Here is a 143,877-nt window from a genome sequence, read left to right as displayed (position 1 = left end):
TTGGCATCTATTTTTTTTTATTTCTTTTCAGTGTAACAGTATTCATTGTTTTTGCACAACACCCAGTGTTTCATGCAATATGTGCCCTCCCTATTACCCACCACCTGGTTCCCCCAACCTCCCACCCCCCGCCCCTTCAAAACCTTCAGGTTGTTTTTCAGAGTCCATAGTCTCTCATGGTTCATCTCCCCTTCCAGTTTCCCTCAACTCCCTTCTCCTCTCCATCTCCCCATGTCCTCCATGTTATTTGTTATGCTCCACAAATAAGTGAAACCATATGATACTTGACTCTCTCTGCTTGACTAGATTTTAAAGTGAAGAGGTTTATAAGAGATGAACAAGTGCACTATATCATAATAAATGGGTTTCTCCAACAAGAAGACCTAACCATTGTAAATATATATACCCCCATCTCAGGAGCAGCCAAACATATCAATCAATTCCTAACAAGCTTAAAGAAACTCATTGATAATAGTGCAATAGGAGTAGGGGACTTTAACACCCCACTCACAGCAATGGACAGATCATCCAAGCTGAAAATCAACAGGTAACTAGGGCTTTGAATGACACACTGGGCCAGATGCACATAACAGTTCTATTCAGAGATTTTCATCCTGAAGCAGCAGAATACACATTCTTTTCAAGTGCACATGGGACACTCTCCAGAAAAGATGGCATACTGAGTCACAAATCAGGCCTCAAGCAGTACAAAAAGAGTGAGATCATACCATGCATATTTTCAGACCACAACATGAAGAAACTTGAAGTCGACCACAAGAAAAAAACTTTGGATGGACCACAAATACACAGAGGTTAAGAATAGCCTACTTAAGAATGAATGGGTTCACTAGGAAATTAAAGAAGAAATCAAATATATACATGGAAGCAAATGAACATGAAAACATGACAGTCCAAAACTTTGGGATGCAGCAAAGGTGGTCAAAAGAGGGAAGTATATAGAAATCCAGGCCTTCCTCAAGAAACAAGAATAGTCTCAAATACACAACTTAACCTTAACCTAATGGAGTTCATGGTGGGGGTGGGGGCACAGCAAATAAAACCTAAAACCAGCAGAAGAAGGGAAATAATAAAGATTAGAGCAGAAATAAATGACATAGAAACTTTTTAAAAACCACTGTAGAGGTGGGTAGAGTCAAGATGGCGGAGAAGTAACAGGCTGAGACTACATCAGGTAGCAGGAGATCAGCTCGATAGCTTATCTAAACATTGCAAACACCTACAAATCCAATGGGAGATCTAAGAGAAGAAGAACAGCAATTCTAGAAACAGAAAATCAACCACTTTCTGAAAGGTAGGACTGGCGGAGAAGTGAATCCAAAACGACGGGACGATAGACCGCGGGGGGAGGGGCCGGCTCCCGGCAAGCGGCAGAGCAATGGAGCACAAAATCAGGACTTTTAAAAGTCTGTTCCACTGAGGGACATTGCTCCAAAGGCTAAACCAGGGTGAAAACCACGCGGGGTCAGCGTGGCCACAGGTCCTGCAGGGTCACAGAAGGATCGGGGGTGTCGGAGTGTCACAGAGCTCGCAGGTGTTAGAAAGGAGAAGCAGGCTACAGAGACAGAGCCGAGGACTGAACTCTCAGCTCGGGGTTACCTTGAACTGTTCGCAGGCTGGGTGAGCTTGGAGCGTGGCTGGAGGCTGGGGATACGGGAGTGATTGGGTGCTGTTCTCTGGGGGCACAATGAGGAGGGCGGCCCCAGGCTCTGGGCTCCTCCGGGCTGGAGACTAGGAGGTCGCCATTTTCATTCCCATCCTCCGGAACTCTACGAAAAGCGTTCAGGGAACAGAAGCTCCCAAAAGCGAACCCGAGCCGATTACTTAGTCCGGCCCCTGGTAAGGGCGATGCAATTCCGCCTCGGGCAAAGACACTTTAGAGACACTACAACAGGCCCCTCCCCAAGAAGAGCAACAAAATATCCAGGCAGGTCGAAGTTCATCTATCAAGGAAAGCAGGTTCAATACCTAAGACAGCAGCGGAATTCCAGAGGAGTAGAAAGCAAAGCACGGAACTCGTGGCTTTCTCCCCATGATTCTTTAGTCTTGTGGTTAATTCAATTTTTTTTTCTCTTTCATTTTTCTTCTTGTGCTAAATTTTTAAAAACTTCTACCCTTTTCTTTTTTAACGTTTTTTGAATAGTTTATCTAAAATATATTTTTTTCTTTCTTTTTTATATTTTTTCTTTGTTTTATTTTTTAAATTTTTTTCTTTTTTTTCTGAACCTCTTTTTATCCCCTTTCTCCCCCCCCCCCACAATTTGGGGTCTCTTCTGATTTGGTTACAGCGCATTTTTCTGGGGTCTTTGCCACCCTTTTAGTATTTTATTTGATCCTTCATATCCTCTTATCTGGACAAAATGACAAGGCGGAAAAAGTCACCACAAACAAAAGAACAAGAGGCAGTACCAAAGGCTAGGGACCTAATCAACACAAACATTGGTAATATGTCAGATCAAGAGTTCAGAATGATGATTCTGAAGGTTCTAGCTGGGCTCGAAAAAGGCATGGAAGATATTAGAGAAACCCTCTCTGGATATATAAAAGCCCTTTCTGGAGAAATTAAAGAACTAAAATCTAACCAAGTTGAAATCAAAAAAGCTATTAATGAGGTGCAATCAAAAATGGAGGCTCTCACTGCTAGGATAAATGAGGCAGAAGAAAGAATTAGTGATATAGAAGACTAAATGACAGAGAATAAAGAAGCTGAGCAAAAGAGGGACAAACAGCTACTGGACCATGAGGGGAGAATTCGAGAGATAAGTGACACCATAAGATGAAACAACATTAGAATAATTGGGATTCCAGAAGAAGAAGAAAGAGAGAGGGGAGCAGAAGGTCTATTGGAGAGAATCATTGGAGAGAATTTTCCTAATATGGCAAAGGGAACAAGCATCAAAATCCAGGAGGTGCAGAGAACCCCCCTCAAAATCAACAAAAATAGGTCCACACCCCATCACCTACGGTAAAATTTACAAGTCTTAGTGACAAAGAGAAAATCCTGAAAGCAGCCCAGGAAAAGAAGTCTGTAACATACAATGGTAAAAATATTAGATTGGCAGCAGACTTATCCACAGAGACCTGGCAGGCCAGAAAGAGCTGGCATGATATATTCAGAGCACGAAACGAGAAAAACGTGCAGCCAAGAATACTATACCCAGATTGGGGGGAGTCAAGATGGCGGGGAAGTAGGAGGAGGCACCTTTTCAACCTGTACCCTAAAGTGAGCTGATTACCTACCAAAGAACTCCGACCACCCATGAAATCAGCCTGAGATCAGAATTATACACGTCTGGATCTCTACAGGAGCAGAAGACGCCAGTGGCAGGTAAAGCAGAATGGGAGTGTCAGACTGATATCGGAAGATAAAAAAAAGGGGGAGGGAGCCACCAGAGGTGACCGATTGGAAAGTAATACCCCAACACGAGAGTGCTCTGCGTCTGGGGACCAGCATTAACTTGGGGTCTGGTTGAAAGCACTCAAAAAACAAAGAGCAAAGGATCACGGGGGGTAATAGTGGGAACCTGGGCGGTTAGGGTCAGGGACCTAAATCCCCAGACCCAGGATAGCCTCCCCTGGTGTTGAGCCAGAGAGAGTGCGGCGGAGAAATCAGGTCTCCGTCCCTGAGCCGCCAGTCCGCCTGAACGCCAGCGCACCCGAGAACGAGTGGGGTCTGGCTCCCGTGAGGGGCTGGGAGCCTGGCCAGACGGCAATCTTGAAACGCGCGGGTCCCACACCCTCCCTTGAGATAGGTGCTTATAGGCGCTAGCCTGGAGCTCTGGCATCTGGAAAAACCAGACATTCCCAGCCCAGGACAGCGGGAAAATCTCAGTGTGCGAGCTCTGCTCGGAACCTCTCTGGCGGTCTGGAGCTGCTAGACAGCCGCCACTGCCCTGGTTTTGGGTACAACGAGGAGCTCCTGCATCCCCAGGGACAGTGACTCAGAACCGACTCAGCCAGCAGCTTTTCCAAAACATTCTGGGGCTTCTCTCTGAGAGGGAGGTCGGGGTGCAGTTTGCTCTCCTCTAAACCTCCAAAAACCATCAAAAGCTGTCAAGGCGAGAGAAAGCAGATGAAAGAACATATAAAAAACCCCCAGAGAACAAAAGGCTGAAAAAAACAGTTTCCTCAGAGCCCACCCCCTTGAGGGGAGGGGGAGGACCTAACTCAGGGAACATCATTGTCTGAAAACCCACGTGGCAGGCCCCTCCCCCAGAAAACCAACCAGGAAGGAAGAAAAAAAAAAAAAAAAGACTACAAGAGAACAACCACCACTACTTCATAAATACAACTTTTATTTTTAACTCTTTACCAATATTCTGGTTCTTTTTTTTATACATACAGATAATTTTTTAACCTATTTACCACCACACTGAGATGTCCAGTACATCAAATTCTTTAATAACCTTCTCATTTGAACTTTTTGATACATACACCCGTGTTTTTCTTTTGCTTTTCTAATTTTTTAATTCTTTTTTAATTTTAACTTAGTTTAGTCTAGTTTATTCTTTTTTAATTTTTATTTTCTACTATACATATAGAGTTAAACTTCAAGGTAATCCCCTTTCCCCAATCAATGCTACCCCTATAGGCAAACCAGTTTCTAATCCCCCTGTAACTTAGGAAAGTTGAGTCCCTTAACAAAAACATCAAGATACCTTCAGGAAGAATCAAAATAACCTTCCTCACCCACACTGAGAATTTATAACCACTCTCCCAATTTTTCCTTCTGTCAGTGTTTCTGTGAATTTGTGTTTGCCCTGATAATATATAAATCTTATACTTGGGGTTCTTTCTGATGAGGTTCTTCCCTTTTTTTTGCTTATATATATATATTTTTTCTCTTGTCATATACTTTTATCAGTCTTTTTTTTGTCTGTTTTTGTTTGTATACTTCATAAATCTTACCTTGTGGCCCATTTGGGCTGAGCCTTCTCTTTTATCTTCCCTTTTTTTCCTATCTCTCTCTCTCTCTTTTTTTTTTCCTTTTTTCTTTCCCCTTTTTTTTTCTTTCTTCTCTATTTCTTTTTCTTTTCTTTTTTCTCTCATTTGGGTGGGGAATCCTGATTGCACTGAGCGTTCCAGGGTGCACATTGACTGCACCACAATCGATAAGTCCAGCTGCATCTGTTCAGTCATCTCTTTCCAAAATGACTAGGAGGAGGAATACCCAACAGAAGAAAAATACAGAGGATGGGCCTTCTGCAACAGAGCTAATGGCTATCGACATAGACAATATGTCAGAAAAGGAATTCAGACTAACAATTATCCAGGCAATAGCTAGGTTGGAGAAAGCCATGGATGACCAAACAGAATTGATTAGGGCAGAACTGAAAGCCACCAGGGATGATGTTCACAATGTTAGGGCAGAACTGAAAGCCACCAGGGATGATGTTCAAAATGCTCTCAATGAGTTCCAATCTAATCTAAATTCTCTAAAAGCTAGGGTAACTGAGACAGAAGATAGAATTAGTGATCTGGAGGACAAACAGATAGAGAGAAAGGATCAGGAGGAAGCCTGGAACAAACAGCTCAGAAGCCACGAAAACAGAATCAGGGAAATAAACGATGCCATGAAACGTTCCAACGTCAGAATTATTGGAATCACTGAAGGGGAGGAAAAAGAAAGAAGTCTAGAAGATATAGTGGAAGAAGTTGTCTATGAAAATTTTCCCAATCTCACGAATGGAAACAACGTTCATGTACTAGAGGCAGAGAGATTTCCTCCCAAGATTTTAGATTCTCGAAAGTCCTCACGACGCCTTATAGTTAGAATGAGGAATTATGTTTCAAGAGAGACCCTCTTAAAAGCAGCTAGGACAAAAAACCTCCTTATGTACAGAGGAAAGCCCATTAGAATAACGTCAGACCTTTCCACAGAGACCTGGCAAGCCAGGAAGGGCTGGCAAAATATATTCAGAGTACTAAATGAGAAGAACATGCAACCAAGAATACTCTATCCAGCAAGACTGACATTTAAAATGGATAGAGAGATAAAGAGTTTCCAAGACTGTCAAGGCTTAAAAGACTATGCAACCACCAAGCCGACACTGCAGGAAATATTAAGGGGGGGGGTCCTATAAAAGAGAAAAAAGCCTAAGAATATCATTGAACAGAAATATAGAAACAATCTACAGACAGAAAGACTTCAAAGGCAACACGATGTCAATAAAAACCTATCTCTCAATAATCACTCTCAATGTGAATGGCCTAAATGCGCCCATAAAACGACACAGGGTTGCAGATTGGATAAAACGACAGGACCTATCCATATGTTGTCTACAAGAGACCCATTTTGAACCTAAGGATACACCCAGACTGAAAGTGAAGGGATGGAGAAGCATCTTCTCAAAAGAAGGTCGGGGTAGCGATTCTCATATCAGATAAATTAGATTTTAAACTAAAGACTGTAGTCAGAGATACAGAAGGACACTACATAATTCTTAAAGGGACTATCCACCAAGATGATCTAACAATTGTGAATATCTATGCCCCCAATGTGGGAGCACCCAATTACATAAGAAAACTATTAATCAAGATAAAGAGTCATATTGATATGAATACAATAATAGTAGGAGATCTTAATACGCCTCTCTCAGAAATAGACAGATCATCGAAGCAGAAAATTAATAAAGAAATAAGAGCACTGAATGAAACATTGGACCAGATGGACCTCATAGACATATACAGAACATTCCACCCTAAAACAACAGAATACTCATTCTTCTCAAGTGCACATGGAACCTTCTCCAGAATAGATCACATACTGGGTCACAAAGCAGGACTCAACCGATACCAAAAGACGGACATTATTCCCTGCATATTCTCCGATCACAATGCTTTGAAACTGGAACTCAATCACAAGGAAAAGTTCAGAAGGAACTCAAACACCTGGAAGCTAAAGACCACCTTGCTTAAGAATGCTTGGATCAACCAGGAGATCAAAGACGAACTTAAACAATTCATGGAAACCAATGAGAAGGAAGACACCTCGGTCCAAAACCTATGGGATACAGCAAAGGCGGTTCTAAGGGGGAAATACATAGCCATCCAAGCCTCCCTCAAAAACACTGAAAAATCCAGAATACACCAGCTGTCTCTACACCTTAAAGAACTGGAGAATCAACAACAAATCAAACCAACTCCACATGCAAGAAGGGAAATAATCAAGATTAGAGCAAAGATCAATGAGGTAGAAACGAGAGATACAGTAGAACGTATCAATGAAACTAGAAGCTGGTTTTTTGAAAGAATCAATAAGATCGATAAACCATTGGCCACACTAATCCAAAAGAAAAGAGAGAAAGCCCAAATTAATAAAATTATGAATGAAAAGGGAGAGATCACAACTAACACCAAGGAAATAGAAACAATCATCAGAAATTATTACCAACAGTTATATGCCAATAAGCTAAGCAACCTAGATGAAATGGATGCATTCCTGGAAAGCTACAAACTCCCAAAATTGAACCAGGAAGAAATTGACAACCTGAATAGACCGATATCTAGTAAAGAGATTGAAGCAGTGATCAAAAACCTCCCAAAAAACAAGAGCCCAGGACCTGACAGATTCCCTGGGGAATTCTACCAAACTTGCAAAGAAGAAATAACACCAATTCTCCTGAAGCTGTTCCAAAAAATTGAAGCAGAAGGAAAACTTCCAGACACTTTTTATGAAGCCAGCATTACCCTGATCCCCAAACCAGGCAAAGACCCTACCAAAAAGGAGAATTTCAGACCAATATCACTGATGAATATGGATGCAAAGATTCTCAACAAGATCCTAGTAAACAGGATCCAGCAGCACATTCAAAAGATTATCCACCATGACCAGGTGGGATTCATCCCTGGGTTGCAAGGATGGTTCAACGTTCGCAAATCAATCAATGTGATAGAACAAATCAATAAGAGAAGAGAAAAGAACCACATGGTCCTCTCAATTGATGCAGAAAAAGCATTTGACAAAATCCAGCATCCGTTCCTGATGAAAACGCTTCAAAGGATAGGGATAAAGGGAACATTCCTGAACTTCATAAAATCTATCTAGGAAAGACCTACAGCAATATCATCCCCAATGGGAGAAAATGCAGCCTTCCCATTGAGATCAGGAACACGACAAGGATGCCCACTCTCACCATTCTTGTTCAACATAGTATTAGAAGTTCCAGCAATGGCAATCAGACAACAAAGAGGAAGAAAAGGTATCCAAATTGGCAAAGAAGAAGTCAAACTCTCTCTCTTCGCAGATGACATGATTCTTTATATGGAAAACCTCAAAGACTCCACCCCCAAACTACTAGAACTCATACAGCAATTCAGTAACGTGGCAGGATACAAAGTCAATGTACAGAAATCAGTGGCTTTCTTATACACTAACAATGAAAACACAGAAAGGGAAATTAGAGAATCGATTCCATTTACTATAGCACCAAGAACCATAAGACACCTGGGAATAAACCTAACCAAAGAGGTAAAGGATCTGTACTCGAGGAACTACAGAACACTCATGAAAGAAATTGAAGAAGACACAAAAAGATGGAAGACTGTTCCATGCTCTTGGATTGGAAGAATAAACATTGTTAAAATGTCTATACTGCCTGGAGCAATCTATACTTTTAATGCCATTCCGATCAAAATTCCACCGATATTTTTCAAAGAACTGGAGCAAATAATCCTAAAATTTGTATGGAATCAGAAGAGACCCCGAATTGCTAAGGAAATGTTGAAAAACAAAAACAAAACTGGCGGCATCATGTTACCCGATTTCAAGCTTTACTACAAAGCTGTGATCACCAAGACAGCGTGGTACTGGCATAAAAACAGACACATAGACCAGTGCAACAAGGTGGAGAGCCCAGATATGGACCCTCAACTCTATGGTGAAATAATCTTCGACAAAACAGGAAAAAATATTCAATGGAAAAAAGACAGTCTCTTCAATAAATGGTGCTGGGAAAACTGGACAGCGATATGTAGAAGAATGAAACTCGACCATTCTCTTACACCATACACAAAGATAAACTCGAAATGGATAAAAGATCTCAACGTGAGACAGGAATCTATCAGAATCCTAGAGGAGAATATAGGCAGTAACCTCTTCGATATCAGCCACAGCAACTTCTTTCAAGATATGTCTCCAAAGGCCAAGGAAACAAAAGCAAAAATGAACTTTTGGGACTTCATCAAGATCAAAAGCTTCTGTACAGCAAAGGAAACAGTCAACAAAATGAAAAGGCAACCCACAGAATTGGAGAAGATATTTGCAAATGACAGTACAGACAAAAGGTTGATATCCAGGATCTATAAAGAACTCCTCAAACTCAACACACACAAAACAGATAATCATATCAAAAAATGGGCAGAAGATATGAACAGACACTTCTCCAATGAAGACATACAAATGGCTATCAGACACATGAAAAAATGTTCATCATCACTAGCCATCAGGGAGATTCAAATTAAAACCACATTGAGATAGCACCTGAAACCAGTTAGAATGGCCAAAATTAGCAAGACAGGAAACAACGTGTGTTGGAGAGGTTGTGGAGAAAGGGGAACCCTCTTACACTGTTGGTGGGAATGCAAGTTAGTGCAGCCACTTTGGAGAACAGTGTGGAGATTCCTGAAGAAATTAAGAATAGAGCTTCCCTATGACCCTGCAATTGCACTGCTGGGTATTTACCCCAAAGATACAGATGTAGTGAAAAGAAGGGCCATCTACGCCAATGTTTATTGCAGCAATGGCTACGGTCCCCAAACTGTGGAAAGAACCAAGATGCCCTTCAATGGATGAATGGATAAGGAAGATGTGGTCCATATACACAATGGAGTATTATGCCTCCATCAGAAAGGATGAATACCCAACTTTTGTAGCAACATGGACGGGACTGGAAGAAATTATGCTGAGCGAAATAAGTCAAGCAGAGAGAGTCAAGTATCATATGGTCTCACTTATTTGTGGAGCATAACAAATAACACGGAGGACATGGGGAGATGGAGAGGAGAGAGAGTTGAGGGAAACTGGAAGGGGAGATGAACCATGAGAGACTCTGAAAAACAACCAGAGGGTTTTGAAGGGGCGGGGGGGGGGGAGGTTGAGGAACCAGGTGGTGGATAATAGGGAGGGCACGTACTGCATGGAGCACTGGGTGTGATGCCAAAACAATAAACACTGTTATGCTGTAAATAAACAAATTAAAAAATAAATTAAAAAAAAAAGAAAAAGAAAAGCAGAGGGAGACATAGCAATCCCAGACTTCAAGCTGTCATCATTAAGACAGTATGGTACTGGCACAAAAATAGACACAGAGATCAATGGAACAGAATGGAGACCCCAGAAATAGACCCACAACTATGTGACCAACTGATGGACAAAGCAGGGAAGACTATCCATGGGAAAAAGACAGTCTCTTCAACAAATGATGTTGGGAAAACTGGACAGTGACATGGAGAAGAATGAAACTGGACCACTTTCTTACACCATACGCAAAATGAAACTCAAAATGGATGAAGCACTTAAGATAAGACAAGAAGCCACCACTTTCTTAGAAGAGAAAACAGGCAGCAACCTTTTGACTTCAGCCACAGCAACTTCTTCCTAGACACATCTCTAGATGCAACAGGAAGAAAAACCAAAATTCTACCTATTGGACCTCATCAAGATAAATCCTCTGCACAGAGAAGAACACAATAAAGAAAACTAAAAGGCATCGATGGAATGAGAGAAGATATTTGCCACTGTCTTATCAGATAAAGGGCTACTATCCAAAGTCTATAAAGAACTTCCCAAAGTCTACAGCCATAAAGCAAAAAATCCAGTCAAGACTATGGACTCTGAAAAACAACTAGAGGGTTTTGAAGGTTGAGGAACCAGGTGCTAGGTAATAGGGAGGGCACGTACTGCATGGAGCACTGGGTGTGGTGCAAAAACAATGAACACTGTTACGCTGAAAATAAACAAATTAAAAAAAAAAGAAATGGACAGAAGGGGCACCTGGGTGGCTCAGTGGGTTAAAGCCTCTGCCTTTGGCTCAGGTCATGATTCCACGGTCCTGGGATTGAGCCCCACATCGGGTCTCTCTTCGGCAGGGAACCAGCTTCCTCCTCTCTCTCTGCTTAAATCTCTGCCTACTTGGGATCTCTGTCTGTCAAATAAATAAATAAAATCTTAAAAAAAAAAAAAGAAATGGACAGAAGACATGAGCAGATATTTCTCCAAAGAGGACATACAAATGGCTAACAGACACATGAAAGGATGCTCAACATCACTCATCCTCGGGGAAACACAAATCAAAACCACAATGAGATACTACCTCATACCAGTCAGAGTGGCTAAAAAAACAACTCAGGAAACAGCAGATTTTGGTGAGGCTGTTGAGAGAGGGGAACGCTCTTGCACTCTTGGTGGGAATACAAATTGGTGCAGCCACTGTGGAAAACAATATGGAGGTTCCTCAGAAAGGTAAAAATATAGCCACCCTACAACCCAGCATTAGCAATATTAGATATTTATCCAAGGAAACAAAAACTGTGATGTGAAGGAGCTCATGTACCCCCAATACAAACCTGCTGTTTATAGCAGCAATGTACAAAAGCCAATATGTGGAAAGATCCAGATATCCATCAGCAGATGAATGGATAAAGAAGTGGTGTATATATATAATGGAACATTACTTAGCCATCCAAAAGAATGAAGTCTTGCTATTTGCAAGGATGTGGATGAAACTTGAGTATATTATGCTGAGCAAAATAAGTCAGTTAGTGAAAGATAAATACCATACGATTCCACTCACACATGGAATTTAAGAAACAAAACAGAAGAACATAGGGAATGGGAAGGAAAAATAAAATGAAATAAAAACAGAGAGGGAGACAAACCATAAGCAACTCTAAACTACAGAAAACAAACCGAGGGTTGATGGAGGGGAGGTGGGTGGGGAGAAGGGACAAATGGGTGATGGGCATTAGCACAACTAAGACTTGAGCTCTTGTGTATCAAGAGGATACACGGGATGTATCGTAGCACAACAGGATACCTGTTGTGATGAGGACTGAGTGTACTACGTAAGTAATAAATCACTAAAGTCTACTCCTGAAAATGATATACACTTTGTGTTAAATAACTTGAATTTAAAATAAATAGATAGATAGATAGATAATGAATTAATGAAACAATCCCATAGTCCTCATGCCACATTAAAGGCACAAAGAGCTTAGCTACCCTGGCCAGGGTCACATTCCTGGTAGGAGTTGGAGCCAGCATTCACTCCAGGCTTGTGCCCCCAGAGACCTTGCTGTGAACCATTCGCTAAAAACCACCTTCCAGCCCACACGTGGTTGCTGCCAAACTTTGCAGGGGGCATTTCATGTTTGTTCTATTTGATCCAGTGTTTCCCGGGAGCAGGACTGTATTTCAGATATCAACCCCACATATTGGCATAAATGCAAGCCTCCCTATGCAGAGCAGTTTTTGTGAGCAAGTATAGGGCACACCACGTGGCTAGATGTAGCAGTAGTTGAGAATGATGCTCACGGAGAATTTTTTAGGATGTGGGTAGAGCTTAGAGGAAAGTGAGCAAAGCAGAATGCAGAACTGTCTGCTGAGAATGAGCTCAAGTCTTAGTTGTGCTGACATGGTCAATGTTTATTACCCAGTCAATATCTTTCTCAATCTTTCTCATTCATCTGCTACCAGACACCCCAACCAATCTTTGAAGATTGCAACAAAGCAACCTGTGTCTTTAGGCTTATGAAGTCTGGGACAGAAGGCTCTGCCTTTGATGATGCCCAGTGAATTCTTACTGCTTGATGAATGAATGGAGGAGGAAATCAGGATCACTTTGGACCCATTAGGTCACTGGTTTCTTTTAATTTAATTTTTTCATTGTTGCAAAATTCATTGTTTATGCACCACACCTAGTGCTCCATGCAATACGTGCCCTCCTTAATACCCACCACCAGGCTCACCCAACCCCCTACGCTTCTCCCCTCCAAAACCCTCAGTTTGTTCCCCAGAGTCCACAGTCTCTCATGGTTCGTCTCCCCCTTTGATTTCCCCCAGCTCACTTTTCCTTTCCTTTTCCTACTGTCTTCCATGTTATTCCTTATGCTCCTCTGTAACTGTTTTTCAGAACAATGTATTGCTTAAAATACAACTCATGAGAAATTATACTAGTTACCAAGCGTGTTTAGATATAGCCTTAAGAAAAACATACACTGGCAACAGGACTGTGGGGGAGAGGATATACGTCCTTGAAGCTGAGAAGCTGGGGATGCCCAGCTCAGGGCAGAACACCACCTGCTTCATTTCTCCATTATCTCTCCTTCCCTGGAGAGCACTGGTGGCTAATTAAATGATCCCTTAACTATAAACTTTGTACTGCTTAACCAGATACATTTTGCCTTTCTTCTGTTTATCCACAAGACATATGAATAATGTGTTCTCTTCAGCAACTTTGTTGATTACTGGCTATATATAATACATATGGGACTAAGGAGTTGTTCAGGGTGACAGTCTTTTCTACTGTAGTTCCCTGCTCCCTTTCTCTTGCAGCTGACTTGTTTGTGCCTCATTCTTCTCTTGTGCGAGTCAGGAAGTAGCACTCCACAAGTAAGTGAAACCATATAATTGACTTTTTCTGCTTGACTGATTTCACTCTGCATAATCTCTTCCAGTCCCCTTGGTGTTGATACAAAAGTTGGGCATTCATCCTTTCTGATGGAGGCATAATATTCCATTGTCTATATGGACCATATCTTCTTCAGCAATTCATCCGTTGAAGGGCATCTTGGCTCTTTCCACCATTTGACGATTGTGGCCATTGCTTCTATGAACAATGGGGTACATATGGCCCTTCTTTTCACTACATCTGTAGCTTTGGGCTAAATAACCAGCAGTGCACTGTCTTAAAGAGACTAGGTTCAGTTTGGATTGCCACATTTTAGAAGGAAATGAGTATTTTTATTCCTAGAGGCTTCCTGGTTCTGTTAACAGGCCACAGGAAGGCAGAGGCATGGATGCAGTCAGTCCCCAAGGTGGCAGCTTGAAGGGATTACTCCTGTGGGTAGAGAATGCCAGGCATTCCTGTTTCTGGGATTGATAACATTTGGTTGGATGCTGATGCAATATATCATACCTTCTTGACTTGTACTCCCCTATAAAGACTGCATGTCGCAGGCAAAAGGATTTCAATCCTGAATATTTGTTGCCCTCCCTATGTGAAGACACAGAACTCTCATGTTTATTCTTGCCTGGGGACATTGTGTAGCAGGACTTTCTACCTGGAAAGAACTACAAGTCATTCTGAGGAAGTGAGGGTTCCTGACCCAGTACTCTGCTTGGTGTTGGCATGCAGGAAAGCTTCCAAATATTTTCACAATATTTGCACAGGATTTCCAAAGCACAGACATAGCCACTCTACAATTTATTAACCTTAGTTTGCAGACAGGAAAACCAAATCCCAGGGACTTAGTTGACTTTGTCAAGGTCATGGAGAAAATAAATGTCACAGTTAGGACCATGACCTCTAATTTGTACTCCAGTTTTGCTAGTGTCGGATGCCATTTTTATGTATAATGCTTATTCTGTGTAGGCATGACACCAAAGTTTTCATATATTCTCTACCTAAATTATCTTAGAGTACAGCCACACTGAAAATGCTCTCCAGCCTCATCTCAGGTCACTGTCCCATCAGGTGGCAGCTCCTAGAAGACACCATTATTTTTCCTGCCCCAGATTTTGCTTGTTTTTTATTTTTTTATATATTTTTAAATTTATTTATTTATTTTCAGCGTAAGAGTACTCATTGTTTTTGCACCACACCCAGTGCTCCGAGCAATACGTGTCCTCTCTATTCCTCTCCACCTGGTTCCCCAACCTCCCACCCCCCACCCCATCAAAATGCTCAGGTTGTTTTTCAGAGTCCATAGTCTCTCATGGTTCATCTCCCCTTTCAATTTCCCTCAACTCCCTTCTCCTCTCCATCTCCCCATGTCCTCCATGTTCTTTGTTACGCTGCACAAATAAGTGAAACCATATGGATACTTGAGTCTCTCTGCTTGACTTATTTCACTCAGTAAAATCTCTTCCAGTCCCGTCCATGTTGCTACAAAAGTTGGGTATTCATCCTTTCTGATGGAGGCATAATACTCCATCGTGTATATGGACCACATCTTCCTTATCCTTTCGTCCGTTGAAGGGCATCTTGGTTCTTTCCACAGTTTGGCAACCGTAGCCATTGCTGCTATAAACATTGGGGTACAGATGGCCCTTCTTTTCACTACATCTGTATCTTTGGGGTAAATACCCAGCACTGCAATTGCAGGGCCATAGGGAAGCTCTATTTTTAATTTCTTGAGGAATCTCCACACTGTTCTCCAAAGTGGCTGCACTAACTTGCATTCCCACCAACAGTGTAAGAGGGTTCCCCTTTCTCCCCAATCTCTCCAACACACGTTGTTTCCTGTCTTGCTAATTTTGGCCATTCTAACTGGTGTCAGGTTATATCTCAATGAGGTTTTAATTTGAATCTCCTTGATGACTAATGATGATGAGCATGTTTTCATGTGTCTGATAGCCATTTGTATGTCTTCATTGGAGAAGTGTCTATTCATATCTTCTGCCCATTTTTTGATATGATTATCTGTTTTGTGTGTGTTGAGTTTGTTCTCAAACTCAAGTTCTTTATAGATCCTGGATATCAACCTTTTGTCTGTACTGTCATTTGCAAATATCTTCTCCCATTCCATGCGTTGCCTTTTTGTTTTGTTGACTGTTTCCTTTGCTGTGCAGAAGGTTTTGATCTTTTTTTTTAGATTTATTTTTATTTGTTTATTTACAGCATAACAGTGTTCATTGTTTTGGCATCACACCCAGTGCTCCATGCAGTACGTGCCCTCCCTATTACCCACCACCTGGTTCCTCAACCTCCCACCCCTCCCCTCCCGCTCCCCCGCTGCCCCTTCATAACCCTCTGGTTGTTTTTCAGAGTCCATAGTATCTCATGGTTCATCTCCCCTTCCAGTTTCCCTCAACTCCCTCTCCTCTCCATCTCCCCATGTCCTCCGTGTTATTTGTTATGCTCCACAAATAAGTGAGACCATATGATACTTGTCTCTCTCTGCTTGACTTATTTCACCCAACTTTTGTAGCAACATGGACGGGACTGGAAGAAATTATGCTGAGCGAAATAAGTCAAGCAGAGAGAGTCAAGTATCATATGGTCTCACTTATTTGTGGAGCATAACAAATAACACGGAGGACATGGGGAGATGGAGAGGAGAGGGAGTTGAGGGAAACTGGAAGAGGAGATGAACCAGGAGAGACTATGGACTCTGAAAAACAACCAGAGGGTTATGAAGGGGCGGCGGGGGAGGGGGAGTGGGAGGTTGAGGAACCAAGTGGTGGGTAATAGGGAGGGCACGTACTGCATGGAGCACTGGGTGTGATGCCAAAACAATGAACACTGTTATGCTGTAAATAAGCAAATAAAAATAAATAAATAAATTTTTTAAAAAATTTAAATAATTAATTAATTAATTAATTTAAAAAAAAAAAAGAAGCAGTGACTGTAATGGATCTATCCTGATTACCAAGTGGGAAATTGCCAGTTTCCTTACCATGAAGGTAAAAAAAAAAATTGCTTGGAATGGAGGAAATACATAGGCATCTCACAGAACTACCTTGCCCTGTCATGAAAGTAAATGGGGATATGCCACAGCCCAGTTCAGGCAAGACTAGTAGTGGCCCAGACCCTTAAAGAGTGAGGGTCTGTGTCATGGCACCAGGCAAAAAAGAACAACCGGCTGAGGGGCTTTCAGAGGGCAAAGAAAATAACTGAATGGGTAGTGGAAGAAGGCTGTTAAAAATGCTAAGGATGGCATGTTGTAGGTTATAGAAATAAAGAGGGTAATTATTTCTAGCATTTTCCTGCTTTGTTATGAATATGATTATGCATTTGTGTACATGGGTGTCAGATTTTTTCTTTCTTCTCTTATATCCTGCCCAGAAACTAGATATGTGGTACTAATAGTTAACTTTGTATCATAGCATGTAGGTCACAGGATTTCAGGGAGAAGAGAGAATACCCTCCAATGACTTTGCTTCGTGGTTGGGGAAAAGGAGCAACATACATTCAATCATATGAAGGTTAGTTGGTGGAAGTGTGACTTTATTATACTTAAATTGCAGATGAAGTATGGTTTAATGGAATGCGTGAATGATAAGAGGACAAAGGGTAGACTGTGATGACTAGCTTTATGCGTCAGCTTGGATTGGCTGGAGTCCCCGTTATTCAATTAAACAAAAGTCTAGATGTTGCACTAAAAGTTTTATGGGTACTGTTAACATCTGTAATCAATTGCATTTAAGAACAGCATTTTTCCTTGATAAATGGGGAGGCGTAATCCCCTCATTGAATAGCCTTAAGAGCAGACTTTTAGAAGGTGAAAAATGTAAAAGAAGAGATTCTCCCTTAGAGGTTCTGTAACACCTTTGTTGTGCCAGTGAGACCCATTTCCTATTTCTGATCAGCTAAGCTACCGGATCATCAACTTGTGCTCTTTTAAGGAACCAAGTCTGTGTAATGTGGTTAATCAGCAAGGAACACAAAGCAGACAGAAAAGAACAGCAATGGGGAGAGGGCAGACAGTCTGGGGGACAGGCGGCTGATCATGACTTACATGGATAGTCAGAGCTACAGCTGGGTAGGAGAAAGGTAACAGGCAAACAGGTAGGAATCTTAGGAAAGGGTGAGATGGAGAAGGGCAGACAGTCTGATGCACAAGAGGAGGAGTGCAGGAGGCTGGCAGTAGGCAGAGTAAAAACAGGAAGTAGGCAGAAGACAGCAGACAGGAGAGGCTGACAGCAAGACACTATGGCAGGCAGGAGGCCCTCGGGGCTCATCTTGTCCCCACAAGGGTTAGAGGAGCTTCCTGAGATGCAGGTGGATCCCATTCTTGGACATCAACACAATTCTTGGAGTAGGAACAGGGACGCTGAAAGGATCTGGTGCCAGTTCAAAGCAGAGCAGGGTCAGGGCCCCACCACCTTCATCTCATTCTTGGCAAACTGCTTCTTGATACAGTTCCTGGGTCAGGAAGGGAAAAGGAAATGATAAGTGGCCTTAAACCCCTGCCAGGAATAGCACATACAGGGCCCTCCTGCATGGACCCAGCCCAGTTCCCTTCCACCAAGACACACACACATCACTACACCTACCTCACCTTGTTTATTTCACACTCTCCCCTTGACCTTTGACAAAGCCTACTCTTCCAGGATTAGCTCCTACTCCTATCTGTGCTCTTAGTAGGCCTGAAATTCTGTTACAAGAAGGTTAGCACCTCGAGCCTCCGCGCCAAGTCAAGCGATCACTGAAATAGTTAATTATTAACTTGTTCACTCTCTGCAAAGCCATTTCTGGTTTCACAATGGGGAGAGCAGGACAGGGCACCATAGGGGGTAGGCTGGGCCATCCTTCAGGCCCTAACCAGCTGGGGCACACAGGGGTCCAGATCCTCAGAAAAAGGACAAGGCGGAGTTGGGTAAGGAAGTCAGAATGGCACAGAGAAGCTTCTGCAGGGGCATAGCCTTAGTGACACTCAACCTGCTGCACCATCTGTCTGCCAGGTTGGGTCCAGACTCCTGCCTCCCCCTTGGCCCCTCAGTCAACCAGCTGCTGTAGCCTTCCAATTCTACTGAAGAAATGTCTCTGCTGCCCTCCCTTAACCTCCTCACTCAGACTTTTCTGTCTCCTGCCTCCATTCCCTCTCCTAAAGCCCCAGCCAAGCTCAGAGTCTCCCATGCCCTCCATCACAGGTATAACATGTCCACATGCCTCAGCTGATATCAAAGTCCTCTCTGGGTTGTTGGCTCACTCACTAGTCATCTGTTTAACTCCTCCTCCTCCTCCTCCCAGCTCAGCTCCTGCTGAGGAGATCCCAGAGAATGCCCTCCCTCCACCTCTGCCTGCCACATGCTCAAGGGTAAGGGCAATGGCAGCCTGCCCTCACCCTCAGCTCTGCCCACTGTGCCTCTTCATTCCTGGACCCTGACATCACCCTAATAGTTTACTCAAGGACACATCACTTTCCAGAATAGGACATTGCCAGGAACATGGAGCTTCCTACAGAGGGTCAATTAGTAATGAGTGAATGAAGAGAGAAAGAAAGAAAGAGAGAGAGAAAGAGAGAAAGAGATAAAGAAAGAAAGAAAGAAAGAAGTCTCTTTTGAGTGGTGACATGTATTTCTTGACTGTGAACTCCTGGAGGCAAGGGTAGTATGCCATCTCATAGCAGAGGACTTGGCATACAGAGACAGGTTTAAGATAGGCAGTCTTATAATCTAATGATGTCTATTGAACTGGAAAAAAAAAACCCTGAATGGAATAAAATATGAGTAGCCATTAGTTCTGAGCTAGGAACTGAGCTGTGTATCCTTTTCCTGTCTCTACTGGCAGTCAATTGACTTGTACCAATGTCTAGGAGGAAGGACTCAATCCCAGAGAGAAACAAATCCTGGAGCCAGTATCTGGAAGCACAATTTGCTTAAAGATGTTGTGTGAAAGTGGACTGGAGTATATTATGCCGAGTGAAATAAGTCAAGCAGAGAAAGCCAATTATCACATGGCTTCACTTACTTGTGGAACATAAGGAATAACATGAAGGACAATAGGAGAAGGAAAGGAAAAGTGAATTGGGGGAACTTGGAGGGCAAGACAAACCATGAGAGACTGTGGACTCTGAGAAACAAACTGCGGGTTTTAGAGGGGAGAAGGGTGCAGGGATGGCTGAGCCTTTTGGTGGATATTAAGGAGGGCATGTATTGCATTGAGCACTGGATGTTGTACATAAACCATGAATCATGGAACACTGGGTCAAAAACTAATGATGTATTTTATGGTGACTATCATAACACAGTAAAAAATTTTTTAAAAAAGAAAGTGGATTCATTTTGTATGTGAAGGATTGATAAATTCCTGTATTTGGAAAAAAACAGTTTTCTAGTAACTACTTACAAAGTTTCCTGCAGTTACTATTTATAGAACACTTTCAGCAGCACTGGAGGATTTCACAGCAGCCACGCTGGACAATAGTCTTCCCACTGAACAGCCACTTCAAGTGTGCTTTACATTTTACAGACCAGGTAATTTTCAAATGCCAATACAAAAGTGTCATATGCAAAATAGTCGATTTTCCCCCAAAGGAGTTGATTGTCCTCAATTTTATGCTCCTTGCCAATGTTCACTACATATACTGTGGAATACGATATGCCAGTTCCATTCAAATAAAAAATTTTGCCAACTGGAAAAGTTGTCAATGGTTATAAGAATATTAATGGGTAGTAAACATTTTGTTGGATGAGACTGCAAAAATAGAGAAGACAGCCATTGGTGTGAGACTTTGTTCAAACCATTTCTGTACACAACTGGAATGCTTACAAGAACCCAAAGGAAGTCCAAACACAAACATCATGGATACTGTGAGTGGTAGATAATGAATTAGGTACAAAAGGCAGTGGCCTGGATTACTGGTAATTGAAAAAGAAACATCTGAAATATTTTAAAGTCATCCTCCTAAAGTGAGAAAAATACTAGAATATACTGAACTTTGGAACATTGTCACACTAAACTGTGGTTAACCATTGGGTAGAGCAATGGGTCCAAGTCTCCTTCCTTTTGAACACAGAGACACACACCTCTTTCCCTACACACAATAATACAACGTTAGTAACTGCAGACACTAAAGATGAACAAAGAAAGTCACAAACATCAGGTATTCACCCAATTCACCCAAGTGATACCCCCACCCAAGTACAGGTGCTTCACCTTGATCCTCCTGAGAAGGGTAGGAAAGCATGGCTGTGTGGAGAGGAACCCAGTGCAAACCAGGAAGGGTCAAATACCTGCAGAAGGAGCACCAGGGCCAGGACAGGTGTGGTCAAGCCCTTCCTTCCAATCATCCAAGGGACAGCACACCCAGAGGTGGGACAGGAAAAGGGGTTGTTCTGCAGCAATCATTCCATCCCTTCCTCCCAAGGTCATCACAACTCTGAGTTTAGCTATATCTTTGGGTTGTGGTGAAGGGCATAAAAGGAGAGCAAGACTAAGAATCCAGTTGGGCAGAAGAAAGAAGACGATCATACACGCCTGTGGGGCCCAGGTGCACCCACACACAGTTTGGCAGCCACAGTGAGAGCCACTTCTCCTCACTGTGAAGGGAATGATAGTGTTACAGGAGAGGTGGGGCAGACATTGCCCAGCAGTTGTGCACATGTGCACAGATTAGTAGATTAACCATGGCCAGTCTGAAAAGCAGGGAAGAACTGGAGGCTTACTTTTTGAAGCATCTCAAGGGACAACTCACATTTATCAAGTACCATCCATGAGCCCTCAGGGAATATGCATGGGCTCCTCCATCCTCACAACAACCCTTCAATGAAGGCTCACATCTCCATTGTTCCCATGAGACACATGAGGCTCAGAGAAGCTGAGCCACTTGCCTCTGACCACCCAGCTAGGATGTGGTAGGTCTGGGATTCAGAGCAGAGGGGAGCCATAAGGCATCCTCCATCCTTGGCAGGGATCTCAGATCTGGTCATCAGCTACTCTCTGCCATCAACCTGAGGGCTTGCCTGGAGACTGGACCATCTTAGCTATGACGATGAATTCTCTAATCTCTCTCATTAGCCTAGAGCATATAAGGAAAAACTGCATCTCCCCCTGCCCTATCTGATTGTCTCTCAAGCACTCGTATCTCAGGGAATGAGAATAGTAGCACAAAACCCAAAGCCACATTCAGAGGCTGTCAGGTCTTTATTTCTTGCATTAAGCTTTGTGGAAAGCACACCATATACCTCATCTGAACAACAAAGGAAATCTTGATTTTTCCTGAGGGGCAAATGAGTCTGAAAGATGTGCACAAACTGCTCAGAACATGTCCATCACTGCAGCCACCCTTCTCCTTAGATCCAGTACAGGGACTACATCGTGAGAGACTCTTACCATGAAGCTATGTTACCTCATCCTCCAGGATCCCTCAAACCTGTGCAGCAGGGGCCCCCGGAGGATCCTGTTTCAGCACAGCTGTATGCCTCCTTTCTGACTGCTTGCTCTCTAAGCTAGTTGGCTTCCAGAAACTCCTGCTCCTGCATTATGTCAGTAGTTCCTCTGGGGACCCCAAGGAACTAGATGGTGTTCTGCCTGGCTCTTTCTCTCTCTGGGTCACTCTGACAACCACTGGTCTGTCAGCTTTCCAGACAACCACTTAGGACAGCCATCTCTTCCTGAGCAGGTGTGGCCAGGGCCAGCTGAGACTCTTATAGAGGACATGCTGCCCATAGTGGCTGTGGCAATAACTCTGTAGGCTGATACTCAGTGTCTACTGACTTTCAGGCTGTGGCCACTCACACAGGCAGTGCTCCATGACAGCCATTTCACCTGGCTCCTCCTGGGAACTGGGGTCACAAAAAATGTCCCCAAAGTGAGATACCAGGACAATGGACAGAAAATAAAGGGTCAGCACAGGCAATGAATTGTCAGGTGCTGTGGGCTGTGCTGGCCTGTGCTCTCCCTGACACAGGAGGGAGGTTCAATATTATTTTGAAATTATTATCATTCCAGATGAGGGTCTAGCTTGGCAGAGCCTGTTTTGCCTTATAAGGATATCACTTATGTGGTGCTCAAAATTATTATTTTTGAATTGCACCCAATCAAACAAATGTGAGGGATGGCTGAAGGCATTTAACAAACTATTGAGAATTGTGATCTATTTAACTTGATATTATACCAAGTATACTTTTATCAGATGACTTTTATGTACTCTTGAATTCAACTCTTTTGAGTGGTACATTCACATGAAGAAAAGAAGATGGAGACTTGATCTTGAAATTGTTAAACTAAGTGTATTTTAAAGATTTTATTTATTTATTTGACAGACAGAGATCACAAGTGGGCAGAGAGGAAGTCAGAGAAAGAGGAGGAAGCAGGTTCCCTGCTGAGCAGAGACCCCGATGCTGGGCTTGATCCCCGTACTCTGGGATCATGACCTGAGCCAAAGGCAGAGACTTTAACCCACTGAGCCACCCAAGTGCCCCAAACTAAGTGTATTTTAAATTAATTCAAAACTGCCTATGATCTGGAGATCTTTTTATAGAATTTTTATTTTGTGCTATTCTCTGTTGTGATTGGAAATACCACAAAACGTGAAGCTCTACATCTGTCCCAACCTCTCCTTTCTTCTAGGTCAAGGCCTAGAAGATCCTAACCTCTCCCTCTTCTAGGAACAGGGTGGAGGGAGGCAGGGAGTGGTATAGAGAGTCCTCCCCATCCTTCTACTCTGGGATCCCTGTTCCCTTATCTGGTCACATCCTAATTCTCTGCTTTTTCATCGCCAAGCTTTTTGGGGTTAACGATATTTTCTCCATAGTTTTGAATTCATTGGCATGGTTCTACCTTACCAGCCCACTTCATTTTGGCTTCTATATCTGTCACTTCAACAACTCTTCCTATGGTTATATCTGACTTCCATGTCACTAATTCCAAGAGACACATTTCAGCCTTGACCCTTGTTGTCTCAGGAGCACTTGACATCCATCTATCATTCAACGTGTTTCAACAGTGTCTCCTTATATCCCACAACACCTGGTGTTCCTCGTGCTTCTCCAATGTCTCTGTTTGCTCCTTTTCCTTGTCTAGAAGCTCACATTTCTTGGCAAAATTTTTTTAAAATATTGGAATCACTTAAGGTAACAGACCAACACTGCTAGACACATTTGATGGTTTGTGACACACTGACTGTGTAATCTAAAGGAGTGGAGAGATGGGCACAACTGGTGTGGCACACAGGCAGCAAGGATGAAAGGAGAGTAAACCTTGGAATTCTCAGACTAGAGATAAGGGGCTCAGGGCAAGATGTCTTTTTTTGTTTGTTTGTTTATTTACAGCATAACAGTGTTCATTGTTTTGGCATCACACCCAGTGCTCCATGCAGTACGTGCCCTCCCTACAAGATGTCTTTTTAAATATTTTTAATTTATTTTCTTTATTCATAAGACCAGATGAGGTCTAGATAATCCATTGGGGTCTTTCCAGTCATAGCAGCTATCCATTATACTCGATCTATCTGTCTCCTCCCCCAGATTGTGAGCTGTCCCAGGGAGAAGCCTAGACTCAATCCTTCTTTTTATCCTGCCATTGTCCAGCACTGGCTGGTATACAGGACACAGCAATGAGGGCAAGGACTGGCTCTATATCTCCTTTCTGAACATTCCCATTCTCTTACTTCAGACTATTGTGGGAGAAAATACATGATGGAGCCATGTGGCCTGGGCCCTCTGCAGGGAACTACTATGTAAATTCCACTGGTTCCTCAGTCTCTTAACAACTGCTTGCCAATGCCCTCAGCATCACCCCATCAGCTGCTTTGAATCCCCACCCCTATAGGCACTCAGTTCTCTTTTTCCTGTCAGGGCAGAAGAGGCCTCAGAATCCTCTGAGAAAATTGAGCTTATCTGGCATCAGAGATGTAATCTGCCCACTCCCTCCCTCTATCCTGCCTCCTATGCCTCTAACGTGTTGGTCTTCCCAGTGGGACCCCTTCAAAACTGCAGCTAATGTGCTGTCAATTAAGAGCAGATTGAAGGGATCATTGCCCAGTCTTGATATTTTCATAAAACTGTTTGGGACTGGACATCTATGAAGTTTCTGCGCCCATCCCATCCAATTCATTCCTTCTATTCAGCACCCAACTCACCCCTTGGCCCTGTTTTTTCTCTCATTGCCCTTCTCTCAGCACCTTCCATCCTTCAGTTCTCTTAGCACAATCTCCCATAGGAACAGCCCCCAGGTTCCCCCACTGTGAAAATAGCTGTCATTTTACTTTATTCTTCCTCTACTCACCTCCCTTCCTACCCCCTGCCTTATGCTTATTCTCTTAGTAGACGAGTCACCTGATCTGGGATGTCTCCATTCCTTCACTGTCCTCTTATATTGTGGATCAGGTAAATACATCTTATATTCCTCATCCTGCTCTTTCCTAAAAGTCCCCCATATGTCTCCCTAGTTCATGAATTGAGTAACTATTTCTAAAATATCTGTGTGCTTAGCCCAGAGCTGGGCTCCAAGGAAATCTGAGAGATGGAAAAAAAAATGTTTGCACTACCATGGAGTTTACAGACCTAATTAGGAAGATAAGTTGAACATGAAAAGAGATACATAATTAGGCTTCATAGGGTTGTGCTAACTATGGAATGAGTCCTAAGTAAACACATAAATAAATGAGAAGAACCACATGGTCCTCTCAATTGATGCAGAAAAAGCATTTGACAAAATCCAGCATCCATTCCTGATTAAAGTGCTTCAAAGTATAGGGATAGAGGGAACATTCCTGAACTTCATAAAATCTATCTATGAAATATCCACAGCAAATATCATCCTCAATGGGAAAAAGCTTGCAGCCTTCCCGTTGAGATCAGGAACACGACAAGGATGCCCACTCTCACCACTCTTGTTTAACATAGTATTAGAAGTCCTAGCAATGGCAATCAGACAACAAAGAGAAATAAAAGGTATCCAAATTGGCAAGGAAGAAGTCAAACTCTCTCTCTTTACAGATGACATGATTCTTTATATGGAAAACCCCAAAGACTCCACCCCCAAACTACTAGAACTCATACAGCAATTCAGTAACGTGGCAGGATACAAAGTCAATGTACAGAAATCAGTGGCTTTCTTATACACTAACAATGAAAATACAGAAAGGGAAATTAGAGAATTGATTCCATTTACTATAGCACCAAGAACCATAAGATACCTGGGAATAAACCTAACCAAAGAGGTAAAGGATCTGTACTCAAGGAACTATAGAACACTCATGAAAGAAATTGAAGAAGACACAAAAAGATGGAAGACCATTCCATGCTCTTGGATCGGAAGAATAAACATTGTTAAAATGTCTATACTGCCTAGAGCAATCTATACTTTTAATGCCATTTCAACCAAAATTCCACCGGTATTTTTCAAAGAGCTGGAGCAAATATCCTAAAATTTGTATGGAATCAGACAAGACCCCGAATTGCTAAGGAAATGTTGAAAAACAAAAACAAAAGTGGCAGCATCACGTTACCCAATTTCAAGTTTTACTACAAAGCTGTGATCACCAAGACAGCGTGGTACTGGCATAAAAACAGACACATTGACCAGTGGAACAGAGTGGAGAGCCCAGATATGGACCCTCAATTCTATGGTCAAATAATCTTTGACAAAACAGGAAAAAATATACAATGGAAAAAAGACAGTCTCTTCAATAAATGGTGCTGGCAAAACTGGACAGCGATATGTAGAAGAATGAAACTCGACCATTCTCTTACACCATACACAAAGATAAACTCGAAATGGATAAAAGACCTCAACCTGAGACAGGAATCCATCAGAATCCTAGAGGAGAACATAGGCAGTAACCTCTTCGATATCAGCCACAGCAACTTCTTTCAAGATATGTCTCCAAAGGCCAAGGGAACAAAAGAGAAAATGAACTTTTGGGACTTCATCAAGATCAAAAGCTTCTGCACAGCAAAGGAAACAGTCAACAAAACAAAAAGGCAACCCGCAGAATGGGAGAAGATATTTGCAAATGACAGTACAGATGAAAGGCTGATATCCAGGATCTATAAAGAACTCCTCAAACTCAACACACACAAAACAGATAATCATATCGAAAAATGGGCAGAAGATATGAACAGACATTTCTCCAATGAGGACATACAAATGGCTATCAGACACATGAAAAAATGCTCATCATCACTAGCCATCAGGGAGATTCAAATTAAAACCACATTGAGATATCACCTTACACCAGTTAGAATGGCCAAAATTAGCAAGACAGGAAACAATGTGTGTTGGAGAGGTTGTGGAGAAAGGGGAACCCTCTTACACTGTTGGTGAGAATGCAAGTTGGGGCAGCCACTTTGGAGAACAGTGTGGAGATTCCTCAAGAAATTAAAAATAGAGCTTCCCTATGACCCTGCAATTGCACTACTGGGTATTTACCCCAAAGATACAGATGTAGTGAAAAGAAGGGCCATCTGTACCTCAAAGTTTATAGCAGCAATGGCCATGGTCGCCAAACTGTGGAAAGAACCAAGATGCCCTTCAACAGACGAATGGATAAGGAAGATGTGGTACATATACACAGTGGAGTATTATGTCTCCATCAGAAAGGATGAATACCCAACTTTTGTAGCAACATGGACGGGACTGGAAGAGATTTAGCTGAGCGAAATAAGTCAAGCAGAGAAAGTCAGGTATCATATGGTTTCACTTATTTGTGGAGCATAACAAAGAACATGGAGGACATGGGGAGATGGAGAGGAGAAGGGAGTTGTGGGAAACTGGAAGGGGAGATGAACCATGAGAGACTATGGACTCTGAAAAACAACCTGAGGGTTTTGAAGGGCCGGGGGGTGGAAGGTTGGGGAACCAGGTGGAGCGTAATAGAGAGGGCATGTATTGCATGGAGCACTGGGTGTGGTGCAAAAACAATGAGTACTGTTATGCTGAAAATAAATAAATGTGTATCAAATGAGAGGTATGAAAATGACTGTTTCCACTGTTCATAGGATAGATTCCCATGGGCTGGGTGGTTAGAGAAGCATTCATAGAGGAGGTAAGTCTTGAGGGCAGATTCAAGAAAAGGAGAAGATACAAGGGATGGGGCAGGGGATGGAGCAAGTGGAAAGAGTGATTGTTTTTGCTCTTTCTACCTCAATGAAGAGAAACACAGAGATCATCCTAGATTTCTTCCCTACAGGGCCCACATCCAGTCAGTTACCAACTCCATCAAAAACACTCTCCAGGGAGGAGTCAAGATGGCGGACAAGTAGCAGGCTGAGGCTACGTCAGGTAGCAGGACATCAGCAAGATAGCTTATCAAACCATTGCAAACACCTACAAATCCAATGGGAGATCGAAGAGAAGAAGAACAGCAATTCTAGAAACAGAAAATCAACCACTTTCTGAAAGGTAGGACCGGCGGAGAAGTGAATCCAAAGCGATGGGAAGATAGACTGCGGGGGAAAGGGCCAGCTCCCAGCAAGTGGCAGAGCAACGGAGCACTAAATCAGGACTTTTAAAAGTCTTCTCCACTGAGGGACATCGCTCCAGAGGCTAAACTGGGGTGAAGCCCATGTGGGGTCAGCATGACCCCAGGTCCCACGGGGTCATAGAAGGATCGCGGTGACTGAGTGTCCCAGAGCTTGCAGGTATTAGACCAGGGAAGCCGGCTACAGAGACAGAGCCGAGGAGTGATGAGCTCTCAGCTCTGGGTTACCTTGAACGGGTCACAGGCTGGGTGAGTTCGAGCGCAGCCAGAGGCCAGAGAGACGGGAGTGATTGGGCTATTTTCTCTGAGGAGTGGGGCTCCGAGCTCTCGGCTCCTCTGGGCCGGAGACTGGGAGGCCGCCATTTTCTTTCCCGTCCTCTGGAACTCTATGGAAAGCGTTCAGGGGACAAAAGCTCCCGAAAGCGAACTTGAGCGGTTTATTTAGCCTGGCCCCTGTTAAGGGCAGTGCAATTCCGCCTCAGGCAAAGACACTTAAGAATCACTAAAACAGGCCCCTCCTCCAGAAGATCAACAAGAAATCTAGCCTAGACCAAGTTCACCTACCAAGGACAGCAGCAGAATTCCAGAGGAGGAGAAAGCAAAGCACGGAACTCATGGCTTTCTCTCCATGATTCTTTAGTCTTGCGGTTAATTTAATTTTTTTTAATTTCATTTTTTTTCTTCTGCTAAATTTTTTTTAACTTTTACCCTTTTCTTTTTTAACGTTTTTTAACTAGTTTATCTAATCTATTTTTTTTTACTTTTTTATATTTTTTTCTTTATTTGTTTTCTTTGTTTAATTTCTTTATTTTTTGAACTTCTTTTTATCCCCTCCCCCCCCCCATGATTTGGGGTCTCTTCTGATTTGGTTAAAGCACATTTTCCTGGGGTCTTTGCCACCCTTTTAGTATTTTATTTGCTCCTTCATATACTCTTATCTGGACAAAATGACAAGGCAGAAAAATGCACCACAAAAAAAAAAAAAAAAAGAACAAGAGGCAGTACTGAAGGCTAGGGACCTAATCAATACAGACATTGGTAATATGTCAGATCTAGAGTTCAGGATGACGGTTCTCAAGGTTCTAGCCAGGCTTGAAAAAGGCATGGAAGATATTAGAAAAACCCTCTCTGGATATATAAAAGCCCTTTCTGGAGAAATAAAAGAACTAAAATATAACCAAGTTGAAATAAAAAAAGCTATTACTGAGGTGCAATAAAAAATGGAGGCTCTTACTGCTAGGATCAATGAGGCAGAAGAAAGAGTTAGTGATATAGAAGACCAAATGACAGAAAATAAAGAAGCTGAGCAAAAGAGAGACAAACAAAGACTGGACCATGAGGAGAGAATTCGAGAGATAAGTGACACCATAAGATGAAACAACATTGGAATAATTGGGATTCCAGAAGAAGAAGAAAGAGAGAGGGGAGCAGAAGGTATATTGGAAAGAATTATTGGAGAGAATTTCCCTAATATGGCAAAGGGAACAAGCATCAAAATCCAGGAGGTGCAGAGAACCCCCCTCAAAATCAATAAGAATAGGTCCACACCCTGTCATCTAAGAGTAAAATTTACAAGTCTTAGTGACAAAGAGAAAATCCTGAAAGCAGCCCGGAAAAAGAAGGCTGTAACATACAATGGTAAAAATATTAGATTGGCAATGAACTTATCCACAGAGACCTGGCAGACCAGAAAGAACTGGCATGATATATTCAGAGCACTAAACGAGAAAAACATGCAGCCAAGAATACTATACCCAGCTAGGCTATCATTGAAAACAGAAGGAGAGATAAAAAGCTTCCAGGACAAACAAAAACGGAAAGAATTTGCAAACACCAAACCAGCTCTACAGGAAATATTGAAAGGGATCCTCTAAGCAAAGAGAGAGCCTAAAAGTAGTAGATCGGAAAGGAACAGAGACAATGTGCAGTAACAGTCACCTTACAGTCAATACAATGGCACTAAATTCATGTCTCTCAATAGTTACCCTGAATGTAAATGGGCTAAATGCCCCAGTCAAAAGACACAGGGTATCAGAATTGATTAAAAAAAAAACAAAACCCATCAATATGTTGCCTAAAAGAAACTCATTTTAGACCCGAAGTCTCCTCCAGATTTAAAGTGAGGGGGTGGAAAACAATTTACTATGCTAATGGACATCAGAAGAAAGCTGAGGTGGCAATCCTTATATCTGATCAATTGGGTTTTAAGCCAAAGACTATAATAAGAGATGAGGAAGGACACTATATCATACTCAAAGCGTCTGTCCAACAAGAAGATCTAACAATTTTAAATATCTATGCCCCTAACGTGGGAGCAGCCAACTATATAAACCAATTAATAACAAAATCAAAGAAACGCATCAACAATAATACAATAATAGTATGGGACTTTAACACTCCCCTCACTGAAACAGACAGATCATCCAAGCAAAAGATGAACAAGGAAATAAAGGCCTTAAATGACACGCTGGACCAGATGGACATCACAGATATATTCAGAACATTTCATCCCAAAACAACAGAATATACATTCTTCTCTAGTGCACATGGACATTCTCCGGAATAGATCACATCCTGGGTCATAAATCAGGTCTCAACCGGTATCAAAAGATTGGGATCATTCCCTGCATATTTTCAGACTACAATGCTCTGAAGCTAGAACTCAATCACAAGAGGAAATTTGGAAAGAACCCAAATACATGGAGACTAAAGAGCATCCTTCTAAAGAATGAATGGGTCAACCAAGAAATTAAAGAGGAATTGAAAAAATTCATGGAAACATGATAATGAAAACACAACGGTTCAAAATCTGTGGGACACAGCAAAAGCAGTCCTGAGAGGAAAATATATAGCAGTACAAGCCTTTCTCAAGAAACAAGAAAGGTCTCAAATACACAACCTAACCCTATACCTAAAGGAGCTGGAGAAAGAACCATAAAGAAAGCCTAACCCCAGCAGGAGAAGAGAAATAATAAAGATCAGAGCAGAAATCAATGAAATAGAAACTAAAAAAACAATAGAACAAATCAACAAAACTAGGAGCTGGTTCTGTCACAGCCAGCGTGACAAATCGAACAGGAACATGAGGGTAAGATGATGGTGAAAGAAAAAGATTTGAGAGACAAAGAGATGGAGGCAAGAGGAGCACTGAGGAGGATGTCCAACAGAGCCAACTTTATTCAGGGCAGTGAGGCATTATATAGCCAAAGTAACCATGTTCAACTGGTTACAAAAGAATTTGCTACATGCACAAAAAACCTACAGACTTCCCCATTACCTATTTCTCAAAGTCTAATTGCAGACCCTCTGGTTTCCTGTGAGAATTAGTGAGAAACGAACAAGGTGCACCTGCAGGCAATGGCTGATGTTAGTACAATTGTCCCGTATTGATACAAAAAGTAACAACAAACCTGAGAGTGATCTATGAGCCGTGCTGGAACAGCAAGGACCAGTTAAGTGTTTATGACCCCAATCAAATTGCTTTCATCTAACTAGTAAACATGTGGAAAGTCACGTTGGTGAGCGCACAACACATAGATAGCACAGACCCTTTCTCAGTGCTACTCAACTTTTCCGTCCTGAGCCTTTTGTTAGGCTATTCGGACTTTAAAGGAGACACAAGTCAGGGCCTGGTTTGGTCCTCATCTCAAGCCTTATTGCGGCTTCCCACATGGTTCTTTGAAAGAATTAATAAGATTGATAAACCCCTGGCCAGACTTATCAAAAAGAAAAGAGAAAGGACCCAAATAAATAAAATCATGAATGAAAGAGGAGAGATCACAACCAATACCAAAGACATACAAACAATTATAAGAACATATTATGAGCAACTCTACGCCAACAAATTTGACAATCTGGAAGAAATGGATGCATTCCTAGAGATTATATAAACTACCAAAACTGAACCAGGAAGAAATAGATAACCTGAACAGACCCATAACCAGTAAGGAGATTGAAACAGTCATCAAAAATCTCCAAACAAACAAAAGCCCAGGGCCAGATGGCATCCTAGGGTAATTCTACTAAACATTTAAAGAAGAACTAATTCCTATTCTCCTGAAACTGTTCCAAAAAATAGAAATGGAAGGAAAACTTCCAAACTCATTTTATGAGGCCAGCATCACCTTGATTCCAAAACCAGACAAGGATCCCACCAAAAAAGAGAACTACAGACCAATATCCTTGATGAACACAGATGCAAAAATTTTCACAAAAATTCTAGCCAATAGGATTCAACAGTACACTAAACAGATTATTCACCATGATCATGTGGGATTTATTCCAGAGCTGCAGGTTTGGTTCAACATCCGCAAATCAATCAATGTGATAGAACACATTAATAAAAGAAAGAACAAGAACCATATGATACTCTCAATAGATGCTGAAAAAGCATTTGACAAAGTACAGCATCCCTTCCTGATCAAAACTCTTCAAAGTGTAGGGATAGAGGGCACATACCTCAATATTATCAAAGCCATCTATGAAAAACCCACCGCAAATATCATTCTCAATGGAGAAAAACTGAGAGCTTTTCTGCTAAGGCCAGGAACACGGCAGGGATGCCCATTATCACCACTGCTATTCAACATAGTACTAGAAGTCCTAGCCTCAGCAATCAGACAACAAAAAGAAATTAAAGGCATCCAAATCAGCACGGAAGAAGTCAAACTATCACTCTTTGCAGATGATATGATACTAAATGTGAAAAACTGAAAAGACTTCACTCCAAAACTGCTAGAACTTTACAGGAATTAAGTAAAGTGTCAGGATATAAAATCAATGCACAGAAATTAGTTGCATTTCTCTACATCAACAACAAGACAGAAGATAAATTAAGGAGTCAATCCCATTTACAATTGCACCCAAAACTATAAGATACCTAGGAATAAACCTAACCAAAGAGGCTAAGAATCTATACTCAGAAAACTATAAAGTACTCATTAAAGAAATTGAGGAAGACACAAATAAATGGAAAAATGTCCCATGCTCCTGGATTGGAAGAACAAATATTCTGAAAATGTCTATGCTACCTAAAGCAATCTACACATTTAATGCAATCCCTATCAAAATCCCACCCATGTTTTTCAAAGCAATGGAACAAATAATCCTAAAATTTATATGGAACCAGAAAAGACCTCGAATAGCCAAAGGAATATTGAAAAAGAAAGCCAAAGTTGGTGGCATCACAATTCCAGACTTCAAACTCTATTACAAAGCTGTCATCATCAAAACAGCATGGTACTGGCACAAAAACAGACAGCTAGATAATGGAACAGAATAGAGAGCCCAGAAATAGACCCTCAACTCTATGGTCAACTAATCTTCAACAAAGCAGGAAACAATGTCCAATGGAAAAAAGACAACCTCCTCAATAAATGGTGTTGGGAAAATTGGACGGCCACATGCAGAAAAATGAAATTGGACCATTTCCTTACACCGCACACAAAAATAGACTCAAAATGGATGAAGGACCTCAACGTGAGAAAGGAATCCATCAAAATCCTTGAGGAGAACACAGGCAACAACCTCTTCGACCTCAGCTACAGCAACGTCTTCCTAGGAACATCACCAAAGGCAACGAAAGCAAGGGAAAAAATGAACAATTGGGATTTCATCAAGATCAAAAGCTTTTGCACAGCAAAGGAAACAGTTAACAAAACCAAAAGACAACGGACAGAATGGGAGAAGATATTTGCAAACGACATATCAGATAAAGGGCTAGTGTCCAAAATCTATAAAGAACTTAACAAACTCAACACCCAAAGAACAAATAATCCAATCAAGAAATGGGCAGAAGACATGAACAGACATTTCTGCAAAGAAGACATCCAGATGGCCAACAGACACATGAAAAAGTGATCCACATCCCTCGGCATCAGGGAAATACAAATCAAAACCACAATGAGATATCACCTCACACCAGTCAGAATGGCTAAAATTAACAATCCAGGAAATGACAGATGCTGGCGAGGATGCAGAGAAAGGGGAACCCTCCTACACTGTTGGGGGGAATGCAAGTTGGTGCAACCACTCTGGAAAACAGCATGGAGGTTCCTCAAAAAGTTGAAAATAGAGCTACCCTATGACCCAGCAATTGCCCTACTGGGTATTTACCCTAAAGATAAAAACGTAGTGATCCGAAGGGGCACGTGCACCCGAATGTTTATAGCAGCAATATCCGCAATAGCCAAACTATGGAAAGAACCTAAATGTCCATCAACAGATGAATAGATAAAGAAGATGTGGTGTATATACACAATGGAATACTATGTAGCCATCAAAAGAAATCTTGCCATTTGTGACGATGTGGATGGAACTAGAGGGTATCATGCTTAGTGAAATAAGTCAATCGGAGAAAGACAACTATCATATGATCTCCCTGATATGAGGAAGTTGAGATGCAACATGGGGGGTTGGGGGGGTAGAAGAAGAATAAATGAAACAAGATGGGATCGGGAGGGAGATAAACCATAAGTGACTCTCAATCTCACAAAAGAAACTGAGTGGGGGAGGGAGAGGGGGGTGGGGTTATGGACATTGGGGAGGGTATGTGCTATGGTGAGTGCTGTGAAGTGTGTAAATCTGGCGATTCACAGACCTGTACCCTGGGGATAAAAATACATTATATGTTTATAAAATAATTAATTAATTAATTAATTTTTAAAAAAACACTCTCCAATATTTCTCCCACTTATTCTACCTCTTTGTCCCATGGCACTCCCCCTCACCAGGCTACCATTACATCTTATCTAGATATTATAACAGCTTCAGAACTGGTCTTCTAGTGCCAGTTTTTCACCACCCCATAGACATATCATTTGCTCCTATAAATGTTAAGATCCTAGGACCTAGGTTCTTGAGACTGACTGGATTCAAATCCTGCTGCCCCTTCTCACCCTCTGATGTCCTGGGCAAACTTCATAATCTCTCTGTGTGTCAGTTTCCATATATATACAATGGGGATAATGGTAATACCTACCTCAAGTTTTTATTATGAGGATTAAATGAGTTAATACATGTAAATCCCTTTAAAATAGTACTTGGCACTTAATAAGCACACAATAAATATTTGCTCACTATTATCTCCCAAATAGCTGTGATGTACTACTTAACTTTCACTTTCCATTTTAAATCCCTTCAGTGAATTACTATCACATTTTGTAAAGTCTGAAATCCTTACCTGGTCTGATCATATTGATGGGGCTTTTTCAGTGTCCCTATCCCCATCCTACAGCCAAGCAAATTCAATCTAGTGAACATTTGCACAGATATGCCAAGAGAAGGAAGGGACAGATGCTCTGCTGTTGGTCTCCAAAATGAAATTTTTGAGTTGAAATAAGTTTTGAAAGCCAATCTTTGGCCAGAATAAATATTTTTCTAACTTCCTGTATGTCCCATTATCATGTCCTATTGGAGTAGGCTGTAGATTTTCAGTCTCAATCAAGGGCGAGAGGACACATAAGGAAAGTTTCTACTACATGAATGGAAGTTGTGAATCCCCACCTCCACCTTCCAGCCTGGTGGACAGGGTAAGAATTAGCAGAAGAGGTAAAGCCAGAGGTTAGGAAAGCATCTAATTTTTTCCCTTTAGGCTGAATTTCTGGAAATGAAGATTTGGATAGATTTTGCCTTGCTTCCTTTTGGAGAGGAGCCAGAGTGAAAATGGCAGTGAAGCAGGGAGAAGAATTGAGCTAGCATCCTCAAGCCTTTCTTAGGCTCCTGGGTATAGTGCAAAAAGTGCTGATGGGTTTTTTTTCTAAGGAAGGACAGAGAACGCCACGGATGGACCAGAACATCTCAGGAGATATTAACATCTCCAGCAAGAGCCTGAGTAAGACTGGGACAGCTAAGGAGTCCCCAGGCCCTGACTCTGCTGAAAGAACTAACCAGAAGTTCACCAGTCCCACTCTACTACTTGTCAGTCAGCCCAGAGGATCCCAAGATGAGAGCAAGACTAGATGTCACAAAGCCAAGACCAGCCTGGATCCCGAAGGCAGAGCATGGATCTGAGGTCCTCAGCTTGATCACCATGATGTGGTCATATGAAGGCCACCATACACTTACCATGATTTGGAGAAGGGACAGGGTGCAGAGGAAGAATCTGAGTTACTCAGAGGAGACTGCATAAACCAGAAGATTCTGAGACACAGCCAAATAACAATAGTTGAAGGTTGGAGGTAGGTGGACATAGAGGAACTGTAACATGTAAGGTGTGGGACATAATGGAACACCCCAGGACCTGGTACTTAGTCCAAATGAAGTTTTCACAATTAGAGTCTGTCTAAACTATTAACCCACCAAACAAAACCTGGAATGGAGACTGGGGTGGGGCTTAAGGAGTGGGAGCAGTGACAGGGAGGAGAATAGGGCGTTGTAGCAGAGATTGAGTTTATTGTTCAAAACTGTAAATCCAACACCTAACATGTGTCTTTCTTAGCATAAATAAATGAATGAATAATTGAATTTTGTGCAAGGAGGACAGCAACTTGGGAAGTCAGGTCTGCTGGATCCTAGTTCACCACCTAATAAGTAATAAGTACCAAAACTGCATTGCTTTCTAATTATTTTGCTACATTTTCCTATTTTCTATGCTCTCAAAGTTATGTATGTCTCTTGGATAGATCTGGCTTCATAGGCATGAAACAAGGCCCCATACTTAGAAGCATACTCACATGCTTGGTTTAATGCTCTGCTGCCATCATCTTGAAATTGTTAATAAGTTTATAGCAAGGGGCCCCACATTTTCATTTTGCCCTGGGATCCACAAATTATATAGTGGGCCCTGATTGTATCCCTAGTGTCTTCTGTAGCTTGAAATAACACATGGTGGACATTGGCAAATGCTAGAAATCCGAGTGAAGATCAACTGTAAAACATTTACCAACGCACCACTGGACAAGCCACACTATGTAAGTGTAATGATTATGCATGTCCATTCCCAACTCCCAGATCCCTGTGGGTTCTGACAGAGTTTCAGAGGGGGAAAGGTTTTTGTTTGGGTTTTTGTTTTGTTTTTATTAACATAGCAGTTTACCATTTATTTGTGGCAAAGAAGAAAAACAATGGCCTCAAGCCTTGGTATTATTTTGAAACCTAAATTCTGACCTCCCATAATTGAAAACTGTCACAGCTAAAGTGTGACACTCCAGAAGGGCATTAAGAAGTTGCCCTGTGTGGTGCATAAACAATGAATCTTGGAACACTGAAAAAATAAAATTAAAAACAACAAAAAAGTTGCCCTGAATGAAGATTCGCCTCAATTGATAAAGGGTTAGAAATCGGAGAACTCGAGACTGCCTCCTCTGGCCAAGCTGGCGCTCTCCCTCCGAGGTCTTCCTCCTCCTGGGAGAAGAGCGGAACTTGCTCTAGGGCACAGAGTCGCGGTGGGCTGGGCAATCTTCTTCAGGCACCGGGCGGGGAAAGCCCATCCCTCCCCCAGCCCCGCAGACCGCCTGCGACCGCGCAGCGCACAGCGATGGAGTCCTCCTGGCTCCAGACGCGCTGGGCGCGGCCCTTGTACCTGGCCTTCGTGTTCTGCCTGGCGCTGGGCCTGCTGCAGGCCATCAAGCTCTACTTGCGGAGGCTGCGGCTGCTGCGAGACCTGTGTCGCTTCCCCGCGCCTCCCATCCACTGGTTCTATGGGCACCAGAAGGTAATGGAAGGAGGGGCGGAGAAGGATGCTTCCGAGGATACCAGGCGGGCGGAGAGATGGGCTGCTTCCTCCCTTTCCTTTCATCGCTGCACCCTGCCCTCTCTGGCTCAGGCTGTGGCTCTCGGCATCTTTCCATTACTCTGGGCTTGCTCCCTCACAGGGTTGCAGGGAAAGAGAAACAAGTCTGGAGTCCCTGGAGTGGAAGCTTGCGGGGGGCGGGGGGGGGGGGGGGCGGTGTGTTGGGAGGACGTATGTAGAGACTGCCTACAGAAAAAGATAATTCCCTGTAATTCAAGGCAGTCTCTGGTTGCTTCACCTATCTCTTGCATTTATGCACTGCATCTTAAAAAGCCTTCCACACATTGGGGAGAGTATGTGATATGGTGAGTGCTGTGAAGTGTGTAAACCTGGTGATTCACAGACCTGTACCCCTGGTGCTAATAATACATTATATGTTTATAAAAAAAATTTTTTTTAAATTTTAAAGTCTTCCACATGAATCACTAAAAAAATAGTTATGTTACTCTAAATAATGCTTATTAACTGCAGAAAATAGGCAAAATAGAACACAATTAGTTGCCACCCTTAGTGCATTACAACCAGAGAAAATGAATTTTTCCCAAGATTTTGGGAAGTAAAGAGCAGTCCTCACCAATCACTCAGAAAGTGATGGCTAATTGAAATGTGTAAGAGGGAGACCTTTACTTTGTGGTCCTTCTGTTGTCCAAATCCACTCTCACTCCAGAATCCTTGTTTTATTCATTCAGCCAGGTTTGAGTGGAATTGTGTGATGGGTGTTGGGATTACAAGCAGAGCGGTACCAGCCCTCAGAAGCCCAAGTCAGCCTGGGGGAAATCCGAGGGGGAGACGAACCATGAGAGACTGTGGACTCTGAGAAACAAACTGAGGGTTTTGAAGGGGAGTGAGGGTGGAGGGTTGGGTGAGCCTTGTGGTGGGTATTAAGGAGGGCACCTGTTGCATGGAGCACTCGGAGTGATGCGTAAACAATGAATACTGAAAAAATAAAATAAAGTTTAAATTAAAAAAAAAAAAGCCCAAATCAGATGCATACTTAGACCACAAAGAGAAAATGCAAATACAGGGTAATGAGTGCTTTGACAGAGGTTGAGGGACAGGGGATCTTGGAAGGAAATAGGCATCTCTACCTAGGGAAGGAAGGAAAGTCAATGGAAGTCTGGGCAGAATTTTAAAGGATGGCTGGGGTGGGGAGGGTGTCCCCAGCAGAGTTAGTGCCTGATCCTTTGGCTCTCCCACTCCCAGTCCTTCTGCCCAAAAGCAACCACTCTCAACTCTTCTGTTTATTTCAAACCTTACTGGCAAAATAATATTACTATGTTGAGTTTCTTACTCTAATAATTTTAGATATCCTTTTATTAACTATCTCAGAATGAGTAATCACTTATACCTCATCTTTTACTGTCCCAATATAGTTACATTGTATTTTGTGTTAAATAGAATAATTAATATTTATATTATTTTGATTATGTAAATGTTTACTTACCACTGATCTAATGGTTGATTTTGTTTCTTTTCTCATAGAACTTTATTTCTCCCATGGTGTTATTACCTTCCTCCTTTTCTCATATGCTTAGTTTTTCAAAATCTATCACTATTTTTTCCCAAATGCTTTTAATAGATCTGTCAAACACATCTCAATAATATTTCCAAATATTGAAACATATTGAAAAATCTGTCAGCCTATGTGCTTTTCTGGAGGCATTTCTCCCAGCGACCTCACCTCCCAGTCGAATCTGGACTGGATATTCTCTAGGCTGGGTACACAGATAATGCGCTACCTTGTGTCCTATATTCTGTTTCCTGGATACTATGTCTTTTCTTTTTCCTGATTTATTTTATCATTTTTATGGGTAGCTTCCTGAGATTGAGTGAAGGAATGTCAGGTGAATTTTTTGAGCTCTCGAATGGCTGAAAATGTCTGTGAAAATTCATAACTTGATTGATAGTTTGGCTGGGTATAGATTATACCTTGGATATAATTTTCTCTCAGAATTTTGAAGACATCATTCCAATGTCTTCTACCTTTCAGGATGATGTTGAAAATTCTGATACCTTTCCAATTTTTTTCCCAACATGTTTACTATAGTAAAATGCCCATAACATAAAATTTGCCATCTTAACCATTTCTAAAAGAGTACAGTTGAGTGATATTAAATACATTCATAATGTTGTGCAATCATTAACACCATCCAACTCCATAACTCTTTTCATCTTGTAAAACTGAAATTCTGTACCCATTAAACAATAGTTCCCCATTTCTGTCTTTCCCCAGGCCCTGGCAAGCACCATTCTATTTTCTGTCTCTACAATTTTGACTACTCTACAATTTTGACTACTACTATTTCACATAAGTGGAATCGTGTAGTATTTATCCTTTTGTAACTAGCTTATTTCACTTAGCATAATGTCCTCAGGATTCATCCATATTGTAGCATATGTCAGAATTGTCTTTCCTTTAAAAACTGAATAATATTTCACTGTGCCTATATACCTCATTTTGTTTGTTTACTCATCCATCAGGGGATACATTGGTTGTTTCTACATTTTAGCTGTTGTGAAGAAGGGTGTACAAAAATCTCTTTGACACCCTACTTACAATTCTTTTGGATATGTACCCAGAAATGGAATTGCTGGATCATATGGTAATTCTATCTAATTTTCTGAGGAACAACCACACTGTTTTCCACAGTGGCAGTACAATTTTACACTTCCACCAGAAGTGCACAGGGGTTCCAATTTCTCCACATTCTTACCAACACTTGCTGTTTTCTGGGGGTTTTTTGTTTGTTTGGTTGGTTGGTTGGTTGGTTTGGTTTGGTTTTTTTCTGACAGTCATCCCAATGAGTCAGAGGTAGTATCTTATACTTTTGATTTGCATTTCCCTAATGATTAGTGATGTTAAGCATCTTTTCATGTGCTCAGTGCCATTTGTATGTCTTCTTTGGAGAAATGTCTAGGTAAGTCCCTTACCCATATTTGGATCAGGTTGTTTTCTGTTGATGAGTTTTAGGAGAGCTCTATGTATTTTGGATATTAACCACTTATCAGATATTTGCAAATATTTCTCCCATTCTGTGTTTTTTACTTTTTACTCCATTATACTGTATTTTCATGCACATTTTTTTAAATTTTCATAAAGTCCAATTTGTATATTTTTTCTTTTTTCCTGTGGGTTTAGTGTACTATTCCAGAAATCACTGCTAGATCCAAAGTTGTTTTTTTTTTAATTTTATTTATTAATTTTGACAGAGAGAGAGGCAGGCAGAGAGAGTGAGAGGGAAGCAGGCTCCCTTCAGTGCAGAGAGCCCGACGTGGGACTCGATCCCAGGACCCTGAGATCATGACCTGAGCCGAAGGCAGCGGCTTAAACCACTGAGCCACCCAGGCGCCCTAGATCCAAAGTTTTGAAGACTTTGCTCTGTGTTTTCTTCTAAGAATTTTACAGTTTAAGGTCTTACATTTAGGTCTTTGAACCATTTTCCATGGTGTTGTATATGGTGTTAGGTAAGGAAGGACCCAACTTTATTCCATGCCGTGTGGATATCCAGTTTTCCCAGCAACATTTGTTGAAAAGACTGTCCCTTTCCCATTAAATGGTCCTAGAACCTTTGTCAAACATCATTTGACCATATTTTGGGGGTTTATTTCTAGACTTTCTATTTTATTCCATTAGCCTATATGTCTCTCTGTGCCGGAACCACACTGTTTTGATTACTGTAGCTCTGTAGTAAGTTTTGAAATCAGGAAACATGAGTCCTTCAGCTTTGTTCTTCTTATTAAAGACATTTTGGCTATTCAAGGTCCCTTGATATTCCATATAAATTTTAGGATGGGTTTTTCTATTTCCCAAGGAAAACATCATTAGATTAGAATTTTGGTAGGGATTATATTGAATTGTAGATCACTTTGGGTAGTATTGACATCTTAGTAATAAATCTTCCAATCCATGAACATGGAATGTGTTTCCATTTATTTATGTCTTTTTAAATTTCTTCAGAAATATTTAGTTCTCACTATACAAGTCTTTCACCTTGTTTGTTGGGAATATTTGGTTTTCCAATACTTGGTTTCACCTCCTAAATAGTTTATTCTTTTTGATGCTATTACAGATGGACTTGTTTTCATTATTTTCTTTTCAGATTGTTTGTTAGAACCTCAACAGGTTTTTGTGTAGTAAATGCAGATTTTCTACATTTTAGTGTAGAAAAGCAGCTGACTGCCAAATCTGTTAATTCTTCATGTTTTCTTCTTAGAGTTTTATAGTTTTAGCTCTTTCATTTATATCTTTGGTCCATTAAATTAATTTTTGCATGTTGTTTAAGGTAAGGGTCTAACTTTACTATTTTTTGTGACTACCCAGTTATCCCAGCACCATTTGTTGAAAAGACTATTTTCCCACTATTGAATTGTTTGGAACCTGAGTTGGAAAAACCCAGTTCTCCTCCTGTGTTTCCACTTTACTCTCATGCTATGACCATGTTCACAACACTTCTGACACCAGATGTTGAGTGAGTGCCCCACCTCCAGGCTGCAATCAAGAAATCCTGTGATACAATACAATTCTGACACTGTCTATCTACCCAGAGAGAGCATCAGATCTCACAGATTAAGAAGTCAGCCCCACAAGACTACCCCCCACCACACTTCAGATGCCAATGGCAAGTTCAGATTGTTACTGTGCTTCTGATCAATCACGTGTAAGTTGGAGATTCCTGTGACCTCTTCTTCAGATCTGGTTAATATGCTGGAACAGCTCACAGAACTCAGGAAACAGTTAATTTACTATTTACCAGTTTATTATAAATGGATATGATAAAAGATACAGATGAACATGCAGTTCGAAGTGATGCATTGGGTAAGGTATGTGAGAAGGGGCACAGAGCTTCCATACCCTCTCCAGATGCATCACTCTACCAGTACCTCCACATGTTCACCAAACTAGAAGGTCTCCAAACCGTATATTTTTGGAATTCTTACAGAGGCTTCATCATGTAGGCATGATTTAACATGAATTCCATTTCTGGTCCCTCTTCCTCTCTGTAGAATGGGAACTGGGACTGAAGATTCCAAGTTTCTAATTATTGCTTGGTCTTTCTAGTGAGGAGCTTCCTCCATCCAAGGGCCACCAAGAACCAGCTCATTGGAACAAAAGACACTGCTGTCAGTTGACTGTAAACATGAAGTTTGTTTCGAGATTCTTAATTCTATTCTATTGATCTATATGTCTGTCCTTATGCCAATACCACACTGCTTTGTAGTAAATTTTGAAATTGGGAATCATGAGTCTTCCTATTTTGTTCTTTCTTTTAAAGATTTTATTTATTTCTGTGTGTGAGAGAGATAGCATGAAGAGGGGGAACGGGCAAAAGGAGAGGAAGAAGCAGACTCTCCTCTGAGCAGGGAGTCTGAGGCAGGACTCTATCCCAAGACCCTGGGATCAGGACCTGAGCCGAAGGCAAACACTTAACCCTTAACCAACTGAGCCACCCAGGTTCCCATATTTTGTTCTTTTTCAAGATTGTTTAGGTTATTCTGGATACCTCTGGTTTCCATATAAGTTTTAGGATCAGCTTGTCAATGTTTACAAAAAAGCCAGGTGTGATTCTGACAGGGATTACATTGAATCTGTAGATCAATCTGGGAAATATTGTCATGTTAACAATATTAAGTCTTCTGATCCGTGAATATGGGACATATTTACATTTACTTGAGTATTTTCAAATTTCTTTCAACAATGTTTTATAGTTTTCAGAGTATAAATTTTACATTTATCTTTTTAAATTTGTTTCTGAATGTTTTATTCTTTCTGATACTGTTATAGACAGAATGGTTTTATTTTTATTCAGATTTTTTATTACATTCATAATGTTTTAAAGTCCATAACCTCTTGACTGTCAGTAAATTTTTTGTGTGTGTTTTAGAAGGGCCTCTATCAGAGTTTTACAGTTTTATAGATGAGATATGGCTAATATATCAAGCTGACTAATATTACCAACTCTACCTGTTTACCTTTTTTATTTTTATTTTTTTTACCCTTTATGTTTCTTTTGACAATTCACCACTTAGTCACAAGGAACAGCTGGAACTGTTTTCCTTAACCTCCCTAAGGTCCAGTTTCCTCATCTGTAAAATGTAGGTTCTAATCATGTCTGCTTCATAGGGTTCCTGGTATAAAGATTAAATAATATAAATCATGGAAAGCATGATCATGGCAGTACCTAGCTCATAGTAGTGCTTTGTAAGTGTTAGCTATTACTATTTGTCTGGGGAATAAGCATTTTCTGAATATTTCTAAGCAGTGTTTCCTAAATATGTGTAAGACATATTTTCAGATGTATTAAGATAATATTGTGGATGAAGAAATATAAATTCATATATTATAGGAGTCACAATGGCTTTCTCTCCTTTCTGCCCAGATGGGAGTTAATAAAAGTATAAACAAATGCTTTTGGCTGAGGGTGTCCATAACAATTCCTAACCTAAAGAAATAATCTTCATATTAAACTATAATTTCCATGAGGGCAAAGACCTTGCCTGTCTTGTATTTCCCTGCATCTCAATTGCCTGGCATATATAATAGGCACTTAATAAATACTCACTTGTCTATGGTTTACAAATGAAGGAACATTTGTTTCGTTGGGAGACATCATTTGCATTGTCAGTGAGTGCTTGTCACTGGCTTGACTGTAGTTAGCAAAAATGAATCTGTACCATTTCAGGAGCTAGATTTCAAGAATGTCAACCTCCTAGGGGCCCTAAACTTTCCAGGGAATACTTCATGGGATAAAGTTGCTAGCTGGTAACAGAGGAAACTGGGAGCCAAAATTTTCCACCTTTTCTGAGGGTAAGACAAATCACATGGCAAACTCTGTATGGTTGGTCACACAAGGAAGAACTTGCCAGCCTTAGGGTTTCTTTGCAAGTCAAGACCCCCACAATCAGGTGTCACTGGGTACACCCAGACACACACATACGGGTGCCCCCCACTCTCTCACGTTATACAAAAAGTGGATATAAATGAATCTTCTTGTCAGTGATTTAGAGGAACTGTTTAAATTAGTTATTAGTAACTTGCTTATTAAGGCAAAAAGTTCATCTTTGATGGTGGTATTTGTACCCTGGCTTATAAATGTTGGAAGCTGAGAATTTTATTTAAACTTGCTTCACGCTTCACACACCTGTATAAATGAGCCATCTATTGTTGTGAGGGAAAAGAATGGGATTTTCTTTGTAGATGGAGTGGGAAGGGGTTTTTTTGTTTGTTTTGTTTTGTTTTTATTAAATTTATTTATTTATTTTCAGCATAACAGTACTCATTGTTTTTGCACCACACCCAGTGCTCCATGCAATACGTGCCCTCTCTATTACCCTCCACCTGGTTCCCCAACCTCCCACCCCCACCCCTGTTTTTCAGACTCCATAGTCTCTCATGGTTCATCTCCCCTTCCAATTTCCCACAACTCCCTTCTCCTCTCCATCTCCCCATGTCCTCCATGTTCTTTGTTACACTCCACAAATAAGTGAAACCATATGATACTTGACTCTCTCTGCTTGACTTATTTTGCTCAGCATAATCTCTTCCAGTCCCGTCCATGTTGCTACAAAAGTTGGGTATTCATCCTTTCTGATGGAGGCATAATACTCCACTGTGTATATGTACCACATCTTCCTTATCCATTCATCCATTGAAGGGCATCTTGGTTCTTTCCACAGTTTGGCGACCATAGCCATTGCTGCTATAAACATTGGGGTACAGATGGCTCTTCTTTTCACTACATCTGTATCTTTGGGGTAAATACCCAGCACTGCAATTGCAGGGTCATAGAGAAGCTCTATTTTTAATTTCTTGAGGAATCTCCACACTGTTCTCCAGAGTGGCTGCACCAACTTGCATTCCCACCAACAGTGTAAGAGGGTTCCCCTTTCTCCACAACCTCTCCAACACATGTTGTTTCCTGTCTTGCTAATTTTGGCCATTCTAACTGGTGTAAGGTGGGATCTCAATGTGGTTTTAATTTGAATCTCCCTGATGGCTAGTGATGATGAGCATTTTTTCATGTGTCTGATAGCCATTTGTATGTCCTCATTGGAGAAGTGTCTGTTCATATCTTCTGCCCATTTTTCGGTATGATTATCTGTTTTGTGTGTGTTGAGTTTGAGGAGTTCTTTATAGATCCTGGATATCAACCTTTTGTCTGTACTGACATTTGCAAATATCTTCTCCCATTCTGTGGGTTGCCTTTTTGTTTTGTTGACTGTTTCCTTTGCTGTGCAGAAGCTTTTGATCTTGATGAAGTCCCAAAAGTTCATTTTTGCTTTTGTTTCCTTTGCCTCTGGAGACATATCTTGAAAGAAGTTGCTGTGGCTGATATCGAAGAGGTTACTGCCTATGTTCTCCTCTAGGATTCTGATGGATTCCTGTCTCACGTTGAGGTCTTTTATCCATTTCGAGTTTATCTTTGTGTATGGTGTAAGAGAATGGTCGAGTTTCATTCTTCTACATATCGCTGTCCAGTTTTGCCAGCACCATTTATTGAAGAGACTGTCTTTTTTCCATTGTATATTTTTTCCTGTTTTGTCAAAGATTATTTGACCATAGAGTTGAGGGTCCATATCTCGGCTCTCCACTCTGTTCAGAGTGGGTAGGTTTTTAGGGAGAAGCTTTTACTATGAAGTCACAAGTCACTCCTCAATAATTAGAAAAAGGAAAAGGGAGAGGAAATAGTGAGCTGGATCATGGGGTATGTTCAGTAAACTACCAATTAGCTTCCCACATAGGAAAAAAATCTCAGCTTCCAGACTCCACTCCTAATCAAAATGCATGACCTTGCCTGGTGAGGCAGATTCAGGTCTCTTCACCTTCTCAGTTGGGAAAACAGCTTACCGTAGATGTCATTTGACAGGGACTTATTCTGGGGATTCAACATACATTTACATTGAGAAGATAAATACACTGACCTTCATTAGGTGCTTGGGAGGCATACTCAGTTAAGTGTCTGACTCTTGGTTTCAGTTCAGATCATGATCTCAAGTTTGTGAGAATGACTCCATGCTGAACAGGAAGTCTACTTGAGATTTTCTTCTTCTCCCTCTTCCTCTGCCTCCCCTCAATTCTCTTTCTTTCTCTCAAATAAATAAATAAATAAATAAATTTTTTTTAAAGATTTTATTTATTTATTTGACAGACAGATCACAAGTAGGCAGAGAGGCAGGCAGAGAGAGAGGAAGGGAAGTAGGCTCCCTGCTGAGCATAGAGCCCAATGCAGGGCTCGATCCCAGGGTCCTGGGATCATAACCTGAACCAAAGGCAGAGGCTTTAACCCACTGAGCCACCCAGGTGCCCCATAAATAAATAAATCTTTTAAAAAATTAAACTCCAAGCTTGGACATTCCAAGGAAATCATGTTTGTGTGAACTTATTGAGGCCCTACATTCAGCTTGCCTCTGTAAGAGGAGATGAATCCAGACTGTTTGGTCCCTCTAACTTCCTTCACTCTTTTTCTCACTACAGTTACTTCAGGATGGTAAAATGGAGAAATTTGAGGAACTTGTTGAAAAATACCCTTGTGCCTTTCCTTGCTGGGTTGGGCCTTTCCAAGCATTTTTCTGTATCTATGACCCAGACTACGCAAGGATATTTTTGGGCAGAACAGGTAAGAAAAGGGATGAATCTCAGGAACCTAATCCTCCTGGGAGTGATATGCAAAACTCACAGGCAGGATTCTAACGAATTCCTGAAGCAAAGATTAGAACTCAGCCTTTAAGGGGCCTAGGGACACAATGATGGTTACCAGAGCAGGGGATGGGTAAAATAGGTGATGGGATTAAGGAGTGCACTAGTTGTGATGAGCACTGGATGATGTATGGAATTGTCGAATCACTACATTCTACATCTGAAACTAATATAAATTAGTTTCACTGTGTTCACCATCCTGGAATTAAAAAAAGAAAGAGAGACCTGGAGAAAGTGGGGAGAGGTTTCTGACCAATCCTGAAAGGGACTATAACATCCCACCCAGTCCCTTGTCCACCTCAGACTCCCATGGGCCCTTGAGGATGTATCTTAAAGCCGGGCTGGCACCACCAGATCACCAAGGGCTTCCTTTGCCTCTTGGTTTTGTGACTTCAGTATCAGCAATAATCCCCACCCTCAACCCCTGCTTGAGCGTAAGTTTTCAGGGGAATTCAGAAGTAGCTCAGCCTCTGGTGTTTCAGTACGTTAACCTGAATGCTAGGTCATTAATTTACCAGTATAACCTTTTGATGGTGGTTCCAATTTTGGTTTTTTGTTTGCATGTGTTTGTTTCCTTTTGGGGCACAAGTCATCTAACGTCCCATCCAAGCCTTTTTCAAAGCATCCGTGGTGGATCATTTCATAGCACAAAATTAAAATATTTGGTGTTTGCTCCATCATCTTTGTTTTAACTAACTTAGTTTTAACTAAGAGCTTATATTCTAATCTTTCTTCCCTGTCCACTGTTTCCATTACTTTTAGTAAAACCTAATAAAGGAAAACAGACTTTCCCTGAAACTCTCCATGTGTCCCATGCCCTCAGCCCTGATTTATTTCTTGCCCACCTCTTAAAGGACAAGAGCTGTAAAATACCTCCATGTTACAATGCATGCGAACCCCAAGAGGCATTTGTCCCCCTTTCTCTGTGGTCTGCCAGCCCCTGCTCTAATCCCTAATCTATTTTCCAAGAAGGATATAATATATTGTCCCAAATCCTGTTCTGGAAACTTGGTAACCCTCAAGGCAATCTCTGTTTCTGTTGGAGAAAGTGTAAGTAAAGGAAGAATCTGGGTTTGTGTTCCTGTCTGCCTCCTGGGGTTTATTGTTCTCTGGTTCCTCAACCAAGACTTGTGGTTTTCCTAGGCCTGCCAGGGCTATAAGGGGTGAACCCTGGGCTCCTTTTTGCTAATTACGCTTAGTGCAGGCAAATGAAGGAAACTTCACCAACTTCGGTAATTTCCCTCTAATGCTGTCGTTTGTTTCCTCTACTTGACTCTGCAGATCCCAAGTCCAAGTACCCACACAAGTTCTTGATTCCGTATCTTGGTAAGTATGTGCAAGAAAGCAGAGTGACTCACTCTCTCATCTGAGGTCCCCTTACTATTATAGAGCATTCCAAAGAAACAAATCAGAATGTTCAAAAGCATTAAGAGGATGGTAGTTCTATACGCAAGTTTTCTAAGGGGAAGATCAAGAGGAAGTGCTCAGCCAACACAACTTCCTAGGAACTCTCTTTGTCCATTTTTCTCTCCAGAGTCTCATCTCAAGGCACATGTGTGTGAATTGGTCCCATCTCTGTCTTTAAAACTGCAGCCTCATGTCTTAATCCTTTATTTTATCCTTCTTTCTTGTTTTCTTGGTTCTTCCAAAAGAACCAAAACTTCTCCAGTGCAGTTTTGCTCTGAAGTATATTTTGACAGTATTTAATGAGCAGATAAATTAAGACTTTTAGTCATGTAATTAGTATTTATGTTAGACAAAGAAGGAAATAAATGAAAAAAACTGTCGGTTTGGGGTTCGGAGGTATTTGGATTTGAGTACTGCCTCCCACTGACTAGTTGAATGTGATTTGGGGGAAAACATCTAATGAGTGTTACATCTCTGGGCCATTGTGAAGATTAAGTGAAGCACATATTTTCTACACTTAGTGTAATGGCTGGCATTGGACCAGCACTGGACCATGCATCGCAAGCCTGACATGTTGTAAGCTCTCAATGAATAATGGAAATTGCATATCAATAAACTTCAAGGTCATTTCAAAGCCAAATCATTAATGATCTTTCTTGCAACAGAAGGTTGTAAAACATTGGTCTTCATGAGTGTTTCCATTTCATATCATTTATAGGTGTAAAGCACAGGCTAGGACTCAGGAGGAGACATCCTGGGACAGAGTGGATATTCAGGTCTAGTTCCTTGCAAATTTTGTGTTTACAGCGTAGTTTATGGATTGATTTGGAGTCAAGAGGAGATGAATATTGTTGTGTTTCTACCACGAGCTAGAGGATGGTTTAGGTGCCTCATGCATACACCTTCATTTAATCTGCACAGCAACAGAGTGAAGTATCACACAGCTTGTTATCACACTTTATCATTGAGAAAACAAAGGCTCAGGAAGATTAAGTGACTTACTCAGTTACTACACAGGTAGTAGCTGGTGATTTCAGGATTGGCACACTCATCAGGCTGCAAAACTTGGGGTCTTCCTCACAATGTTAAATACATCCATCCCAGATGTAAGTATCAAAACTCACTTCCAATTTAGTATATGAGCACTGCTCTGATTTCCACTCTGTTATGACTACCTGTGTGCCACAGTCACCCCATGATGTTGTGTTCCTCACCTCTCCTTCCTCATTTCATCTAATAAAATGCCATGAGGTTTTGTTCCTTTTATTTCTCAAGGAAAAGGACTGCTGAGTCTAGATGGACCCAAGTGGTTCCAGCACCGTCGACTACTAACTCCTGGGTTCAGTGTTAATATCTTGAAATCGTATGTTGAGGAAATGGCCCATTCTGTGAAAACAATGCTGGTAAGTGAAGGGACAAAAAGTGCTCTGGTGTGGTGCAGAATGCTTCCAACAAGGAATGGGTTTAACATGTGTACTGGGTAGTGAAAGTGAAAGTTGAGGATGGTTCCTAGAAATTACCCAATGTTCAATTACCAGCTGAGCAAGAGATGTCTATGTAAACTTTTGTTTTGGTTCTTTGGGTGATTAAATATGATAAAGATCTGGCCATCTGACTTAGATGTATTTTGAGACCCTGTGGCAGTAAACCAAGTACCAAGTACCAAGTACCAAGTAGTGAGATTCAGATGGTAAGTGCTATAAATGACAGAATAAAAGTCAGCTATAGTGACTTCAGATTCAGAGGAGACTCAGATTTGCCAGGAAATATGAGCTGGACTTGATTATGTAGATAATATGGGTAAGGGAATTCTGGGCAGAGTGAGTGAGCATGAACAAAGCATGGAAGTTAGAATGAACTTGCCTGAGGGACACAAAGACCCTAGCAAAGGATAAGTGTCTACAAAGTGGCAATTGTGAGTCTCTTCTTGTGGATAGTGGTGGATCATTAGGAACTGACTTGAGCCTTTTCAAAGCAGCAGGAGGATGTTGGCAGGGGAATATTCCTGTGGGTGGTCTCTGATTGATAAATGAGCTCATTCCAAAACTCCACTTGTACATGGTATATTTTAGAATTTTAAATTTGTACTTTTTAAAAAATCAGACAAATAATCCATTAATGCAAGTTTTATTAGAAACACTTCAAACCCCGCAAACAAAGCCAGAGTTTCCCTCCATCTTTATTTGTAAACGTATCCCTGTTCCCAAGAGAGAACCACTAGTTACCCAGTACCCAATTGGTTGGGTTGTCACAGAAACGGATTTAACCTAAGTCGCCCTGGTTGGAGTTTAAAAAAAAAAAAAAAAAAAAAAAAACCATGTCTCAGCTCTTGACAGAGAACCAGAGGTGCAGGCGAGGGGGGCATAGGGCGGGGGCCATGCTCCTTCCATTCCTGTGCTGTGCAGCTTTGTGCACAATTGCAAATTAGCCAGTGGTGGTACTAGGTTTATCTCTGTTTCAATAAAACCACTTCTGTCTTCCTCGTTTCTCTGTCCCACCTGTGCCTGAGACCCCACTCATAGCTCCTATCCTCTGCTGAACTGTGCTCAAGTGCCTCGAGCCTTGAGCCCCCCCCATTTCTTCTAAATTTACTTTATTTACTCAGTAAAATTTACATAACTCAAGATGAAAGCAATTGAATAAACAATTGACATTTGGGTAAAAGCTTGTAAAAAAAAAATCTCTGCCTTTTTTTTTAGACTTCAAAATGCATAACAGCCCCGAGCAATGGCATAGGTGCTCAACAAATGTAGGTTGATCTCACTTTAACCATTCAGATTTATTTGTGTTTTACACAAAGAATGCTTATTATGACAAATACATTTTCAACAGGGAAATTTATGGCAGCTTCAGCCACAAAACATCTCATGTCATGTGAGTAGGTCACTTGGGGGAAGAAATGGACAGAGGCAGCACTGGACTGGAAGTCACTCCGCAAAGCTGCTCCTTTCATGGCTTCTCTCTGTCTCCCACTTCTGAATTGAAAATGGATAAAGAAGATACATTCATATAGTTTATATACACAATGGAAAATTACTCAGCCATCAGAAAGGATGAATACGAATAAATGAAACAAGATGGGATTGGGAGGGAGACAAACCATAAATGACTCTTAATCTCACAAAACAAACTGGGGGTTGCTGGGGGGAGGTGGGATTGGGAGAGGGGGAGGGGGCAATGGACATTGGGGAGGGTATGTGCTATCGTGAGTGCTGTGAAGTGTGTAAACCTGGCGATTCACAGACCTGTACCCCTGGAGTTAAAAATACATTATATGTTTATTAAAAAAAAAAAAAATTTGGAAGAGGAGGCGAACCATAAGAGACTATGGACTCTGAAAAACAACCTGAGGGTTTTGAAGGGTCAGGGGTGGGAGGTTGGGGGAACAGGTGGTGGGTAATAGGGAGCAAACGTTTTGCATGGAGCACTGGGTGTTGTGCAAAAACAATGAATACTGTTACGCTGAAAAAATAAATAAAATGGGAAAAAAAAAAAAGAAAGGATGAATACCTACCATTTGCATCAACATGGATGGAACTAGAGGGGATTATGCTAAGTGAAATAAGCCAAACAGAGAAAAACAAATATCATATGGTTTCATTCATATGTGGAACATAAGGAATAGTGTAGAGGACCATAGGGAGGGAAAACTGAATGGGAAGAAATCAGAGATGGAGACAAACCACGAGAGACTCTGGACTCCAGGAAACAAATTGAGGATTACAGAATCGGGGGGTGGGGTGACTGGGTGTTAGGTATTAAGAAGGGCACATATGGTGATGAGCACTGGGTGTTATACACAACTAATGAATTGTTGAACACTACATCAAAAACTATATGTCGACTAACTGAACGTAATAAAAAATTTAAAACTAAAACCAACCTGAGTCAAGGAGCAAAAAAGAAAGAAAGAAAGAAATGTGTTTGGTTGTTCAGGTTTGGTTTTGTTTTGTTTTTTAGAAAGAGGGTGGGAGGATCAGAGGGAGAGAGAGAATCTTTTTTTTTTTTAAGATTTTATTTATTTATTTGACAGACAGAGATCACAAGTAGGCAGAGAGGCAGGCAGAGAGAGAGGAGGAAGCAGGCTCCCTGCGGAGCAGAGAGCCCGATGCGGGGCTCTATCCCAGGACCCTGAGATCATGACCTGAGCTGAAGGCAGCGGCTTAATCCACTGAGCCACCCAGGCACCCAAGAGAGAGAATCTTAAGTGGGGCTTGATCTCATAAACCTGAGATCATGACCTGAGCTGAAATCATGTCACACACTTAACCAACTCAGCCACCCAGGTGCCCCTGAATTGAAAATGTTTTTGTTTTTTTTTTAAGATTTTATTTATTTTTATTGGACAGAGAGAGAGACCTCAAGTAGGCAGAGAGGCAGGCAGAGAGAGAGGGGGAAGCAGGCTCCCCACTGAGCAGACAGCCCAATGGGGGGGCTCGATCCTAGAACCCTGAGATCATGACCTGGGCCGAAGGCAGAGGCTTAACCCACTGAGCCACCCAGGTGCCCCTGAAAATGTTTTTTGCAGTGTTCCAAGTTTAAGTGTGGCTATGGTGGTTGGCAGTAGTGATGGTGGGGTGGGGTGTCTAGAAATTTGGGGACTGAAGACGGAGAAAGCCCTGGGAAAATCCTTTGTAATTATAGGTCTGTTTTCCTAGGACTCCGATCTTCTTTAATGCAGTTATGGTAGTAACTGAAAGGTCAAAGATACTTAACTCAGCCATTTACCAGACCTGGTTTGCTCCATGCTCCTTCTCACCCAGCTGGGTGTAGTTTTCTTTTCCTCATGCCAAGTAAGCACTTGCTTAATTTACCTATTTGACCTCTGGCTCCTCCTAGGTCAGCATTGTCTTCTTTACACCCTACGGGCAGGGTCAGGGAGGGGCCTTGGGATAAAGGGAGTTTGATGATGATGATGATGTCGTTGATCTTGACTTCCTGTGCCAGGGTAAGTGGGAGAAGATTTGCGGCTCTCAGGACACAGTTGTGGAGATCTATGAACATATCAGCTTGATGACCCTGGACATACTTATGAAATGTGCTTTCAGCCAGGAGACCAACTGCCAGATAAGCAGGTCAGTGACAGCAAGGCAAAAAAGACACTTGTCCTCCATCAGCTAAGTCATTCATTGACATACTATCCCTGCTTTCTCTTCTAGCACCCATGATCTTTATGTTAAAACAATGTTTGAAGCCAACAAAATCACCTTTCACCGCTTATACAGTTTCTTACATCACCACGACATCATTTTCAAGTTCAGCCCTCAGGGCCACCGCTTACAAGAGATGGCCAAAATTCTACATCAATACACAGGTATTTCTTGCATTTGGATGGCCCAAGTCCACACACTGTCATAATTGCTTTGTATCTGTCTAGAGGAATAGGTCTCAGTGTGAAAAAAGAAAACATTCTTGTTCTTAATAGAGCTTTTATAGGGACAGTGCTGCTTTAGAAGATCTTGCTAGATCCATAGTAGTGGTTCTGTTAGAAGTTTTCTATACCGTGTTCATTATGTACAATTGTTATTAATACAAATATAACAAGGGGAAATTTAATATCCCAAAGCATACAGGGCATAGGGCTTTTTGTGCAATGTTTGCAGTAATAACGAAGGAATAACAACAAACCGAAAACACTAAGCAACATAGGAATGAATACGGGAGCAGAGTGAGCATGGACATGCATTCAAAAGAAGGGGGAGATTGGGTTTGGTGGGTATAGCGTTTCAATTACACAAGATGAATAATTTCTAGAGATCTGCCTGTAAGTTAACAGTATGGTATTGGGCATGTAAAAGTTTGCTAAGTGGGTAGATCTCATGTTAAGTGTTCTTACTATAATAAAAAAAAAAAAAAGAAGAAGAAGAAGAAGAAGCTCCATTTGGGGCACCTGGCTGGCTCAGTCAGTAGAGCATGTGACTCTTGATCTCGGGGTTTTAAGTTCAAGCCCCATGTTGGATGTAGAGATTACTTAAAATAAAATCTTAAAAAAAAAAAAAAAGCTCCATTCAAAAATGGTTTTGGCAAAACCTATACATAAAAGTTGAAATAGATTAAGCCTTTTTTTTCAAGATTTATTCATTAGAGAGAGAGAGAGACAAAGAGAGACAGAGAGAGCACAAGCAAGGGGAGAGGCAGAGAGAGAGAGGGAGAAGCAGCTTCCCACTGAACCAGGAGCCCAAGCAGGGCTTGATCCCAGGACCCTGGAGATCATGACTTGAGCCAAAGGCAGACACTCAACCATCTGGGCCACCCAGACACCCCAAAAGATTCAGCTTTTTAAGCAATTCAACATTACTTTTCATCAACACCATAATAGAAAATATTTATCAAGAAGTTGATGAATCCTTCCTTGGCTCCACCACTTAGTGGCAGTGTGATTTTGGGCAAGTTTACTTACTGCTTTGTCTCAGTGTCATCTGTAAAATGGGGATAAAAGGCAACCTATCTCCTAGGTTTGTGGTGATGATTAAATATGTTAACATACATAAAGCACTTAGGACAGTGCCTCACACTGAATAAATGTTAAACATAAAATATAGTTACTTTAGCAAATATATATGCCTCAAAGAAATTTACAAGACACACCAACACATGCACAGTCACACAAACATAGACACACAGGAATGTAGATATTATAAGGAGAACACTCGGAGAAGCAGGTTAGGTTAACAATTTAAGACACAGATGAGCATTTTATACAGTAATAGTTCCAAACTTGTCCACATTCTGGCCGACACAGAAAATTCTAAATTTGTATGGCTCATTAGAGTGGATCTGGGAACACCTATGAAGGGCTTGGTGAAAAAGTTCTTTACTATTTCTTTATGTTAAATAATTATGATGAAAAAACAAAATGCAGATTATTAGGGGAAAATGTTAAATTTGTTCAAAATAAAACCTTTTCAAAATTTTTATTTTTTGTTGTTAAATTTATTTTTTTTATTGCATCTGGATTTTAAGTAGTCATCACTAGCTTTCTCTTGTTCTAGGTTATCTCAGCCCTTGCTCTAATGACAGTTTGGGCTAGGTATGTCCTATGTCCTGTGTGGGGAGCTGTTCTGTGCAGTGTAGGACTTCTAGCTGCATCCCTGATATCTACCCTCTCGATGCCAGTAGGACTCTGATAGTTGTGGCAACTGAAAATGTCTCCAGACATTGCTCAAGGTCCCCTGGGGTCAAAATTTTCTGCAGTTGGGCTGCCAGAGTGACTGAGTTGGTTAAGCACCCAATCTTGATTTTGGCTCAGGTCATGATCTCAGGGTCGTGAAATTGAGCCCTATGTTGGGCTCTGCACTGGATGTGGAACCTGCTTAAGATTCTCTTCCTCTACCCTTCCACTTCCCCACCCCTGCTTGTGCTTGCTCTCCCTCTCTCTGTCTCTCTCAAAAAGTAAAAAACTATAATAAAACCTTTTAAAAAATAATCTGCAGCTGAGAACCACTGCCTCATACCCCAACTGTAGGGACATTCATCCATGCTTTTCTTCCAGTGCTTGTGTGATTTTGTTCTTTTTGCATTTAGATCTCTGATCCATTTATAGTTTATTCTTATGTATGGTTTGAAGTGCTGATCTAACTTTTCCAAATAGTTATCCAGTTATCCTATCACCATATATTAAAAAGTTCCATCTTTTCTGTGATATGTATATCCATATCTATATATATCTCCCATGGAATATTATTCAGCCATAAAAATATTGAGATCTTCCCTTTGCAACAACATGCATCCATACCTAGAGGGCATTATGGAAGTGAAGTCAGACAAAGACAAATACCCATATGACCTCACTCAGATGTTTTGATTTAAGAAACAAAACAAATGAACAAACAAAGAAAAAAGAGACAAAAAATCAGGCTCCTAAATATGGAGAACAAACTGGTGTTTGCCAGAGGACAGGTGGATAGAGGGATGGATAGAAGGGATTAAGAGTATACTTACTTATCATGATAAACACTGAGCAATATATAGGATTGTTGAATCATTATATTGTGCACCTGAAACTAATATAATGCTGTATGTTATATTATGTATAATTATACTTCAATTAAAATTTTAATTTAATTTAATTTAATAGCTCCATCTTTTCCAGTGATTTGAGATAACTACCTTTATCAGATACTAAGTTGAGATATGTACTTGAGCTTATTTCTGGACTTTCTTTTCTATTCTATTGGTCTATTTGTTTATGTACTGGAATCACACCGATTTACTTAAAAAGACTTTGTAGTATGTTGGTTTTTTTGTGTGGTGTTGTTTCTTTCTTTCTTTTTTTTTTTAAACAAACTAGGGATGCCTGGGTGGCCCAGTCAGTTAAATGTCCAGCTATTGGTTTTGGCTCAGGTCGTGATCTCAGGGTGGTGAGATCGAGCCCTGCTTAGGGCTCCCCACTCAGGATGGAGTCTGCCTGAGATTCTCTTTCCCTCTCTCTCTGCTCCTCTACCCCATGCTCACACTCTCTCTCCTAAAATAAATTTAAATATTAACAAGCTATTTTCCAGAGAGTTTTAGGTTTACAGGAAAATCAAGCAGAAAGTACAGAGTTCTCATATGCTTTCTCACTTCCTGGTAAAGTCCTTAGTTTACGTTAGTGTTCACTATTTATATTTGCACACTCTATGGGTTTTGACAAATACATTAGGATATGTATACCCCTCTATTCCTAGTTTTCTGAGAGGTGTTTGTTTTTTTTAATCGTGGATGGGTGTTATATTGTGTTAGATCTTTTTTTCTGCATCTTTTGTGAAGGTCCTATGATTTTTCTTCTTTAATTTATTGATGTGATAGATAACATTAATTGATTTTTGAATGTGGAACCAGATTTGCATATCTGGAATAAATCCCACTTTGTCATGGTGTATAATTCCTTCTATGCATTGTTGGATTCAATTGGCTAATATTTCGTTGAGGATTTTAGCATCTATTTCATGAGAGATACCGGTTTGTAGTTTTCCTTTCTTGTAATGTCTTTGTCTGGTTTTGATATTAGGATAATGGCTGGCCTCATAAAGTGAATTAGAGAGTATTCCCTCTGCTATTTTCTGGAAGAGATTGTAAAGAATTGGTATGATTTCTTTCTTAAATATTTGATAGAATAAACCAGTGAAGTCATTTAGACCTGGTCCTTCCTGTTTTGGGAAGGCTATTAATTACTGATTTAATTTCTTTAGTAGATATAGGCCTATTTAGATTATTTATTTCTCTTGTTGAGTTTTGGTAGATTATGTCTTTCAAGAATTTGGTCCATTTCATGTTGGTTTTCAAATTTATGGGCATACACTTGTTCGTAATATTCCTTTATTATCTTTTTTAATGCCCATGAATCAGTACTGATGTCCCCTTTTTATTTCTGATATTAGTAATTTGTGTCCTCTCTCTTTTTTTCTTGGTTAACCTGGCTAGAGATTTATCAATTTTATCCATCTTTTCAAAGAATCAACTTTTGGTTCATTGATTTTATCCCTTGATCTCCTATTTTCATTTTCACTGCTTTCTGTTCTAATTTTTATTATTTCCTTTATTTTATTTACTTTGGATTTAATGTGTTCTCTTTTTAGTTTCTTAAGGGAGGAGATTAGATTGCTGATTTTAGATCTTCTTTTCTAATATATTAATTCAATGTTATAAAGTTCCCTCTATGATGAGTCACAGACCTGTACCCCTGAAACAAATAATACATTTTATGTTAATTAAAAAAATTAAAAAATAAAGTTCCCTCTAAGTACTGCCTTCACTGTGTTCCACAATTTTGATTAGTTGTATTTTAATTTTCATTTAGTTCAAAATATTTTTTTAATTAATTTATTTATTTTCAGCATAACAGTATTCATTGTTTTTGCACCACACCCAGTGCTCCATGCAATACGTGCCCTCTCTATTACCCACCCCTGGCTCCCCAACCTGCCACCCCCCGCCCCTTCAACACCCTCAGGTTGTTTTTCAGAGTCCATAGTCTCTCATGGTTCATCTCCCCTTCCAATTTCCCACAACTCCCTTCTCCTCTCCATCTCCCCATGTCCTCCATGTTCTTTGTTATGCTCCACAAATAAGTGAAACCATATGATACTTGACTCTCTCTGCTTGACTTATTTTGCTTAGCATAATCTCTTCCAGTCCCATTCATGTTGCTACAAAAGTTGGGTATTCATCCTTTCTGATGGAGGCGTAGTTCAAAATATTTTAAATTTTTCCCTTGAGATTTCTTTGGCCCATGTGTTATTTAGAAATCTGTGGTTTACTCAATAACTATTTTGGAGTTTCCCAACTACCATTCTGTTATTGATTTCTATTCCATTGTGGTTTGAGAACACACTTCCTATGATTTATGTTCTTTTAAAATTTAGGGTGTGTTTTATGGACCAAATGTGGTCTATCTTGGAGAATGTTCTCTGTTAGCTTGTAAAAGAAGTATATTCTGGTGTTGTTGGATGATGTGTTCTATGGATGTGAAATAGATCCAGTTGACTGAAGATATTGTTCAGTTCAACTATGTCCTTGCTGATTTTCTGACTGTTGGATCTGTCCATTACTGACAGGGGAGTGTTGAAGTCTCCAACTCTAAGAGTAGATTCATCTATTTCTCCTTGGAGTCCTATTATTTTTTGCCTTACATGTTTTGATACTCTGTTGCTCAGTACATTCACATTTTTTTTAAAGATCTTATTTATTTATTCATTAGAGACACACAGAGAGAGGCAGAAGGAGAAGCAGGCTCCCCTCAGAGCAGAGAGCCTAATGCAGGACGGATGTGGAGTTCCATAACAGGACCCCAGAATCCTGACCTGAGCCAAAGGCAGATGCTTAACTGACTGAGCCACCCGGGCACCCAGGTGCTTTCACATTAAAGATTGCTGTCTTCTTGGAGAATTGACCCCTTTATAATTATGTAATGCCTTTTTTATCCCGAATAATTTTTTCCCTAATATTTTTCCTTGCTTTGAAATCTGTTCTATCTGAAGTTAATATAGCTACTCCAGCATGGCATATCTTACTCTATTCCTTTACTCTCAATCTATATGTATCTTTGTATTTTAACGTGGATTCTTGTAGACAACAAATAATTGTTTTTTTTAATCCATCTGACCGTCCATCTTTTAATTGGTGTATTTAAACACCACTTGATATATTTGGATTAAAAGCTACCATATTTGTTACTTCTTATTATTCTTTTTTTTTTTTCTTTTCCTTTATGGTCTTCCACTCTTTTTCTGCCTTATCTTTTTTTTTTTTTTAAGATTTTTTTTATTTATTTGACTGAGAGGGAAAGAGACCACAAGCAGGGGGAATAGCAGGCAAAGGAAGAGGGAGAAACAGGCTCCCTGAGGAGCAGGGAGCCCAGTGAAGGGCTCAATCCCAGGCAGTCGCTTAGGCAACTGAGCCACCCAGATGCCCCAACCTTGTCTGGTTTTAATTGTGTATTTTATATGATTATGTTTTTCTCCTCTCTTAGCAGATACATTTTACTTTTTTTTTTAACCTTGTTTGGTGGTTGTCCTTGACTTTATAATATGTATTTAGAACTAATCCAAGCCCACTTTCAAATAATACTTGCAAGTACCTTATAACACGATATTCCCAACTCCCAATTTTTCTCCTATCCCTTATAACATTGCTGTAATTTATTTTACTTCTCCAAAAGCTATAAAACTAAATACATTATTGTTACTATTATTTTAAACAGATTGTTATCTGTTAGGTCAATTAAAAGTAGGTAAACAAAAGTTTTTATTTATCTTCATTTATTCCTTCCTTAATGTCTTTCTTTCTCTATGTAGATCAGAGCTTCTGACCTATCTTGCAAAGCAGGTTTAATGGTGACAAATTTCCTCAATTTTTGTCTGAGAAAGTCTTTATTTCTCTTTCATTTTTAAAGGTAATTTGGAAGAACTCAAGGCTGATGGGTTTTTCCTTTTAACACTTTAAATATTGTATTCTACTCTCTTCTTTGCCTGGTTTCTGAAGAGAAGTCCAGTGTAATTTTTATCACTGCTGTTCTATAGGTAAAGTGTTTTTTTTTTTTTTAAAGATTTTATTTATTTATTTGACAGAGAGAGATCACAAGTGGACAGAGAGGCAGGCAGAGAGAGAGAGAGGGAAGCAGGCTCGCTGCTGAGCAGAGAGCCTGATGCGGGACTTGATCCCAGGACCCTGAGATCATGACCCGAGCCGAAGGCAGCGGCTCAACCCACTGAGCCACCCAGGCGCCCCTAGGTAAAGTGTTTTTTCCCTGTGATTTCTTTTAAGATTTTTTGTCTTTGATCTTCTGTAGTTTGAATAAAATGTGCATATTGACTTTTTGGTGTAGATTTTTTTTTTTTAATTTCTTTTCAGTGTAACAGTATTCATTGTTTATGCACCACACCCAGTGCTCCATGCAATACATGCCCTCCCCAATATCCACCACCTGGTTTCCCCAACCTCCCGCCCCCCCCCGCCCCTTCGAACCCCTCAGGTTGTTTTTCAGTGTCCATAGTTTCTCATGGTTCACCTCCCTTCCAATTTCCCTCAACTCCCTTCTCCTCTCCATCTCCCCATGTCCTCCATGTTCTTTGTTATGCTCCACAAATAAGTGAGACCATATGATACTTGACTCTCTCTGCTTGACTTATTTTGCTCAGCATAATCTCTTCCAGTCCTGTCCATGTTGCTACAAGAGTTGGGTATTCATCATTTCTGATGGAGGCATAATACTCCATTGTGTATATGGACCACATCTTCCTTATCCATTCGTCCGTTGAAGGGCATCTTGGTTCTTTCCACAGTTTGGCAACTGTGGCCATTGCTGCTATAAACATTGGGGTACAGATGGCCCTTCTTTTCACTACAGCTGTATCTTTGGGGGTAAATACCCAGTAGTGTAGATTTTTTGATGTTTTCCTGCTTGGTATTCTCTGCGTCTCTCATACCTGTGATTTGGTGTCTATCATTAATTTTGGAAAGTTCTCAGTTGTTTGTTGTTTCAAATACTACTTCCATTCCTTTCTCTTTTTCTTCTCTTTGGTCCTTTATTTTTCATTTTTCTGGTGGGGGTCATTCCTTGATGATCTTCTCTCTTTCTTCTATGGAAATTAGTCTAAGTTTTCTCTCTCTACTGGGGTCAACTCTGGTACACTGAATTTTCTGTTTCAACTAGGTTTTAAAATTTATTTGGAGAGAAATACTAATCTCATGATGCTAAAAAAAAATTTCTCTGATCTATAAAAAAATAATTTCTCTGGGGGCTCCTGGCTGGCATGCAACTCTTGATCTCAGGATTGGAATTTCAAGCCCCATCTGGTGTAGAGACCACTTAAAAATAAAACCTTAAAAAAAATAAATAATTTAAAATTTTAAAAATCTCTCTGTATTAATAGTTATTTTCCCTTTGTCATTTCTTACTTCATATATTTGTGCATTCTCCCTCTTTTCCTGATTAAATTAGCTAGTGTATGCCTGTTATGGATTTTTTTGGAAGAGCCAAAATTTTGATTTATTAATTTGGTCTACTATTTTTCTGTTCTCTACCATACTAACTTTTGCTACTTTCTTTATTTTTTGTACTCTCTGTTGGTTTATTTTGTTATTCTTTTTCTAGTTTTAAATTAGGATTTATTTGCAGTAGTTCTCCCTCATCCATGGTTTTGCTTTCCATGATTTCAGTTACCCACGGGCAATTGTGGTCCAGAAGCAGATGATCCTTCTGATGTATCGTCAGAAAGTCAGTAGTAACCTAACTCTATGTCACAGCACTTGTATCCTTCCCCTCACTTCATTTCATCACATAGCTATTTTATCATCTCACATCATTACAAGAAGCAGGGTGAGAGTATAGTACAATGAGTAATTTTGAAAAAGAGCAAGAGACCACATTCACATAAATTTTATTATGGCATATTTTTATAATTGTTTTATTTTTATTGTCATTGCTAATCTCTTACTGTGCCTAATTTATAAGTTAAACTTTATCATAAGTATGTATGTATAAGAAAAAAACATATAGGGCTTGGTTTTATCTGTGGCTTCAGGTATCCATTGGTGGTCTTGGTATATTTCCCTGCAGATAAGAAAGGATTACTGTATTTTATTCTTTCATTCTTTTCCTATTTTTTATTTGCTTTGTTAGTCTATTTGTGTGTATATTTGTATGTTTTTTTCTTTTTTTATTGTGGTAAAATACACAAAAGGTAAACTTTACCATCTTAACCATATCTTATTTTTTAATCATTTTTTATTTTTTAAAAGATTTTGTTTATTTATTTTTTTGACAGAGAGAGCACAGGCAGGCAGAGTGGCAGGGAGAGTCAGAGGGAGAAGCAGGCTCCCCACTAAGCAAAGAGCCCAGTGTGGGCTCAATCCTAGGACCCTGGGATCATGACCTGAGCCAAAGGCAGATGCTTAACTGACTGAGCCACTCAGGTGCCCCAACCATATTTTAGATGTACAGTTCAGTGGTATTAAATACACTTACATTGTTGTGCAGCCATCACCATCCATCCCCATAAACCTATTTGTCTTGTAAAACTATAATTCTATACCAATTAAACAGTAACTCTCTATTCTCTCCTCCCCTCAGTCCCTCCCAATCACCGTTGTACTTTTTGTCTTTATGATTTGGGCTATTCTAAGTATCCTATAAATGGAATCTATGGGTATTCATCTTTTGAGACTGGCTTATTTTGCTTAGCCTGTCCTCAAGGTTTATCCATGCTGTAGCATATGTCAGAATTTCCTACTTTTTTAAGACTGAAAATATTACATTCTATGCATATTCCGTCACAGTTTGTTTATGCATTCATCCATCAATGGGCACTTGGATTGCTTACATATTTTAGCTTTTCCGAATAATGCTATTAGAAACATGCGTGTACAAATAACTCTTCAAGACTCTGCTTTCAGTTCTTTTGAGGGTATATTCAGAAATGGAATTGCTGGATCATATGATAATTCTATTTTTTTATTGTTTGAGGAGCTGCCGTATTGTTTTCCACAACAACTGTAGCATTTTGCATTCACACCAATAGCACGCAAGAGTTCTGTTTTCTCCAAATTCTTGCCAACACTTGTTTTATGGGGGTTTTGATAGTAGCAATCCTAATAAGTCTGAGGTGGTATCTTATTGTAGTTTTTTTTTTAAATTTTTTTTTTAAGATTTTATTTATTTATTTGACAGAGAGAAATCATAACAAGGCAGAGAGGCAGGCAGAGAGAGAGAGAGAGGGAAGCAGGCTCCCCACTGAGCAGAGAGCCCGATGCGGGACTCGATCCCAGGACCCTGAGATCATGACCTGAGCCGAAGGCAGCGGCTTAACCCACTGAGCCACCCAGGCGCCCCTCTTATTGTAGTTTTGATTTGCATTTCCCTAATAATCAGCGATGTTGAATATCTTTTCTTTTCATGTGCTAATTGGCCATTCATATATCTTCTTTGGAGATATGTCCACTTAAGTCCTTTACCCATTTTTGAATCGGGTTGTTTTTGGTGTTGTATTTTAGGAGTTCTTCATATATTCTGGATCTGAATCCCTTATCAGATAGATAATTTACAAATATTTTCTCTCATTCCGTGGGTTGCCCTTTTACTCTATGGATACTGTTTTTAAACTTTCATGAAGTCATAATTTGTCTGCCTTTTCTTGTGTTACCTGTGTCTTGGGTGTCAGTGCAAGAAATCCTTACTAAATTCAGTGGCTTTTAAAGATTTTATTTATTTGTTTGACAGAGAGAGACACTGCAAGAGAGGGAACACAAGCAGGGAAAGTGGGAGCAGGAGCAGCAGGCTTCCTGCCAAGCAGGGAGCCTGATGACTCAATCCCAGGACCCTGGGACCATGACCCGAGCCAAAGGCAGATACTTAACAACTGAGCCACTCAGGTGCCCTAAGTCCTGTGGTTTTTAACGCTATTTTTCTTTTAAGAATTTTATTGTTTGAGAGCCACCTGGGTGGCTCAGTGTGTTAAGCCTCTGCCTCCGGCTTCGGTCATGATTCCAGGGTCCAGGGATCAAGCCCCACATCGGGCTCTCTGCTCAGTGGGGAGCCTGCTTCTTCCTCTCCCTCTCTCTGCCTGCCTTTCCACCTCCTTGTGATCTCTGTCAAACAAAAAAAAATTTAAAAAAAGAATTTTATTGTTTGAGGTCTCATAATTAGGTCCTTGATCTATTTCAAGTTAATTTTCAAATATGGTATTAGCTAAGGTCTAGCTTCATTCTTTTGTATGTAGATGTCCAGTTTTCCCAGCAACATTTGTTGAAAAGACTGTCCTTTACCCTATTGAATGGTTTTAGTATCCTTGTCGAAAATTATTTGACCATATATGTGAGGCTTTATTTCTGAGCTCTGTATTCCATTCTTGTATAGTATATGCCTATCTTTATGTTGATACCACACTCTTTTGATTACCATAGCTTTGCAGTAAGTTTTAAAGTTAGGAAGAAGTGTAAGTCCTTCAGTTTTGTTCTTTTTGGGATAGTTTTGACTCTTTGCAGTCCTTTGAGATTCCATAAGAGTTTTAGAATGGATTTTTATATTTCTGATTGCTGTATGTGTTTAAGGCTATGAATTTTCTTTTGTTCATTGATTATATCTCATGTATTTTAATAAGTAATGTTTTTTATCATTATTTTTTCAGAAATTTTTTAATTTTAATTTATATATCCCTTTCACTCAATAAGTGTTTAATAGATGATTTATAAATTTCTAGTTGAAAGCTTTCTTATTTTTTTTTTAAGATTTTATTTATTTATTTGACAGAGAGAGATCACAAGTAGACAGAGAGGCAGGCAGAGAGAGAGAGGGAAGCAGGCTCGCTGCTGAGCGGAGAGCCCGATGCGGGACTCGATCCCAGGACCCTGAGATCATGACCTGAGCTGAAGGCAGCAGCTTAACCCACTGAGCCACCCAGGCGCCCCTTATTTTTTTTATTTTTTAAAAATTTCTAAGTTTATTGTATTGCAATTAGAAAGCATTATTTGTAGTATTTCCATTTTACAGAACTTACTAATGTTTTCCTTGGTCTAATACGATCAAGTTCCATAAACGTTCCATGCACTTTTATGAAGAAGATAAATTCTCTATTATTGGGTATACGTCTGATATTTTCCCCCATATGTTCTGCCTTATTATTTTGTTTGGATCTTCTATATCTTATTTTTGTCCACTTGACCTACCCTGTACTGAGAGTGGTATGTTGAAGACTCCTATTATTAGTGTGATTCTACCTACTTTTCCTTGCATTTCCTATAGTTTCTGCTTTAAATAGGTACTGCTGTGTTATTTGGTGTGTTTCTATGTTCATAAGTATTATTGTGCTATCATGACTTTTTAAGATTGGATTTTTAAGTAATCTCTACACCCAGTGTGGGGCTCAAATTAATAACCCTGAAATCAAGAGTCACATGCTCTACCAACCAACCCAGTCAGGTGCCCTGTGATATCCTGACTTTTAACATTAAAAACTGACCTTCATGAAATGTCTGGTGGCTCAGTCAGTCAAGCATCTGCCTTCGGCTGAGGTCATGATCCCAGGGTCCTAGGATCCAGTTCCACATCAGGATCCTTGCTCAGCGGGGAGCCTGCTTCTCCCTCTGCCTGCTGCTCTGCCTGCTTGTGCTCTCTCTCTCACTCTGACAAATAAATAAATAAAATCTTAAATAAAATAAACAAATAAATAATAAAAACTGGCCTCCTTTTTAGTGAGTTTTTGTTCAAATTCTACTTTGTTTGATATCAGGATTGCAACCCCAATTTTCTTACTACTTTCATTTGTCTGGTATATTCTTGTCCATCCCTTGATTTGTAGATATTTTCAATTGCTTTGTTTTATGTGTTTTTCTTACTTGTAGCACATAGTTCTGTTTTGCTTTATGAGTCGATTTGAAAACATGTTTACTGTAGTAAACAAGTCATTCCCATTCTTATTTGTTGAAATGACTGATATGTTCGGACTCAATACTGTCATATTTTTATGATTTACTACGTGTATTATATTATAGTTACTGTATGTATTAGTTTTCCAAAGGCTTCCTTAACAAATAACCATTCAATGGTTCTGGGTGAACATGAATTCTGGGGGGACATTATTCAACTCAGTATACTGTGTTCCTTTCTCTATGTGGTATGTCTTCTTTGCTCTTTTAAAATATATCTTGATATTTAAGAAAGTATATTTTTTCTGTGGCTACCATAGTGTTTAGCCCTTCCATAAATCCTTCTCCTTTCCCTTATTTACACTTTTGCCGTCTGGCTTGTCATTTTTACAACGGTAAATACAGATAACATTTACCATCTTAATCTTTTTAAAGTGTACAGATTAGTGCTAATAATTATATTCACATTATTGTGCCATCACTACCACCATCCATCTCCAGAACTCATTTCACCTTGCAAAATGGAAACTCCATACATAGTAAATGACAATCCCTCTTTATACTTTTTTCTCAGCCCCTGGAAACCACCATTCCACTTTCTTCATCTACAAATTTGACTAAGTATTCTAGGTACCTCAGGTACCTATATGAGGAGTCATATAGTATTTGTCATTTGTGACTGGTTAGTTGATGATTTGTCAGCTTTTAATAATTCCCTTTTATTTTCATTTATTACCTATACAATTATTAGCGGTCTTTTTTTTTTTTTTCAAACTTCAGATATTTATTAATCAGTGTAAACTCCAGCACAATACACCAACATGATTTCATGTGTTTAGAGGAGAAATATTTCTTGGGTAAGTAGAAAATTGTGAGAATGGCTTCTGGGAGGCCTTCATTCTGAACAGCTTTATATTGAAACACTTCATTTAGAAGTCTGGATCTTCTTTCTTCAGTTTGCTGTGATCTACATTCACTGAGCCAAACTTGTATTAATCATGGGGGCCCAGTTTTTTCCGGATCTGGAATATTCTTATCCCCACTGACATCTGGATTGAGCAATGCCAATTGCAAGACATAGAGTGCTGCTCCAGTGCCTCCCACTCCAATAAATATAAGGAGGAGGATCAAGCTCAGATGCTTCTTGGTCTGACTGAGGATCTGGAGTAACATGGTTGCAGCAGAGACCTCAGGTCCAGAGGGAAAAAAGATCAAATGTGCAAGGCCCCCACAATTAGTGGTTATTCTACTTTCCCCTTTCTCCCTCCCTTCTCCTATTTTTAGTTGAATTATTTTCACTTTTAGTGTTTATGTGATATTCTTCTGCCCATGTGCCAATATTTATTTTAGTCTGAGATTTAGAATTCCATCTATGAATTGCACACCTCAGTTCTTTTTTTTTTTTAATTTTTTATTTATTTCTTATTTTTTAATAAACATATAATGTATTTTTATCCCCAGGGGTACAGGTCTGTGAATTGCCAGGTTTACACACTTCACAGCACTCACCATAGCACATACCCTCCCCAATGTCCATAACCCCACTCCCCGTCTTCCAACCCTCCTCCCCCTAGCAACCCCTCAGTTTGTTTTGTGAGATTAAGAGTCACTTATGGTTTGTCTCCCTCCCAATCCCATCTTCTTTCATTTATTCTTCTCCTATTTGCCTAACCCCCCATGTTGCATCTCCACGTCCTCATATCAGGGAGATCATATGATAGTTGTCTTTCTACAATTGACTTATTTCACTAAGCATGATACCCTCTAGTTCCATCCATGTCATCTCAAATGGCAAGATTTCATTTCTTTTGATGGCTGCATAGTATTCCATTGTGTATATATATCACATCTTCTTTATCCATTCATCTGTTGATGGACATCTAGGTTCTTTCCATAGTTTGGCTATTGTAGACATTGCTGCTATAAACATTCGGGTGCACGTGACCCTTTGGATCACTACGTTTGTATCTTTAGGGTAAATACCCAGTAGTGCAATTGCTGGGTCATAGGGTAGTTCTATTTTCAACATTTTGAGGAACCTCCATGCTGTTTTCCAGAGTAGTTGCACCAGCTTTCATTCCCACCAACAGTGTAGGAGGGTTCCCCTTTCTCCACATCCTCGCCAGCATCTGTCATTTCCTGACTTGTTAATTTTAGCCATTCTGACTGGTTGCACACCTCAGTTCTTTAATGAAGTTTTCCTAGTCATCTCTTGGTTGGATGAAGCTCAACCACTAGATACCTCAGGATGGTCTCATGAGCATAGTATTGTCTGAGCTTGTGCAAGTTTATATCTGTTCTTTGGTAGAGTTCATACTTACTTGAATGACAATTTTCCTGGATATAAAATATTTACTGCTACTTTGTTTCCTTGAGTTTCTTGAAAATGCTCTAATCTTTTCCCAGGGCTGAAATTCAAAACCCTGAGATCAAGACCTGAGTCAAAATCAAGAGTCATGGGGTGTCTGGGTGGCTCAGTGGGTTAAAGCCTCTGCCTTTGGCTCAGGTCATGATCTCAGGGTCATGGGAATGAGCCCCGCCTTGGGCTCTCTGCTCAGCAGGGAGCCTGCTTCCTCCTCTCTCTCTGCCTGCCTCTCTGCCTACTTGTGATCTCTGTCTGTCAAATAAATAAATAAAAATCTTTAAAAACAAACAAAAAAACAAACAAAAAGAAAAAACCAAGAGTCAGACACTTAACTGACTGAGCCACCCAGGCATCCTGAAAATGCTCTAATCTTGCTTTGATTTCTTTATTGTTCTTGAGAAGTATGATGCTGCCTTAATTTTCTTACCCTTAAAAGTCATTTGGTCTTTTTGTTTGGAGTCTCTGAGGATTTTCTTTTCTCTGTCTTCAATATTGAATAGTTTTACTAGGGTATATATTGGTATTGGTTATTCTAACTTTTCTAACTGTTCTAACTTTTCCAGGGATAGGGTGGGCCTCTTAATGTGTACATTTAAATTTTGTTTCACTTCCAGAAGGTTTTCTTGAATTATAGTTTTAGTATTCTGTTTCATATTTCTGTGGGGTTCTCTTTTAAGCCCCTTCAGTTGTACAGATGGTATAACTAGTCTTCCTTTGCCTGTCTTCCATTTCACTTGATAACTTTTCCATGAAAATGAGATATTAGACTGAGAAAGAAAAGAATGTTTGACCACTTGCACCTGCATTTGAAACCATCTTTATTATATCGCCTGCCTAGTTATATAAAGTCTATTTCAAGTGTATTGTGTTTCTTTGATCAAAGTTTGTCATTTGACGGGAGAACAAACATCTGCAAAGATTAAATCTACTGAAATACAATGTACCCATTTCTGAGACCAGAGAATTAGGTATGATTTGAAGCTATTTGTAGGCCATGGCTTGCTCTGTAATAATTTTACTTTAACTTTGCTATCACTTTGCTAATGTCCCCATTAGCAATTTTTATTCTGTCCCAGAAAACCTAATCCAGGATAGAAAGAAATTCCTGAAAGATGAGAAGAAGCATGGTAGCACTCAGAAGCGGAAGTACCAGGATTTTCTGGATGTTATACTTTCTGCCCAGGTAAATTTTTCAAATGTCTGAGGCTGCTCATACATGTAGTTAATTGTGCAGGTGAATGGATGAGTGAGGTGGAGGGGAGACAAGAGGAAAATGGATCAGCTAAATTTAACAATACTTTCTAATTGATGGGTTGGATCCATGCAGTTTGAGGTGAAGATTGAAGTCTGTAATTCTGTCACGAGAGGGAGTCGGACAAGACTAAATTTTTTACTAATTGGACAGGACTTGATTACTGCAAAGATGCATGGCAGTGTAGGGAAGCCCAGGAAAATGGGTCATAGTGTAAGTTGTTAAAATGATGAGGAGAAGGTGCTGGGGAATCTGCATGAATCTGGCAGGATGAATCAAGGAGCTCTTTGCAAGGCCTGTTTTCCTTATCTAATGTTGGTTCTCCTCTGTGCTCTGGTCAAAGTGTGGTTCCTACTATTTGTTGAACTGAATTATAATTGAAACTCTCATATGAAACTCTAGTGTTTTTTTTCCCCCAAAGCCATTATCTTAATATAATAAAGATATCTATAATATCTAAAGATATCTATAAAGATATAGATATCTTGCAGATATCTATAAACTGACATTGCAGAAACATCTCTCTACTATATCTTTCAGGCTGAAAATGGCAGCAGCTTCTCAGATACTGACCTAAGGTGTGAGGTGAACACACTGATGTCGGCAGGGCACGACACCACAGCAGGGAGCATTTCCTGGCTCCTCTACTACCTGGCTCTGAACCCTGAGCATCAAGAGAGATGCCGGGAGGAGATCAGGGGCATCCTAGGGGACGGATCTTCTATCACCTGGTAAGACCTGCATTCTTAAACATTTCATCTTGCTTCCTCTCCATGCGTTTTGCTTTATTCTCTCCTCTGGTACCTCAGGGGCCATTGTGCTTCAAGATATGTGCCTGTAGAAACAGAATAGGCAGGCTACTATTCTGCCTGTTTTCTAGAGAGACCAAAACTATCCCTATATCTTTGCAAAAGAAGTTCACTCATCCGTAAGTTATCTACTTCATTGTTTTTCTAATCAGTGGTGTGTAACGTCCCATTTCTTTCACCTGGCTGGGTACGCTGGAAATGGGGCTTGATCCCTAGACTTGCATTCAGAGTTTGAATGGTAAGACTCAGGTGCGTCTCCTCTCTGAGATCCCAGCAAGCTCACGTATCATTTAGGCCCCCATTGTAGTCATTCCCTCCCATCTCCTTGTTTACTCCTCAGGACTGGCTCAGACTTTGAGCATAGTACTAAATGGTGCACACTGTAGTTAAATCCAGTGATTATGGACTGAGGACATTCTAAGTACTGAGGCACTTCAGAAATGTGTAGATCCTGCTCTCAATGAGCTTATACCCTGGGACAGGAGACAGCCCTCCGTATGAATAATTGCCATATAACCTGGTAAGGGTAGCGAGAGAGAGATGTGCTGGCTACTACAGAAAATCAGAAGACAGGCACCTTAACTGGTACTGGGGCTTAGGGGACTTCTTGGGAGATCTGACACCCAAGCTGCCTCTTATAGGATGAGTTAGCCAGGTAGAAAATGTCAACACCATTTTGAAAGACTTTGAAATTATCTGGCTGTTCAAACAGTGCCCAGGTTATGGATTTGCCCCGGAGGCACACTGTATGACAGAAAAACAAACACATCTCTGATTCAAAACACATTCTTCACCCTAGCTAGATAGTTCACTTACCATTGCTTTGCTGGCCAAAGGGACAGAAAGATAGAAATGGTAAGGACTATCCAGCCCCAGGAGTAGGGAGAAAACACCATATTTCAAATGCAAAGGTCAGCTCAGTTAGAATATTTGTAAGGGAAAATTTGGATTTATATAGATATGGTAGAGCTCCTACTTTTTATAAGGAAGTAATAGTTATTTCCTACCATAAATTAAAGGTTTAATCTGTATAGCACAAAATATAGTGTTGATTAGTCATTTTTTATTCATTGATTAACATTAATTGGATATTTAACCTGTTTAGGGTGTATATGTATACAACCCCAATATTGGCCTTTCTCATTCTTGTCTGGCGTACGTGAAATGTAAAAGCAATAAAGAACTCTTTGCCAGGTGAGAAGACAAAGTCCAAAGGATCTATTAAGTACCACTTATTTTAATAAGAGAAGGGAAAATCATTTTATATAAAATAAAATACATTTTTATTCCATAATATGGCCCTATACTCACATTTAATGATATTTGTACGTAGTATGCTGAAAATTTGTAATTCTTTAAGACAGACAATAAAACCACATTGCAAGGAGCAATTTCTGAAAAAACTGGCAAGTTGTTCAACGTCTCCATTTGGCTTGTCAGCCGTTTCGGCATTGGGTTAAAATTCCTCTCTTCTTCTTGCACCAGGGCTAAGATGGACAACATTGTGTTTCTAAAATATGCAAAGTGCCAGGCTAAGCAGAATTACCCTTTTTATTCTGAGCTCGAGGAGTAAAGAGCTCAAAATGAAAATTTCAGACTACTGAATGGTCAGAGCCTGCATTCAAAATAAGTAATCAGAAAAGCAAACAGAAATACAATAAAGCAAATATACTGAATATATGCAGTCATTTTATGACTAGCTGATTGGCTAGGATGAAAAAAAAAAAACTTTATTCTTCTCCCTCTGATATTTCAGACTTGTGTGAGACAAGTTCTTTTCATCTCTGGGGTGAAATCTTGAGTGAATCTCATAGAGTTCCCATCCATTTAAGTCAAAAGAGCAGTCTCATTTCAGTAACGAAGCTGTCTGGTCCAAGGGAATAATGAAAAGTACAAATTCATATCCACTTGTATCCTCTCCCTCCATCCCAGATCAGCATTTCTTTGGGTCTGGAAGCCAGTGATGGGTGAGGGGGTTGTGGTTGGCTTCTTTTTACTGACCAGTTCCTCCCCAACCCAGTGGCTTCTGTTTCTGACCCTTCCAAAAGTGGTCCCAGGAGGGAGCCAGGAGGAGAAAAGGGGTACTATGGTAATTTGCCCTCTGAGCTGGGTGGCTAGTGAGTGCTTCCTTTCACTCACAATGGGTACATCCAGTGAGTTTCTTGGAGATTCCCTCACTGGAGCTTTGCCATGGTGGTTCGCGGGGCAACGAGGGAATTCTTATCCTCAGAATTCCTTTCAAGCTGGTTCTGAAGCTCTGCCTCTTGCCAATTCATTGGCCCACAGAGCACACTGGAGTGCTCCTGACTTGTTTGTCCCTGTTGCTCTCCCCCAACTCCCTTGTCTGTTCTGAATCACAGACTTCTGTGATCTATCAGTCCTCTGTTTCCCAAACTCCAGGGGGTACATGTCAGATCATCGAAGTGACCCAAGAAGCCCCTCTTTGCCTAACATGGTTGGGGGACTCTCCTCCATTCTCCACAGCATTCTGGCATTCCAACAATGCTCTTTAAAGGATATATATATATTTTTTTATTCTCAAACCTCTTAAGCCCTCTCTCTTCAGTCCTTAGCCATTCTTTCTACATTCTTGACTTATATGGTGAGCTAAGAGTTGCAAAACAGGTTTCAGAAATCTCCCTACCAAATCCTTTACCAGGAGATTAGCATCTCACTTTATAATGGACACTTGTTTGGTCCCTCTTCCTCTGGAACCTCAGCTGACCCTGAGGCAGAGTCTCACATTCTATTACATAAGCCGATTACAAAATAACTTTAACCTAGAGATGATATTTACCAGGACTAAACACCAAAGAGGAAAAAAACATCATTATTTACAAACTAGATATGGAGACTGAGTTCCCTCCCTTCCTTCCCTTGTCCTCACAGGGACCAGCTGGGTGAAATGTCATACACCACAATGTGCATCAAGGAGTCACTCCGACTGGCGCCTCCAGTCCCATCCATTTCCAGAGAGCTCAGCAAGCCTATTACCTTCCCAGATGGACGCTCCCTGCCTGCAGGTCTTTGCATTCTTTTCTTAAGCAGTACCTAGAGACCAGGGGATCCTAGCGACCACAGCGACAAAGACTGTCCTCAACAGTCCTCAACTCTTAGAGGAGTCAAAAGACAAACCTAAGGAAGTCTGGCTTAGAATGGGTGCCTATCAAGAACTCAGCGGGTCATTCTTTGATCAGATGTGGTTTCCAGACTTTCCCAAAAGCACATAGCCATTTGCAGAGAAGCTCTGCCCAGAACCTGGGTGGCTAGAAACCCAGCTCAGGGTTTCTTCATTCACAGGACATTGTTTCTAAAATAATCTTTGTTTGGCTTAGTTTGAGACCCCCAGGTGAGACTTCATGGGAGATGAGCATCATTATATTTATCTAGAAGACCCAAGGTGGGGTCTTTGGCTTCATTATCATCAAAATATTACTCTTATAAGTGTGCGGCACTAATAGTTAACATGGAGCCTTCAAACACATGATCTCATTTTCCTGCCCTTGGAACATGATCTTAACAGACATTTATATGGTGCTTCTCAGTTTACAAAGCACTTTCAAAGCACACTACACACGTGGTATAGCCAAAAATTCACTGGAGACCCCAATGTGCAGATGAGCGGAATTAAAACTTGCATAGAGGCCCCACGCCTTACCCAGTGCTCTTCAGAGCACAGGCCTCTGAGCAGGGCAAGTGGGAGGCAGAAGGGTGTCACATGAGATAGCCTTCACGTGTCTGCTTTGGTTTCTGTTAGCTCTTGCCATTGGAAACAAGGTGACAGGATTGCTTGTAGCAAATACCAATAGCCTGTCACTGTGACTTTGTTGACAGATCCAGAATTAATTTACCGGAATTTCTTATGGTAATCAAATAATCTTCAAAATCTCTCTCCTATTTTTTTTAGCTTTTTATTTTTTATTAACATATAATGTATTATTAGCCCCAGGGGTACAAGTCTGTGAATCACCAGGTTTACACACTTCACAGCACTCACCATAGCACATACCCTCCCCAATGTCCATAACCCCACTTCCCTCTCCCTACCCTCTCCTCTTCTTTTTTGATCCCCAAACCATGTGGATACTTGCCAAAATTTCCTCCCTTCCACTTATGAACAGAACCAAAAGAAACTTGTCATTGGACCTGCATGATGGAATTGTAGTTCCGTTCTTCTGGACCCAAACCATCTCTGGTGGGTGCTGTATTGTCCATTTACAGATATCATTCTGACATGAAACCAACAGCTCCTTAAGATAGAATCAGGTATTAAATAAGTCATTGCTTTGAAAACTAAGGTGTCATTCAAGCCTCATCTTCCCATGGGTCCTTGACTGCTGACATCAGCTATGGAACACAAAACTCTGCCAGGAGCTAGCTCATTCCCTTCAAGAAGAAAATTCTTATTGAAGAGTGGTGTAACAGTAGCTCTACCTCAACTTGCTCTCCCTCCTGTAATCTTTTTTATTTCCTTCCTTTCACAGGAATAACTGTAGTTCTCAATATTTGGGGCCTTCACCGCAACCCTGCCATCTGGGAAAATCCAAAGGTATGACTGTCTCACATGTAAATACTTCAAAAAACAAATGCTGTGCAAGTAACTTTTTGTTAGCACAACGGGGATGTGGCAAATGACACAAAGCAAATAAAAGAAATCAACTTTTCTCCTAAAGGAAAACTGTCCCCTCCCCCATTCCTACTTTATGTTGACTTTGGAATGAACAGATGGACATAATGCCACACAATCTGCTTCCAAACTGCAATCTGTACTGCAGTCATTTACTTAGCGAGCTCTGCCAAGCACTCACCTAGACATCTGCAAGAGTGTAGACTATCCATGTAGCCAGGCAGGCAATACAAACTCTCTTCTGCTGGATGGAACAGTGGGAATTCTGGCAGAAAACTGATGACACCCTCAGGTTGGGCACTTTGAGGAGAGTTTTATAAAGGAACTATTTACAAAGGTTTGGTAGGGTTTGTCAAAGCAACATGGAGTGTACAACTGTTGAAGGGCTTCCCACCTCTGGGCCTGGTGAGGGTTACAGTGACAGGAGAGAGATTGCTGTGCTGGAAAAGATCCTGGGCAGGAGGTAGGCCTTCAGTAGAGCAGCCAGGCTCAGGAAGCTTGGTAGGGTGAGGTCCAGGGAATAAATAACCCAAAAGCTCTCTCCATCCACCTTCCAGATCACCAATGTCTTTTATCAGCCAAACCCAAGAGAAAACTATGTGGGTCTGCTTCTTGGAGCCTAGAGCAGAGCAGGAAAGGGAGAAGAGAGGATCTAGAGAGTTAAAAAGAAGACACGTAGCTAACCATAGTGCTTGATTCAATGTTCTTAAACTCTAGACACTCACAACGCCCACAGATATCTCCTTTCACATAAGTGGCTAGGGTTTAAGATATCTTACATGTAACATGAAGTGGACTGCATGTCTCAGTTACAGTTGATCACATAATCCCTTTGGCTAGACTTCCGACTGGGTGCATTCTTTTTTTAATGTTGAAAGTAATTTTGAATATAGTTGACATGCAATGTTCCATCAGTTTCGGGGGCACAACTTCGTGATTTGACAAGCTGATACCTGATGCTATGCCCACCCCAAGCATGGCCACCATCTGTTCCATTCCATCGCTATAACAATGTAACTGATGATATTCCTTACGCTATGTCTTTTACTCCTGTGACTTTCATTCCATAACTGGAAGCCTGTATCTCCCTCTCCCCTTCACTGACTTTGTCCAACCCCTACAACCATCAGTTTGTTCTCTGTATTTATAGGTCTAATTCTGCTTTGTGTTTGTTTATGCACTTGGTTTTTTTCCTTTTTTTTTTTTTTGGATTCATCTTATGAGTGGAATCATACAGTATTTGTCTTTTTCAGTCTAACTTATTTCACTTATCATAATACCTTCTAGGTCCATCCACGTTGTTTCAAATAGCATGATCTCAAGCTTTTTGTGGCTGTGCAATATTCTGTTCTATACACCACATTTTCCTTATCCACTCTTTAATTGATGACGCTTAGGCTGCTTCCATATCTTAGCTATTATAAGTGAATGCTGCAATAAATTAGGGATGTATATATCTTCTCAAATTAGTGTTTTCATTTTCTTTGGATAAATTAAGTAGGTGCGTTCTTACCACCAACGTGAAAATAATATCACTGACCCTATCATTTCTGCTTTCTCCATACTTGGTCTGGGTAGCATATTAGTCTACTGGGAGCAAGGGCTGCAGGTCTAGAATTGCCCTGTCCAATGCGGTAGCTATTCATCACATGTGGTTACTGAGCACTTAAATTGTGGCTAATCAGAAATGAGACATGCTGGGAATGTAAAATACACACTGGAATTTGAGGACATAGTACAAAAATGTGAAATATTGCCTTAATAATTATTATATCGAGCACATGTTGGAATGATAATTTTTTTCAAAATAAATTCTATTATTCAAATTATTTCCATGTTTTAAAAAATGTGACTACCTGGAACACCTAGGTGGCTCAGTCGGTTAAGCATCTGCTTTTGAGTCAGGTCATGATCCTAGGGTGCTGGGATCCAGTCCCGCCTCAGACTCCTTGCTCAGTGAGCAGCCTGCTTCTCCCTCTGCCTCTTTCTCTCTCGTGCTCTCTCCCTCTCTCTGTTTCTCTCTGACAAATAAATGAAATAAAATAATAAAAACGTGGCTACCAGAACACATATGTGTTCTGGTACATATGTGGCTCATCATATATTTCTGTTGATTCGTGCTATGTAGTAGCTTAAGAAATGCACTAATGGTGTTTTGGGGATGGTGGTGGGATTGCACTGTCATTTTAGGTCTTTGACCCCTTGAGGTTCTCCCAGGAGAATTCTGATCAGAGACACCCCCACTCCTTCTTACCATTCTCAGCTGGACCAAGGTAAGGACAATTTGAAGTTATTAAAAATGCACAGAAATATTTACTTGGAAACAGCACTCTTCCTTTGGTAACTCAACTCCGTATATTCTCCCATGGAGTCCCATCTTCTCACCAGATTATGAGGTAGATCATGGTACTTATCTGAGCTCCTGAAAAGACCAGTTAGTTTCACAAAGGACAAGGCCCTTCTCTGTCACATCCTATACAGCCATGCGTCAGAAAGTTACCCTACAATGCAAACTTGTAAACTTGTAAAGTTACCCTACAATGCAAACTTGCTCAGAAGCCATGCAGGCCACCCCCAATGCAGGAGAAACAATTATTTTCCCCCTTAATTTCAAATTTATTGAGGCATAGTTGACATACACAACTGTAAGATATTTAAAATGTACAACATGGTGACTCACTATCTGCATACATCGTGAAAGGGTTCTTCCCCTTCACCAATTTCTCTCTTTATGTGTGCATGAAGATATTTAAGTTCTACTTTATTAGCAAATTTCAATCACACATTACAGTGTTACCAACTATAGTTACCACGTTTCACACTACATCCTCACAGGAGAAACAATTCTGTAAGCATCTCCAAGTGTCACCTTCTTTAGGGAGGGCATCACATTACAGCCTCTCGGTTCATGTTATTGCAGGAGATAAGAGAAGTTCAAAACTTTCCTTGACGTTTAGTGTGAAAATGCTGCTTTACTGTGAACAGTAGATTCATTATTCTAGCATCTTAACAAAAGAGTCAGAAACAACTACCATTTCCTCAAGGTCTCTCTTTCTTTCCCTTGGTGCCTGCAGGAATTGTATTGGGCAGCATTTTGCCATGATTGAGCTAAAGGTGGCCATTGCCTTGATTCTACTCCACTTCAAAGTGGCTCCAGACCCCACCAGACCTCTTGTCTTCTTGCACCAGATTGTCCTCAAAGCCAAGAACGGGGTCCACTTACACCTGAAGAAACTCCCCTAATGTTACAGCCCAGGGTACAATGATTATATATATATCCAACATATCCTCTCTATATAGGATATATTTATCTATTCATCCATTTTATGTATACACACACACACACACACACACACACACACACACACAGAGAGAGAGAGTTTTAAAGTAAAATTACAGCTATTGGGCCAAGAAAATGAAGAGAAATCAAAATATGGTGGTGGGAGGGTTAGGGGTAGGAGGGATGGGGGTCTTTGTGTAACTGCACATTATCCAAAACCACTTCTAGGTGATATCCTGTGTCACCCAGATCTGTTTCTGTATGATTTGGGGAGATTTTCCAATCATTTCTTTTTGATTCTCGCTGTTGTTAATGCTACGTACCAAGAATTTTCCTAGGTGACTTCCATATATGTTCTGTTGCTTTTTAAAATAGTTTTTGGAATTATGCAAGTAATCTGTGCATGTATGCTCACAGTAAAAGATATCCAACATTCAAAAAGCATGCAGAGTAAAAAGTAAAAATCCCACATCACATACCCTACACCTCTCTGCCCTGACCAACCCTACTCATTTTCCTAAAAACAGAATCGCTTTGTGTTAATTTTTTCAGAACTTTTCATATACATTTCATATATACATATGTATATATGTATTTTACAGATGGGATCATATCCATAGTATTCTTGCTTTTTTCACTTAATAAAAAATACATCTTATTCTTAATCATGGATTCATGATATTCTATAATATGAATGTATTGTAATTCATTGAACTATTTTCTTATTATTGGATATTTAAATTATTTATGGTTTAAAAACATGCTTATTGGCCACTTGTATTTATTTTGTTGTCTGTGACTCATACATCATTTATGCTTCTTTTCCTATGGAGTTCTATATGACTTCTCTAATACTGTGGATATAGTCCTTGATTGTAACTTTTCTTTGTAACTTTCCCCATTATTCTACTTTTATAAAACTGTATGGTGTCTGTTAGCATAAAGAACTTCTAAATTTTCATGAAATAAGGTAAATAAAGTTTTTTTTTATGGTTTCTGGGTTTCAATCTTGAATAAGAAAACCTCCATTTTGAATATTATCTAGGTATTCTACATAGTTTCCTGGTGCTAACCACTCTTTTGAAGCCTGAGCAGGAATTTTTTAATAATTTCCAAATATTAATAATAATAATTATTATTATTATTTCCAGAGTCATTACTCATTTGATGTTTTCATGTCCACTACATGTCAGATATTGTGATAAGCACTCAGTGAATGAATAGCGAGGACCCCTGCCCTCATGGAGCTTGTATCCTAAGCAGACAAATAATTACGAATTTCACTAAGTGCCTTGAAGGAAGTGAATGGCCTGAGCTAGACAGTAGTGAAGGGGAGCTTACTTTAGATTGGATTGTCTAGAAAAATTTTTTTTTAAGATTTTATTTATTTATTTGACAGACAGAGATCACAAGCAGGCAGAGAGGCAGACAGAGAGAGAGGAGGAAGCAGGCTCCCTGTCAAGCAGAGAGCCCGATGCGGGGCTCGATCCGAGGATCCTGGGATCATGACCTGAGCTGAAGGCAAAGGCTTTAACCCACTGAGCCACCCAGGCACCCCGGGTTGTCTAAAAAATCTTAAGAAAGGGATATGTAAGTTGAGATCTCAAAGGACAGAAGCTACACCTCTTAGACGCCCCCTAGTGGCAAAACTATGGCAATTCGCTGGACAATTCAAATAGCCCCGAACCACTTCGGGTTATAGAATGAATAAATCATGGGAATGAAAGGCACAGCGTGGCAAATATAGTCCATGACACAGTAATAGCGTTGTCTAGTGACAGGTGGTAGTTACACTTGTGGTGAGTACATCATAACCTAGAGAGAAGTTGAATCACTATGTTGTACACCTGAAACTAATGTAAGCTTGTGTGTCTGCGATACTCAAAAACATATTTTTTTGATAGCCCTGAAACAAACAGTAGAAGTATATTTCCTTTGCCAAGTAAAAGCAAACTGATCTTGCCCACCTGGATGGATAAGAAATGAAAATAAAGTCCTGGTCACATCTGTAACAGCTTACTATAACAAAATATCCCCAAATAGAGGAGCTTAAACAAGATAAAAATATCTTTTTCTCTCATATGAAAGGCCTAAGGAAGTAGGTGGTCCAGAACTAGTAGGGTAGTTTGCTCTACAAGGTCATCAGAGGTCATCTAGGCTCTGTATATCTCGTTCTCCATCTTCAATGCACAGCTGTCAATGAATGATTCAATGAATGATCTAAACGAAGCTGCTAGCTCCTGCCACCACATCTACCTTCAAGCAAGTGGGAGGAGAAGAAAAGGAATGGGAAGGCAGGTGCCCTTCCTTTTTAGGATACTGGCTGGAAATTGTACTCATCACTCTGCTCACAGCTCTGTGGACAACCCAGTCTCTCCTATAGTTGGAAGGGAAACTAGGAAATGTGGTCTTTAGCTGGCAACCTTGTCTCAGCTTAATCTTCTATTTCTGTGGGAGTGGAGAAAAGATGTTGAAGGGACACTGAGTCACCTCTGCCACCAACAGCCTATCATTTAATCATGTGCTGGAACAGATCCTTTAAAATAGAAAGAGTATCAGGGATAGTGCTAACCATGAAGATGTCATAGCATTCAAAGTATAGTAATCAAGAGGCAGCTTTCAACGGGCCATACAGGTAAATTTATAAATACTCAGTCCCGAGCCAGAAATGGATGGGGTTGTCAAGCATCTTGAAGGAGCTACATCATCCTGGATGAAATACTCTGACTCTTCTTGTCCCCTCAACTGGAAGATGTTTTTTGCTTATGCGCATAAGCAAAAAAAAAAGTGCTCCGTTACAACAAGTCTAGAAAGGATAAAGCACTCAACGGAGTTGTAAGTAATATCAAGTGTCATGTTTTTATTCTTTACCTTTTGTAAATCATTGGCCTTTTTTACTAATCTAAAGAAAATTGTGGATCTTCTCCAGAAATGTGTATGTACCCCAAGCACCAACAGAGTTTGTTGGTGATTTCATGATGCTGGTGGATTCCACGAGCCCATGTCTGGACCCAAATGATAGCCCTTCTTCTGCCTTCATAACCTTAAGAACCTTAGCAGATGACTGTGTCTAGTAATGGAGGTTCCCATTAGTTCAGAAGGCAAGTTATTGCATCCCCAGGCAGCTGTCACTGATAATACTGTTTCAGAATACTGAACCAAAACCTTCCTTCTTATAACTTTCACCCATAGATACAGCTCAAAATTTCTTTATCAATTTATAGTTTTCAGAGTCCTTTTACCACCATTACATAATTAGATCTATACCACCACCTTTGTGATGTATGCATGGAAAATTACCATATTCACTTTCCCAATGAGGAAAAGGAGGTTCAGCGAGATCAGGTGGCATATCCAAGGTCTCTCAGTTAATGAGTAGCAGATCTAGAACTCTGGAACTTTGGCAATTCTTTAAGTAGTTAAGAGATAGTTCTCATGACTTCCCAAGTACTCAGTGTTCCAGCACTATAATTTCAGCAAATCTAACGTGGGCTTGCACTAACATCCACCACCATGGAGTCAAGGTGCTGAGAACTGACTGTATTCATGGCCATCATCCTGGAACTAACTTTCTTCTGTGCCTACTCTAGTCTGGGACCCATTTAAGCTCGACATCTCTGTTCTGTCTCTCATTTACAATTCTGCTTCTGGTATTTGGATTTGACATTTGCATTTTGGATTATCTCTCCAACTCCTGACTTTCCTTTTCTCCTCAAAGAGGAGGCCTGAACTACACTCTCCTTCAGGTCTCATTCACCATTCAATGGTCCAGTTGCTGGCTAATGCTTCAAGCAGGCCCATCTTATCCCTCTTGAATTGGAGTCCTGATCCAGACCCCCAGCTCTGTGTACTTTTTCTCACACATCATCATCCTCATAGCCAACACTTTCCTGGTTTGTCTCTTCTTAACTCAAACCTCTTTTGACAACATCTGTCTTAAAGCATGATGCCTGGAAATGAAAAAAAAGGATCCAAAATATTATAAGCCTACTTCTTCTGGCATCTGAGACTGCCTCAAGTAAGGACACCAGTGGTATTTGGTGTCCCTACTTGTTTAGTCATTTTTAGTCAACACTCCAGAAACAAGAATCTCTTTGAGAACAACTGTAAGACCTGAAGAAAAGTGTCCACAGCTTGCTCTCTCTCCAATCTCTGGAGGGTATGCAAAAATGGTGGCCCCAACACTGCAAATTCTTTTTTTTTTTTAAGAGTTTATTTATTTCTTTGTCAGAGAGAGAGCGCGCACGCACGCAAGCAGGCAGAGTGGCAGGCAGAGGCAGAGAGAGAAGCAGGCTCCCTGCCGAGCAAGGAGCCTGACTTGGGACTCAATCCCAGGACGCCGGGATCATGACCTGACCTGAAGGCAGCAGCTTAACCAACTGAGCCACCCAGGAGTCCCTGCAAATTCATTTAGAATAGAATGTGAGTATCTCCCCTGAAGGGAGCAGCACAGCTTCCCTGGCAAATCTTTAAAATATCTAATAAGGACACTGACCTTTTCCTACTTCTCCCCCACAATGGCCCACTATTATATGAATTACTGTGCTAGCCACCATTAAAGGCCACTATCCCAAATAAATGTTCTGAGGTGCACCTGCTCGCTAGAAACGGGCTGTGCTGAACAACCCACGCTTCCTTTTTCTCACCCAAGACTAGTCATATTTGTTTGTGGAATATGGAGTTATACCTGCCTGAAGACATCTAACTATAGATTGGCCCCACCTCTAACCACAGGTTGACATTTTCACTCTGTATATGCTACTGCATGGTAGGTACTCAAGACATATTTGTTTAATGAATGAATGAATTCATGGATGGAGAGTGAACAAATGAACTATGATCATGAGCTGGCCTCTAGCTCCGGCTGTTCTACTGACTGTCTAGCCCACAAACAGCTATATATTTTCAGAGAAAATAAATGTTGCAGCTCTGAGTCGGTTATGACATCAATCTTAGCCACAGTTCGGTGAGACATTGTGTGGCTTCTCATAGTCCTGCCTACTGCAGGGGATATTATTTATCTGCACTTCTTCCCTCATAGATATTTGTGGAACACCTGTACACCAGGCAGTGTTCTAGCCACTGGGGATGTTGTAAGGAACAAATAGACCAAGACTCTTGAAGCTTATATTCAAGAGGGGACCCAAACAGTGAAAAAGTAAACGAATAAACGAATACATTACTTAGGTTTAGGCTAGCTGTAATAACCAGCAAACCCTGCCCCCCCCAAAAAAAAACAAATACTGCCCCTCTCTGTGCCAGTCTATCCCTTTGGGTTATTTACTTCCCAAAGAGAGACTGCATTTACTCCCTCCTTGAGGATGACAACCAAAGTCCTATCTCTCTGGATATCTAAAATCTCCGAGTGATCTCATTTCTCTTCATCAGGCCTGGATAGGACTTCTTGCGTTCTAAGGTTGTATAAAGTAAAAGACAAGTTCTCTTCACTTACTGATGGAGCAGAGACAGGAAAACTGAAATAAAAACTCTTGACCTGGGGCACCTGGGTGGCTCAGTGGGTTAAAGCCTCTGCCTTCTGCTCAGGTCATGATCTCAGGGTCCTGGGATTGAGCTCCGCATCAGGCTCTCTACTCAGCAGGCAGCCTGCTTCCCCGCCCCTCCGCCTGCCTCTCTGCCTACTTGTGATCTCTGTCTGTCAAATAAATAAATAAATAAATAATCTTAAAAAAAAAAAACAAAAACAGAAAACTCTCGACCTTATCCCAAAAGACTATTTCTCAGATGTTCTTGCTATTAAGTATGATGGTGTGACTTAGTTTAGGCCAATGGGATATGAGCTAAGCAAAGTGATGTGATGATTGGATCATGCCATATTTGGATCATGACAATGACTGGATCATTGCCATAAGCAAGCAAGTTGCTTGCTCTAGATCTCCTCTCCCCTTCTCAACAGCTGGAAGGATTTTGGTTGATTTTAATAACTGACCATTTGGGGCGCGTGTTTTTTCTCCTCCTGTACTTCAAATTCAACTTTTACATTTTAAATTCACCAAAAAAAGATGAGCCTGAGAAACCCTCAACCCCAATAAAAGGAAAAGACCAGGCCCCTGCATGATCTCTTTACCCACAACTTTGCTACGTGGCCCTCACTGTGCTATGTAATTTACACGTCTTACAAGCTATAAACCTTTATTTTTTCATGATTTCCCCCTGGCTGTTGCTGAAAGGGGTATTTCATTCATAAGAACCACAAGGGCTGTTCCAGCCACATCAGTTATTGATAGGCTGAGACCAGTGCAAAAACACTACCATAGTTCCGGGGCACCTAACTGGCTCAATCAGTAGAACACATAACTCTTAATCTCAGGATTGTGAGTTCAAGCCCCACATTGGGTGTAGAGCTTACTTAAAAAGAAAAGAAAAGTTAAAATCAATACTAAAAAAAAAAAAGCCCCACCAAAACTACTATGTTCTCCCACCAAAACAAAACAAACTTTCATTAACTTTATTAATGATTCTAACAACCACCCTTACTAAAGCTAGAGAGCCGTCTACTTCCCTCCCATCCTCACTCATCAGACTCAGTCACAAAGTTTACTTTCCAATTTTCTCTCGAATTCAACCCCTTTTCCCCATTTTTATTAGCAAGACATTCACTCACTGATTCATTTATTAACTCTAGTGTGGGCTAGGAATCATGTTAGAAGTTGAAGACATCAGAGATAATTTGGCATGGTATTTGACTGAGAGGAGTTTTCAGTACAGTGAGGAAGAAGGTAAGTAAAACAATGTTTATAATACATTATGAAGAACATTGTTCCTCAGATTTGCCCAGGGTGCAATGGGAGCCCAAGGAAGTGATTGCTAAGCAGCCATTTGGGGATGGGGATGGTAAGTCAGGTAGGACATGCTTCCTAAAGGAGGTGATTCCTCTTTTTTGTAAACCCTTACTATCTGGTTGGGCTCCTTCATGAATATGACAAGCAGCTATATTACTTAGAATTAAGGAAATAATTTTCTGTGAGACTTCATGTTGCTAAGTGCTCGTCTCAACTAATCCAACATTACTAATAAAACTCCTACATAAAGGATGTAGGAGGGACAATTGCCATGATATGGGCTCCGAGCTGGCCAGAGAATAACTCTCTACTCAATTGCCCTTAAGGGGCACTCTAAACCAGTGAGTATTAGTAACATCTCTAAAGGTGTAAATTTTAGTATCACCATGGAAATGACTACCCTCAGAGCGAATAATGAGATGGTAATAAAGACAGCTGTTGTATAATGAACACAATATGGGCAGAAACAGAATTACCAAGAGGATGATCGAGGAAGAGACCAAGAACATTTTTCATCCACAGGCTTCATGGGATAGAATGGAAAACCACCTCTAAAACTCTAATGTGGAGACTTGGAGTTTGAGTGCTGTCCATAAAGCTCTCCTGGGAGCTGGCCACTGCTGCTTACCATACATTGAGTTTTGATTATCCCATCCCATTTCTCAGAAGACACTCCCAGTGCTGGTACAGACCTCAGGGAGCTCACAAAATATCAACCAAAGATCTTCAAAAACCCTTAGAATTATTTTCCCTCCTAATATATCGGAGAGTACAGAGGGACACTACAAATGACTAGAAATGTGCCATGGGGCAACAACAACTTTGGAAGACCCAACACTTAAAATTAATATTTTATGACTTGATCCCCCAAAGTGCTCATTTCAAAGAAACCTGTCGCTTTCGGTCCTTTGGTCTTTCTATTGTTCTACAACTTTTACTTTCTTTTCTCTATTTCCTGCCATCTTCTTCCTTGTTTCTGGCTTCCTTCTCCTTTCTTTCTTCTACCTGTGCCCTCTCTCTTCAATTGCTTTTCCTCCAAGAGTTGGTTTTATCTGTTCAAAGACTAAAGGAATTAAGTTTATTTTCTACTAAGTCACACTGCTGGGAACATAATTTCCTACAACAGACTGTCGACTCTAGTCACATGTTCTTTGCCAATCCTTCCCTACACCACCACCCCCCCACCATTTAATGCATATCAGTTGCTGAATGTGACAGTTAATCTGATGTGCCAGTTTGATACTAGGCCCCAGGTGCCAGACACTAGGCCAGGCATTAATCTGAGTGTGTCTGGGTGTGTCAGCCACTGGGTGTGTCTAAGGGCATTTCCAAATGAGCTTACCCCTTGAATGGGCAGACTAAGGAGAACAGACTGCCCTCCCCAATGTGGGGGTGCATCATCCAATCAACTGGAGGCCTAAATAGAACAAAGAAGCTCAGTAAGAATGAGCACTTCCTGCCTGACTGCTGGGCTGGAATATCAATCTTTTCCAGCCTTCACACTTGGACTGAAACATTGGCTCTTCTTGGGTCCTAAGCCTGCTGGCTTTCAGACTGGAGCTACACCATCAATTCATATGGTTCTCAGGTGTTCAGATTCAAGATGAAATACTGCACATTGGCTTTCCTGGGTCTCCAAAGTGCTGACTACTTATATTGAGACATCTCAGCCTCCATAACTGCATGAGCTAATTCCTTATTTTATATGTATTTTATATATGTATAAATATATAAAATAAATATATATACACACAATGTTTTATATATAATATATAGTGATACATAATATATACTATGATACATAGTATATATTATGTGTGCATAATATATACTATGATACATAGTATATATTATGTGTGCATAATATATACTATGATACATAGTATATATTATGTGTGTGTGTGTGTGTGTGTATATATATATATATATATTCTGTTTCTCTGGGAAATTAGAATAAACCCTGGATTAAACCCTCAAATCTGGGTTTTCATTGGTTTTATAATTGTTCAGTTCAACCACAGGCTAACCAGATTGTCTACCATTTTCACTCAGTTTTAACAGCTAAGGTCACAAAGACCCTATGGGGTCAGACTAAAGTTGTAACCAGGGTCTGGAGTTCTTGGAAAGCCAAAGTTAACCTTCCTGTTAACAGGAAGTCTCTCTGCTATGATTCCTACTTCACCTCTGCAATAATAATCAGGAAATTCTGAGCATACTTACATAACTCTTCCTACCTGTCAAGAGAAGTCTCAATAAATAGTCAAACAAAAGATTCCAAATCAGGGATAGCTAGCCACCATCTCCCTTGCTCGCTCTAGCATCTTCCTCTGGAAATGCCTCTGAAGCCAAAAACCCCTCAGGTCTCCCCATCCCAAGGTCATACTGTCACCTACTGGTGCTGGCCTTTTCCATTCCTACACACGCCTCCTCTCACAGCCCAGACTCCTGTCAATGCTTTGTAGGAGGAATGGTTTCTAAAGTTTAAGTAGGGCTTTTTCAGCATGAGGAAGACCATTTCTTCTTCGTGGTCATGAAGTCCTGACACAAGCAGTGATAAAGATTGTCTATTGACCTGATTGGTTTCGAAGAGGTACGTTTGGGAATTCACAGCATGACTCTGCCTATCTTCTGTAAATGTTGGTTTATGCCTAATTTGATCTATTTCTAGATCCATAATCTCATTCTACTGTTGGCCACTAGGTGAATAGCTATAAGTATTTGGGGGCTTTACTCTAAGAAGGCAGTTAAGTGACTCTGAGACAGTGTGATCCTTTCAGGTCTTGCTTCCATGCTTTGTTGGACCAGCACAGCATTAAATCTAGGTCCCATTCTGTCCCATTACTATGACAAACTCCCTCTGAGTACTTTACCTGATGGCTTATGAATTCTGAGGTTTTTTGCTCTCAGTGGTGGGAACATAAATATTCCCAAACCGTGAAACCTTTGACTTTGCTCCTGCTAAGACACTGAGGTGTGCTTTCCCAGTCTTGGGTAACTTCCTCGGGTTCATGCTGAGTAAGCTTCCTTTGAAATAATGAAATGCTTTCTTCTTGTCTCATCTTGCCTGTTCTTAACTATTTCAACAAGAGCTAATGACAGAGCCAAAACCTTACCTGGTTCTGAAGCTAATGAATTTACTGAGTGAGACCACACATTTGTGCTGTCAGAAGCTTTCCACCTCCTGAATCAGGGTATTGCAATTTTTTCTCTATGACATAAACTGGCTCAAAGCACTTCATTTCATTTAAGTATTTTGACTTGGGCTTCAAAATTGTGTTCACAGTTGAACAATATTATTTGAATTTGTAGGGATTTATTATTATTATTGAATCTTTTTGACTCAAAGTATCATGTTTCACTTTTTTTTTTAAGATTTCCTTTATTTATCTGACAGAGATAGACACAGAGAGGGGGGAACATAGGCAGGGAGAGTGGGAGAGGGAGAAGCAGGCTTCCTGCCAAGCAGGGAATAGTACTTTGTAAGTTGGAGTCACTGACTAGCCCCTCTGATGTGATGAAAATGTCTGTAATCTTCTTCCCATTAACTCATAATCATCTTATCATAAGAAAAATATCAAATTCCCAATGTGGGCCTCAATCCCAAGACCCTGGGATCATGATCTGAGCCAAAGGCAGACGCTTAACAACTGAGCCACCCAGGCTCCCCATGTTTCATTCTTTAAATGGTGCTATTGTTCCAGTCTACAGAGGAAAAACTTGTCCAGTGCGGACCTTTGGGCTAGGTGGTTTGCTGGGCATGACACCATGGCCAGAACTTCCTGGATCCCCTATGTTCTGGCTAAGCTAAGAGGTGCTCTTAGGACATCTTTGATCATCATCTTACCTTATGAGTATTTTGAAATTCATTCTAGAATAGGACTTTGTAAGTTGGAGTCACTGAATAGCCCCTCTGATGTGATGAAAATGTCTGTAATCTTCTTCCCAGTAACTCATAATCCAGTCTTATCATAAGAAAAAATATCAATTCCATTAAAGAGACATCTTAAAAAATACCTGACCAGAACTCCTCAAAACTATCAAAGTCATCAAAAACAAGTAGAGTCTGTGAAACTCCCGTAGCACAGCCAAGAGGAGCCAGAGGAGACTTGACAACTAAATACAACATGGTATCCTTGAATGGGCTCTTGGAACAGAAAAGAGACATTAGGTAAAAACTAAGGAAATCTGAATAAAACTATTGACATTATTTAATAATAATGTATCAACAGTGGTTCATTAATTGCAACAAATGTATCACATTAATGTAAAATGTCAATAATAGGAGAAACTAGGTGCAGGGTATGGGAACTCTATATTATCTTGTCAATTTCTCTATAAATATAAAACCATTCTAAAAATAAAGTCAATTAAAATAATTCTAGGGGATCTACAAAAAAGCTACCAAGAGGCACTTGGGTGGCTCACCCGATTAAGCGTCTGCCTTTGGCTCATCATGATCCCAGGGTCCTCATATCAAGCCCCACATCATTCTCCCTACTTAGCAGGGAATCTGCTTTTTCCTCTGCCTCTGTCCATCCCCACCCTACTCGTGTTCTATCTCTCAAATAAATAAACAAATACAATCTTAGAAAGATAAAATCTACCACAACTAATAACTAAGTTGGGAAGGTTACAAGATGGAAGATTGAGCATCAAAAAATTATCTCATCAGACTTGAGATGTTCAAACCCCACACAAACCAGAAAATAGACTGGCTTTTGACTGAGTCTGGGGAGATAAGCTCTAAGCTCTTCAAATATCTTGCTTGATGAGTGTCCTGGTACACGTGGAGCCTTGGACCTCACCACGGAGTTTATGCTAACAATGTGATTTATGGTGGAGACCTTGGGTCATATTGTATCATTGCCACCTCCTAAGAGGCTAGAGATATTTAGTATCTAAGGTCAGTCACATTCTCCATTCTTAAATTCCTGAGTCCCAATAAAAATAAATCCTGGACACCAAGGCTAAGGCAAGCTCCCCTGGTCTGCCATTCTTTGTATGTGTTGTCATACGTCATTGCTGAGAGAATCAAGTGCTGTTCATTGAATCCACTGGTAGAAGAGAGCATGAATCTCACTTCTGGTCTCTATGAGCCTGTTTCTATTGCTGATTTTAATGTATATCCTTTCACTGTAATAAACTCTAATTGTGAGTAGAACAGTGTTTCTGAATTCTCTGAGTTCTTCCAGTGGATCATCAAACCTGATGATGGTTTTGGGAACCCCCAACACAAAGGCCAGTAGGTCAGCATACAAAAATCAGTTGTACTTGTAGATACTAGCAATGAACAGCTGTAAAATGAAACTAGAAACACAAGTCCATTTACAGTAGCAGCCCCAAGTATAAAACATGTAGGAATGAATTTTACAAAAATATGTTCAAGCCTATAGACACAAACTACAAAACTTTGCTAAATAAGTCTAGAATTTCCATTTCACTCTTTTCTTTCCATTTTGCTCTTTCTATGGATTAAATTATTTGATGAAATTCTTCGTTTTTCCCTCTATATTCTGAATACATCAGTCATAGTCATTTCAATGTCTCTGGCTACTTAATATCTGGGTCGCCCAGGGGACTATTTCTATTGTCTTAGGTTTTTTCTTTTGCTTTTTTGATCAATTGGACTGTTTCTTGGCATTTCGGCTGAGTTTTTATTAAATGCTGAACATTGTGCGTAAAGAATTGTAGGAGCTCTGGTCGGTTCACTGAAGAGGGAATTATCTTCTGAAAGTCAAACAGCATTTTAGTAGAGCCTCATGATGGGAAGTGGGCAATTTGGACACACCATTTCCTTCCAGTGCTTTCAGGTGGCTTCACTTTGTAGTACTTATAATTATACTGCACATTTATTTTGTACCATATCTCTCTACTTCAGAGCCCAAAGAAGCTCTAAAAGGCACCATAAAATTTGAGCATCAGGGAGATGTAGAAAAGGGGGCCAGTAGACACTGATGGGCTTCTTGTGTGACGTAATCTTCATCTCTCTTTCCAGAACATGTGAGACAAGCCCATTACCTGAACTTCTTTGAACACATTTCCTAATGAACCTGAACACCATTATGAAGTGTGCTTTCAGGCACCAGGGCGGTGCCTCGGTGCACAGGTCAGTGACTAAAGGACAGGAAGTAAACTCATTCACCACCAGCTATTCTACCCATTAGCATGCTGCCTCACCTCCTCTATTCCAGTATCTCCAAATTCTGTCTGGAAGCAGTGCTTAACAAAAGCAAACTCGTCCACCTTGGCCAGCGGGCTTTTCTGCCTCACCATACCTGGTTTACAAATTCAGCCTCAAAACCTCCACTTTATTTATTTGTTTTATTTTTTATTTCTTTTCAGCATAACAGTATTCATTGTTTTTGCACCACACCCAGTGCTCCATGCAATACGTGCCCTCCCTAATACCCACCACCTGGTTCCCCCAACCTCCCACCCCCCACCCCTTCAAAACCCTCTGGTTGTTTTTCAGAGTCTATAGTCTCTCATGGTTCATCTCCCCTTCCAATTTCCCTCAACTCCCTTCTCCTCTCCATCTCCCCATGTCCTCCATGTTCTTTGTTATGCTCCACAAATAAGTGAAACCATATGATACTTGACTCTCTCTGCTTGACTTATTTCGCTTAGCATAATCTCTTCCAGTCCCGTCCATGTTGCTACAAAAGTTGGGTATTCATCCTTTCTGATGGAGGCATAATACTCCATCGTGTATATGGACCACATCTTCCTTATCCATTCATCCATTGAAGGGCATCTTGGTTCTTTCCACAGTTTGGAGACCGTGGCCATTGCTGCTATAAACATTGGGGTACAGATGGCCCTTGTTTTCACTACATCTGTATCTATGGGTTAAATACCCAGCGGTGCAATTGCAGGGTCATAGGGAATCTCTATTCTTAATTTCTTGAGGAATCTCCACACTGTTCTCCAAAGTGGCTGCACCAACTTGCATTCCCACCAACAGTGTAAGAGGGTTCCCCTTTCTCCACATCCTCTCCAACACATGTTGTTTCCTGTCTTGCTAATTTTGGCCATTCTAACTGGTGTAAGGTGATATCTCAATGTGGTTTTAATTTGAATCTCCCTGATGGCTAGTGATGATGAGCATTTTTTCATGTGTCTGTTAACCATTTGTATGTCTTCATTGGAGAAGTGTCTGTTCATATCTTCTGCCCATTTTTTGATATGATTATCTGTTTTGTGTGTGTTGAGTTTGAGGAGTTCTTTATAGATCCTGGATATCAACCTTTTGTCTGTACTGTCATTTGCAAATATCTTCTCCCATTCCGTGGGTTGCCTCTTTAAAACCTCCACTTTAATACATATTGTCAAGTGGCCAATGAGCCTGCATGTTCCTGTTGGGCTTTGCATTGCCTGAGACCTGCATAAAACAACCTGTTGCCTGAGACACAAATGCCAATGATGGACGCTTCTGCTGTGGCGCTTGGACAACATGGAGCATTCAGTTAGTTCTCAAGAAAGAAATGGCAGCAAAGTTGAGGCAGGGCAGGGCCAGTTCTAGAATCCCAAAGTCCTGTACTCCAGACAGGATTCTATCCATTAGGTCCACCCCCACAACTTGCGAGGGATCCCATCAATGGTCACTCCACCCAGACTCCCAGCCTGGGCAGACTCCTCCCTCTGCTCAGGAAAAGGCAGGCTGCTGGTACGGCATCAGTCTTCCCAGGGATGTGTAAGCTCTGCCATCTGGTGGCTAATCAAGATGTTACAAGCAATGGGGAGAAAGGATAACAGGAACAGACATTTGCAAAAACAAAGCACTGTGTTTTGTGAATGAGCTTTTAGAAAGTGTTCAGGCTCAAAGCAAACTGGAATCTTCTCCTTCCCCTTACTTGTTTAAGCTGTGGTAGAACTAATTAAGTATAAATGGATTCAGTCCTTAACAGAAACCAATAGAGAGCATGTAACTTACAAGAGCCTTAGAAATGCTCATATTCTTGGAGCACCTGGCTGGTTCTGTCAGTAGAATGGACAATTCTTGATCTTGGGGTTGTGAGTTCAAGCCCCACGTTGGGCGCAGAGATTACTTTTTTTAAAAATCTTGAAAAAAAAATGCTCATATTCTTTGATGGACTCATCCCACTCCCGGGTGTTTGTAACTCCTGGGTGTCTGTCCTGAGGAAGGGTTTATTGCTTCAGGGCTTTGATGGAAGAGGCGCAAGGATGAGGGTCATCCAGACAGAGGCACTTGTCAGACTGCAGAGATCCACAGGGAGTGGTCAGGAACCAGACCTCCAGGCCCACCCCAGACTGAGCTGGGACATCAGCAAAGGGTAGATGCAGAAAAAGAGACCTGGGAATGCAGTCATCTGGGAGGCACAATGGGGCTTCAGGGACGGGGAGACTAGGTTGTTCTTTCCAGGCAAATGAGAGCTCACTGGACTCCGCTATCTGTCAAACAAGCCTAGGTCCACCCAACCCAGCTGGCTTGCAGACTAATCCTAGACCCTACTTTTTAAAGAAGGACCTTTGCAAAGAGGTAAAACCATTTTTTAAAGATTTTCATTTATTTATTTGACACAGAGAGAGAGAAAGCAAGAGAGCACAAGCTGAGGGAGCTGCAGAGAAGGAGGGAGAAGTAGGCTCTCCACTGAGCAAGGAGCCCAACACAGGACTTGATCCCTGGACCCTGGGATCACGACCTGAGCCAAAAGCAGACACTAACTGACTGAGCCACCCAGGCACCCCAAAGTATAACCATTTTTAATACCTTCAACTGGGCCAGGTGAAATGAGGGAGCACAGGTGGGCACCAGCTGGTGGGCAATGGGACTATGTGCTGAGTGACTGGCAGGTGCTGGGCATGGCAAGTGTGGGGCTACTGCATGCCAGATCTTTGGCCAGGGCCTTATGCTGGACTCTCACTACAAATATGAAGCAGATTCTCCTTTTAATGTCCATTTAAGGAAAGGAAAACTAAGTCCTAGGGGCGTGAAGTGATTTGCTTAAGGTCATGCAGCGGATTTAATTGGCAGAGCTGGGACTTACTGACATATTCAGTCACTCAACAAACACCAAGCCCTTGCTGTATGCAGGGATTACGCCCGATGTCCTGGGGATGTCCTGATCTCCAGGAACTCACAGAATGGACCATGGGAAGGGAGGGCGGTGTCAGAGAGCCAGCCTGAAGGACCTGAGGCTGGCAGAAGGAACACGAGCTGTGAACATGAACAACAGTTGTGAAGATGTGAAGCCGTGTGGGAGGAGAGGAAATGGGAGGCTGGAGAACCTCATGCAGAGTAAAGTGTGCCCTCAAGAGCAGGAGTACAGAAGCTGGAGAAGTAAGATGGAAAATCACAGCGGGCCCTCAGTGTGGCCATCTACTAGCTGATCAGGATACTACAGGCACAAAGAAAAGGAAAATTATGCGGGCTGTTGCAGACACTCACCCACTATTTACTATATGCTTTCTGTGCATGCATGAGCTTATTTACTCTTCACCGCAACCCAATACGGTGGGCATCATTCTACCCCTGATTTTCAGATCCAGGCACTGAGGTACCTTTGTTACGAATTTCCCCAACATCACACCAATATAAAGTTGGCAGGGAGGGATTTGCCCAAGGAAGTCTGGCTTCAAGCCCATGCCCACAGACACGAAGCTGCACCTGCCCGGAGCAGTGGGGACTGCCTTGCAGGTGTAAAGGGCTGTGTCCCACCTGGCTGTGTTTGGGAAAAGTCTCTCTTGTGGCAGCGTGGAAGCTGGTGAGAGCATGCAGTGTGAGTGAAAACAGGAGATAGGGAAAGTGGCTGCAAACATCCAGGCGATCTGGAGGCCAGAAGCAAGGGAGCAGGAGTAGGACTGAGGGAGGGAATTTAGCGTGAAGAGACGGGTCTCTGTCCTGGGCAGAGGAGTGGTGGTACTGCCAACAAGGACAGGGGACCCAGGTTGGCAAAATATTGGGATTCCATTTGGACCTAAGGTGCCTGAGGAGTGGTGCAGGAGGCAACTGGGATGGGACTGATTTGGAAGTTGGTACTTCACGGCAGTAGTGGGAAAGAACCGAGTGGATGAGGCCCGTATGTCGTTCCTTCAACAAACATGTCCTGGGGACCCCGAGTATTCTGAGCCTGTGGTGGGCACCCAGACACTACAATACACAAGACAGATGCATCTCTGCCTCATGGAATGCCAAGTTCACTGTCTTGTCCAGAGCGCAATCCCATGACCAACATGAACCCACCATCCTGTGGGAACCCAGCAAGGCGAGGGCAGGGGGTCAGGAACAATGCCCCCAGAGAAAATGGCCATGATTCTATTAGGTTGAACGTGGAAGGGTCAGAGAAACCAACACATCTTGAGACAAGAAGATGGGACTTTGGCGCCCTTGGCGAGAGCCGCCTAGGCAGTGTTAGGGGTGGAATCGAGGCTGGGAGGCTGAGGAGCAAGTGGGAGGGATAGAGGCAGAAACGGCAGATGCAGACTAGTCCTTTTAGATACTCAAAGCAATCCCTCTCCCCTTTCCCAGATGCATCTTTCTAAATGTGCGGTAAGCTTTGTAATGGCAAACACCCTATTTTCTTCAGCTCCCCAATTCTCTCTCTCTCTCTCTCTCTCACACACACACACACACACACAGGGTGTATGCTGGGGTAGAATTAACAATGGATTTAAAGTCAAAAGCCTAGAGCCCAATGCCTTTAGCTAGCCCAATGCCCCTAACTAGGCCTGTGCCACTAAAGTCTCCTCCTTTTCGGAGTCTACATTTCCTCCCCAAGAAAATGGGTCTGGTTTTGTCCACCTGGTAGAGTCAGAATGGGCCTTGAGTCACAAAGCACTCTCCCTGCCACATAGAAACCTCAGCTTCTGTGTAAACACCAGCACCACCACCTGCAGTACCGCTGCATATCGGCTTGAGGGAAGGCCCTTCCCAGTCTCTTGTTCCAGCTTGTTAGGTCTTGGGGCCTGGAAGATGCGTCCATCAGCTTCTCCCCCTCCCTCTCTGTCCCTCTCACCCCTGCTTGCTGGAGCTCCCTCTCCTCCCTGACCCTTTCCCCACCTTAACAGCACCTGTCCTCACCACCTCCATCCCACACGTGGGTTCACAGCTAGAACTGGTCAAGAGCCTAGTTATTCATTTGCAAAGTCTGCATGCAGAACTGTACCAGCCTCAGTGATGCAGAACGAACCCATGTGGCCAGCTCCTTTATGCTGGGGCCTCCAGAGGTCCAGAAAAGCAGCTGTGTCCAGCATGTTCTGTCCTCACCAGCCATGCAGAGCCTCTAGCAGCCTCTCACCCCAACTTGGTACATGACCTCAAGCTTCAGATCCCATAGTACAGCATTAGTAACCTGGCCTAAATGATTCTAAGGGTTTTGCTAGCTCTGGCACACTGTGGTCTTGCACGCAATTCAGCCCATCCTGGAATACTAGTAGAAATAAAAAAAAAAAAACAAAAACCAGCAGCTAACATTCATTGTGCATGAACTGTGTGCTAGGCACTGTTCAACGTGTTTCTGTGCATTGTTTCTTTTCATCTTGACACCATCTCTTACCAGGCAGATACCATTTCCTGGCCCCAGTTTACAGGAGAATGAACTGTAGCCTGATAAGTTGAGTTCACTTATCTAAGGTCACTTGATACAACGTGTCTGAGCACTGCTGTATGCAGGCTGCCTGACCCAGACCTGGCTCTTAACCTCCCAGAGGGCGTCCAACTCTGGTACAACTACTAACCCAACCGTGCACTCACTTTGCCCTCCAGCCCATCCCTGCACATGCCCACGGCCTCCTCAATTCCACATGCCCATAAATGTGTCCTCGCCTCCCCCCCCACACACACACACACTGCTGCTTGTCCCCTCGAAGCTGTCATTCTCAATGCCACTCACTAGGCTGTATGGGGCCTTAGTGAGATTGGAAAAAGGCTCCCCTGCCCTTCACGCAGACATGGGCCCAAACTAGCTTGCAAGGCCTGGTTGCAAGAGACGTGGAGATGTGGCCTGCACAGCCCAGGGCAATGTCCCAGGCTCCACCACCTTCCAACTTGCTCAGAACAATACCAGAACTCGTCCTTAACTTCTGTTTCTCTTTCCTCCCCTCTCTCTCACATCAAGCTCTCTCTATTTTGCTTTTCCAGGGGGTCTCCTGGGAAAGATGAGCGAGGTGCTGGCACAACTGGGGGACAGCGGCGGTTGGGGGGTGTGGGGAGGGTGCTGGAGCCGTGGGAAAGCCTCTGGTACAGCACTTAAGGGGGAAGAGTGCAGGCTGAAGTTCAAGTTCAAAAGCGCCCTGCTGATCTGCTCTTCCTATTGAGCATGGAGCCACCAGATGGCAGCCAAGGCCATAGGCAGACAGAGAAGGGGGGGCTGGATGTTCAGGGGGCTCATCACTGACCCCATCACCTTCAATCAGAGAGCAGGAAAGAACGAGTACTTGTGTGTTTCATGTGCCCATGTGTTTTTCTGCACCTGTGTGTGCTAAGGGTATGGACAGGCACACACCTGGACAAACAACTGGGTTTAACCTTTTCCTTCCTTTGGGTTTCCTCAGGACACCTGGAGCTTCCCTTCCCCTGAGACCAGCCCTATCCTGGGTGCTGGCGATGCAGAGGGAAGTGACCCCATTCTTGCCCTCCAGGAGCTCTCAGCCCGGGCAAGCAAACAGACCACAGGGTGGTGTGTACAGAGATGGCTGGAACAGCCCAGAGGAAGGCCCGGCAGTGGCAGGGGCAATAAGGGCATACATGATCTCCATTTCCTCCCAGCAGCCTTTCAGGGAAAACCCAGCCGAATCAATCCTACTGGCAAGCCAGTGGCACAACTAATAGGCTAGGCGGTGCACAAGGTGAGGAACAGAGCTGGAATATGAGCCAAAGTCTGCAGGACTCTCAAGTTCATGATCTTGGCCAATGCGTGCACTTGTGGGGACTGGAAATGGGGGAGGAGAGCCAAGCTGGCGGGGGGGGGGGGGGGGGGGGGGGGGAATTCCAGGCCCCAGGCCAGACCTGGAGAATAGGTAGATGCCTCCCATCCTGGTCCTAGAGCAAGTTCTGACAGCTCCAACTATCTGACTCACAGGTGAACTTGGTCCAAGGGGACAAGGCAGAAGGGTGTGACTGGGATCACCACTGGAGTGCCACTCTGCACTCCCGCCTCCACTTGTACCCTAAGCTGGGGGGATGCCACCTCTGCAGAGCAGTAGTCTTGATCTGATGGCTCCTTGAAGCAGTCTTTCTGCTCAGGTTACTCTGAGCCTAAGGGAAATCCTCTTGAAAAATATTCCAACCACCCGACACCCTGTCTTATAACAGGTGACACCCGAGACAGAATGCCACAGCCCTGTTTTTGAAACCAACTCAATTGGAAGTTCCTCTTGGAGTCTAACTGAAGTAAGCCACCCCGAAATCTACCTCCAATTCAGCAGTTGCCGGTTGGAGCCTTTAGTGCCTGAGTCTGGATGTAATCTATAGGTAACCCTGTGAAATTCACAAGTTTTAGGTAGAGAAGGAAAAAGGTGAGAGCCCTGTTCCAGGAAAAGCAAGACTGTCCTCTAGCAGTAAGAGAATCTCCCGGCCCTTCAGCCAGGGTCTGGGCGGCCGGAGCATTCCGGCGTCTGGAGAATGGGTGAAGGGATCAGCGGGAGATGCTGCCACGCGAAGAAGTGAGACGCCAGTGAAGGAGGCCGAGGGACTCCCAGGCCAAGGGACCAGCAAGCACCGTGCCGCTTGGGCAGGTGGGGCGCGCAGGGGAACCCATCGGATACAGAGAAAGGAAACAAGGGGAAAGAGGAGATGGTGAGTACTAGCTCGGGGTGGAGGAAAGAGGAGGAGACTAGAAGACGGAGATAAAAACAGGCCAAGAGGTGCACTCAGGGAGACAGAGATCCACAACGGCTGGGAGAGCAAAGGAGGAGAACGGGACGAGTGGGAGAAAAGGGGATGGGGAGGGAGCAGGAAGTCGTGAAGGCCCACCCACCGGCCATGTGGGGGGCTTCTTTCCGGCCAGCCCACCGCTTCAGCGGTGCGGTCCCTCCTCCTGTCACTCAAGGAGATGAGAATCCCCTCCCCGAGGGCTGGCTGAGGAGGGGCTCGCCTCCCTCCCCGCCCCAGCTCAGAGGCTCCGTTCCCCAGGCCCCCTGATCGCCGCCCCCTTGGGACTGGCTGTGCAGCCCCGATAGATGGTGGGGGGCCCAGCTGGTGTGTTATCAGCCTCCTCCAGGAGCGAGCCTGAGCCACTCGGCGGCTGCCAGCCTGAGATTAGGCCCCGGAGGGTCATTAAGCACCGCCCTGGCCCGGGCCCAGCCTCTTTTCCCTCCCTCCCTCTGGCCAGGCTGGCAGGTGGGAACAGGCGATAAGGGCTGGGGGCTCCGGGGCCGGCAGGTCCATGCCCCCTGCCCCCTGCCAGGGCAGGAACATGGGGTAGGGGGAAGGTCAAAACCAGCCCAGCACCTGCAAGGATCCCCGAACTCCCACCACCCTGCCTCCTCCACCATAGAGAGGGGGCTAACGCGGCTCCCAGGGAGGCAGAGGCGGGGAAGAGGGTGGCCTGCCCCAGGAACCAGGCAGGACAGCGACTGCCACCGGCCCTTGCTAGGCAGCCTCACAGGTGAGAGAGGCCAGGCTTCACTTGCTTCAAGGAGGCCAAGGGATGGTGGCTCTGTCTTCTACCTGGGAGGGTGTGTTGGGCCAGACATGAATCCACCCCAGGCCCTCAGGGACAACTCAGGGCAGCAGTGGGAGGGAGGGAATGGAGGTTTGTGCAAGGAGAATCAATCCAAGCAGTGAAAAGGTTCAGACAAGCAGGCTAGAAAGGAAGAAGAGGGTGTTTGTGCCTTAGCAGAAGCCCTCTAGTAACCTCTGTCCCTCCTCCAGTAAGTTAGAGGCTGTGCAGGCTGGCCTCCTGGCTCTGCCCTCTGGCCTAGTCAAGGAGGACTTCCTAGAGGAAGAGGAACCTTAGCAGAGCCAGAGAAAAAGGAATATGCAGAGTTGGAACTGGCAGCAGTGAGTGAGAAGGCATCTGCCCACAAGAGCACGGCCACAATTCACTGAGCTGAGGCTCAGAGAGGGGAAGCAACTTGTCCTGAGTCACACAGCAAGCAAGGGAAGACTTGGGGCCAAGACCCTGCCTTCACTCTGCACAGGGCTCTTCCCTCAGCTGCAGGCTACAAATTAGACCTCAGTGGTAAGAAAGGATAAATCAGATCTTATATGGGTCTTCCCTGGAGCATTTGGCTGAAACCCCCGAACAGCAGGGCAAAGGTTACAGTGGGGAAGTGAGGGGGCCATGACTGCTTGGGACAGTCAACAGAGGGAGATCTTTAGGACAAGGTGGACTGCCTTCTACCCTCTAGCCACACTCATCTGGATCTGGGATTGCTCCTGGCTAGGTCTCTCTCAGGCTGTCACCCCATATTCTGTCTGTTCCCAGAAGAATGACAGTCACAGGGATGAGAGGCCTCCAGGGTCAGCCAGCCCGATGACTGGGCGGCCTTCTCCCACCCCTTCCCTCCTGCTTCTTTCCCCCTGGGACCCAGTTCCCTGACTCCCCCCACCCCTCAGCACAGGGAGTCAGAGGCACTGCTGAGAATGATTCTACTCCGGTTTTGTGATGAAACTGACCACCAACCCCCCCACCCCGCCCCGCCCAAGATGGGAAGCTGAGCTCAGAGAGGACTCTGACTCCCAAAGTTACCTAGTAAGACTGCAGGGGACAGGGACTCAAAGCTGGGCTCCCTGCATCCTAGCCCAAGCTCTGTGTGAGAACTTCTTGTGCTCCAAGTACAGCCCAAGTACAGCTAGAGCTGCCTGGATGAGGGACGAGTGAGCCACCTACAAAGCCAGGTGGCACAGAGGATAGGGACGGGTATCGGTACTGAACAAAGAAGGGCCCAGAATCACAGCTGTGAAGGGTAGTGAGGGAGGGGCACTGGCAGGAGGGTCTCTGCCTGGAACTAGTAGGTGAGCTCCCTACCCCAAGGGGGCTCCCAGAGAGGGTTTCCTGGGTAATCCTCCAAAGCCACCATGAGGGTGGCTTGGGAAAGTGACTGTCATGACTCAGAAAGCAAGACTGGGCCCGGCTGTAAGCCTGAGGGGCTGTTTCTGAGTCCTGGGAACATCAGGCTTGGAAATATAAAACATCTTTATTTCACAGAAGTGAGAGCCATTTCCACGGTTAAGAGGGAGAGGATGTGAGACAGGGTTGGAGGTGACGAGCTGACTGTCCTCTTCGGAAGGGTCTTCTGAATTAAATTGGGTGGGAGACCTGGCAGGAACCCCTAGGGCCACTGCTGAGTCCCAGCCCGGACACAGCTCTCACTTCGGCTGGTGACAGTTCAAGGGAAGGTGGGCAGTGTGGAGCTGGAGAGTCGGCCCCTTCCTGTAGGTTCCAGTACAAAGGAGTGTCTGGCTTGGGTGGTGAGCTGGGCATCCATCACAGGCACCTGGGGTCAGGGCTGGGGGCCACAGGCAAGCGGCGGTCACATGGGGGTGCTCCGGACCTTGCCCTCCACCTCCTCGGGGACATTCTCATAGGCATTCTCATGCTCACTCGAGCTGAAAGAGGATGACAGGGGTCATCACCCCCTCTGTGCTCTATCCTGCGCCTGTGACAGCAGTATCTTCCCAAATAAATGTACTTGAGTGCCAGAAGGGAGTTCCCCTGCCCACATCTGGTCCCAGGTGCACCCGTGACTAGAGGCCTCTCAGCACCCCTCCCTGAGCCCCCATCTCTCTCCTAGGCTAAGCCCCTCCCCCACTGGACCCCCACTGAACCCCCTCACGGAACCCATCTCCCCACAGAGCTGCCTCCCCAACTCATCCCTTCAGAGTCCCCTTCCCTCCTTGAGTCCCTCTGCCCCACGGCACCTCTCCACCCCTCCATATGAGAACCAGTCCCCTGGCTGAGCCCCGTCCCCTGCCAATCCCATCCTCTTACTGGGCCTTCTCCCCAGCTCAGCTGGTGGTCCCCCAGGAGCCCTGCATCCTCACAAAGCCCCCACTGCACCCCTCCCTCCTCCCTTCACTGAGCCCTTCCCCATGTGAGTCCTCCTCCCCCTCCCACCTCACTTCTCAGAAGCACCTGGTCCTTCTGGAGCACAGGGTGGTCGCGTACCAGGCCCTCACCTGAAGCTGGCCGCCATTGAGGAGTACCTTCCATCTGTTCCTACCAGGATTCCATCTGCCTTGTTTCCAATGGTCATGACCATGTTCACGGGCTCCCTGTGGATGAGGCTCATCAGTAGGGCCCCCTGGGTCCCCACCCTCTTTGTTCTCCCTCCTTCTCCCTGTCCAGGCAGGCGCTCTTCTAGGCACTGTTGCTCACAAGTCCAAGGGCAGCGGCTGGGCCCTGGCAGAAGCCCCTCTCTCCAGCCAGGCCCCTGTCAGTGGTCTGATTCTGGCCCTGCTCCACGGGCCTGCACGCCCTTCCTGCTAAGGTGGGGGCCTCAGGTCCCAGGCTGAGATTTGCAGAAGAATTATCCAAGCCCTCTCCCCCACCACCACTCAGCTTCCCTCTGTGATTCTCCTTCTGGCTTCAGCTCAAGACCCAACAGGCTTTGGTGTCTGCTCCCCCCACCCCCGCCCCATCCACGTGGCTCTCCCTGCACTGGGTGTGGGCACAGTCCACCTCCACTAAAGGCAGAGCTTGGCTCAGGTTAAAAATGAGGCTTCTTTCTGACCAAAAGCTCGGCACTCTGACCACTGCTTTTGCCCTTCCTGGCTCACCACATGGGCACCTCAGATTCAGTATGTCCCAAGCTAACTTCGCAGTTGCCTCCAGATCTGCCTCGGGGGCTCCATGTCTCTGTGAGTGGAACCACCAGAAGCCTGGACCCATCCCTGTCCTTCCTTCCTCCTGCGCGCAGCTGTCCCCCTCTACCAAGTCCTGGGGACCGGCCCCCTGGACAGCTCTCAGATAGGTCCCCTTTCTATGCCCTCTGCTGCCTCCAGAGGCCAGACTCTCTCCGACCTCAAGCTTGTTGGGGGGAGGTCATTGCCCTTCTCGCCTGCCCTTCCCCCACGGATGCACCTGGGGCCACCAGCGTGGTTCTGCTCAGGCCACTCCTCATCTCAAGGCCAGCATGCAAGCTTTCTCTGGATTCTTCTTGCACGAAGGAAAAAGCCCAAAGTTCAGGGCATCGGTTGCTGCTAGGCCCAGGTCCTGCCTACCTCACCCGTCTCTCTCCGGTCCTCCCTGTGCCTCTCTCCACCCGTGACAGCTCGTGGCTCCTCACGGGGCCACATGGGGCCTCAGCTGGCCCCCAGGGCACTGGGCCCCCCTTGTGAGAGACAGTGGCAGGGGCGGCCTAGGTTGGGGAGCACAGAGTGGGCTGCATTTCCGCCCAGCCCCCCACGGTGACTGCTCCTTGCCTTCTGGTCTGGGAGCCTGGGGGCACCGCAGTATCTATCCTGCTGACCCCCTGGACCCCAGCATGTGGCACAGCACCTGACCCTGAAGAATGATGGAACCTTCCTTCCCAGAGGTTTTCACACCCCCCATCACAAGTGGGGCCAGTGTTCTGATGAGAGAGAGAGAGAGAGAGAGAGACAGAGACAGAGACATTGAGATCTGGGGAAATCTCGCCATGAACGAGCAACGAGCCGTGGGGGCCGACAGAACCCAGTCTGGCAGTCACTGAGCCTCAGCCCTGGTCCCAGACACCTTTGGCCTCAGTGTCACTTCCACACAGTGACAGACTGGCGCTGGGCTTCCGAGGCCCTTTTCAGCATGACTAGAGCAGTGGCACAGCCCCAGGGCCCGCCTTGCCTACACCAGCCAAGACCCCATCCGGACCCCCGGGGGCCCCCAGGAGCAGTACTCACGGCTCTTCCTGACACCAGAAGCGGTTGACAGCAAAGGCGATCGCGACCAGCACCAGGAACACAGCCACGGCGATTAGGCCCTGCATCCAGGGCTGCAGGTTCCCCAGGCCTGGAAAGAGGGGCGTGCGATGCTGCAGCAGGCTAGGGGCTCCAAGTACGAAACAGGGGAGAGAAGGGCCTCGTGCCCCAAAGGCTAGAGTCTGTGTCAGAGGCCATTGGCCTGCCAGTGGCCAGGACCAGACGAGACATTCCGGGGCAGCCGGGGTGGCCAGGAGGACCCACCCAATCCCCCACTGAGCTCAGAAAGGGATGACAGTGGGAAAACAGAAATTCAAAAAAGGAATGAGATGCCTAGGAGAGACAGCCCCAAGCCCCCGCCCACCCCTCAACGTGGGTCCCATGCAGGGCCCCCTAGGGAGTGTCTGGGCCCCAGGGACCAAAGGGCAGCCCTCCAGACAACTGGCCCGGGCCCTGCCAGCTGTGTATCTCTCCGCTTCTCTCTGACTTCCAGAAGGCTGGCGCGGCCAGAGCTGGTAGGACTGGGCTGGCGTCTGGAAGATCCTGTTCTGTAAGGAGATTTCTCTGGCACTGGGTATGGCGTGGGAGGGGAGGACAAGCACGGCAGCTTAGCTAGGGGCACCGGAGAGAGGGGTGGGGCTGAATACTTTTGGAAAAGCAAGACAGAAGGACAAGTTCTCCTCCAGGTCAGGGGGCCAGGAAGAAATCCTCAAAACCTGAGCCCCTTTTATCTCCTCCGGCTGAATGCCTACAGGACTGGGCCAGAGACCAGGCTGAGACTTCCCCCCCATTCATCACCTTCTTTCCTTCTTGACCTTTGACACCACCTTCAACCCTCAAGGTTTCCCAAAATCTCTGTCCTCAGCCACTGGCAGATCCAAAGGTCCCCCCCCGCCCCCCCCCGGCATCACTGTGCTCTGTGAGCCTGTGAGCGCTTAACCCCGCAGAGAACAGAAATGCAGGAGCAGGTGGGTGTCAGGAGGAGACAGAGGCCAACAGGAGGCCCCAGAGGTCTTCGGTCCAGGCCAAGACACATGCAGAGCTGGTACCACCCTGTATTTAGAGGGGCCTGGGCTGGGCATCGGAAACCTCATTCTGCCTCACTCTCACTCCAGGTCCTTCCTTCAGTCTGCCCTAAAGCTCTCCTGCTGCTGTGAAGGTGCCACCCCTTCTCTGAGATCTCTCTGAGCCTGCCAGGTACAGGGAAGAGGGGAGGGGCCTGGGGCTGGATCAGCGTGGTTATAGACTTGCGGAAACAAAGTACTTTGGACTCACTGTTTCCCCAAGAAACAATGGATCAGACCCATTGTTTCCTTGGTCCATCTGTCCACGGTTACTCAAGGTTGGGGAGTTAGGGCTCCAGCCCTGGGAGGCCCCTCCCTGCCTCCTCCAGACTCTGCAGCCAACTCCCTCCAGACACCCAGGGAACCCCCTGGACCCTGCTCCTCCATCCACGTGGCTCTTAAGTGAGCAGAGAGCACAAGGCTCAGAACCTGCAGCAGGAGAGAGGTGACCTGAGCCCTTGTTTCTTAAAGACTGTAAGTCCCTCCAAGGTGACCTCAAACCTTCCCGTTGAAGAAGTCTTTTTGGCGTGTCTCTTCACTCAGGCGAAGACCCTGAGGGCAGTTCTGGGAACCCAAACTCTGCCTTCAAGCCGTAAGGATGGCCCCAAGCCAGCAAGACCCCCAAGACAAAAACAGACTTGACCTTCCCTGACTATCTGCATGGACCCACCTACTTCTGCCCCACAGTTTTCTTAGAGAAACCTGGAAGTATTTTCGGCACTTTGCAGACAGTCCTGGAGATGCTAGCCCGCTGTCTTCCCCGGGGTTGACCTCACTGAAATAAACCCTTTTTTGTTTCACCGCCTCTGTTTCCCTGCCTTTGGATTTTGTCAGGGGCCAGGAGCCGAACATGGTCTGTGTGGGGCCCCCAGAGCCAGGGCACCCGCCTACATCTCCTCTCACTCTGCTGTGTGATCCACACAAGTCACTCAACCCCTCTGATGTTCAGTTTCCAAGAAGGCTTCCGAGACGGGGAGGCAGAGGGGAAGCAGACTTGCATGTCAGCTCAGGGTCCCTGAGAAGTTACTCGGGGAGCATCTTTGCCAGTCCCCTCTGCAACCAAATCCCACCTGCAGAGTCCCCAGACTTGGGAGGCAGACAGGGCCCTGCAGCTCAGGGAGGAGAGCAGATCTCTGGGTGTGGAGCCTTCCCACGCCCTCACCTAGGTAGGCAGGGCGGCTCTATTGTCCTCATTTTATGGAGGAGAAAACGAGTGTCAAAAAGGGGCAGTGATTTTTCTCCCAGCCACACAGCAGGACAGAGGCAGAGCTCAGATTTCTGGAAGGGGCCACCCTGGGGCACTGTCCCCTACCCCACCCTAGCCCAGGAAGTTGAAACAATGAGGACTTCAGCCAGAGACATGGGCCCAGCCTTGACAGCATGCTCCCTCCCCTGGGCCAAGCCTGCCGTATGAGGGATCCCTTGGGCCCACTCCCTGACCCCCTGTCCTCAGGAACCCACCATCTCTTGGGCAACTCCTGCTCCTAGAGCTTGGGTGTCAACTCCTGTAGGGCTCCAGTCCAAGCCCACACATTTACGCTGCTGCCCACATTCCTCACTCTTGGAAAACAAGTCCCAGACAGAAGCCTTGCTCGGGGGTCTCTGCCTTTGGAGGTTCCTCCAGCGAGCCAAGTCCCTGCTTCCCCTTCCCAGCTGTAGGTGTCCAGAGCAGTGAGGGAAGCCAGACAAGCACCCCATCCACCCCTGGGTTAGCAGCCCCCAGTCCAGCCCCCCTTGCCATAGCCACCAGTCCTGGGCTACCTTGTTGACAGCTGGCTGGCGGCACTGCCGTGAACAGGACCGCAAGGAGCAGGATGAGAGTTGACATGGCTGCAGGAAGCTTCTGGGCCTTCTCTCAGGCTGCTGGTTTCTGGGCTCCTGGAGCAGCTGTGAGGCCTGTCAGCGTCCGCCTGGGAACCGCTGGCTCAGTCTGGCCCCGGAGGAGAGGAGCTAGTAAGGAAAAAGGCGAGGGAGGAAGGAAGGGAGGTGGAGAGAAACTGCCCTCCCTCCCATGGTAATGAGCTTCCAGGTCTGGCCTCCCAGGTCGGTGCCCTGCCCACTCAAGCTGGCATTCGAGGTCATCTTTCAAAGGTTGGATAAGAAAGCAGGTCTGAGGACCTGGGGGACAGTGAGGGGAGTTGGTGTCTCACCTCCAAGCCCTAGGCCTCCCCGGTTTTTTGTGTCAGTTCCCCTTTCCTGGCAGGGGGCCTGGGCTCTGAGGAGAGGAGTGACACATTATGGTTCCTGTGGGCAGGGTGCCTTGGAAGGCTGACAGTGGGATTAAGAAATCTGCTGTCTGGCGAGGAGCAGTAGCTTGGGGAAAACCCCAAAGGCTAGGGAAAGGTCAAAACTGACCCTCCCCGCCACAGCCCAGCCCGTTTCCTGTTCTTCAGTTCACCTGTCCCTCCTTAGCCAGGCCAGACCTTGGGGTTTCTCTCCCTCCATCCCTGGCCTAGCCTCGCAGCTCTATAATCTACCCTGTCCCATGGGGATTATGCCAGAGGGCCTGAGGGGTCCTGTCCCCAGCCTTCCCTACCCGCCCAGCTGCCCTGGTCCTGTTCAGCTGTCCTCTCAGCCCCAGATGTGGCTTCTGGAAGGTGGGTGGAAGCTCCCTGGGACAAGACCGAGGCTCGGTCAGAGACCATTATACACACCTCCCCATCTACCTCCGACATCACAGGGAGACAAGGGGGTGAGCACAGCCCTGCTGTGGAGGCGAAGGAAAGACATCCCTGCATGGAAGGGTCCAAAGTGGGGCCCTGAACCCCTGGGCCCTCAAACACCGGGATCACATGGATCCACCTGGCCCTCCAGCTCAGGCGCTAAGAATGACCTGAGGACCTGTTGAGGCCTGGGGCGGAGGGTCACGCTGGGTCTCCCTGCCTCACCCCTCCCCAGAAAGCCAAAGAGGCTGAGAGGCTGACTCCACAGACACTGGGAAAGAAGGACCCGACATCCTGAGGCAAAGTCTCAGAAATGGAGGGTCCCCAGAAGTCAGGGCTGGAAGTCCCTCCACAGCCTTCCTGCACGGAAGCCACCGAACTGCTGTTCACAGGACCCTGTGGGCCACCCTTTCCATTGCAGGATGGCTCTGCCAGTGGCAGCCATCGGATGTCATGCCTCACCCCTGCTCCTTCTGTACGCAGGTTCCAAGACAGTACGCACTTTCGAGGGCAGAGCGCCCACTATCATCTGAAGACGGGGTGCCTTGGGTGATCTAGGGGAACTTGACTTGGACTTGAATGACACACGTATGTCCTGTTATCCCTCCATAACCCCCAGCCGGATGTCCTCAGAACCTTCTGGCACAAAGTTTGGCGAGCATAGGCACCATTCATGTTAATGAACAGCCAGGGAATCACCTATTGGAATGCAAGGAATGGGGTTGAACTTACTAAACAGCAGGACGCCTTCTTGGAGAGCCTAAAGCCGGGCAGTCAGGTGGGTAGATCTGCATTTGAGAAAACACTTCTGGTCCCAGGGTGGGGAATAAGTGGGGAGGGCAAGGGCTGGAGAAAGGGGCTACTGGGGGGTGGGGGGCATACGGCAGCCCCACACCCAGCGCTGCGGCAGCACAGGGCCGCGGCTGTGCATCTGAGCCCTGGTCAGGGGATGGAGTGGACAGGACGTGGCTTCTGGACACAGTGACCAGCAGGGAGGTCAGACAGGGAGTTGCCAAGGGTGATGCCCAGAGCTTCTGAAGGAACCAGAGCAAGTTTCAGAAGTGGCGGGGAGATGGTGAGCTTTAGGCCCAGGAGTATGATGCTCGTGGTGCCTGTGGACCGTCCAGAAGGAAACAGGAGGAAGGCAGCAGGATCTAGGGTCTGGAGTAAAGAGCTAGATCTGGGAGACATGGGTGGCACAGCATGGGTAACTGAGGCACAGGAATGTACGGTCTCCCCAGGGCGGGGTGTGTGTGTGTGTGTGTGTGTGTGTGGTGTGTGTATAGTGTGTGTGTGTGGTGTCTGGTATATTGTGTGGTGTGTGCGATGTATGTATATACGTGAGTGTGTGTGTGTGTGCATGTGTGGTATATGTGTATGTGCAGTGTAATGTGTGTGGTGTGTATGTGTGTATAGTGTGTGTGTGTGTGCAGTGTAATATGTGCGTGATATGTCTGTGTGATGTGTGTCTATGTGTGGTGTATGGTGTCCATGGTGTGTGTACATGTGTGTGTGGTGTTGGTGTGGTATGGGTGTGGTATATGTGTGTGTGTAGCAAGAGGAGAGTGGGAGAAAGGAGAGAAGTGAGGAGCAGGACACAACTCCAATGATAAGGGTCTTTAAAAAGGAAGAGGAGCAGGTTAGAGCAGGAGGAAGAAATCTCAGAAGAGTGAGATGTCCCAGAAACCCAGGAAGGAGAGATCCAGTAAGAGCTGGGGGGGGGGGGGTGCTTGTCAGCGCTGTGACACCCCCCCTTAAGGATTGCCCCCCAGAAGTAGCCCAGCTTCTCCCATCAGTCCCAGGGTATCTGGTCCTTGCTCTCTCACCCAAGCATCCCCCCTTCCCTAAAGAATACGGAGAAGGACAAGGACTCCAGGGGCCCAGCCTGGCCAGCCGGGTTTTGGGGTAGTGGGGGAGGGGGATGAGGAGGAAGGACATCAGGTGACCAACAAGAGGAAAACACACCTCCCAGGTCAAAGTCCCAAGCTTTAGAGCAAAACAAGTTGTTCCGGAAAAGAGGGGTGTGGGTGGACACTTGGCTTTGAGGCTGGTCTCTGCTCACTGGGCTTCCTCATCCAGCTGAGGGGAGGGGTCACCTCCCCACCTGTATGGACATGACCCTGGGTCCCCATGGTAACAAATTGGGCCCCCTGCTGCTCTGGTGTGAGCTCAAGATCTAGACTCAGGCCTCAGGGCACCACAGAGCTGGACTCTGTATCCTCATCCCTGAGCTGCTGCTCCAACAACATTCAGTTCCTCCCTCCTGGTGCCAGCCCAGCTCTGTCACCCAGAATCATTAGGCCCCCTTGGACAGGGCCTCCATCTAGCTAGACCTTGTGTGATGGATTACGCTTCAGAAAAGCCAATGTAGGCCTAGACTTTCCAGGACGGGCCTTCTCCCAACCCCAGCCGCCTGCCATTACAGTTGTTGCCAGCAGGTGGCAGAGTCTAGCTCCGATCCCAGCCAGGTTGGGGAGGAAGGGAGGGGGCCGGTTTGGCGCTGAAGATTCGGCAACTTCCCCTCCCTCCAGCCCCCCACTTCCGCCCCCTTCCCTGGGTGGTTTGGAGGAAGAGAGGGTGGACACAGACATGTAAACAGTCAGCCATGCTGGGAACAGGGCCCATGGCATGCTCAGGGCTCTGCTGGAGAGCAGCACAGACGACTAAATTGTTGAGGGAGGCATCCAGGAGGAGGCAAGGCGAAAAAGAAAGCTTCAGAAAGAGATCCGGGCAGAGAGAGGGCAAGCAGGGACGCATTGGAGAAGGGTGTTTAGAGCACAGAAACAAAAGCTTTTTCTCACTCATTCTCATAGTATTTCAATCTCTTAAAAGTCTTTTCTGCAAGCCTGAGAGCTCCAGGATACCTTGTTTTATTCCTTCAAGCAGATCATGCTTAAACCTTTAAGGGCTTCCAACAGCTCTTAAGATAATACGCAAACTTCTTAGCATGGGCTTAAAGATCCCACAAGCTACCCTGGTGCCCCCTCTTCAGCCCCATCTGGCCCCAGTGCCCCCTCTCTCTTCCTAAGAGTAGCCATGCTCTTGCCCACATCAGGGCCACTACTCTTCCCCTCCTACTTGCCCCGTGGACTCCAACCCATCCTCCAAGTCTTTTCCTAAATGTCACTTTTTTTCAAGGGACTTTCTTTGACCTCCCTTTTCCCCCATCTGAAGTCACTCTCCTGAGTCTCCCCTGCTCATTTCTTCACAGCCATGATCATGAGTGCAATTACATATTGACTTGTGTGCTTATTCGTTTAATATCGGTCTCCCCAGGGAGAAGGCATCATAACCACGTCACTCACCCCCAGTACACCGGAACTGCGCACAGTACAGGAGCGCACACTCAACAAATACTTTATGAAATAAGTTTCAGTAGATCTAGTTCCGACCTCTGGCCCAGCCAAAGCTGGAGCTCAGGGAATGATTACTGAATAAAGCAAGCATTTTAGCTCTAGTCGGGTCCTTGTTTTTCTCTACCCTCTAGCTGTGAGGGCGGAGCCTCACAGATCTGATTCATTTCTCAGAGAAGTTGGAGCTACCCAGCCCAGAATGAGAGTGAGCTCTCCATCCCTAGAGGTGTGCAAGCAGAGGCCCAGAGCTAGGTCACCCCATGGGAGCATCTACAAAAGGGGTTCTGGCCCTTCCAGGTCCGAAGACCTGTGATTCTGTGACTCTGTTAATACACTGAGATGGATACCTACATTTTAATCAGGTTCTGAGGATGTGGGCTGGTTAGGACTGTGGTAAGCCTCTCTCCCCTCAGACTCAGTACTTCTCTTACCTGGCTCCCCTTCACTTAGCATTCCTATCACAAGGGCCCGTGGGCAAAACTCAGGGGTTCATAAACTTGCACAGGGAAAACATTACATCTGCATTTCACTAACCTCTAGCTGAAATTGACCGTTTTCTTTCTTTTTTTTTTTTAAAGATTTCATTTACTTAGTTGTCAGCAACAGAGAGCACAAGCAGGGTGAGCAGGAGAGGGAGAAGCAGACCCCCCCCCCCCCCCGAGCAGAGAGCCCGACGTAGGGCTTGATTCCAGGACCCTGAGATCATGATCTGAGCCAAAGGCAGATGCTTAACCCACTGAGCCCCTCAGGCACCCCGAAATTGACCATTTTCTTTCATTAAGAATGAAAGCAACAGGGTCACCTGGCTGGCTCAGTTGATGCAACTCTTGATCTCGAGGTGGTGACTTTGAGCCCCATGTTGGGTGTGGAGCTTACTTAAAAATGAAAAAAAATCTAAAAAAAAAAAAAAAGGAATGAAGACAACAAACCACAGTCCCTCTGCATTATTTCCGTATCACCATAGGTGCAGACATCTGGATACATCCCTGTGCTCATCACTATGGAAGTACAGGAGTCACTGGGACTCCATTCCCACTAGATCCTATTTAATACGTTATAAAAATATACATAAGTTACCATACTATAACCTTATTTTTTTATATTTTAATAACTATATTTCAATACAATTGGTTTCCTCTTCTTTTACACATCTAAAAACATTACTCCTAGAAGGATGTCCATGGGCTGCCCCAGACCACCCACGGGTCCCACAGCACAAAGCAGGACTTACCAGGAGCCCAGGGCAGGTCTGCTCAAAGCAATGCCACATGAACTCATGGTCAGATCTGGAGAAAGATTGGCACTTCCTGGACAGGGGCTTCCTGGGGCTTAGAGCTGGGGACCACGGTCAGGTTGAATGGGTGATCACCCCTGTATAGGGCCCCATGCCTGGAAGCTGGAAGGGGCGAAAAGGACAAACCCTGAGGCACCCAAGCCAAGGAATGTACTGGCTGTGACTCCTGGGTCCTAGGCGACCCCACTGGGCTGGTGAGATTTATGACCAGGACCCCCCAGTTGGGGAAAATCAATCACCTTCTCCTGCTGCTTACTCACTCAGCCGAGAAACTAAAGGGCTGACCCTCTGCCAAGAGCTCAGTTGCCAGCAGAGGTCCCAAGGCCCAATCCTTGCTTGGTGGTTCCAGCGCAGCCCTGTTCCCTGCCAACCGTTGTGTGCCCCAGCTGTGGGACTGCACTGGGGGTGCTGGTGTCTAGAATCATAGTCTCCCCTGGCCTAAACACTCATCTTGAATGCTGTGATCTTGTTCCTCATTTTTCAGCTCGGGAAGCTGTGACTCGGAGAGGGACAGTCAGGGGTACCTGGGTGGCTCAGTGGGTTAAGCCTGGGCCTTCGGCTCAGGTCATAATCTCAGGGTCCCAGGATCAAGCACTACATCGGGCTCTCTGCTCAGCAGGGAGCCTGCTTCCCCCTCTCTCTCTGCCTGCTGCTCTGCCTACTTGTGGTCTCTCTCTGTGTCAAAAAAATAAATAAAATCTTTAAAAAAAGATTTTTATTCAGCCACTAACTGAAGCTCACACAGTAAGTTAGTAGGAAAGATAGGGCTCTCTGGGTTGGTCAGTTTCCCAAATAGGCTTCTGGCTTTGCTTTCATTCATTCACTCAACATATTTGGTGTCTACCATGGGCCTGGAAATACAGTAATGACTAAGATAGGGCTTATGTTATACAATTATCTGATTAATTATCTAATTACCGTTCAGCCTTGAGCAACATGTGCTTGAACGCTGGGTCAACTTATATGTGGATTCTTTTCAGTAAATACAGTACAGCACTGTAAATGTATTTTCTTTTTTTTTAAGATTTTATTTATTTATTTGACAGACAGAGATCACAAGTAGGCAGAGAGGCAGGCAGAGAGAGAGAGAGGAAGGCAAGTAAGCTCCCTGCTGAGCAGAGAGCCCTATGCGGGGCTTGATCTCAGGACCCTGGGATCATGACCTGAGCTGAACGCAGAGGCTTTAACCCACTGAGCCACCCAGGTACCCCTGTAAATGTATTTTCTTTGTGATTTGTGATTTTCTTTTCCCTAATTTACTTATGTTATTATATGAATACAGTATATAATACATATACAAGAGCTGTGTATCAACTGCTCATGTTATCAGTAAGGTTTCTGGTCAACAGCAGGCTATGAGTAGTTAAGTTTTGGGGGAGTCAAAAGTTATATGTGGATTTTTGGCCATGCCCGGGATGGGGGTGGTCAGTGTCCCTAACCCCCATGTTGTTCAAGGGTCAGCTGTAATCTAATTGTACCAGATTTGTTAAAGGAGATGGAAGAGGGCCAAGGGGACCCCCCTCCACTGTAGGAAATCAAGAAAAGGTGGTATTAATATTAATATTAACATTAAGTCTAAAGTTCATTCATTCATTCGTTGGTTCGTTCAACCAACATATATTGAATGTCTCCCATGGACCAATCCCTCTCCGAGATGCAGGGATACAGCAATGAACAAAAGAAAGTCAAGAGCTGACTTCTCACAGAGCGTACTTACATTCTAGAGGGGTTGCCCAGGAAACAAATAAATCGATTTAAGAAAAGGTCATAGGGCAGGATGGGAAAGACACGACGGGATCAGGAGAATAGGGTGCTGGCAGAGGGCTGGGCTAGTTCACATAGACTCGTCAAGGAAGACTCCTCTAAGAGGCGACACTTGAGCAGAGAGAGGAGATGAGGAAGCCAGACGTCTGGCTGTCAGAGAGGAGCCCACTGAAGGCATGGAGAGCTGACAGCCAGGGTAGAGGTCCGGAGGAAGGGGCATGAGGACGGTGTGAGCATGGCCAATCAAGAAGTGATGGCAGGAGAGAAAGTTTGAAAGACCACTGGAAGGGTGTCTGGGTGGCTCAGTTGGTTAAGTCTCTGCCTTTGGCTCATGTCATGATCCCAGGGTCCTGGAATCGAGCCCCACATTGGGCTCTCTGCTCAGCAGGGAGCCTGCTTCCTCCTCTCTCTCTCTGCCTGCCTCTCTGCCTACTTGAGATCTCTGTCTGTCAAATAAATAAATAAAATCTTATTTTAAAAACAGGGGAAAAAAGAAAGGCTGCTGGAAAGCCATGCATCTGGAGCCTTGCAAGGACTTCAGACTGTATGGACTCCAGCTCTGAATCAGAGCCAAGAAGCTATAGGCTCTGAGCACAGAAGACAAGACGCAGCCACTGTGTTGAGAGAAGACCATGGAAAGCAAGAAGAGCAAGAGCAGGAGCAGGGAGACGAGTCGGGAAGCCACCACAGGCGAGGTGGCTTGGGTCAAGGTAGCAGCTGGGGAACTAGGGATGCAGGATTTGAATCTAGATACGTTCTGAGGGGACAGCAAACATGATATGGAATAGGAGGGGAAAAGAGAAGCCAAGGATGGTTTCAAGGTTTTGAGTCTCCTCAGCTACAATAGACAGATGGGGAAGGTCTGGCAGGGGCAGGATTCATGCATTTTGTCTGGAGAGGATTACCTGAGTCAGGAGTTCAGAGGCATGGTCTGGGCTAGAGATGTGTATCTGGGAGCTGTCAGGCAGTGACAGGGGTGGGGCGGGGGGCTCCCCAGGACATGGGGAGAGAAGATCGGAAGTACCAGTCATCCAGGGAAGAGCTGATGGGAAAGCGTGCAGATAGGAGGAGCTACTGGAGAATCAGCCCATTCGGAGAGCAGGGGGTGGTGGGGAAAATGGTCTTGATGGCCTTGTAGGAGCTATTAAGAGGTTTTTCCCTTACACACCATTATAGTGTTTTAGGCAAGGACATGGCATGGACCATCTTGTGTTTCAGTGAGGTCTCTCCAACCACAGCTTGAGTGGGGGTGGGTAGACAAAGCAGGGAGTAGTGAGCGAGCTGGGGGCGGGGGCGGGGGGTGGGGTCCAGAAGACAGGAGGCCCGGGTGGGTTAGAGCAGCGTGTGGAGAAAAGGGGGAAGACAGAAGAGCAATTTAAGGGGTACAACTAGCAGACTGAGGTGCTTGCTGGATGTGAGGAGGGAGGGATTGGGAAAAGTGGTGTCCAAGGAGCACCTAGTCCTCCCTTTCAGACAACACAGGGTTGCTGTGCCAGAAAAGCAGCAGGTTGGGGGTGAGGGGAGACTATTCATTCATTTAACGAGACTCTGAGACAAGCAAAGAGCAATGAGCGGAATGCTGGGCCCTAGTGTGGGTGGGCTGCGTTCCCAGCACCCATGGGACATCTCAGGATGCAGCTTGGGGTGTGGGAGAGATCTGAGCTGGAAGTAGTGGCTTAGAGGGGCTAATGTGGCAGGGATAGGGAAGGATGAGCAGGAAGGCTAGGACCCAGCCCTAAGAAATGCCTAGGTAAATGTGCGGAGAGTAGGTCTCTATCCCCAAAGGAAAATAAAGAAGGAATACATATCCCCTTCACACTTCTTATCATCAAAGTACCAGCATCAGGCATGTCCCATATTGCAGGGCCTTTGGAGCCAAATAACTGATTTTATTTCACCCTGAATAAAACTGTTTTCTTCCCTTGATACTAATTTTGCCATTAGTCTATTACATATTTGGAGAAGCTGAGATTTTCAGCCAGAAAAGGAGTTTCTGTCTCTAAATATCTACAGGGCTGCCCTACACAAGAGAAAAATCGTGCTCTGTTTCCTCTAAGCACAGAGCTGGGGGATGAGAAGAGTCACAGAGAGACTGCGTTTAGTTCACTGAGAGAAAGCCTATCTTGAAGAGTATCTAGTGATAGCAAAGAAGAGCCTGAAAGGGAGTGAGCTCCCCGTCACTAGAGGTATGCAAGTTGGAGCTGTGAGCTTGCAGAGAGAGGTAGTGCACAGAAATGGGTCAGGGAGGGGTGAATGGTGAATGGACTCAATGCTGAAGTCTCTGGGGCCCAGGAGGAATGAGCTGGGGGCCAAGACCCTCACCCACCACTATTTGGGTGACCTGAGCAAGACTCCTTCCCTGAGCCTCTGTGTCCCAGCAATGTTGCAGGATTGGCTGGAGGGTAACACATCTGGACCCTTGGTAGCAGTAGATGTTGGATAAACGTTGGGAGCACCCAGATTTAAACACAGCACCCAGTGTTTGAGGTGTACTGCCCTGTCCCAAATGAGGCCTTTTTCAGAACGGAGACCTCAGCAGGGCAGTGAGAGGCATTATGGGCGCATTCCCCTGGCCACATGGTCACCACCTCTAACTCAAGTGTAGAGCAAGCCACACCCAAGTCATCTGAACATCTCCTGTTTGGAGCTTATGTCCGAGTCAGACTTTGAACTTCAACATGAAATGACTTTAAAAGTCTAGAGCTGTGGGACGCCTGGGTGGTTCAGTTGGCTAAGCGTTTGCCTTTGGTTCAGGTCATGATCTCAGGATCTTGGGATAGAGCAGGGAGCCTACTTCTCCCTCTGTGTGCTCTGCCTGCCACTCCTGCTGCTTGTGCTCTCTCTTTCTCTCTCTCTGACAGATAAATAAATAAATAAAATCTTTAAAAAAAAAGTTTGGAGCTGCATGCAAAAGTTAAATCAATCATAATTTCATAATTGGAAAAAAAACGGATTTTTTAAAAGATTTTATTTTTCAGAAATCTCTACACCCAACATGGGGCTCAAACTCACAACCCTGAGATCAAAAGTCGCACACTCTTCTGATTGAGCCAGCCAGGCACCCCCCAAAATAGATTTTGCTTTTTAAAGGGAGGAAATACAACAAATGTTCATTGGTGACCTGGGCTCAGTTTGTGGTTTTTGTTTTGTTTTGTTTTGTTTGCTTCTCTTTCTGTTCTTTCCAGAGTTGCTATAACAACAACAAAAAAAAATGTTTGTTGGAAGAGGAGAAAAAAACAACTTATAGTTTAAAAACAAACAAAACAAATCTGCTTTAAAAGGCAAAATCAAGTCACTTTTCTGATTTTTTACCAGTGCTTTTAAATAGCCTGAAGTTAACCCTGAGCCTCTCTCCTCCAACGAATCCGTCTCTGGCCAGGCAGGGGCACTCGGACTCTATGGTGGGGCCCAGTCTGCCTATTTTCTGGCTAACGGGAGCCTGTCCCCCTCGTGCTCTTCTAGAAAGGCCTCCCAGGTGCCGGGACACACATAGGAAGCATTGGGACCTGCCCTCCAGCTCAGTCCAGAAAGACATGTAACATTGACAATGCTACCACTTCTTGAAGGAATGCTTACCATGTGCCAGGCACTAGGATAGGTGCTGTGGACACGACTTACTTAATCCTTACCATATGAGGTGAGTGCAATCCCCACTAGCATCAAGAATACAGAGGTTCAGAGAAATTAAACTCAGTAAGTGTATCTAGATTTTGAATCCACACTTATCTGATGCTCTCGACTATTACATTATACTTCCTCCTTGCATTAAAAAAAAAATCAATTACTAAAAAGCAGTGAGTGCTGTGAAGGAAGTATACAATTGGAACCTCAGAGAAGCAGCCATTAAACTCCCCAGGGGGAAGAAAAGATCAGGGAAGACTTCCAGGAAGAGGTGTCATTTGAGTTGAGCTCTGAAGGATGGGAAGGAATTTACCCACATCCAATAATATCCAATCTGACAGGGTGGATATTCCGTGGATATTTTTAATTATAAGAACTAATAAAGATTTTTATCTGAATTTACAGATGAAATAACGCGATGTTTGGGATTTGCTTCATAATAATCCATTTTGTAGACAGGGTGTGTGGGGAGTGATGGAAGCATAGACAAAACAAGATTACCCATGTGGGTGATTGTTGAAGCTGGCGATGGATTCATGCCATTTATTTGTATTATGCTCTTTATTTTCATATAGACTTGGAAATGCCCTTAATAGAATGAAGGTAGTGATCCCTTTGTGCCCACTCACCACGAGGATCTGATGAAATAATTCAGTAAATATTTACTGAGCACCTATGTGAGCCCACACACTCTGGGCGTGACAGAGCCCCCAGTGACCAGGGACACACTATCACAGCACTGACCAACTCACAGATACGGAGATGAGGCTCGGACTCAAATATGGGCTGATGGCAAGCAGCACCCAGATATGGTTCAAGGAGCTCTGAGTTCAGAAGTTGGGGAGACCCCCATCCCTGGGGGGTAGGGCATCCAGCAGGTGCAGCATCTGAGCCTCTGGGGTAAAGTTGAACACCTGCCATGGGGCATTCGGGGAGGCCATCTCAGCCACGGAAAAGCTCGGAGGTGGGAAGTGAGAGATGCACGATTACACATGGGACACCTGGGGAGCCCAACAGGCCCTTAAGGGAGGATGGAAGGCAGAGAATGGCCCAGAGTTTCTCATTCCCATCTAGAACTAGCACAATTTTTTAGGACGTTCCCTGCTCCACGCGTGTTACCCACCACCTTCCCTCCCTGAAACTCTGGCCACACCCCCAGAGAACTGGGAGCCATCAGAGTGAGTGACGGCAGGCTAATCACAGCCACTTGGGTCTGAGGAGGCCCCCAGCCTCTCTCTAAGGACCCTCCAGCAAGGACAAGTGCAGGACAAAAGCTAAGCCTCCCCCCCACCCTCGCCTGCCACTGCTCTCATTAGCATCATACAGAAAACCTGCCAGCAGGCTCCCAGCAACTGGACAGGCCAGCCCTGGCTTTGGCTGGGCCCCAACCAAGCAGATGTGGACCCTGAAGGGCCCTTTGGGCCACCCTGCCCCCCTCAAAAATAAGCACGCCAGGCAACCACCTCCCTGTCCTGCCCGCCCCACTGCACCACCCCCGGAATCTGCGGAGGCTGTCAGAAAGCCAAATGCAGCGGACGAGCCCTGCACAATGACGCCTAGGGTCTTAGAGACCTCAACTTGTACCTGTCATTAGATGCAGGCTCAAATCCTAGCCTCGCAGACTATGGCGGTCAGAGCCTGCCAGTCCCTAGTTTAGACAGCTGCTTTAGAATGTGCCACCGCCAGACCACAGAGTCACTGTTTCCCAGGACTTAAGTCTCCAGACTGGCCAGGCAGGTAGCTGGCTCCAGAGCTCTGAGGTCCCAGGTGGGCCTGGGTGAGATTGCCTGGGGGCTTAGGGCTGGGAGTGCCTGTGTCTGTCTGGGTCCCACCTATTCAGGGGTAATGGAGAGGGGCGTGAGAGTGATGGGGAGGCCTGATAGCCCATTGAACACGCAGCTCCCAGGAGACCGCTGCAGAGAGGGGCGGAGCCCGAGAGAAGGAACCATGGCTAGCCTGTGTGGGAACGGCCAGAGGGCAGAAGGCCCAGCCTCCCGGGATCCTTCAAAGCCTGGGACCCAGGAGCACCACAGGTCCCAGGCTGCAGGCAGTGAGCTGGGAAAGGCTGAGGACCCTGGGCTCCCAGGTCTCAGCTGGCTGAGCTGTAACTAGACATGGGATGGGAAAGAGTTTTCCACCCTGGTCCCGGAGGTCCACGGGATCTCAGAAAGGCAGGGGTCTGTCGCGGGGCCTAGTTATGGGATGATGAGGGGGTGGGGGTTGCCTAGGGAGAAGGGACGTTATCTTCAAACCACCATCTGCATCAGTGAGGCTGAGTCAGGGGAAATTGTGTATCCCCCATATCAGGGAACTCACAGAATAGCATATGACCCAACCTCTCCTCCCACAAGGTATGGGGGAGCCCCTGATTTCCGCTCAGGGTAGTCCCATCCTAATGGCCCAGAACTGAGCGGTGCCTCTCTGCAGCAATCCCAGCAGCATTTAGGGGTTCGCCTGCAGTGGGGTAAGCAAACTGGCTCCCTGAACAGCCTGGGGCAGAATGGCAGCTGGGCTTCTCTCTCAGCTGCATGACCACGAGCAAATCATTCAACCTGTCTGACGTCATCTGTAAAATGGGAGTGACTGTCCTCCTGCAGGGGATTGTCGGGAGGAGTCAGTGAGACAGCGGAGTCAAAAGCCCAGCCCTTTGGTGTAAACTGGGTGGTGAGCACAGGAGAGGCTAACCTTCAGTGACCCGCATCCTCTTCCCAAGCTTCCCAGATCTGGGGGTGGGGTCCCTCGGTCTCTCTCTGTGAAAATCTGCTCTTCCCTGGGAGTTTAGCATCATAACAAGTCTAAATTTAAGTTAATTCAAATTAAACAAACTTAGAATTCAGGTACTCTGTTGCACTTGCCACATTTTAAGCCCTTGAGAGCCACGGGGGCTTAGTGACTATCGCACTGGACAGGGTAGACATAGAACACGTCCACCATTCCAGAAAGCTCGACTGGGCACACTGGCCTCAAGGCAGGAGACAGCTCCAGGTTGGGAGTTAGGAGATCTGGGTTCTAGTTCCAGCTTGGAATTGGTTCAGCCTGTCTAAACAAGTCCCTTTCCTCTCAGAGCCTCAGTTTCTCCATCTGTGCAGCCTATCCCACACTCTGAGCAAGGCAGAGCACGGTCAGTATTTGATGAGGACCTTTTAACTGATTCTATTGCCCCACTGCCTTGGATCAGGCCCCTGTGGAAACAGGTGAGTAGGTGGAGCCCTGCAGGTGTGGAGGCTGAGGGACCCACCTGCCCAGCCCCAGGCTCCAGCAGCCCCAGATAATACTCCGTGGAGTCTAAAGTTTGTCAGGCGAGCCTCCCTGAGCCTCAGCATCTCAGACCATTGTCTCCAGGTCACCAAAGCCAGGCTGCCAGGGGGCAGGCCTCACTGAGGGCCAACATGTATCTTTCCATAGACTTACGCGGGCCTGAGAAGCCCGCAGACCCCAAACTCATCCCTCCTGAAGCAGGCAGGGCCTCCCAGAGGAGGCCGCCTCATGGAAGGCAGCCCGAAGGGGAGGGGAGGCAAGGCACAGAGTGGAGAGTCAGAAATGCGCTATCAGCACTGCCCCGTCCTCCCCACTTCCTCTCTTGAACGGATCACATCCTGTTATTGTGTGGACAGAGAAGGCCAGGGGCTGGGGAGGGAGGCAGGGTTCCGACTAAATGAGTGCGGAGGGAAAGGAGGAGATGGAGGGAATGTCACAGTGGGCATCAGGTTACCCTGGCAGCCTGGTGTCGGTTCAGGGAGGGAGAGGCCAGGACATGGGTGGGATAAACCAGGAAAGGCAGCTGGGCCACAAAAAGAGCCTGACCTTTGGAGTCAGACTTACCTGGCTTGAAGTTCCAAGACGCACACAGATTGTACTGCTGGGTGACCTTGGGTAAATCACCTACCCTTTCTGAGCTTTTTTGTCATCTGCAAAGTGAAGCTACTAATTCTCACCTCCCAGGGCTGGCATGGGATTTCAAAAGAATCTACATTGAGTGCTTGTGTTTTATAGAAAGAGCCGTTATTATTGCTAGAATTGGGGTTGGGATAGGGTTATACCTGGGGATGGCAGAAGAGAGAAAGAGGGTAGAAGGGGGAGTGGAAACATTAATCATTCCTCTGGACCTGCGGCATGCTGGCCAGTGTGGGGGAGCTGGCAAGGGGCTTCCCCTGTCCCTGTCTGTCAGGAGCCCAGGGGCTCAGGGGCTCGGAGACTGGGTGGAGAGTGCATGGAGGGGAATAGGTACAGAGCCCTACAACCCCAGAAGAAAGTGTTGGGAGAGAGGAGTCCATGGCCCTGGAGGCCCAGAGTACATGTTTGCTGAATTGGAAAGAACCTGAGGTGGAGGCTGGGGCAGGTTTCGTGAAGAATTCCCTGTCCTGTAATCCAGGTGCCTTTGCAGGGAGGCTCAGCCTGTCTCAAGCCCCGGGTATCTCCTCTCAATGGCGGATACGAGTTGCTCCAGCGATGCTGGTCCTCCCTCCTGGGGGCCCTACTCCTGCCCAGGCCACCAGGAATCATACAGGGCTCTCTTTCTATCTTCTGCCATCCCCACAATCCGTGGCAGTCTTAGAACTTCAAGCCAGATAAGTCTGACCCCAAAGGCCAGGCTCTTTTTGCAGCCTAGCTGCCTTTCCTGGTTTATCCCACCCATGTCCTGGCCTCTCCCTCCCTGAACCAACACCACATCAACTGCCTGTCCTCAAGCCGAGCCCACTGGTCTGGGCAAGCTCCCCAGTGCCCACACTCATTGCCCGTGGTCCTGGGCAGATTGCTGGACAAGCTGAGCTGTTAGCTTCCCTGTAGCACAGCCCAGGCCTATCTGCTCGCCGAATGCCAACTACTTATTGGCTATTTCTTCTTCCGCTCTTGAACGTCAGTGAGCACTGGCTCTGAACTCAGACCTCAATTCAAATCCTGCAAAATCTATGCGAAACCCCAGCCCCTCTCTAGGCCTCATTTCCTTCTCTGGACAACAGAGAGAACGTCCGGGGGATCCTGACTTACTTGGTTCCGTACTGTGACTCATGATGGCCGCTGCTGGACACTGTGTGCAGCCCCATGACATGTCCTCAGTACGCTGGACAGAGGCACTTACCTGACTTGCACGGGGCCGTGGGGCCAGAGGGGGACACCTTCAGTTCTTTGCAAGTAGAGAAGGGGCAGTGGGCAGCACAAGGAGGCAAGGTTGCCATGAGGACTTGGATAAACAGCTTCCTGATCTTCACCAGCTGCTGGGGCCCAGCCCAAGAAAGCTCACACCCTACCTCCCCACCAACAGAAGCAACCGAAGGGGCAGAGCGGTCCATTTGTCCCTAACCCAGTACTGTGGTATTAGGTGGGGGTTGAGGAACATTGCAGGAGGGGTGTTTGTAGGGATGTTTGTAGGGATGACACAGCCTCCCACCCATCCATCCCATCCCCCGTCTCTTCCATGCTGGCCTCAACACTGATCTAGGACATTCCATATATCAGAACCTCTTCATACAGTAAATATTGAATGGGTCCCATGCTGGGTCTCCCAGGGGCCTCAGGAGGCCTAGAGACAAAGGAGGCGTGGTCTGACCCTTGAGGGGCTCATGTTTGAGTGGGGCAGCAGACAAGGGGGCAAACATTAGCCAGCACAGAGGGAAGGAAGGCCCCACAGTGTCAGGGCAGTCTTCTGGATGCTGGAGACAAGTTAGCCAGATGAGTGGAAGATGGACACAGATTATAGCAACAAAAAGTGCAAAACTGGATGGTTTAAAAAAAGGCAGTGGGACAGAAAGGAGAGTCCAGCAGGAGCAGAGAGAACAAAGGGCAGAAGGGCAAGAACAGGGTCCCTTCCCTGAGGTGGGCACAGGATGTCCTGGGAGGCAGGAAGCCTAGTCCTGCCCTGCTTGCCACTGTTGTCACCATTCCAGGGATGCGTGGCCCTGGGAAGACTCCCTTCTTCTTTGGGTCTCAGTCTTCCCACCTGGAGATGGAGACATTAGCCCAAATGATCCCCAAGGGCCTGGCCCACCTGGGCAGTCAATAGCCTCACAGCCTCTGCCTGGTGGTCACAGAGTCAGCTCCTCCTGACCTCTCTGGAGGTGGACTGCCTTGCCTTCTCCTGGGAAAGTTCCTTCCGGAAATGGGTGCTCCTCCCTTCTCATTCTCCTCCCCTGATGCTCTTCTGGCCAGAGCATCAGTGACCGCTGTGTTGGGCTTGGCTAACCACTTCCTCAACTCCAAACCCCCTTTTATCATAGCCTCTGAAATTACTGTCCTATACACACACTCTCTCTCTCCCTGCCACCCTGCCTGCCCTCCCACCCCAGGACTAAATCTCATCATCCTGTCCCCACAAGGGCCTCCTTGCCCTGGGCCAGGGAGAAGCACACTTGGAGTCTTCCAAAAGCCCAGAAGCTTCTCTCCGAGCCAGGGCATGATCCCAAGCTCTGCCAGGCCCTGGCCCTCCTAGCTACAGGTGGAAGCTTCCTAGGACAGGGGTCACCAAGATCCAAGCCTGGCAAGATGAGCAAGGCTGACCCCAAAGGAGCCAGGGTTATCCATGGGCCCGTTGAGTTCCCTACTGAGCGCATCTTTTTTCCCTAATACTAATCAGCTTCTAATGTGCTGTATCTTTACTACATCAACCCCATAATCGATCTATTTCATATGTTCACATGTATCTGACCTATGTGTTTACGGTCTCCCTGCTAGAATTCAAGCAACACAAGAACAGGGATGTTGGTTTTCTTCACTGCTGGATCTCCAGTATCTAGAATAACAACTGGCCCATTGGAGGGGCTCAAAAAATATTGTTAAATGAAAGGATTGGCTCTCCATTGGAAATTCTGACCTACTGAGCTCCCTGAAGTTCCAACGGTCCATTTGCAGAACCCCACTCTCCCCTCCCACTCTCTCCCTCACCTCCCCTCCCTGCCCAGAACCCGGAGTCCCTGCCTATACGGGTCTTCCCATTCCTGAGCCTCCATTCACTGATTACTAACCCCAAAGACTCAGCCTTCCCCCGAGCCTCACGTGAGTCCTGCACCCCCAGACCTTGAAGAGCCAGGCAGACATAAGAGAGGCAGCCTCCCTTTGAATCATCAGGGCCCCTGGGATACTGCTCTGCTGAGAACTTGGTCTGTCCTGAACCAATGATAAAAGCAACCAGCCCAGCCATGGGGGCCGAACCCAATGCATACAGGGGACCATCTGTGGGGTGGCCTCGAGCCAAAAGTGTGGGTGCACGATGCTAAGAAGAGTCCCCTGCTCTGAGGTCTGGCAGAGGGAAAAGAATGGAACCTTCATGGGGGGAGCCTCCGGGTGGTGGGTGGGTCTGGGTGGTGGGTGGGATCCCACCCCAAGAGGACAGCTGAGTTCTGGAGTCCCCTCCATTTCGAGAGAGACAGACTCTTACCAGGCACCTTCCTTGTAATGTCCCAACTCCCAGGCGTGGGAGGGATAAGCTGCAAGGACAGAGTCCAAGCCCGTCTGTAAAACTTTTATTTAGAAATCTTCCCAATATATCCTTATATATATACACACATCATCACCACAAGGGTTGTGTCGCTAAAGAATCACGCCCACAGTGTTGGCCTCCGGGCTGTACAAAGGTCAAGGTACCTGGAGCCGTTACTCCTCTTCTGCAGAAAAATGCAGAGACCAACGCAACCCATCACATACAGTACAACATAGACGGAAAGTGCTGGGCCCGCCCACAGGAACAATGCTCTATGTACAGGGTCAGGGGCGAGCCTTCGGCAGGGGGGGGCCACGTACCATCGGAATCACAAGTACGACCAGACCATCCCCAAAGGCCGAGATAGTTGTCGGCTGACTACAGATTCTGGGCCCTTTGCTCTGTTTTTGGAAAAGAAGAAAGGTTGTACCATCTTGTCGTTTGTCACCGCCAATAAAAGCATAAGAATTTTCCTGAAAAGATGCGAATCCCTCCAGTTCTTATAATCATCTCTGTTCTCGCTTTTTTCCCCCTTTACATCTTTTCCCTTGGCACAGGTATTATTCTTGGAACATTGCCATTTTTTCATAGGTGACGAGGCAGAGGAAGGAGGAGGGTGTGGTGGGTGGGGTAAGGCGGGTGCAGATGAACATTAAAATTTTGGATCTTCTGTCGGTCTTACAAAAACATGAGGCTTTGCCCATCCCTACCCAGGCCCGTTGCGGGAAGCTGTGTTATGTCTTACATATTCTCTGCCCATATCTTTTTCCATTCTCACTCTTCTGCCTCTCCTTGGAAGGAGACACAAATGAGGTCAATCTGGAGAAATGAGGACAATCAGGATAACTCAGGCAAAAGTGGTTTGGAACCTAAATTACCCAGATCCTGCTCAGTCAGGCAGACTGGCCCACTGCCCAGGCCCCAGACTCAGGATGGGAAACCCCATTGCAGGAATGATGCTGAGGTCAGAAGAGTTCTTTCTGGTCTCAAAATGCTTCTACTTTCATGATTTCACTTGGAATGGAATCCATAGCCCTAGTGGACAGGCCAAGCCATGGTATTTTATGAGAAATGGACACTGAGAGAGGGATAACTTATCCACGTCATTCTGCAAGTCTGAGAGAAGAGGAAACCAGAAGCCTGAGTTCCTGATAGAATGAGCAATCTGTCTCCTAAAACCTCTCCATCCATCCATACTGTGGCCACTGTTCACTCCCAAGTAAAATTTATCCACCAGGAAGCAAACACAGCCTTAGGACTGAGGATAGGAGCTTCCTCTTTACACAGATGGGATTCCTCACAGGAGCTTCCAAGCATTGGAAAGAAAACAAGCCTAATGTTCAGCAAAATAGGACACTGGGGGTCTGAAATGGACAGAGAGTCTGAGTGCTAAAGGATTACCACGTTGCTCTGCTACTCACAAAACAGACCTCACAACTTAAGAGGGAGGGGACGGAGCCAGGTTTGTGCCCTGTGAGCACAGGGATGTGCTCAAGGCCCTTCACTGGGTGGGACTGTCTTCCCTCTAACCTCAAAGACGGAATCTGGTGGGAGGTGGCTGCGGTGACTTGAGGGTACGACACGTGTATAGGGCTTGTGTGGGGTTTGTTCCATGGGTGTGGAACGCGTGTCACAGGCAGGCCTGGCCTTAAGAAAACCATGTCCCACCACCTGGATTGACACAAGAGACCAATAAGGGGCAGTGGTCCACTCTACAAAAAAATTCTTCACTTTACAAAAGGACTTGCGGTAGTATTTCTTTAAAAGATGAGAGATAAGGGATCGATTTACAAAAATTTCATGTACAGCTCTCGGAGGGGGGTGCTCCTGTGGCAGCAAGCCAGCCTTCCATACACACCCTAGATGACTGAGAGTTGTAGAATCCAGGGGTGCTGGAGATTCTGCTGCATGAATGTGCACTTGTCTGGGTCTCAGCCAGGGCCTGGTCTCTGATTGGTTTTCCTCCTGCCGTCCAAGTGGGGCTACAGCCTGGGTCTTATCAAGAGCTAAAGATCCCACCAATAACTAAAGTCAAGCAAAAATCCCAAATGCCAGGAATTCGCAGGAGAGGGTTTGTGCTCAGCTGGGTTCAGACCAGACCGTCAGCAGACAGACACCCTGGAGAAGAGCATCAGAGGACCCACAGACAGGGCTGCACATCCACGCTAAGCAGCTGCGCACGGCCATCTGCACATAGCCATTGGCTCGCTGCCAGAACAGCGGTGGGAAGTGGAGAGTACAGGCAGGCTGTTCTGAGACACCGTCAGGATTCGAACCCAAAGCCCCAAAGAGCTCTGGTTCAATTTCACGCTCACCATTCTCCCTCTCTCTGCCTTCGTGAGGCCTGCCAAGGCAGGCTCTCAGCTACAGACTCAGTCCCCACAAGGATTAGGAAGGCAAGTCTCAGTGGGGAGAAAGCAGAGCTTTGATCCCTGGGGCAAGCAGTAAGGGCTACTGGGTTTTCTGACCCTCTGGCCCAGCTAGTTGAGAGCAGGCTGTCCACTGGCCATCTTCTTCAACCAGGCCCTGTAGAAGGCACCTCGAGGCTTGTGACTGTCTACAGCAGCTGGCAAGCTGGGTGGACCGACATGGGCCTGGGTGAAGATGGGGCTCACCCAGAAATGGGCGGCGACTGGGTACCTATGTATTTGGACAGAGTGGCCACACAAGCCACACCAGCCAGCTTGGGAGGGGCTAAAGGCAAGGCAGAGGCTGCTGGATGCTGCCGGGGAGAGCTGACAACCCCAGGTCTTGGCAAAAACAGGGCCCCCCAGCTCCAGGCCAAAAGCAGTGTCAGTCCAGCTTCTTACTGGAGAAGTCTTAGGGATTGGGGGAAGGAGGAAGACCGTGCCGTCTTCATAAAAAGTACCTACCACTTTGCTCCATTTTTCTGTTCTCCCACTGAGGCAGGAGTCAGAGAAGCTGCCCCGAGGGCAGTTAGGGCTCCGCCAAGTTCAGACACCAAGGAAAGCTCATCGAGTCCATTGCCCTGCTTCAGAGCTGCCCGATCCTCACCCCACCTGCCCTGAAGCCCATGGGCCCGGTGGACTGAGGGTGCCCTCCCGGCTGGTCCTGAACGGCCCCGGCCCCATCACCGAGGACCTGCTCCATCAGCAGCTGGCAGCATGGCGGGATGGAGGCTGCGGGCTGTGTGCTTAGGGGCCGGCTCTTCCGTGTAGCTGTCCGGGCTGGCCGCCCCATCCAGCGAGCTGCCGCAGCTGGAGTTCGGGGAGAGCACGTCCTGCAGGAGGTCATCAGGAGGTGCACCGCCCCCTCCCCCACCGCCTCCACCACCAGCCCCCACCACGGGGTCCTTGCCAGGCTTGGCCCGCTGGGTACCCTCCTCCTCCTGGTCATTGAGCAGCTTGGCCAGGAAGTTGATGTACTTCATGGCCAAGCGGAGGATCTCGTTCTTGCTGAGCTTCTTGTCTGGGGGATGTGTGGGGATCAGCTTGCGGAGCTCAGCAAAGGCCCCATTCACATTCTGCTGCCGCCATCGTTCTCGGCTGTTGGTGAAGATGCGCCGCACTACTTTCGTGTGGGGACCTGGAGGTAGGAGGACAAGAGTTTAAAAAAACGAGACGGACGTCCCCCAAGGCACCTTCTCCTGTACGGAAGAAGAGAAACTATCCTTTGGAAAACTTGGGAAACCTAGAATGCCTTCTTGCTTTTTACTTAGAAAACTCCTGGGGGCGCCTGGGTGGCTCAGTCATTAAGCATCTGCCTTCAGCTCAGGTCATGATCCCAGGGTCCTGGGATCAACTCCCACACTGGGCTCCCTGCTCAATGGGAAGCCTGCTTCTCCCTCTCCCACAACCCCTGCTTGTGTTCCCTCCCTCACTGTCCCTCTCTGTCAAATAAATAAATAAAATCTTTACCAAAAGAAAAGAAAACTCCTACTCAGCCTTCAAACCCCCATTCATCTGTTTCCTCCACTCGGGGGATTTCCCTCAACCCCTCTGGCCAGACCTCACCAACAACGGTGGCCCTACAACACCCTGATCTCCATCATCTTTTTTTTTTTTTAATATTTATTTATTTGAGAGAGAGAAAGACAGCATGTGCGCACATGTGTGCATACATCCCACCGGGAAGGAGGGGGCGGGGCAGAGGAAGAAAGAGGGAGAGTCTTTTAAACAGTCCTGCGTTGAGCGTGGAGCCTGATGAGGGGCTCAATCTCACAACCCGGAGATCATAACCTGAGCAGAAACCAAGAATCAGACACGTAACTGACTGAGCCACCCAGGCACCCCTCTGTGACTTTTGACCTTTAGTGTCCATGCTTGTCTCCCTCTTGGGGCTGTGAGCCATTTGAGGACAGGGACCTTATGTCATTCATTCATTGTGCCAAGAGGCCCTACAGCCCTAGTGAGAAAGACAAACTCTGGAGCCAGACTTTCTGGACTGAATCCCTGACTAGGACTGACTAGACAGTGACTCGGCGCAGGTTACTTAAACTCTCTGTGCTTTAGCTTCGTCATCCGTAAAACGGAGATAATACAAGAGTAATTGAAATCATGAGACTGTCACATGGATCGAACAACTACCACAGGTAAAGTCCTTAATACAAACCTGCCACAGATTAAACATTCAGTAAATGGCAGCTATCGTCACCCATCCATCAGTTATATACTAATAACCGGGCACCGTGCCGGACACCGTGCCAGGCACTAAGGGAAATAGGGTCCCTGTCCTCATGGAGCATACATTTTAATGGTGATGACCGATGATGAACAAGTAGCAAACAAATAAAGAAACAGGAGACCAAATGTAGTAACAAATGGAAAGGAGCCACTACATTTGGCTGAGGTGGTTGGGGATGGCATATTGGAGAAGGAGACATCTATAAAGTAAGAACCTGAGCGAAGAAGAGCCAGCCAGGCCCAGGTAGGGAAGACAGAACAGCATGTGCAAAGCACATGAGCTGGAAAATGGCCGAAGCCAACCTGGCTAATTAGTGTGGGTGCAATCAGAGTAGACCGATTCTAGGCCCCACAGGTCTCAGCGGTAAGTGTGGGGACTCTATTCTAAGAGTGACGGAAAACAGGCTAGGCTGATCATGCTGCAGGTGGGGGGAATACAGAGAGAGCAGAGACAAGAGGGAAAACAACCTACGCTGTGGGCTCTCTACCCAAGAAGAGAAGTGGAAAGATGCGCCATGCAAGGCTCGAAACAGGTGTCTGAGGGCTGCCTCAGTCTCTCCATGTCTACTGATGACAGACTAGACCGAAATTCAGACTATATTCATGTCCTGAGCCTTATGAAACAGTGACAGACCCCAGTGTGATGTACTGAGCACCTATGGCATTCAAAGCACTGCACTCAATGTCCCAGCCCGACCCGGCATTCCCAAAGCCAGAGAAAACAGAAGGAGGCCCTCCTGATGCTCCTGAGCTCCTGGGCTGAGGTGGCCGCTCCCCTCCCCAACACTGAGGCCAGCCCAGCGGTCACCAGGAAGCTCCATGCACTGAAAGAACTCCCAGGCTGGGGATATTTGTTCTCCCTCTTCGACCTCAGAAAGGGGAAGCTAGGGTAGGGGAAAACAGGAGAAGAAGGGTCAAGGCCTCCCCTCGGACCTACAGCTTGCTTCACCGCTAAGGAGAGCCCAGGACGGCTCACCCGGGCATGGACACTGGCATGGACACCCATACACAGAGATGCACACATGCATGCATATACGTATACATATACACACACACCACCTCTCAGGGACGACCACGTACCCCCTGCCTGATAGCCTCTGCAAGCTGATTTTCCAAACCCCCACAGGCCCAGGGCCCAGCTGACTCTTTGCCAAAGACCAGCCCCAGACTGGGAAAAAACAGCACACCTGCCGGCCAGCCTCCCCTGGGCTGCCTGCTGCAGAGGAAATAACTCTCTGTTCTCTGGCCTCTGGGCCAGACAGAGGGCCGTCCCTCAACTGTGACATGAGGAGGTCCGTCCCTGCTCCATGGCTAATGCTGGCTGGCCTGGAGGGAGCAACTAGGTGGGGAGAAGACATGACAATTGCTGTCACGGCTGCAGTGAGACAGAACTTCAAAAGGAGCACCTACCCCCAGCCAGGCCCTAAAAACACTTTACCCCATTGCACTCTCTCAGCAAGCTATGAGGAAGCTACTACTCTCCCCACTTTCCAAATGAGGAAACAGAGAGTCCCGATTTTAGCCCTTGCATTCGTTCCACCTCTATGGACTCTTTTTGGTGAAATCTCTGATTCCAAAGTCTCACGGACTTACTCTGTAACCCCCCCCCCACACACACACACCCTCCTCTTCACCTCCATTTCTGTCTATTCCTCTCTGGCACCTTCCCAGAGAACTCCTCACCTCTCTACACCTTCCTCTTCCCCAAGTCTATCTATCCCTCTGTGTCCTCCGCCTCTCTGGGGCCAGGTACTGAGTAGGTGCTCAGTAAATATTGGTGACATTTATGAGTAATGGCTTCCCTGTAGTTCTGCACTCCCCCCAAACCCTCAACTCCTGTCCCCTTCTCCTACTTCCTCTTCTCTGTGCCTGATTCTCCTACCTTCTGCCCTCCATAAAAAATGTCTCTTCCCTGGGGAACTTTGTGGCTGGTCCTGCCTACTCTCCATTTGATATACCTCCCTCCCCTCTCTAACCCAGCAGCACTGACAACCCACCACCCTTCCCTCTTGGACCTACATGCCTCAAGTCCCTGGCTGGTTAGGTCCTATAAGGTCTGTTCCTTGTCCAGACTCTAGGCCCTCTCCCCTCCAGAACACCACAGAGGACTCCTCTCCAGAAGCTCCGGCTCCATACATATCCCTCCTGCTGGCTCCTTGAATAAACCCCAGTCGGGCTTCAAAGCCTCAGGTGTCCTTCCTACAGGGGTCCCAGGCCCCAGTGGAGCTGACACATGGGCAAATCCAGGGATTTGCTCCAAGTCCTGGGCTCTGAAGAGCCTGCTCTCCCGCCACCTGGTGTTGGGTCTCATCTACTACATGGGAAGAGGGCCAGGATACTCCAAATTTCCCATTCATCCAACCCCTTTCCCAAGTTCAGCGTGGAAGACTACTCAGGTAGTTCACAATAGTAGTGCTGGGGACCTTCTAGAGGATGCGGGGAGAGCAGGGTAGATTCTGTGATGTTGGGAAGGGAACTACAAGTCTCAGCCCTGGGTATGGAACAGGGGACAAGAGGGCCCCACAATAATGGGACCTGGGACAAGGGCCTTAGCTGTCCAATTCCAGGCAGAGAGCAGACTCCAGATTCCAAAAAGGACTTGGGAGGAGGTGCAAGAAATCCCTGAGGGTCTTCTGCCCTCCCCCTGGGATTCTTGCCAAGTGTGGAAATGGAGCTACAGTGGGGACAGCAACTGACCCTAGAGATTTGGGCTAAATGCTGCAATGTGTCCTCACTGCCATGTGCCCTCTTCCCAGGAGCGTGAGGATGCTCCCTCCAGCCCCACCCACGACTTCCCCTTGACCTAGGTCAGTTGCAGGGCAAGGACTCTCCTTCCAAGGCAGCCACCCCATCTACGTGAGACACCTGTGGTGTAGTCCCTGAAGATCCCACCTTCGGGGGCTCTAACCAGCACGAGGAGTGAGTACAAAGGGAGAGGCAGGTAGACTCACCATCAGTAATCTCCATCTCGTAAGGGGAGGGTCTCCTCTTCACTCGGTTGTTGGTGGCAAACATAGGGAAAGCATCTGGCTCCCCAAAGAATCCACTGTGGGAGGGAGCAGGCAGATCACAAGATCACATGTAGGTGGAGGGGAGAAAGCCTCCTGAGGGATCCTCCCCACAGGTTCCTCAACCCCCTCCCCCCAGAAAACAAGGGCAACCCTGCTCCCTTCGTACCTGGGTTGGGATGGAAGGAGCATCACACACAGACACCCAAACACACCCACAGAATGCTGCCACTCTCTCCTCAGTGAGACAAATTTGCAAGGGAAGAAGGGGCCACACACCCACACACCCCTCCCCCCAACACACAGTCAGAAGTGAACACATGGAGCATACACAAAATTGAATACACACACCCCACCGGCAGACATACGCCCCTTCCCAGACATGAGCACACAATCCACAGACACCTACCCTCCCAAACAGGTACCCACACAGGCAGGGGGTCGCATTCACACCTGATGGTGGGCAACTCGCACCTCACAGGGCACAGGGTCCCTTTCCCCACAAATCACCCCCACCTTTGCCCTGGCCCCAGGGGACCTGTGGACAGACAACAGAAAGGAAACCTGCCTCCACTGACCACTGCTTACACCCCTCCCACCACTCTGGGCTCTCAACAGTTTCCTCCTCAAGGTCTCCCATACTCACTAACTGCCCCACATTGTCAACCCCTGCCTCATCTTCCTGTCTCCACCCCAAACCTACCTCCATCTCCCCACCATCTCAGTGGCCCCAGCAGGGGAACGGACACCTTAACAGGAGGGGGTTACAGACCCCAGCGGGAGGCGGAAGCTAGGGGCAAAGGGGCTCAGGAGAGGAGGAAGGAATCCGCTCCCCACACCCGGCCCTGTAGCGGTTTCAGGGGAGGGTGCCCTCTTGCAACCTCAGATCCCTATCTCTTACCTGTCCACTGAGGGCTGCGGCTTCCAGAAGAATTGCACGGCGAGCGCATTCAGACACATTCTTGCTCACACTCAAGCGACTCCCTTTGGTCCACACGACACCCCAGCACACACACAGACACACCCCATACAGCGCGGCTGCTGACTGGCAGCCACAGCCCGCACTCCCGAAGGCGTGGACCCACTCTCGGGCTTCCGCACACCCATGCACTCTGCACCCCACAGCCCGCCCCGCGCACACGCACACGCCCACAGAGGACCCCCAGTCGCTGGCGCGCGGGCTCAGGCGCGCGGGCTTTTCCGCCCTCGGGTTCATAGCACCCCCTCTCTTCCTGCGCTCCCGCCGCTCCGCGCCGTCGGGAGGAAGGCGGTGGCTCCGAGGGGCAGGAGGGACGCCTGGGCCGAGGGCTTCCCCGCCACCCCGCCCGCCCGTCCCGCCCGTCCCGCCCGTCCCGCCGCGGCGCTGACCTGCCGAGCGAGGCCAGCGGCTGGCTGAGGCTGTAGAGCAGCGCGCGGCCGGGGGCGGCGGGGGCCGCCAGCGCGGGCGGGCTCAGCTGCACCATGCGGCCGTCGCCGGGCAGCTCGGCGGGGGCCGAGGCGGGCGCGGGCCCCGGAGGCCTGCACAGCTCCGTGGTGGGCACCCGATGGCGCGCTTCGGCCGCCGCCGCGTCGCGGCCCTTTAAGTCCCGCGCGGCGCCGCCCCCACCGGCGGGGCCGCCCCCCGGGCCGCTGCGCGCGCCCAGCTCGATGACCGGGGGCTCCGCGGGGGCCGCGCGGCTCGTCTCCTTGGCGACGCCGTTCAGCAGAACCAGGTGCGGGGGGGCCATGCGGGCCTCGGCCGCGGCCGCGTCCCGTCCCTCCAGCGGGGGATCACTGTGGGCCGCCTCGCTGGGCGGCCGCTCCGTCATCCTGCGGGCAGACAGACAGACAAGCGGACGCCCGCTCTTAAAACCGCCCCCAGCCCACCGAGGGGTGGGTGAAGGGCAGAGAGAAATTCGCGCACCGAGACGTGGGAAGAGGCGGACTTAGTGCCACGTGGACACACGCCACCCCTCTCCGGGACCTGAAGGCCCAAGCGGCTGAGCTGGGGCAGGAGGGAAAGAGGGACTATGGTTTGGGAGAAGAGAGAGGGTGTCTGGGAGACTCAGAGACCGAGGAGATGGAAAAAGACGACAGGCACTGGAAAAAAAGGAATACAGCCAGCGAAAGAAAACAGAAGGGGGGGAAAAAGGAGGAAGGAAATGTAGAAAGAGGCGAGAAAGAACTAACATCGTGTCCCCCTGCTCAGGCCGCAAGGGAAGAGGAGGGAACAAACCCCCTGACCGTGTTCCTCCCGCCCCCCTTTTGGTTTTGGCGGGGAAACTGGAGCGGAGGTGGGGTGCTTTTCGGACCTCCCTTGCCTCTCAACAAATAGAGAGACCTCAGGGAATGGAGGCTGCGGCCCGAGGTCCCCTGTGCCACAGCTGGCAGAGACTCCTGCCCTCCTTTTCAACACTTAACTCGCCCCCCGCAGGGAGTGTCCGTCTGCACTAAGCAAATACACCGGGTATTCTATGCAGCTGCTAGAAACCCCAGTGGCCTCTTACTCCCCAACAGACCAGAGATGAGACTCGTGGGAGAGAAGATGTTCATAGCCCCAGTTGTCCTCCCCCTCCACATTCCACCTCCTTGAGCTCAGCTGGACTCAGAAATGAGGTGCGGTCTGGAAGGGAGGCTTGGTTAAGTGGATGTGGAACCCAGGCATTCAGAGTGCCCCGAGGCCACTGGGGTCTCAGCTCCCACCCTTGAGTGGGAAGAGCTATCATGAAGGCCCTTGAATTCTTCCATCCCCCTCTCCTACCTCTGTTGTAGTCTGGGAAATGGGAGCAATACCTCATTAATGCGTTTAAAAGCTCCATTCGAATGCTCAAGTAAACATTATTATTGGCAAGGAGACCCAGCCGGCGAGGGGACTGCCTTGCCCAAGGTCACGTGAACCTATGTGCCACGGAGCCACAGAGCAAGACCAGAACTACAATCTCGCTCTGTCTACACTATCCTCCTGTATACACCCTCCTATGTATATCACTGGGGCTGAGGACACTCCTTTTCTCCACAACCATGCTCCAGGGTAACCAAAGAGGCTCTACTCTTTGGTTAGAGTGGTGGCTCTACTCTACTACTACAGGGGTGGAGGCTTCCATCACCCTGCTTGGATGCCCATGGAGCCGGGCCCCAAAAGAATAAAAACCAAAAACCAAAAAACCAGGAGACTCTGGGTCTGGAGTTTGGGGGTGCTTTTGAGTTGTTTTAATAAAATAAACACACACACATACACAGACACAGATACACACATATATAATCAAATCGATAGGCTTTATAAGATATTCAAAATAGGGTTTCTCATCTCAAAATTAGATGATAGGGATATTTCATAGCAGAAAATACACAAAAATCAAATTTGGCCCAAAGCAGATTCCGTCTAATTACTCACGGCAGCTGTGCCGCCACTGCCCCACTCTGGACCGGGGCTGGCCTGAGAAACGTCCTCCCACCCCAGAAGAGAGACCTGACCTTCTGAAACCTCCTTCAGAGCTCAGCAATATTGCCACACACAAGCTGATGGAGAATTGTCATTTGGATTGTGCTTCTGCCCTGGGTCTGCCAGCTCCATGGGCTCACCAGGAAATAACAGAATTCCCCAAGACCTGGTAAAAAGAGCCGCAAAGGCAGTGGGTCCTCACGGCTTCATTGGAAGTGAGTTTACGACTATGGCGGAAACAATAGATCCGTATCCACAGAGCGGGACTGCCAAGACACTGCACCAGAGGTTTACTAGTCCGGTCTTCCTGGCTCCTCTGCAGCAGGGAAATGCACCAATAATATACTACCCTGTGGTCAAAGCGACAAGCACCAAGGTCCTGGCTCCCTTACTGTCCTCACACACCGTTGTGTGCCCAGTGACACGTGCTTCAGCCACAGCTTCTAACTCAGTAACAAACAAACTATTCACACTGCAAGCTCTCCTTATGGCACATTTATACCCTCTGATTAATTCCAAGTCTTCATGTAGGCGTGGATCCCGGAGGGGCAAGAGGATCACATATTCCAAATGAGTTGACCCTAGCCCCAAATGCCCTCCCCAGCCACCTATAAATATCTGTATCTCGGAGGCTCCCTGTGATAAACCTATGATTGGTTCCCAGGGTCTGTGGCTGACCTCTCCCCACCCATCCCCAGACCTTAGGAAAACCCGGTGGGCTGTTCAGCAACCAGGATCATCCAGGGGAGGGGTCCATGCTCCAGAAAAAGCCAACAGAGCACTCCTAAGTACCTTTGGTCGCAGGGGACTAAACCCCATCACTTGGCTTCGGTTAAGATTACTGGAAGGAAAGCCTGAGTTATTTTTGTTTGTTCATTTGTTTTTATTTGGGGAAGATGAGAGAGTGGGGAGAAGCTTTTGAACAGAATGACACTAGACTATTTGACCATTACAAGTCCTCTGTCTTTGTGTCGCCCAGAACCAGCTCGAAGCCCCCAACACCGGATCCTCATCTCCTGCTGCCAGATGGCCGCAACATTTCCGCTTGTGTCTGAGCAAGACGGGGATCCCAGGAGCTCCTGGGGGACAGGCACTACGTCTCGGGCAGCTCCCAATGCCCAGTAGGGAAAATTTCTCCTATGAAAACAGCTTCTCCTGGTATGTGAGTTAAGAGCTAGCTGGCTTCCTGTCCTTCATAATGCACCCACACCCGAATGACCCCCTGGGGGAGCCCCAAGCCTGCTCCAGAACCAAAAGCACCAGTGAAGAGAGCCACCTTCCCCGCCACTAGGAGACAGCGAGAGAGCGAGAGAGCGGAGGGGTGCTCCAGCACAGCCCCACCCTAGGCCTTAGGCCCCAGTCAAGGCCCACCCGAGCTGGGACTGCGCGAGCTAGCCGGGGTGGCTGGGCCTTCTTCCTGCCAGCGGCCCAAGAACACACAGCCTGCACCATCCGGATATAGCCGCGCCAAAGTTAGGAGCCTTGTGAAACACCCACAGAACCAGGACTGATGGGAGCGGCCTGGGGAACTAGGTCAGGCTAGGTGTTTTTACCCAGGATCAAAATGGAAAGGGCTCTAGAAGTCACAGAGACACAGATACCAGATTCCCAGCTCTGGGTTCGTCCTCCCCTCACCCAATTGTAGACTGGACTGTCCTCTGTCCTAAGCTTCCCCCACCCCAGGCCGGAACCCAAAGTCTTCCTGGACACTGTTTCCACTGATACTGTTCCCCCAAAACTCACCTGGGGCATATTTAGAGAAACCGGCCCCTCTGAATAGGATCTCCACTCCGCCACCGGAGAGGGGCGGGAGCCAAGGTCCAAGCTGCGGACGGGGATCTTTGCTTTTCCCCTCTCTCGCTGAGAGACCAGCAGTTAGGCCACGGTGTGGTCCTGGGCAGTCTGCCGCGCCCAAAGCCAGTTTCCAGGAAAGATGGGGGTGGAGAGAAAGAGGGAGGGCGAGAGGGAGGGAGAGAGAGAAATGGGGGTCAATGGCTGGGAATTACCTCCCGTCCTCGCCAAGCAGCCCAGGGAATTGCAAATGCCTTTCTGCCCCCACCCTGCAGGTGTTTGAAGCTTCCCCCCAGTCCCCCTTAAAAAAGAACACTACACTTGACCAATCAGAAATAACTATTTACTCCAACAACAACAAGGAGCTTAAGGTCTGCACAGACCGCGGGAACAATTTCAGGCCATCCGACGGGGTTGTCTGGTTCAGTGTGGCCGAGTTTGTTTTCTAAGCACTAACGGGTCTATGCGGTTGGCTTGGGAACCCGGGTCAGGCCGGATCAGCGGCCGCAACGCCTAGCACGCCTAGCACGACTGGGTGGGTAAATGTGTGTTGGAAACGGGGAATCCGGTTTTTAGACCCTGATCTGTAGGGCAGAACGTCCAAGGTCCCCATTCTCTCCAAGCCCACCTTTAGTGCAAAACGAAACCAGAACCCAATTCCAAAGGCTACTTTCCCATAGGAATGGAGTCAGAACAGCACGGATCCAAGAGGATGGGGGTGGCAAATATCTGATCTATCTTGGTCCCCTCTTTCCTTCCTACCAATGAAAGAAAGAGAGAGAGAGAGAGAAACAAAAAGAAAAGAAAAGCCCCCCCACCCCCCGCCACCTTCCTTTCAACCATCTCCACACAATGATTTTCATTTTTTCAGTGTTCAGAGTACAGGAGAATTCTAATAATTCCTTGCAGCAATAAACAAGGCAAAGGCAGGGAGGGTAAAATCCAATACTGCTCCCCAGTGTGTAAGACAGCGGGATCTAGGATGCATTTTTTTTTCTTCTCCAAAGGGTTTTATTTAATTTGTTTTGCCTAAATTGTCCAGTTTATGATTACACATCGAAATCCTGGATTAATTCCAAAGGACTCCTTTTTGCTCTGGGTCTGGTGGAAATATAGGAATAATTCTTCCCTGGGGTTTCAGTCCAATGCGGGAGATTTTCTTTCTCCTTTTCCAATCCAGATGGTGGGGGAGGGGGGAATCCACTCATTCCCATGTCTTAGGTTCGGGTAAATTTTTGCTTTATGACAGCGTCTCTGTGCCCCGTTCCTCTCTCCATTTTCTCTCCCTACCTCAAACCCAGCAACTTAAAAAAAAAGAGCTGGTTGGGGGGGGGGGGGGCTGCTTTGTTATCGCTCCTAAGAAGCTAAAAGGTTGGACAAGCCACTTTGCTACTCAACGATTACTTTAATTAAATAGAATGATGATGATGATGATGATGATGATGATGATGACATTAATAACCACAATAACTGGCAAAACAAAATCCATTTTTATACAGAGAGGGCAGCACTGACCCCATCCCTCCACAAAGCCTGGCTCTGGTCACCCATGCGAGGGATACCTGACCCACACCGCAATGTCGCTCACCCGGGGAAGGGATGGAAAAGTGTTCTTTGTAGATTAACCCGAGGGTCCCCACCCCAGGAGCGAAACCCGGAGAATGCGCCCATTGTCTTCTCCAGGCCTCTCCCGCAGACCCCGCGGAGGTACCCGCGAAACTGACCAGAAATGGATGAAGCCTGGGTGCGGCGGAAACCGAAGCCAGCGGCTACCGGCGTGAAGGCGCGGGCCTCGGCGAGCGCTGCTCAGCTTCGAGCCTGGAAGAACCTCCCACTCGCTAACAAACCCCTCAAACACGGAGGCACGGACCGGCCTCTGGACAGAGCAGCCGCCGATCGGGCTCCGTCTGCCCATCCAAGCCAACACTGGCTTCCGAATACATCATAATTTGGAATAAAATGTGAAATCCCTCTCCCCGCCCCCGTGCCGCCTCCTCAACTTGCGGTTCCATCTCCTGCTCGCCCTCCCCTCCACCCCCCACCGATCTGCAAATACACTTCTAAAGGACACGAGCACACAGACACACAACCCAGTATGGACAGGACCACACACGGTCCAACCCCACAGAATGGAAGCAAAGTAAACACAACCCAGCGCTGCCCTCCAAGCCGACATGGTCAGGCCCGCACACTGGCCAACACGATACAACGAAATCAGAACGCAATCGCTCATGGACACACATCTAACGTAGTCAGGCTCACATATGCCCGACACAACAACGAAACCACCCAAATACAGTCGCAAAGGCCACACGACCCAACACGCAGAGCCAGACCCTTGTCGAGAAGGAAAAACGAGCATAATCGTATACAGCGATGAAAACGCAGGAGGGCTCGAAGAATCCAAATCAACAGCCCAAAGACCGCGGACACCATCACACTCGGACACACAACCCTTCGCCTGGAAGACCACACTCGGAAGAAGTCAGCATTGCCGACGGCTCGCACACGCACTCACAATCCCACCGCATGCACACAACCACCAAGAAGAAATGAAAACCAACCACCGCCTCGCGCATTTCTGTATATTGCGTAAGGAAAAAGGGGAAGGAAGGAAGAGAGTCTCCGAGGCGGGAGGGGCGGCGGCGGCGGGCGGAGGGCGTCCGTGGAAAATGCCCCCCATCGAAAGAAACACAGGGAAAAGGAGTGAAGCCCTCTTCTGCGAGCTGGGAAAAGAAGAGAGGAACTGATGGGGAGTTCCGCGGGAAGCCGCAGGTTGCTTTCCCCTAGAAAAAGGCCGGAATGCTCACGTTTTGCTGCTACGAGGGGATGCGTGTGGCCATTTTGAGGCCTGGTCCTTGGAGCGGAGGCCCGCCCCCGCCCCCGTCCCCGTCCCCGTCCCCGTCCCCCGCCCGCGCGCCGGGGCTCCTCCAGCGACGCGCGCTAATCCTGCTCACGTTCTGGGCCTCGTTAGCATGGGCCGAGGCGCGCCGGGGCCGTGTGCGCCGCCGAGATAAGGCACTGCCACGGGTCCGCTCGCCCCCGATAAGCGCCTCGGCCATTATGGGCCAAATGATTCATTTTAATTTGGCAATTTCACCGGAGGGAGTGGAGACTGGTTGTGCGGCGCTGGGACCGGCTCCGGAATGCGCCACGGAGATAGTTAGGTGCGCAGTCTAGGACTCGGCGAGTCTAGCCCCATTTCTGATCCCAAAGCCTCTCGGGAATCCGGGCACCGCAACCTCAGTCCCTGGGCCTTCCAGACACCTTTCTAAGGCGGCTCTCATCCCAGAACCCTGTCCCTGCCGTTGACACCCAAACCATCACTCCCCAACCTTTCCCTGGCATTCATTCTCCAGTGTCCTAGACACCCGCATTTCAAAGGGCAGCTCCTCATCCCAGAAAGCTCCCCGCTCCCCCCTACCCTCCTCACCCTCTTCAGCCCTGGCTCTATTCTGCTCTAAAATGAAGCGTGCTTGCCTCCAGGGCCATAGACTGAACTCACAACCACGGGCTCTGGGGAGGGACAACTGTTGTCAACGGAGCGATTTAAATGTCCTTTCTGCGGAGTTCCAGGCTAAGCCCGGAACCTGGGAACGTCCCAACCCCCATTATATTTTAAACATTTTAATCTTGCTATGGGAGCACCGTTCTAAGCTCTCTACAAATACAGATTCCTTTCCTTCTCATAAACAATCCTAAAAGGCAGGTGCTATTATCATCCTCCATTTGAAGATCCTCCATCCTCCATCCTCCAGATGAAGAAATTGTGGCAAAGACAGTCAAAGAAACTTAACCCAGGTGACAGATCTAGTAAGTGGTGGAGCCTGGGTTTGAAACAAATTTGGCCTCAGAGTTCTCTCTGGAGCCCAGGTGATGAAGAAGGGCAGCTAGAGTCTAGGTGGGGAGGACAGATCTGGGTTCAACTCATTAGAAGGACCAAGATCTTACTGTGGGGTAGAAATCCAGGTTCAGTGAGGAGTGGGCAACTGGGGCTTAGCATAGGGAGAGCACCTGCTTTCATTCTTTTATGGTGGACTGGAAACAGCACAGGCTCAAATCTTGCAAGTCACTTGGCTCTTAACCTCCACTTACTTGTCTGTAAAATGGGGAGAGAATACCTACCTGATACTATAATTTTTTTTTTTTTAAGTCAGTGGTGAGGGGCTTGGGTGGTGAAGTCTGTTGAGTGAGGGACTCAATTTCAGCATGGGTTGTGATGTCAGGGTCGTGAGATGGAGCCCCATGTCAGGCTGTACACTCAGTGTGGAGTTGGCTTGACATTCCCTCTCCCTCTGCTCCTCTCACTCTCTTTCTTTCTCTCTCTCAAATAAATAAATAAATAAATCTTACACAAAAAAAGGGGGGGCAGTGGTGAGAATAAGAATCTTTGGAAGCTCACCCAGCCCAGAGCCCAGGACGACACCATATGCACATGGCATGGGAATTCTGGTTCTTGTTATAGGGAAGGAAATTAAGGCACAGAGAGATATGACTTGGCCAAAGTTCATAGTGACTCGAGGAAAAGCTGAGATTCAAACTCAAGTATCCAGTTCCCAGTCCACAAGTCTACCCCTCAGGACCAAGCCAGCATGCTTGGTCCTTCCAGCAGCTCTGGTTTGGTGCCTGAGAACTAGGGAAAAGCCCCTCGCCTTGTCCCAGACTGAGTCCCAGCCAAGGATGGAGCCCAGAGTGTGGTCACAGTCTGAGTCCTGGCCCCTTTTTGCCATCAGGATGACTCTCTGTGAAGATATGGTTGATTCAGTGCAGGCTGTCCCTTCAGTTCCTTTTGTGCTCTCTGGTGGAAGTCAGGGTGCCCTGTGGATTCAGGTAACATCCTTGGTCTGCAGAAAAAAGTTTAATTCCTGGACTTGCCACAAGGCGTCCCCTGGCCCAGCCACACCTGTCTTTCGCAGGGACACTGAGGACGGGTCCCTGGGTCTATTAAGCCCCATCTCTTGCTCTCTCCCCATGGCCCCGGCCCTGCCTCACCCACTGGTATTAAATCGAGCCCTCCCTCCTGCCCTAGCTACTGCCGCTCCTTCTCCCTTAACGGCCCTCTCATCTCACATCCATCTTTCACGACTCAGCCTTTTGGCCACTTCCTCCCTGAAGCCTCTCTGCAGT

At 45.3% G+C, this 143,877-nt stretch overlaps 4 protein-coding genes across 10 annotated transcripts; 1 reads left to right on the top strand and 3 right to left on the bottom strand.

The window, feature by feature from the left end:
- The first annotated feature begins 37,465 nt into the window (after positions 1 to 37,465).
- LOC123947112 (cytochrome P450 4X1) lies at positions 37,466 to 79,161 on the top strand. The gene is made up of 12 exons (XM_046013110.1): positions 37,466 to 37,762; positions 47,313 to 47,454; positions 48,816 to 48,860; positions 50,217 to 50,344; positions 53,889 to 54,016; positions 54,101 to 54,255; positions 70,224 to 70,330; positions 70,940 to 71,130; positions 74,098 to 74,231; positions 75,693 to 75,757; positions 78,026 to 78,108; positions 78,910 to 79,161. The coding sequence occupies exons 1-12, from the start codon at positions 37,586 to 37,588 to the stop codon at positions 79,076 to 79,078; spliced, it is 1,524 nt and encodes a 507-aa protein (XP_045869066.1). The 5' UTR covers positions 37,466 to 37,585; the 3' UTR covers positions 79,079 to 79,161.
- LOC123947119 (cytochrome c oxidase subunit NDUFA4-like) lies at positions 67,712 to 67,955 on the bottom strand. Its single transcript, XM_046013119.1, is given in 2 exon segments — positions 67,712 to 67,799; positions 67,801 to 67,955. Coding segments are annotated over 2 exon segments (243 nt in total).
- Positions 79,162 to 101,997: 22,836 nt separating the features above from the next.
- Positions 101,998 to 107,783, bottom strand: PDZK1IP1 (PDZK1 interacting protein 1). Of its 4 annotated transcripts, none has more exons than XM_046025133.1 (5): positions 107,540 to 107,782; positions 104,697 to 104,805; positions 104,320 to 104,392; positions 102,999 to 103,094; positions 101,998 to 102,328 (listed from the first exon to the last, which is right to left on the bottom strand). In XM_046025133.1, exons 1-5 carry the CDS (start codon positions 107,604 to 107,606, stop codon positions 102,323 to 102,325), a joined length of 351 nt encoding a protein of 116 aa, XP_045881089.1. In that variant the 5' UTR covers positions 107,607 to 107,782; the 3' UTR covers positions 101,998 to 102,322. The 4 variants fall into 4 exon arrangements, with proteins under 4 accessions (XP_045881089.1, XP_045881107.1, XP_045881098.1 ...); XM_046025124.1 differs by lacking the exon at positions 101,998 to 102,328 and adding an exon at positions 102,389 to 102,428 and having other exon boundaries at positions 107,540 to 107,783; XM_046025151.1 differs by lacking the exon at positions 104,320 to 104,392 and having other exon boundaries at positions 107,540 to 107,772.
- Positions 107,784 to 128,772: 20,989 nt separating this feature from the next.
- TAL1 (TAL bHLH transcription factor 1, erythroid differentiation factor) lies at positions 128,773 to 141,313 on the bottom strand. Of its 4 annotated transcripts, none has more exons than XM_046027821.1 (5): positions 140,475 to 141,313; positions 138,703 to 138,861; positions 134,907 to 135,347; positions 133,482 to 133,576; positions 128,773 to 129,433 (listed from the first exon to the last, which is right to left on the bottom strand). In XM_046027821.1, the coding sequence occupies exons 3-5, from the start codon at positions 135,344 to 135,346 to the stop codon at positions 128,979 to 128,981; spliced, it is 990 nt and encodes a 329-aa protein (XP_045883777.1). In that variant the 5' UTR covers position 135,347; positions 138,703 to 138,861; positions 140,475 to 141,313; the 3' UTR covers positions 128,773 to 128,978. The 4 variants fall into 4 exon arrangements, with proteins under 4 accessions (XP_045883777.1, XP_045883793.1, XP_045883785.1 ...); XM_046027837.1 differs by lacking the exon at positions 140,475 to 141,313 and adding an exon at positions 139,134 to 140,427; XM_046027829.1 differs by lacking the exon at positions 140,475 to 141,313 and having other exon boundaries at positions 138,703 to 138,953.
- Between the last annotated feature and the right edge of the window lie 2,564 nt (positions 141,314 to 143,877).

Source organism: Meles meles, chromosome 1 (genome assembly GCF_922984935.1).
Source record: "Meles meles chromosome 1, mMelMel3.1 paternal haplotype, whole genome shotgun sequence".
In the NCBI taxonomy this organism is placed as follows: Eukaryota; Metazoa; Chordata; class Mammalia; order Carnivora; family Mustelidae; genus Meles; species Meles meles.
This window is presented reverse-complemented; position numbering and strand designations above follow the sequence as displayed.

Bases quoted from the DNA above. Each gene is read 5' to 3' on its own strand.
- LOC123947112 (XM_046013110.1), top strand. From the start codon at position 37,586: ATGGAGTCCTCCTGGCTCCAGACGCGCTGGGCGCGGCCCTTGTACCTG. The intron at 37,763-47,312 runs GTAATGGAAGGA...TTCTCACTACAG, and splicing joins GGTTCTATGGGCACCAGAAG to TTACTTCAGGATGGTAAAAT. The intron at 71,131-74,097 runs GTAAGACCTGCA...TTGTCCTCACAG, and splicing joins GACGGATCTTCTATCACCTG to GGACCAGCTGGGTGAAATGT.
- TAL1 (XM_046027821.1), bottom strand. From the start codon at position 135,346: ATGACGGAGCGGCCGCCCAGCGAGGCGGCCCACAGTGATCCCCCGCTG. The intron at 133,577-134,906 runs GTCAGCGCCGCG...TCCCTCCCACAG, and splicing joins CCGCTGGCCTCGCTCGGCAG to TGGATTCTTTGGGGAGCCAG. The intron at 129,434-133,481 runs GTGAGTCTACCT...TCCTACCTCCAG, and splicing joins CGAGATGGAGATTACTGATG to GTCCCCACACGAAAGTAGTG.
- PDZK1IP1 (XM_046025124.1), bottom strand. From the start codon at position 107,606: ATGTCAACTCTCATCCTGCTCCTTGCGGTCCTGTTCACGGCAGTGCCG. The intron at 104,806-107,539 runs GTAGCCCAGGAC...CCCTCTTTCCAG, and splicing joins GCCAGCCAGCTGTCAACAAG to GCCTGGGGAACCTGCAGCCC. The intron at 104,393-104,696 runs GTGAGTACTGCT...CTCTCTCATCAG, and splicing joins TTCTGGTGTCAGGAAGAGCC to AACACTGGCCCCACTTGTGA.